The sequence below is a fragment of the Tachysurus vachellii genome, chromosome 17, assembly GCF_030014155.1.
Source record: "Tachysurus vachellii isolate PV-2020 chromosome 17, HZAU_Pvac_v1, whole genome shotgun sequence".
NCBI lineage: Eukaryota > Metazoa > Chordata > Actinopteri > Siluriformes > Bagridae > Tachysurus > Tachysurus vachellii.
The window spans coordinates 16673742-16816241 of NC_083476.1; the positions used below are offsets into that span (position 1 = coordinate 16673742).

Below are 142500 nucleotides of genomic sequence, written 5' to 3' on the forward strand. Positions count from 1 at the left end.
TTTCTTTGCCAATACAACAGGGGAGGACAGACAGAGTAGCTAAAAACTAGGGAGGTTTTACTTTTGGTCATTATTCCAAAAAAGTGCACAGTGAATAACACAGTAACCCAGCACAGCATGTATGTAACACTACTGTGGTCACCTTTCCACAAACAATTTGTTCATCAGTTAAACCCTACTGTCATCCCATATTTGTCACAACATTCCCAATAGATTCATTCATTCTTTCTCTCTCTCTCTCTCTCTCTCTCTCTCTCTCCTCTCTACATATATATATATATATATATATATATATATATATATATATATATATATATATATATATATATATGTATATATATAAAAGGCTTTCTGCCTTCGTCCTTATGAATGGTGTATTAAAGTCCACATAAAAGACAAGGAAAATTAAAGAATGCAGTCATCAGCATGAAGTGGTCATAAATCTTCAGGAGTAAAGGTGATGGCTCACTTCCCATAATCTACTGCTTGGCATATCTTTGTTTTCCACTGAATATGAGAGGTGTTAAACAGAACTGATGGGTTTTCAGACACAGTCTGGGCAAAAAAACAATTTTCCATACACAGAAAGTCTTTATTTATTAACTCCTATTCATCTTTGTCATAGAAAAAGAGTAATATAATTAGCACCTGAATATCACTATATCTACAAGAAAGAAAACAGCAGAGTTAAAAAAAAAAAAAAACACCTTTTATACCAAGACCATGGAACTGTCACAAAATATTTGTGTTTTTTTTCTTTTCAGTTCAGTATTACCTTATATGGCAAACAGTATTATACATAGACGCATCCCTCACATATAAATGAATCTCGGGATTATACCTTAACTGACATTTAAATCTCTTCCAGCAGTGGTAGGAAATGATTTAGCAAGTATCGAGGTATAACATAATGTTTTTTCCTTCACACACGAGCAAAAATGCAATTGTTTCATATCATGCTGAATGTTTTTGACAAACAGCATTGAGAAGTTGAGCATAATGCTAATCAGTGCAGTTTATCAGCACAGTGCTTCCCCCATCAACTGTTAAGCTCTCTGTGCCACTTTCTCTGCAGCATAGTGCGGTGAAATGTCCTGTGCCCCTGGCAAATGTCCAGTCAGATGAATTACGATGACTTTTATCTAGATTCCAACGCAGAGCCATTGCAGAAAGCTTTTAATAGTTCAAAATTCCATAACAATCCCAAGAATATTTTTAGCACTGATATGTCATGTTGAACAAACAAATAAAAAACGGTAGTTCGGTCATGAATTAAGCCTTAGGTTCACCGATGTCATGTTACATGATTAGAAATGAATAGCAAACCTTATTGAATTGTTTAATGCTTTTAATCTTTAATATAGGAAAATAAATATAAATAATCTCAAAACTATATTTAGGATTCTGAAGTTTTATTTGTATATTTCTCAAAATTGTAATTTCAAATTTCTATTTTAAGGCAGATCACATGCCAAGACAATGCAGAGTGGAGAAACACTGGCAAATATGAACATTTCTTTTAAAAAAACAGTAAAAAATTAATGTGAGGTGCATTTAATTAAAATATACAAAATTCATATTTAGGTAATTTTGTCATTACAATGCTTTTGGATTGGTTTAAAGCAGCCAGGTTTCAAAATATTTTCAAATATTTTGCTGTTCAATCAACACTGCCTTAAAACAGTGTGGTAGATCAGTGTTTGTGTCTGTTATCACGTCATCAGTTAGCATTCCACAGGTCAAACATTAAGGTCTCTGGATTTTGTCCCCCAAGAGTCAAGACATTTACTGTCTTGAACAGGGTCATTTTATAGTATGGAATACAATGTATTTTCAGACACTGCCATGTCTACATTTTGTACTCCATTTAATTTTCTTCCCAAGTTAATTTGGCTAATTTCCCTTACCAGCTAACTTTTACTTATCATAAAACAACAACCAACTGCAGAGGGTGAAGGTTAACACATGCCTCCTCTGTGACATGCCATCAGCTCTGGCTATGGTAAGGATTCATCCTCGATACTGCAAGCACATTTCTCTATAGGAGCCAAGAATAATTCTTTTGATTGTATACAAGGTGTCACACATAATATGTATGGTGTCCTGTACACATCGATGTGTGCAAAACAAATCAACCAAAAACACGAAAACAAATCAGAAAACAGAGCAAACAGTAAATACCCAAAAGATTATCATAAAACACCATCCATCCATCCATCCATCCATCCATCTATAGATCCATCAATCCATTGTCTTCCATGATCAGGTCACAAGGGCAGCAGTGTAAGCAGAGATGCCCAGACTACTCTCTCTCTAGCCTCCTCCACCAGCTCCTCCATGGGGATACCCAGGTGCTCCTATACCAGATGAGAGATATAATCTCTTCATCTAGTCCTTGGTCTGCTCTGGGGTTTTCTCCCCACTGGACTTCCCCGAAGCACCACCTCATGAAGGAATCCAGGAGACATCCTAACCAGATACCCAAACCTCCTCATCTGGCTCCTTTGATGCAGAGGAGCAGCGACTCTCAAAAAACACAACAAACAAAAACTAAATGCGATTTATTTATTTTTATTAATGGTTTGAGAATCTAATAAAAGTATCAACTGCATAAGATAAAGTTTCTTAATTTGTGTCCTTTGAAAGATTTGCTTCAAGCAATTGCCCTTGAGCTAACCTGAAGCGTGCTTCACCCTGGTTCTCCTCAATCCATCACTCTGCAAACATTTCCACAAGATGAATGACAGAATTTTTTACACTGGTTCATAAGAAGCGTATATGAACTAAATCCACACCATATATATTTTCACCCCTTCCCCCCTAAATTTCTTTCCTATAACTCACAGGGACTTCATGTGAGAGCAATTATTATTTTCATGGTTTGTAGACACTTCATATGTTATCTCTGACACATTGTCCATATGTTTTTTCCACATGATTTTCCCTTAATTTGGTCGTTTTCACATTTTCTTTCACATATTGTTTAATTTCACATGAATTATTTTCACACTTCTCATTATTTTTACATGATACTTTTTTCATGAAGTGTGTACGTTTTTATTTTATACATGTGATGTTTTTTATTCTGTTTTCATTTGTTTACATGGTGCCAAGATTCATTAATTTTCACATGATTTTTCTTTTTTGTTCATGTTCATTTTCTCATGTATTGCATGGGTCTTTTTTCTTAATTCATTTATTTCCACAGTGATGTTACCTGAGTCTAATTCAGTGCACAAGTGCAATTTCAGGGCATTGTGTGATCGCATTTTACCCACATAATCATGTGGAAAAACACTAGATCACATGCACAATATGATTTTTCCATTCGGGTGCAAACAAAAATGTCCTACAGTTTAAAAGCAGGGCTTGCGCCATCAATATCTTTTGTCCAATCATTTGAATAACATTGATCGATACCAGCAAACATGCCATAAACTTCATTTAATTTCTCCAAAATCAATTGCTCCTGATGAAGCAGTAATATGTAATCCCTCCAGAAGAGTAAAAATTCTATGCTGCTCAGGGCGCTTCTCGTTTATCTGTCCTTCTCCGTGACAAATGCAGGGTGCAGCACCGCAAGCAGATTGCATGGTTTAGCACGTTACAGCTCACAGCTTAGCACTTTTCCGCCTCCATCTATCACATCAACCACTATCCATCAGCAATGGCTGCACAGGCTGTGAAATGTAAGCACTTCAATGTACTAGAAGCGTTTTGTTGGATATTATACTGAACTCCTTTAATGGTGCAGTCTGAATACTGTGTATACAGATGTTACAGTGTACAGTATGTTTTTAAATGTAACTGCACACCTGGTTCCAGATACGTGTATGTGTATGTTTTGTTTGCGTGTAAAGCATGTGTGAAATGTATTTACCTTGGCAATCCGAAACAACTGTAAATCATCTTCCTCCTGAGATCATCAACCATATGTTATGTCAAAAACGCACCAATCCTGGCTCTCATACTGTCAGCAGTCCGTGCTGCCCCAACAGCTATAACGTTCCCCTCTCTGATCACATGCCCTGATACTGTAGCTCACATTGCTCTCAGCAGCATGAGTTATGGTTGTTGAGACTTAGTTAAAATCTATTAATAAACAGAACAGTCAGGTCTAAATTTAGCACACTGGAGCAAGTCAACTTTCAAATTTACACCAGACTCTTAACATACATATTATACGGACTTATCTGTCACTTTACTGCATCACAATTATAGGCATGGGTTTCTAGTTATTAGCATTTTGTTGCAGTATTGTGAACTGTTTAACTCTAACTAACTCAAATGTAATGGTGTTTCCAAGTTCCCCAGTTACAAATGCCTTGAATAATTCCCATTAGATTTTTTGGATTTCCGCCTGTTGCTTATTGCAAGATCATGTAATTTTAAACAATTGCAGATGATTTGAACTTTTCACTCTTTCACTTTTTTAAAGCTGGCCCATGAGCATGTTTCTGCAACGACATACCGTTTCCTGTCACCAGGTAGAGTTCACATACTGTACAATGCAATGCATGCTTTTGATAAGACAGCAAAAGGAACTATTTAATTGGAATCAGTATCAAGGTATGCCCAGTAGGATTGCATCATAATAAAAACACAAATACCACTGATTCCTAACTGCATGTCTTTTATTGTTCTTGTGTAACCCTAGCATGCTTGTTAGACCCATAGCAACCCAGCATCCATGGTATTGTCCATAAGATAAACCGAGGAAAGACTCTAAGAATAGTGGTGCTGACAGACACATTTGGCATGTTTGCCTCTGTATTGAATTACAATTAAATGTACTTTGACACACAAGTAGACTGGCTCGTGACATTTTGTCCCCCTTCAAGCTTGGGGGAAAAACCTGCTGAACCTATTCCTGCCCTCATAGATAAAGCATACTAAACTGAACCCTTCCTTGTCACTGGGGTGGTATCCTCAAAGGTGCATCTTTTGTATCTTTAGTATACGTTTGCCCAGAATGATACATACAGTCTATGTTTATAGATTTATGCTAAAAGGTAATTAAGGTACATAATTAATATTATGAAGCGTATATTTCATATGTGAAATGTATTAAATGTACAGGGAACTATCCAAGTGACAACGGAAGGTTAAAATCATGTCAAATGAATAACATGTAAGAGATTTTTGTTAGTAAAAAAAGTCAGAAGTAAAAACACAGCAAACAAATATTAGTTTCCGCTACATTCTAGAGAACGCTTGTTCTTTGCTTCCCGAAATTTTCTGTGAAATTTCCTTTTTTGTTGTTGTTGTTCTTGTTTGGTTTCTGTCTAAAGTTTTCATTATGGAAATATATATCATTCATTCATTCATTCATCTTCTACCACTTATCCGAACTACCTCGGGTCACGGGGAGCCTGTGCCTATCTCAGGCGTCATCGGGCATCAAGGCAGGATACACCCTGGACGGAGTGCCAACCCATCGCAGGGCACACACACACATTCACTCACGCAATCACACACTAGGGACAATTTTTCCAGAGATGCCAATCAACCTACCATGCATGTCTTTGGACCGGGGGAGGAAACCGGAGTACCCGGAGGAAACCCCCGAGGCACGGGGAGAACATGCAAACTCCACACACACAAGGTGGAGGCGGGAATCGAACCCTGACCCTGGAGGTGTGAGGCGAACGTGCTAACCACTAAGCCACCGTGCCCTCGGAAATATATATAACATTCATATTTATTTTTTGAAAAAATCTGATTTTCATTTGACTTTATTGTCAAAATAATGTTCCCCTAATGCTCTCATTAGCTTTTAATATAATTTGAACTTCTCCAGATATTGCAGCGGTTCAAAGAATGTTCTTACATTATGGTCTAAGCTCTTGGGAACCTTGTACTAACTCAAGATGGCTTGAAAAAAATTCCACTAACATTAGGAGAACATTCCATGAAGCATCCCTAAGCAAACCTGTTAAGTTCTATTGTAATTACCATGTAGAGATGGCCTATATCCCTAACTGTAACCAAACTGTAAATGTATGCAAAATATGCGTTAAAAGTAAGGTTTGGTAAAATTTATGAACTTCCTGTAAGATACAGTCAGGGAGCATAAGTTTGTACTTACAAGAATACATATTTGGCAAATATCCTGTCTATGAAAGATTCTTAGTTAGTTGGTAGTTTACTACTTTTTGGGTTAACTGCTTTCTTGGGTGTTTACAACAGGACTTTCTCTGTACGGTATTAAGTTCTTCCCTAAAATATGTAAACTAGAAGCATATAGGTTAACGTTATGGACAGATCCTGTGTACCGTCGTGAGTCCGAGTCTTTGACGTGTCCGGTAAGGATTAGATTGGGGGAGGGAGGGAGGGGGCGGGGTTGGGTTGGGACTAGGAGCGCATGGATGAACGGGCTCAGGAACGATAGCACTGCAGAGGACACAAGCAGCTACTGGGTAAAAAGAGCACCAACTGCAATGCAAACGAAAACAGCAAGCAACTTCAGCAAGCAACACCGTTCTGGGGATATGATAAACGAAACGTCTGTGCTGTTTGGGGAAAATGGAGAAGTTTGACATTGCGCTTTGTACGCATTACATGGAAAGACTTTACATAACGAATAAAAGAAAGAATTCTAAAGCAAGGCAGTTTAAGTCTGCGCAACAAATGAGCTCACCCACACACTGACTCACTGAAAGGTGAAAAGCAAGCTCACTTTGGTATGGAGAAACAGGCTTGCCAGAATGGATTCTGATCTTGGTGATGCCGCAAACGTGTGGAATAACGCGTCATTAGGACTGCACAGCGAGGTCCGATCCTACGCGTCGTCCAACAGCTCCAACTCGAGCTCAGCCCCCGGGCCTGGCAGCGCGCACTTCAGCCTCAGTCGGGCACTGCCTGTGGGCATGGTTCTGGGCGCGTTTATAGTTTTCGCGATCGTGGGCAATATCCTGGTTATCCTCTCCGTGGTGTGCAACAGGCACCTGCGCATCCCAACTAACTACTTCATCATAAACCTGGCCATTGCGGATCTGTTGCTTGGTACCACTGTGCTCCCGGTGTCCGCCACGCTGGAGATTCTGAACTACTGGGTGTTCGGGAGGATTTTCTGTGACATCTGGGCTGCCGTAGATGTCCTGTGTTGCACAGCGTCCATCATGAGCTTGTGCGTAATATCCATCGACAGATATATCGGAGTGCGGTATCCTTTGCAGTACCCGAGTATTGTGACAGAGAAAAGAGCGCTGCTGGCCATGCTGGGAGTTTGGGTACTTGCTTTGATTATTTCTATCGGACCCTTGCTTGGATGGAAAGAGCCGCCTTCTGAAGATGAAACCATTTGTCCAATAACAGAGGAGCCGTTTTACGCGCTGTTTTCGTCTCTAGGCTCATTCTACATCCCCCTAGCTGTGATTTTGGCTATGTACTGCCGCGTTTACATCGTTGCCAAAAGGACCACTAAGAATTTAGAAGCTGGAGTGATGAAGGAGCGCAATGACTCCAGTGAGCTCACACTCCGAGTGCATTACAGAGGCTCTCACATCCATGATGACTGCAGCAGCACAGGCAAGGGCCAAATGAGGAGCTCGCTTACTGTGAAATTGCTGAAATTTTCTAGAGAAAAGAAAGCTGCCAAAACTCTTGGCGTTGTAGTAGGCATGTTCATCCTGTGCTGGTTGCCCTTTTTCCTCGTTCTGCCCATCGGTAGGTGCTTCATTTCTCCAGCTCCCAAAACTCCCCAATCATCCTTATTTCTTTTACTTTGTCTTTGTGTGTGTGTGTGTGTGTGTGTGTGTGAGAGAGAGACAGAGAGAGAGAGAGAGAGAGAGAGAGAGAGAGAGTGAGTGAGTGTGTGTGTGTGTGTGTGTGTGCGCGCGTGTGTGTGTACAGTATGTGTGTGAGAGAAAGAGAGAGAGTGTGAGTGTGTGTGGGTGTGTGTGTGTGTGTCTGTGCACTTTTACTTGCTCTTAGTGGCTCAAATGAAACCCATTGATTTTCAAGTTGTTTTCAAAAACAAGTTTAATCCACTGGTCCCATTAGAGTGGCCTCTGTCCCGCACATATTAATGCTCACTATACACCACATTGAACTGAAAAACAACTTATTGCTCAAGTAGAACTAAACATACTAAAATATACAGGACATATGGTACTCAAGGACCAACATGTTAGGAACCCTAACATTTGACTTTTCCTTAACTTAGTAAATATGCTGTTAAAAATTTGTCCTTTATAACATAAATCCAGGCCTAGATGCCCAAAACTGAGCACAGTTTGATGCTTTCACCAATTTTACCATTTAATAACCAGCTTTAATAAATTTGATACGTCTTCTTGTTGCTGGATTTATACATCTTTTATATCTTTTAGTGATTTTTAACATCGTATGTCTTTCAAGGTGCATGTGTTGTACCTTCTATTAGATGTTAAAGATGTAAAGGTACAGCAATTATTCTTAAAATCCAATTATTTGCATTAATCTTTATAGGTACACCACATTTATGTTTCCAGGTAATATATATATATAGGTAAGGTAGAAAACATGTCTACTTGGTACCGCAGCAACAACAAAGATAAGAACAGGTTATTTCTGAGAGTTTAGGTGTGTTACAGCAGACAACAAAGCAGCACCTAGAATGGATTCTAATAGACTACTGCAGAAGATGACATCTGGTTTATATTACATGACAAATCATGCTTTGGAGTTCTTTCCATAAGTTATATAGCTTAAAGTAACTGTAATTATTTAAAAAGAGACATACCAAATCCAGTTGTACAACAATTCATTATAATTTTTAAAGTATGTTTGATAGTCAATCAGTTGACACCTACATAAATGTGCTTACAAAAACTGGATGTGTCAAAGAAATAAAGACTGAACAGATTTCCAGGCATTTCTTCATCACGTATCTAGAACGCAATTCAACAGCCAGTAAAAACACACTGATTAATGTTATTTGTCTTGGAGACGATCGTGAAGGAAACAAGTGATCTGAAGCAATAATCTAATCCAGAAAGGCTTTAGTGTAAATGTATTTATTTATTTATTTATTTATTTATTTATTTGTTTGTTTGTTTGTTTGTTTATTGGTTTATTGGTTTATTGTGATATTATGCTCAAAGTTTGACTTTTGAAGAGTGCTGTTCGCAAAATTAGTGTGTTACTCACTTAAGGAATATATAGACAATCAAACGTAAAAACAGGTGGCCTAGTTAAAAAAAACATATTCCCAGTTGTCACCTTCCCTGACAATTATCTTTGCTTTTTTATAGAACCTTGTATATATGGATCATAGACGATAAATTATTGTAAATATGTGTGTGTGTAAATATTACCTTCCTTACTACCTTTGCTTCCCTGATTACTCATAAATGTATTTACAAGACAAATTAAATATTAAGGGAGAAATCATTATTAATTTAAATGTGTAATTGTAAAAATCCCCATCTAGTCCCGGTTATGAGGTTCGCTGTGGTGAAATAGTAGTGAAAAACCTTTTTTTTGTTCAGTGTCTAAATTTTTATTGGCCATAGTACACAAAAATATACAATCTAGCACCTTTAATGGTTCTTTAGTTTGCACTAAAGTCTAGCTACATCACTAGAGACATCTTAAATGTAAATTACATGGAAAGGATAGATTTTGGTTTAATTAACCATATCCTGGTCTGTGTAGTGAACTGGCTGATTAGTGAAGCGACATTGTTTGACAAATGTTCAGAACAGAACTGTTTAAGACAATTTTTAAGATGTTTAAGACATTTTTTCTAGTAAAGTTAAAACCTGTTGTATCTCATCTGTTCAGAGACAACTTAAAATTCATGTGTTTTCAAAGATATGAGTCTTGTTTAAGCACATGAACTAATGACTAATAGTTTAACATGTTAAATGTCCTGAGCTTCTGTAATCAAGGCACTGCATAATCCTATGCTTACTAGTATGTATTTTTTTCTCATCAAGGACAACTTCATGATGCGCTATGCTTTATAAAGGACAACCGTATATATCCCTCATCTATCTATCTGTCTAAATTGTTTAATCTGCTCAGGATTAATTGGTGCAGTCCTGTATAGCATCTTGTTGAGGTCTCGTAGAGGAATTTAGAGGAAATGCCAATGTCTTTCGGAAGGCTTGCTAATTCCCAGGCTTTCTCCCGTTGTGAGCTGCTAGGAGAGTGCCGAGGTGTGGGAATACCGATGCGGTAGCGTTCCCACAATATATACGCCCAAACAGGTCAGGAATGAAGCATCTGCTTTCATTTTTATGACCAAAATGCTCTAGTCTCCTATAGATGGCCACCTCACACTACGGGTCACCAGTGTTTGTCCTAGAGGGACGATTTTGGAAGAAATATTTTCCATCTGTGTGACCTTTGGGAAGTTAATGCCCTTTGTCTTTGTATGCCATGCTAATGTAATTTGGATGAAATCTGAATATGACTGCTTTTTGAGGAGAAATTACACAAGGGGGCAATAAAAGACTGTAATTCAGATCTCTTTAAGGTCCTGTGTTCAAGTTATAGTCCCGGTGTCTACTGTAGGATACAATCTTTACAGTACAATGAAACAGATGTAGTAATACAGAGAGAATTTAAAATACAGTTACTGGATAATGACATGGTCGTAGTCTCTGATATTTTCTACCATTAACTAAAAGGTTTCCTGAATTAATTATGATTCTCTTCTTCTCATGTGCCATGTAAAAGTTATAGAATTTTAAAATTCTGTTACACCCAAAAGTAAAACTGGTGAAAGTCATATATTAAGTTTTTATTCCAGTTCCACCCTCTAATTCTCCATTCATTACCAAATATGCTAACAGAAAAACAACATTACTGCCACATTTTAAAGAATTATATATATATATATATTTTCTTAACATACTCAACAGTGACCACATCATTAGGAAAAATGGAGGTGACAGGAAGACTATGGCAACTTAAATAACCATTCTTTATACCTGTTGTAAGCAGAAAAGCACACACAGAACACAACATGCCAAACCAGGAAGCAGATGTGTTATAGCAGCTGAACACCACAGCAGGTTCCACTTTACCTGCTCTACCAAACAGGAGAATGAATCTTGTCTTCCAAGGAGAATGTGACACAACGGACACAGACTTACTGAAACTGGACAGCTGACATTAATATGCTGATTTTCAATGTTCCATGTGTTGTGCATTCAGATCCTTTCTCCTCACCATGGTTGTAAAGAGTGGTTATCTGAGTTACTACAGTGTTCCTGTCAAGGACATTTCTGATGGCTGAATCTCAGGATATCAGTGGTTTCTGAAATACTGAACATACCAGCCTCTGTAGCACCAACAACCATGCCATGGTCAAAGTCAACTGAGATCCTAATAAAGTGGCCAGTATGTGTGTATGCCATTCAAGCTCCATAAACTCCACATTACTGCAGTCAAATTGCTGTTATTGCTACACACAGCTTTGTTCCTCATTGGTGTGTCAGTGTGTAAGACTTCCTTTTGTTCAAGTCTTTTTATTAGTTCACTTTCACATATTTGTCCACTGTTTTCTGTACCGAGTTTGATGAAGATGTGACAGCAGGAGCATCGTTGGCATTCTGATATCTGATTACTGATTATCTGAATACTCTACAGTGTCGCTATGTCAGTTTTGTTTAAAATTGTTTTTAAAATTTGTTTTTTCTCGTTTTTGGCAGACCACCACAACATTACGCTTGAACATTAACTTCAATATCACATCTTCTAACAAACTTTTAACATAATTTAGAAATATTTATATGTTTTAAATTAACATGAAGAAATTGTGTACATGCATATTTACAAGTACTGAAAACGTACGTCCTGACGATGACAGGCCTATTCCTCTATAATACTTGAACATTAACTCCTGGGTAAAATGTAATTACTTTGCTAATAGTGCTTTGATGTGAAATGTCCCTGTCTCTGTAGCAAGAGTAGCATTAGGAGTAAGTTAGAGAAGGATAAGAACGCTTGATTTAATTGAATAATGCCCTTGGGTTAATCGGAGAGTTTGCCGCCCCAGATGTGAGCGTTATTGATGTTCTAAAGAAACTACTTACAATTCAGCTTTGCAGATTAGGGGGGAACCCCCACCCCACCATCCCGAGCTCACTAATCTGTCTAAGCACTTAAAGTGCTCACTTGTCATATAGGATAGCATTGTTTTAGTGCAGAGAAATAAGCTGTTATAAGACACATCAACACATATGGCAGGTGAATCTGTCAAGTGAACAGGCTCCTGTTTGTCCTGTCACGTATTAAGACAAGGATATAAAAATCCTTGAACACAGCTAGGATGAAGGCCATAAAAGGATACAGGATGCACAACATCTCAAAAAGAAGTCCTGTGGGATAAATGAGATAGTGAATGGACAAGTTAAGAGGCAATAGGGAGACATTTGGATATGCCCTGTGGATTTGCATGACCTTTTTGTAATATGAATATCTGAAACAGAGGTACTGTATGTAGACCAACAACCTGAAAGACTTCTCTGTTTCTGGAGCATCTGCTATAGTTTGTACACACACTGTATACTAAGACTGTAATAATAGAAAATGAAGAAACTGTAACAAAACAATTTAAGTTTAAAAAAATTAACAAAACAAAAAATGCTGGCCACTTCATTAGGAACAATGAGCTGACAGGAATTCTACAGTAACTCACAAAAGCACTCTTTATAACTGTCTTCTTCTTCTTTTGGCTTTTCCCTTCAGGGGTCGCCACAGCGAATCATCTCTCTCCACCTATCCCTATCTTCTGCATCCTCAACACTTGCACCCACTAGCTTCAAATCCTCATTAATTACATCCATATACCTCCTCTTTGGCCTTCCTCTTTGCCTCCTGCCTGGCAGCTCCATTTCCAACATTCTTCTACCAATATACTCACTCTCCCTCCTCTGAACATGTATAACTGTGGAGGGCAAAAAAGCACACAGGTCTGTTTTTGGTCTATTCTTTCCATTCAAATGTCCAGTTGTCCAAAAGTCTGAGGTGGTGTGCATTTTGAAATCCTCTCCTTGTTTACTACACTTGTAAAGTAAGGTTTATTGAGTTACTGCAGCCTTTCTGTTAGCTCCATCCAGTTTGGCCATTCTCCTCTAATCTCTCCTCTTTCATTAAGAAGACATTTCTGACGACAGAATCTCAGGAGATAAGCTGAGTCTAAAATATTTAAACCAGCCTGTGTAACCCCAACAACCATGCAATGGTCAAAATCAATGAGATCACATTTTTCCCCATTCTGATGTTTTATGTGAACATTAAATGAATCTCATGACCTGTATTTATATGATGCATTTTGTTACTGCCACACGATTCAATAATTGCTATACATTTACATTTACAGCATTTGGCAGACGCCCTTATCCAGAGCGACGTACATAAGTGCTTAAATCTCTAACATTGAATACATTAATGCTGGCTCACTAAGTTACATACTTAAGATACCATGAGTTTAAAACATTTGTTCAAAGTTACAATGAAAGTGTCAAAGGTGTGTTTTTTTTTTTGTTTGTTTTTTGTTTTTTTTTTAAATGCAAAAGATAATGAAAGAAGTGCTAGTTGAAGTGTTTCCTGAATAAGTAGGTCTTCAACCGCCGCTTGAAAATAGCCAGTGACTCAGCTGTCCGGACCTCTAGGGGAAGTTCGTTCCACCACCTTGGTGCCAGTACAGAGAAGAGTCTTGTAGTATACTTGCCTCTTACCCTGAGAGATGGTGGAACCAGTCGAGAACCAGCTATAAAATTGCAATTCATTAAATTTAAAAATGTTATTAGTAAAATTGAGGTCATTGCTCTTTGGTCTGAAGCCACACCGTCTACCTAAATCCTGTCACATCAGGGAAGGAGCTCCTTGTGTTCATTGAGTTCATTGCTTTGGGTGCCTCATATTCAGTTGTTATTATTGATTAATTGGGATGGAGATTTTGCTCTGATTCAATACAACTTTTCAATAAGATATGTGCTTGATTTTTGTGTGGTGGAATAGTGCTCTAATCAGCAAAATGAGCATGAGATGAAATCAATTGTTCAGTTTTATAATTTAAAAACACCTGATATTACCCATAAACATCCATCTGACTTTTGAAGCTTTCATTAGCTGAACCATGCCATCTATTGGTGCAAGAGAAAATTGATGAAGGTGTTAAATGGCTGTGGTTTACTGAATAAACTTACATTTTCAGGTTCCTTCAATACCAACCTGCGTCCTCCAGAGACATTTTTCAAGGTGATCTTCTGGCTCGGCTACTTTAACAGCTGCCTAAACCCCATCATCTACCCGTGTACCAGTCGTGAGTTCAAACAGGGATTTATCCGCATCCTGCGCTGTCAGTGCCAGCAGCGGAAGGGCTGGAGACCATACAACTACCGATCCCACATGGGTCCCGCCAGCCACATCTACATGGACAACAGTTCAGTTTGTATGAACGGCAGTCTTGCTTCACCCAGCCCTCAGTTCTTCAGCAGAGGCACTGGCTCTCATACAGCATCAGGTCTCTTTCCAGGCTGGAGTTCCTCCTCCACCTCTCTGTCGAGCAGTTCCTTCCCTAGGAAGTTCATTGCCAGCCCTGGTCCAGTGTATGAGAATTCAGACAAATCCAGCCCAGTGACTCTTCTTATTCCTGATGGGGTTCCATCAACAGATCCCCAGCATTCCAATGGGCAGAACATTAAAGCAGAAGTAGAACCAGAAACAAATTCCAAACCCATGCCTGAAATGAAACTGTAGATGGCTATATGACAATGACATCTAACTTTCACACTGGTTTCTCTTATTTGTTTTTTATGGTGTACATTTGACATTCTTGTCTTAAATGAAAAATCTTTTTAATTCTGCATGTCTGCATTGTGAACAAAGTTGCTCACATCAGTGGCTGCTGATGTTCAACGGCAGTTTAATTAAGAGTGAATATTTGTGTATTTTACTTATCTTGGATTTGGAGTTTCTTTTTTTATTAAAAGACATTTAAAAAAACATTTGTATATAATAATAATAATAATAATAATAATAATAATAATAATAATAATAATAATAATAATAATAATAATAAATGGTTTTATTTGTATGGAATATTATTGTATTGAATATTATTTGTTCTGAAAGTGTTGTACATATCAAAGATAAACAAGATGTAATTCAATATGGTGTCTGGACACAGAATTTAGCACACACTATTGTGCTCAGTGACTTATTGATGATATTTCTCCATTTTAGGTTCTGTTGGAATGCAGCATTTGACACTATTTATAAGGGATGCATCAGTACTGGTTACTGGTCTGATGCTTTGCTCATTTACTGAGCAAAAGTTCAATTATTCAGTGTTCCGAGTGACAAAAAATAACAGCAATCTGGAAGGATTTCAGCAATAATACTGGCAATCAGTGCGAACCAGACTGCAAGCAGACCTCAGCAGACTACAGCAACTTTCTATAATGGTGAACATTGTAAACGTAAAACTCAAAAAACAAGGTGTTTATTGCTAGGAGATTCAGATGCAGTGAAGACAACAAAACGAGTGTTACCTAACTTTTTGTAAAGAAGCTGGACAAAACTAGTTTGAAGAGTCTCTAATGCAACCTCACTCACTCTAAGGAACTTTATTTATTTCACATAAACTTACCTTAAATTGCATGAGTCTAGAGAATAAACATTAAGATGTGATCACTAGTAAAACCAGATACAAGATGAGCGGAGATAAAATAATATGTTGATTGATAGTAAAATACATGCAATTAAAAAATCGTACTTGTACTTGATCTGCGTAAAAAAATGGTATTGATGCATCCCTGATATTGGCCATGACATTTTTACAGACAGGAATAAAACCTGGTCGGTTTAAACAAACAAATTTGTGCATGATATAATCTGACAACCTTTTACCAAGATGATACAGATTCTAAGAGCCTATTAAGTGCAGTATGATGTCTCACTGGGTTGTGCTGTTATTATTTTTCATTCCTTTGGACTGGTACTTCACAAGTATTATGTTGGCTTTTACTTCTGTGCGATCCTTTGTACATATTAACCTAATTTATAATAAGCTGTGTTTGTCAGTGTATTTGTAGCAATTGATTATATCGACTCATTGATTTGTTGATTTTGCTGGTATCTTGTTTTACTTGTGTTTGGTGTGGAAAAGTGGCTATGGATTTGGGAACATTATGTGTTATGTAACAGGGTTTAACATGCTGGAGTGTTTTTTTTTTTTATCTTTTTTTTAAATCTTTTATTATTATTATTATTAGTTTTTAAATCTGTATTGCATTAAGTCATAACCCCTTTATTCCTGACTTAAATCAGAGTCTGAATAAAGAGTCATGATGAGATTATAATCGTACTAGTGCATTTTTTGCATTTAATAGCTTTATGTCAGATTTATTCATTTTCTAAACCGCTTATCCTTCCTCAGGGATGGAGCGGTGAGCCTCGGGGGCACAAGGTTGGGGACAAACCCTGGACAGGGTATCAACCCTTTACTCATTCACACACTACAGACAATTTAGGGATGGCAGTGTCTTTGGACAGACGGAATAAGCCGGAGAAATCAGAGGGAACCCTGAATCACAGGGAGAACTTGAAAAATCTGCGCACACTGTGTGGATTCGAACCCACAACCCCGGAGGTCAAAGCAACCATACTCATGTCACATCTAGGATCGAATTTGGTCCTTTTATTTACTCAAATGTACAAAAACCAATAATGCAATAATTACACAACAGGAGAAGAAACAAATAACAGTGTCCTGGCTAATATACAGTACTTTTAGGACTATGTATAAAAAGGGCTATAATTCCTACCCAGACACAAACTCTCTTAAAATAAAGCTCACTTTCTGCACCACAAAAAACAGTGTCAAATTACTTACCCTATGCCTGTAGACTTGGCTGTAGACACGGTTTTCTATATTTTATTGCCTTTTATGTACCTTTTTAAAAGACTAACCTTGAATGAACTAAATGCAGTATTTCCTGTACACTGCAACACAAATCAGTTTTTTTTTTTAATTTTCAATACTTTTTTTTTAAGTATTGAAAATTTCTTGTAGCTGGCATGTACAAAAGCTGACAGTGCATTCTTTTATTTTGTATTGACATATAAAAGGTGACAGCATATTTGCTGGACTTTATCCTTTACTGACAGCTTAGATTATATACATTACAAAGAAAGCTTACTACTGCGTCTGTGCCTCTCATTCCAGCACCACACCCATTATAATATCAATGTCACTGTAGTGCTGAAAATGGTTTACCACCCACATGATTTCTCATCATTCACGCTCCTATGGAGGCACATTTTTATTGATAGAAGTGTAAGGAGGGGGCGGATTAATTGTCCTTAGCAATAGATGGTAATTGTTCACAGACAAGGTGACCTGCTAGATGTATCTGATTAAATAGCCAGCAAGCAGAGATACAAGCTAGCTACACATAAACACAAGCAGTATACTTAATAAAAATATTGTTGCATAAGATCCAGAGTTTACTTAAAGCAAAAAAATTTAAATATGTCTAATTGTTATCATTTGGTTATTCTAAACAATCTCAGAACATTCTAAAACTCAAAGCATTCACTTATGGTTATATGACATTAGTTGGCAGGTATTTGAATATGAACTTCATATATTTTATTTCTATACACAGTACAAACTTTTATTCTTGTTTATTTTTTTGTGGTGAGATTTGACACACACATATATAGATACATATACATATACACACATATGCTGTGTGTATATATATACTTATATATATAATTTTATATTTATAATATATATAGTATAATATATATTACTATACTATATAGTATATCTAATCTCTGGAAAATTGTCCGTAGTGTGTGATTGTGTGAGTGAATGAGAGTGTGTGTGTGTGTGCCCTGCGATGGATTGGAACTCCGTCCAGGGTGTATCCTGCCTTGATGCCCGATGACGCCTGAGATGGCTCCCCGTGACCCTAGGTAGTTCGGATAAGCGGTAGAAAATGAATGAATGAATGAATGTATATCTAAAATAAATGCTGAATTATATAAATTAGACCAAAGGTGTAAATATTACATTTTGTAACTACATACATTGTAACTTCCAGGAATGTTCCAGATGTTCCAATCTGCAATAATTAACTTGAGTTTTTTTTTTTCTCAGATATACATTACATATTTTTAACGAATTAACATAGATTAGGATTATATATGGATGGTTCAGAGAACGTTCCTATCCCAGGTTGCCAGAACTTTCTCTAAACAATTGCAGGTTACTGCAAGGCTCCCATGAGGTTCAAATTATTTAAATGAATGCTATAAGGGAACAGGACACACAATGAACCATAATGAAATGCATAACAAAAAAAATTCTATATTTCTATAAAGAAACCTTCATTGAAAGTCAAACATGAACTTTAAATGACCTGTTCTCAGGTTTCTGGAAAGATAACAAAAGTTTCCAGGACATTCCTGAGCACTGTGTTTAGTTGGAAACCAACTAAAACCTACTGAAAATGTGAATTTAAACAATTCAAATCATTTGAATTGAATTTTATTTGTATAACAATTTTAACGATGGACCTTGTCTCAAAGCAGCATTACAGGACATACGAAATATAGTACAAAAAGTTCAAGATTAACATTAAACAAAAGTGAGGTGACTGAGGTGACTGTGACAAGGAAAAACCGGAGAGTGTTATTATGAATAATGTCCTACGGTCATATACAGTCTGTCTATTGTGCATTAACTTCGAGGTTGTTTTCCTCAAGATATAATAGATATGTCCTGCTTTATGAGATGTGCATTTGCCATTCCTCATTCATGCGCTCTACTTCTTTCTACTTATGGCCCTTATATTGGCAGGGATGTTCCAGATGGCATAGAGACAAACCAAGCGAATCCATATAGCAAAAAACAGTGGACGTCAGCACAAGTACTTGTGCCATGCTTGCAGCATAATAAATAAATTAGGTACTCCGAGAGATCTAAGGAAGAAGAAAAAAGCTTCCAGCATCCTGAAGCTCATCACAAGATTGCTATGTTTTTAATGAGATTACAGTGTCTGCTCTGTGGAAAGTGTGTTAAAGCTTTCATGTGCTAGAAACACTCAGTTTAAGACAGGAGCCAGGAGATGTCATCCTGAGAATGTAAAACCCTGCTGAAAACCCTACTGCAGTTCAATCTGATCAGCTACCAGCTGCCAAAACCCAGTCAAGATTGTAGGACATTTTTGGCAGCAGTTTATTTCCTGAGGTAAAATATGTTCATGGCTAAAATAAAATATGTAATGCTTTTTTATTCTGACATTTTTAAAATCATGCTAGTTATGCTTATCAGGCGTTTAATGCTGAGGTATAAATAAATACATGGCTACAATACTATATATAACTACGATGTGTTTTGTATTCGGACTATTTTAAAATCATGCTAGTTATGCTAATCAAAGTTTTATTCTGAAGTAAAAATACATACATTTGGCTACAATAATGTACATATCTAATATTACCTAATTATCTTATGTAATATTATCTAATAATATTAATATCTTATATTAATCTAATATTAATCTTGAATTTTTGTATTATATTAATCTTTATATTATTCTTTATATTAAGCTTTTGTTTATATTCTGTAAAGATGCTTTGAGACAATGTCAATTGTTTAAAGCTTCAAGCATTAAATATTACATATCATTAAACCCTTCAAACATTCTTGTTACTTTCTAAGTAATTGACAGATAATGGAAACACAGTTAATTGTTTAGGTAACACTTGAGGTTTATGTACACCTACAGATTGTATCTAACCTCATTGTCCATTTTAATATTGTGTGAATCTGTCATATATGTTGTTCATCAGTCACCCTTTATCAATAATCACATTCCACTTCATTTATCAGTGAACAGGGACTACTGCTGTCCTGGAGATTAGCATCTGTGCCATTGACATGAGTATTAATTAGACCAGCTTTGATGGGATTAAAAAGCTTAAAAAGGTTTGGGTCCGTGACGTAGGCCAGGACGGAAAGCAACAACAGCAACAGCAAAGGCAATGACAAACTTCTGTGCTGAGAATGGACCACCATCCTAATAATATCTTATCAGGAATGGACTTTTGTTAGCAAGTGGTCAAGGGAGGGGGTAACCGTGGATTGACACATTCAACAGATGGACTACAGTCATTTGATTGCACATCAAGAGGTCCCTGATTCACATCCTAGTGCCCCCTGACCATTCTTTTCCATATGATAAAGGAGAAGAGATTCCCAGAAGTCCCAGCACTACCAAACTGCTGCTGTTTAGCCCTCTAACAGGGTTTTGCCTCCGTTGTATTCTTAGACCCTGACCTATTTAATTAGTCTGAGGATGGAAGAAGACTAAAAAACAAACTGTAGCCTTTCATTCGACTTAAGAGCATCATACTACCATAATGAGGAGGCCCTTAAAGGGCCCTTATCTGGAACTGCAATTTAATTGAACAAAAGATATGGGTCAGATGTGGGAGAGAATCCATACACTCAAGACTACCAATCCCAAACACCCACTTTAACAGCTGCTAGTGCATCACTCCCCAACAAACTGGATGCTTTTATGCCTGCTTTGAGCTTGCTAACAAAGACACACACACCCACCCTCACCCCCCACACACAACACACACACACAACACTGTATCATTTCAGGAGATTATACCTGTGGTGCCTTTGAACAATGCGTGAAGGTCTTTCAGCAGAATCAACATACAGAAAGCCAGAAAAACGTCATTATTCTATATATGCTTAAAAAAACTGCTTGGTAGCATTGACTTTCATAAGAATGAAATGCTTTAAGAGATTGGTGCTGAGACTATAGCTCAGTGTACAACACAGTCATTCCAATCACACAAGCAACTAAATTTAGGACTCAGTTCCAACCTTATGCAACTGGATATACGTGCAGATAGGCATGAACACCTCCTCGTCTCTGATTCTCGATATTGGCACCCCGCGGGGCGGTGTGCTGAGCCCTTTGTTTTTGCTCGCTGTTCACACAGGACTGTTTGGCTAGATACAGCTCAAACAGCATCGAGGGGCTGATTACAGACAACGATGAGGCAGTCTGCAGGGAGGAGGTGAGAATCCTGGCAGAGTGGTGCCATGATAACAACCTCTCTCTCAATGGTCGCAAAACTACTGATCGTTGACTAAAGGAAACAGGAAACAACACAAACACACACACACACACACACACGGTTGATAGGGTCAACAACTTTAAATAAGGTCACCCTCAGCTCTACTTTGAAGTGGACAGAGCACAAAACAGCTGTCATTAAAAAGACTGACCTGCGTCTACACTTATAAGTCAAGAAGCTTTTATTGTCATTTCAACCATATAGAGCTGTTGCAGCACACAGTGAAATGAGACAACTTTTCTCCAGGATCATGGTGCTACATAAAACAAAGACAGGGCTAAGGACTTAGTAAGTTAGTCCTAGATACATAAAGTGCAACTGTGCAACCTGGTGCAAACAGTGCAGGACAAGACAAACAAGACAGCTGATGGATGTACAGTATATTGGAAGTTTGAGTATTTGGTGTAGGTCTGTGCAGTCCATACAGTTGATGTTCGTGTGTATGTTGTGCTCAGAACAGTTCAGAACACTTTCTCAGGTGTCTGAGGAAAGCCCACTTCAATTTTGAACATTTACATTAACAGCATTTGGCTGATGCCCTTATCCAGAGCGACGTACAGCATTTATACAGGTGTGCTGTAGAATCCGTTCTCATGAGGGGCTTCACAACCTGGTATTGCAGCTGTTCGTCACAGGATAAGTCTCTGAACTCTGCACACATCCCAACAGCGTTTACTCCACACACTTTAGTGGACTTTGGCAGGATGGCAGAATTTAGCCATCCAGTTCAGGTTTCTCCTTTCTGCCAACAGGTAAGACTAAGGTACAGCTTCTACTCTAATGCCTGAAGTCCCTCATATAACACAAATAAGACCAGCTGACACCTCACCGACAAACATTCTGCACAATCATTGCTGGTACACTTATATCTTTATATCTATGTGTACATATATAATATATTTTTTTTTAAACTTTTTTTTTAATATTCACCTTTTATTTCTATGTAATATTGCATTAATGTATATATTCAGGGCTGTCACGTGTCACGCATTGAGAGTGACAGTCACTCATTTTGGTCTTTTCTCATGCTCTCCCGCCACACATCGTATTTCTCACGCAGAAAAACTTTTTGACTATTTATCATATATTTAATATGTTGCAGCGCCCAAAATGTATCAGTCCGCACCGCTGTCTCTATGGCATGAATCAAGCGTGTCTCAGTTCTTATTCGAGCCTGACACTTATCAGCCAATCAAAAAAGAGGCTACACAAAAGCCAATCAGACAATCTTTTTAACGCAACAACCAAAGATTTAACGCAACAACCAATGAAAAAAAAATTCAAATAAAAATGTCTTCAAAATTTGAGAGCCCTGTATATTTGTATACATCAGTTTCATCAGTCATTATAGGTTTATTGTTACGTTGTTATTGTGATGAAAAGGAAATTGTCTTTCTGTACATACAAATACATGTCTTTTGCTGTTTCCCTGGTGTTAGGAAGCATTTTGTATGATTATACACAAGTATACATATACATATATACGTGTAATAACAATAAAGACGACCTTTCTTTCCAATTGCACCATGCTAATACACTTGGACTACATATCCCATAATCCTCTTGCCAATGATGCGTCAGGAAACCGGATGAAGTTTCTCCTTGTTTCTAGAAGGGAGCTGTGTACTGTGAGGAGTTGTCTTTAGGTATGTAATAACATTTTGGTTTCTTTCTGTCTATATGTTTAAGCGTTTTTGCTTAAAAGAGGCATCTTATATCTGATAAAACCTAAACCTTCTATCTGACGCTTGCTGAAAAACAAGGTGAAGCTAACAATTTAGCTGTGCGTACATAACATACATGTTAGCTGCATTTGTTAAGCTAAGTTTATACTTAAGATTTTGTTTATCTAGATGTAGTTGGGCTTAAAAATAATGCTTGTTGTATATAAATGTACCTGTAAGCTCTATATAAATGTATTCCTGATTATTAGAGGTACAAACGTATGAAAATAGTCAAATAATCTTAAAGAACTTACTTAAAGCTGTCATGTCTGGCTTTCTATCTGTCTCAGGCATGACAGACAGACAGACAGACAGACAGACAGACAGACAGACAGACTGAGCTTTACATGTATACATCTAAGACCAAACATATATATAGACACCTGACCATATTAATGACCTTTACATTTATATGAGATGGTTAAAATCCCATGGGGCATTAATATAGACTCATCTGTGTCTATCAGTCTGCACATTTCCGAGAAGGTTTATTAGATTTTCTAATGTGTCTGTAGGAATTTTACTCATTCCAGCAAAAGAGATTTTTATTGAGCTCAGGCACTGATGATGGATGAGAAATCCTGGCTCGCTGTTGCTGTTTTATGTTATCTACTTCATTTTGGGATTGACGTTACTCGTCGAAACATGTCTTGTGAGTGCCCCTGTTTGTGCACAGTCATGTCTGCAGCGTCAGGAAACAGCTTTCTCCAAACTGTCATCACAACGTCCAAAGCATACAGTTGATACAGATGTTAACATCTGATGGCGGTGTTTCATGCTACTCCTGCACTGATCTCGGGCTTGTGTGCGTTATTGTGACAGTGGAACGCTTCCCACAAAGGACCCGGTGCACAGTTTTTGTTTTGTTGTTGCATCCAGAGGCAGTTTCAGGAATTCAGTACTGAGTGACGCAACACAGGATAGGCTATGGATAGATTTTTATGTGCTGCGTACTTTTTAGTGGTCTATCGAATCTTGACTGAGCTGCTGTTTCTCCTGGATGCTTTCATGTCACAATAATAGCATTTACAGCTATAGGTGTAAAGACACACACATACACATACAGCAAAGTACACAGCACTTCAGTTAATTACTAAGGGTTTTTTGGGCTATTTTATATAGAAAATGTCTCATTGTTTATGTCTGTAATATGGATTATATAAAATATGCAGTTATTTTGTCTGGATTTTCTGAAGGAAAACATAGGCAGTCATGGCCCACGTAGGGTTTATTATCATATTGGGAAGGGTTTTTGATTTTCAAGTGTGGCATGGAGACTCGGATGCAATTACATTTGTATAACATCTGTGTAGTGTTAGAAAAATAAAGAATCGTACCATTAGGAATTTGACATATTTGTTATTATTTTGAATTGGTATCCTATTATTTAATTTGAAATGTAATTTGCACTGAAATAAAATGTTTATTAATTGCAGAAGAGCAATATAACATTTAAAACGGGACAAAATGATGATGTCACTGTGCAAATATATCTAACATCATGATTAACAACTCACCATAATTACATTCACTGCTTCTTATCATAAGTACTACATTATCAGGACTGTCAGTCATCAAATCATCTGTATATTACACACTACTGCTGCTGTATATTGCACAAAAAAGCATAATATTGCCCAATATTGTTATTTGCACTCCCACACTTTATGTACATAACTGATCGTTCATATTCTATATTCATATTTTATACTCATTCTGTCTATATTGTATCTCATTGTCTGCATTGTTTTCTTGTATAGTATACTGTTATTCATGTCTGTACTTTTGAGAGTCACAAACTGCTGGAACCAAATTCCTTGTGTGTGTCAACACACTTGGCCAATAAACCTGATTCTGATGATTCGCAGAATGTGTTTTATATTAATAATATTTTCAAGTGTTTGAAATTACTAATAGTTTTGATATCTATGCTGACTGACTGTTTATTCTTTAACAAATTGTCCAGGTAGAATCGATGGATGATGAGTGTGAGACGTTGGCCGCCATGGCCGATTCTTTGAAGGTCTCGGGCACAGGAGGACATCCAGATGGTCAGAGCTCTAGAAAGCAGGATGAGGACTGTTTTTATGACTGTGTGGAGACGTTTCATGCAGAGACGACGTCACTGGCTTTAAATCAAACAGAGATGACACACAGTGAAGGGACAGTGAATGAATTACAGACAGAATCCATGAGTAATCTTGACATGGGTCAAGAATCTGCACAGGCTTCTAATCTGTTTGAAGGAAATGCTGCTACGAAGAGACATGAGCCACTGGAGAACGATGCAGTGCCGGGAGAGGAAGATGAAAGGACAACAGACAGCGACTCAGATTTCAAGGAAGAGGCAACAAATCCTAGTGAGTACGATGACGAGTATTTACAAGAAATGGAGAAAAACCTGACAGACGAGGAGAAAGAGGTGAGCATCACATCCTTTAGACTGAATGCATTTATGTGGACATTATTATAAAGTATTAATTATTGGAGTCTCATAAGCAGAAACGTTTCTCAAACTGGCTTAAAGCTGCTGTTGGGTTTTATTAATCCCATCTGGACATCTGGAATTTTGCCAAAAATTAGATTTTTCAGTGTATAGAGATTTAAGGGACACAAGCAGACAAAGAGAAAAAGTATCAGATAGATTTTAAAAAAGCTTGTGTTTTAAATCATAGCAGACAAAAGTGAGCAAAGTGTGAATTTCCAACTTTATAACTTAATAAACTTTGACCTGTAATGCCATGTGAGAGCAGCAGTCTGTCATGTCAAGGCTGTTGTTCCTGACAAGAAATGTGTGACATTTAATATTTTCAAATTATGTCCAAATATTAAAAATGATCCCCATGACTTTGACCATGACATGGTTGTTAGTGCCAGATGGACTGGACTGAGTAGCAATGTAACTGGAACTGCTGGGATTTTCAAGCGCAGAACAAGAATGTGAAGTTTTATCTGAGTGCAGATTTTCATTCCAACTATCACAAGCCACACCTGAGTCTATTGATTAACCCAGTGGAGAACGGTGCTGGATTAGAATCCACGCACCCACATCGGCCCTTTGTGGATAACGTCAGACACCCCTGGTCTAGACCTTGTTGATGAGAGAGGTCAGAAGACACACAGTTGTGTTTAGCAGAAGTGCGTCTCAAAACACACAAAAAATGGTAGATTTAGAAAAAAATCTTTCTCTGATCAGTTAGGCTGAGTTTATACCAAGTGTAGCTTCAGATTTCTGTTCTTGTCTGACAGGAGAGGAACATGTTGGGGTTTGGGGCCTGTAGTTGTAGCACCTTGACCTCTGAGATGCCTTTCTGTTTACCGTGGTTGTATAGAGCTGTTATTTAAGTCTGCAACGTTCAGAACATGAAGCATGAACCTTTTTTTTTTTTTGCACCATTTATTGCAAATGTCACCCAAATTACTTCTTGTTTGTGTTTCTGATACAGAGCAGAAAAGTGGAGAGCAAGGCGCTGAAAGAAACGGGCAACGCGCACTTTAAGAACCGTGGTAAGAATGTTTACTCTAAAAATTCTGAATTTTTCTTGAAAAACTTAAAACACAACAATTTCTGTTCAGTCCAATAGTAAAGATTTCAAAAACTAAATTCTGTGTCAAGAGAGAAAGATGCATTCAGATTTTTTTCTGTATCTGCTGACAGAATACGTAGAGGCTCAGAAATCATACACCGATGCCCTGGCAGTGTGTCCTGTGTGTTACAGAAAGGAGAGATCTATCCTCTTCTCTAACCGAGCAGCAGCACGGATACACCTGGTACACGTTTCCACGTCCTAGATGAACACGTGAATCTGATGAAATCTTATTATTATGAATAGGTTTTTATTCATGTTTTATATGATTTGAAGTCTCATATAAAAAAGAGGATCTGTGATTAAAGTCAATTAAATAAGTGTAATGAATATACTATACATGTTTGGATTGTTGTTCATCTGTGGATTCTTCATTAGGAAGAGAAAACAGACGCCATCAGTGACTGCACTAAAGGTATAGTTTTTTTTTTATATATTTCCGTACAATATATCCTGTATATATCATTTATATTGTGATAAATTGCAGACTTTTCTGAGATATAACTGATTATTATTAGTACTTACTAACGATTACATACTGCAAAAATTCGAAGGTGCTAATGAGATGTTAGCATTTTGTGTTGGTTCTACAGTTATATATTGCAGAAACATTCTGATGAAGAATAAGTTTACTCTGTGATTTAAGGCTTTTTCAATTCATTCGTTCAAAAAAGGTGAGGAACAGTCAACAAATTTTTTTTTTGTTTGTTTGTTTGTTTTTTTTGCCAAATTAATAAAAAGATTAGGGGGCACGGTGGCTTAGTGGTTAGCACGTTCGCCTCACACCTCCAGGGTCGGGGTTCGATTCCCGCCTCCACCTTGTGTGTGTGGAGTTTGAATGTTCTCCCTTGCCTCGGGGGTTTCCTCCGGGTACTCCGGTTTCCTCCCCTGGTCCAAAGACATGCATGGTAGGTTGATTGGCATCTCTGGAGAATTGTCCGTAGTGTGTGATTGCGTGAGTGAATGAGAGTGTGTGTGTGTGTGCCCTGCGATGGGTTGGCACTCCGTCCAGGGTGTATCCTGCCTTGATGCCCGATGACGCCTGAGATAGGCACAGGCTCCCCGTGACCCGAGGTAGTTCGGATAAGCGGTAGAAGATGAATGAATGAATGAATGAATGAATGAATGAATAAAAAGATTAGATTAGAATTGATTACAGTAGATTAAATTGAAAAGCGTCTAATGTGGAAATTTGTTCTGTCGTGTCAGGAGGAGGCTCTGGAGAGAAATAACTTCGCATAGTTATAGAGAACATTTATAGAGCTATAGAGAAGCCGAGAAAAACCTGTGTCATGGCTCAGGAAACTTGAAGCTGGCAGAAAATGCAATTACTCAGCACCTCTGAAATGCTGTAGTGTTCTCCATATCTCTTCTATTTCTCTTCTACCTTCTCCAGCTATAGAGCTGGACCCAGACTATGTGCGTGCCATTCTCCGGAGAGCAGAGCTGTACGAGCAGACAGAGAAGCTGGATGAAGCTCTGGAGGGCTACAAGACTGTGCTGGAGAAAGACCCAGGCAACGCGGCAGCAAGAGAAGCCTGCAATGTATGTCACCATCACCTAATCTTTTTCTGCTCACCATAAAGCTGCCATTGTTTACGCATTTAGAAAATGAACTAGGCGATTAAACGATTACAAAATGATCTGCGACTAATCGAGTTCTAACAAAGCATTAAATTATCAGTATGTTCAGGGATACGGTGAACTAAATGTCCAGGCATACTCATTAGATACTCACATAATCAACAGATCTTAGGAAACTTTTACTTAAATAAACAATCATGTTAATAACCAGTGACTTTGGTGTGTCATGGCCTGCCGTAAAGCAGAGTCACTGTTACCACCATGAAGTCGATTATTTTCCCGACAACAGCCTGCCCCAAGGTATTTTTTCCTCTTATTCCACAGTAATTTTCCCGACTGTTTTCCATTTATTAAAAAGTGACACGTCATATTTTTATCCGGGTGCATGACGGCTTGAGGCACGGCGGGTTCAGTTGAGCTGCACTAGAGGCTTGACGGAAGCGTGGTTCAGAGCGAGGTGTGACGAGTGCCTTCAGGTAGGCTGCCACTGATCCGCTTTCGGCTTTGTAGGCGAGCTTCAGGGATTTTAATCTGATGTCGGCAGTGGAGGGAACGCAGAAATGTGCCAGTGTGGGAAGACTGAAAACTAGTCACTGCAGTCTGAATCAGTCGAAAACAGTCAGTTAGTGCATGAGGCAGATCTGCCAAGGGCAAGCTCCAGCCTCAAAATAATAATATAGTGAAGAAGCACCTGACTGCCCTGCTGATATTGTACAGGACAGACCTGCATGTTGATTCAGGTTAGTATGGAGTATGGACAGATTACATGTGTACTTAAAATATTCACCTGAAAACAGAAAAATTGTGCATGCACAAGGAAAAAATGAAAGTAAGTAGTAGGGACATGATAATCTATGCTACTGTATGCATTACACCATGTATGAGATCATGTTCCGAGGAAATAAAAAGGGCATGGTGTAATGTTTCCTTTTAATATTATTATACGCTCATCACAGGTGCACCACTTATGTTTTTGTGCACACCACTTACTACTTTTCATTTATTTTCTTTTCAATACATTTTCACAGTTGCAGGATTTTTTGCACAATGTTTGACAGTCACTTGTCCAGAACTACCCCAGGCTTGCAATGCCAGATGGAGCGATCTGAGAGTCGTCCAGAAAAATCACAATATCTTAACAAGAGGCTGCGTCTGGGATTTAGTTTTCAGCTTTACGTCCAGCAGATATTTTGAGATTCAGAAATGTTGGAGAAAAGGAGATGATGTACAGCATCGGTCCGATACTCCATATGAGTAGATACTGGTTCCTGAAATGAAAGTATATTCAGAAAGAAGCTAAATAAGCTGTGAGATATCAAATCAACACACGTAGTATTTAAGTGGTGCACAAGGTTGTGGCAATAATCTGTAGTGATATATTGGATGCGTTGGGTATTTTTACACCGAACCAGTGTTGTATAAAGTACTAGAAAGCAATAGTTGAGTAAAAGTACAAGTATCGTACTCGAAAAAGACTTTGGTAGAAGTGAAAGTTACCTTTTAGAATATTACTCAAGTAAAAGTCTTAAAGTATCTGATATTTACTGTACTTAAGTATCAAAAGTCATTTTCTGATATTTAATGTACTTACGTATTTTAAGTAAAAAGTAAATTTCAGTGATTTTCACTAGGCATAAGAGCAGGGGGCGGTTCTAGGGTTTCATCTTTAGGGGTTTTAGCCCTCAGTGAGAATTTAAAACAAGAAGAATTTTATATTATATATTATATGACTACATAGTAAGCCAAAAGTTATGGTATTATTAAATGGCAAAAGTGGACACCAAAATCTTATGCATGATGTAATGATGTCGGTCTTGAATCAGATCAGTTCATGTATGTGTGCATTCTCTACAAACAGTGTGTCCAATGAATGCAGTCATTAATAAACAAATATTCACAAGACAAAGACCAAATCAATAAATGTTATTTTTATTTAGTATTGAATGGATTGTTTGCATTAATATTTTGTTTGTGCTATAAACTCTGGTAATAAGAATAGTGAAATTTCACTGCTTTTGGTTGCCGTCTTTGTGCCTTTCCGCCGATTAACGTTATAGCTAAATACCTCCAGCTCTGACTGCGCGTGCACGCTGCACGTGCCTGTGCTTCTCCGTAGAGCGTGAGGAGCGTAATGCAATCTAGGAGCAGTGATTCGCCAAACCTCCCTTATTGCAGTCGCACACATTTCTTCTGATTTTTATTTTGTAGTAACGAGTAACAAAGATGCTTAGTGGAAATATAGCGGAGTAAAAGTATACATTTTATCTAGGAAATGTAGTGGAGTAAAAGTGAAAGTTGACATAAATTTAAATAGCGAAGTAAAGTACAGATACGTGACATTTCTACTTAAGTACAGTAACGAAGTATTTGTACTCCGTTACAATACAACACTGCACCGAACCTCAGATAAAGGAAATTATGCATATATGTTTGAATTGATTCTTATATGTCACTTTGTATTGATACTCTCTGCATTTATTTATTTATTTATTTATTTATTTCAACATGGTAAGCAATTAGCTTGAATATTTGAATTTTCATGTTATTATTTAAGAATCCTTATTTTTATGTTTCAAATAATAATTAACATTCTAAATTTCTTACACAAGCTTCAATAAAAGCTGTGCCGAATCTGCTTCAACAAGAACACCATGTCCTTAAGAATATTTTCTACTGCTTTAATAACCGCTTTTAAGATTTTTTATGATGTCAGATACAAACTGCAGCTATTTAAACACAAGACCATATGGTGAACGGAGCTGTAACACACACAAGATTGCACACGACACACAGCATTTACTGTATCACACACAGGTCCTGGAATGAAATCTTGATCTAAAACTTATTTCTGACCTTCAGTTATAACTTTGTGCACTGTTTAGCATCGTGTCCTGCATCATTCCAGTTTCTTTATACATTAAACGAGAAAAATGTGACAGAAATTAGATTTGGAAAATGAAGCTAACGATTTATGTTATATTTAGTGCTGCATTACATTTCCACTGTTAGGTTTACTGGATCATGTTATTTGATGTATATTTTATCCTCTCCTGCAGAGATTACCACGACAGATCGAGGAACGAAATGAGAAACTGAAACAAGAGATGCTGGGTAAGAGATTTCTTCTCATATTCTTCTCGGGTTCCCTCAGTAGAGAGTGCTAGTGTGATTTTGTGTGTTGGGGAACAAAGGAGGACCGTGGTTTGTTTTTTTTTCCTTCGACTCTGTTCATCTAATCTAATCTGTGAGCTCATGACTAGGGTAAAGGCTAACAGAATGAGAGCAGACGGACCAAATGTGCTCAATGTACCCAGAACACAACACACCGAGCAGACCGCAGTAGAGAACATTATTATTTAAAAAAAAATAAATAAAAAAGGGGAGGATTACTGAAGCAGGTCACGGTTTCATCTTGATAATCTTTAATCATTCTGACTGTTTTTTGAGAAGAATATTATTCACATCGTTTATATTCTCAGTTGAAACGTATTAATAATGTATACGATACTTTTGTGTTATTTACCCTTAGAAATACATGCTGACTGTTACGTGTATAATTTAAACGGATTACATTTCGGACGCACTGCGAATAATGTTTCCGATGATTTATGGCGCTTTAACAGCTTTTGTGCAGGCATGAAAACACAAGCTTGTGTGACTGTAGCTATAGCAATCCTATCTCGTATCAGCTAATTAACAAACCTAGCTTTATTATCTTGAGTAGATTCATTACGGTAGTACTAAAGGCACAAAGGAAGTCGTTTGCCTTCATGGAGCCACATCATGTGTCCTTAAACAGTGCGAGACAGCTCGCGAGTTCAAGGCTTGACATGATATCACATGACCAGGAACCAAAGGGGCACATTTGGTGCAGTAAGGAACAGTTGCTGTATGTTTTATGTTATGATACATGGTAATGTATTGAGTGGGGGAGGGGAAGGGGTGATCGTTCTTTTCAGTGGCCGGTCCTAAACTCTGGAATACCCTCCCCTCTGAGTTACGTGGGATGTGGTAGCCTAGTGGTTAAGGTGTTGGACTACCAATTGGAAGGTTGTGAGTTTGATTCCCAGGTCCAACAGGCTGCCAGTGCTGGGCCCCTGAGCAAGGCCCTTAACCCACAATTGCTCATTTGTATAAAATGAGATAAAAATGTAAGTCATCCTGCATAAGGGTGTCTGCTAAATGATGTAGATGAAATGTACTATCACTGACCTGCCTTTGTTTAAAGGCAAACTTAAAACTCACATATTTAGAATGGCTTTTGGTTTAGGTTTTGGCTCTTGGTTTTGCTATTTTAATTCTGTTTTATTGTAATTGTTATTGTTTATTATTGACTTTATTTATTTATTTATTTATTTATTGTTGTTATTTTTAATGCTGTGAAGCACTTTAGTTTAACTTAGGTTGCTGTAAGGTGCTATATGATTGATTTGATTTGATTTGATTTTTGGGGGTTTCTATTCATGAAAACTGTAGGTCATACGCAGTTGGTCGGTTTCACGTGTCTCTGAGGAAGCACACGTTAGCCTTTACAGCTGGTTACTGTTGTATGATTAGTGAGTTAGGTCAGGTTGGTGGGTGGGAATTAGCAGGTGACCAAATTAAGGAGACCAAAATTTAGGGTGTGTTGTTGGGTCTTTCCCATGGGCTCAAGTCGTCTCATCATTCACTCAATAACAGCTCATTTTTCACCAGCGTTTATTGTTTATTCCCCTGCTCCTTAAGATCAATCTGACTTGTGTCACTGTACGTTTCTGTTAGTGGTTGGAACAAAAAAGCATACAGAAGCACTTTATTAAACATGTACAAAATGTAAAATATCTGCTGGAGGCTGAAAATAAGCATCATTGAACTGGAAAAAAGAATTTATAGAGAGAAAGATTTTTAAAATGTGAGCAAGGTGTATAATATGCTTTAAAAGTTTACTTTATAAATAAGTGATGGTAGAGATTCAGTTAGTTGGTGATCTAGGAGATGCGATCTAGGAGATGACGAGCATGATGACATTGTCGGGAAACGCTTGACAGCAGTGGAGGGTATAATATCCTGCAAATACAGACCAAGATCTTGAAGTATTGTTGGTACACGAAGAACTGCTGACCTCCTGGGGTTTTCACATATTTCTATAGTTTACTGGTGAATGCTGCAATAAAGAGTGTGCAGCAGTTCTGAAGATGGAAACACCCTGTTGAAAGAGATCAACAGAGAACCACCAGACTGGATCAAGCTGACAGAAATGTCCGTGAGCATGAGCAAGCAGTCAGTGGTGTGTGCCTGCTTATGTATTCCTTATTGATCAAACTGCAGTCACAGCATCACACATATCAACAGACAGAGACAAATGTAACTTCCTGTTTTGTTGACCTGTTTTTTCTTTACACAGGTAAACTTAAGGATTTGGGCAACATGATTTTGCGTCCTTTCGGACTCTCCACTGCCAACTTCCAGGTCAATCAGGATGACAACACAGGATCCTACTCTGTTAACTTCGTTCAGAATCCCAGCAACAACAACAGATAGCAGCTCGGATCTTCTGCTACAGCACAGCAGCAGCTACCAGACTAATTCTGCAGCCCACCAACATGTTCACCAGTATTTTATGGTGTAACGCTATAAATTTTGCTTAACTTATAAGTAAAGATTAATGTGGACGATCATTGATTGGTCACTGCTTGTCTTTATTGGTGTTTACAAAGCTCAGATTTCCTGACAAATTGAGTTTCCTTTTACTGGCTGCCAAAAAAAAAAAAAAAACAGGCTATAAATCTCATAACCATGAAAAGAAAGCAGAATAGTTTAAGTACAGTAGGAGATTGCATGATTCCCCTATTGTTTTAATCTAACATTAAAGATATAATCAGAGTCTCTGTTTAACATTTTCTTGGAACGACACAAGTCCATGTGTCCCCTTAGAAGGACAGGTCACTGCAAATCAATAAAAGCATCTACTGGCTTATCGTTTTAATCCTATGATAACCCCACCTCCATTCACAGAGCAAGAGGGATCACAGAATGGTTTGATGAGAAAGATCAGATTATAAATGACCTTCAGACACTGAATCATAACCCAAACGAACACCTCTGTGGGATCATGGAGTGATGTTAGACAGAGCTCTCCTTCCAAATCACCAACTGAGGGAACAAATATCTTCTGGAAGAAAGGTGTTTAACGTTCTAATGATGTGTAGAAACGCTATCAAGCTGCATTGAAGCTGCTTTGATGGCTTTTAGTAGCCTGACACACTTTCAACCTTCTGTATACAATCTGCCAGCTGGAAGAGAATTCAGAAGCTCCTCAGTGAATTATAAAGGCTAGAGTTGTCCACCAAAAGGTAGACAGACAGTTTATTACAAGCTATTAACACTTCACTGGCCAATTTATTAATCACGTTTTGGGATGCTTTCCTCTTCACCACGGTTGTAAATAGTGGATATTTGAGTTCTCACTCTCACTCACTCATTTTCTACCGCTTATCCACGGGTCTCGGGGGTCACAGGGAGCCTGTGCCTATCTCAGGCGTCATCGGGCATCAAGGCAGGATACACCCTGGACGGAGTGCCAACCCATCGCAGGGCACACACACACTCTCATTCACTCACGCAATCACACACTACTTCGGACAATTTTCCAGAGATGCCAATCAACCTACCATGCATGTCTTTGGACCGGGGGAGGAAACCGGAGTACCCGGAGGAAACCCCCGAGGCACGGGGAGAACATGCAAACTCCACACACACAAGGCGGAGGCGGGAATCGAACCCCCAACCTTGGAGGTGTGAGGCGAACGTGCTAACCACTAAGCCACCGTGCCCACCAGATATTTGAGTTACGGTCATCTTTTCAATGAGGTGTTTCTACCCAGAACTTCTGCTCATTGGATGTCTAAACAAGTCTGTGTAACTGCTGTGAAAATCCCAGGAGATCAGCGGTCTCCGACAAGTACCTCAGCCTGTCAGGGACCCAAATCCATGCCATTATCACGGATATCACATTTGTTCCCCATTCTGATCCTTTGTGCAAACATTAAGTGAAGATTTTGATCGATGCCACGTGATTCACTATATAATTACATGCACAAGGAGAAGTACAGTTGTTCCTAAAAACATAATAGTGGGTAGCCTTACTTGATTTTACATTATGATAAAAGGATTTACAAACCTTTGGCTACTGTCCTTTGAAATAAAATGTGCCATGTTTTCATTAAACCAGTGCAGTGGATTGTAACAGTGTCCATATTGTGATCATATTCTACATGCAGCAAAAAAGATCTTTACTAAAAACAGAACACAGATTGGTACGAGGGAAAAAAGCAGGTTTATTTTGTTGTCCGTTTTGAAAAGAGATACATATAAAGTAATAACAAAATCTCTTGCAAGTCCACGTTCACCATTTTATGTATGTTCACGAGTTGTCCGATTGTACTGAAACACATAAGGAAGTCTTCCAGAGAGAGAAACGTGGGGGGAAAATGTGTGTGTGTGTGTGTGTGTGAGGGGGGAGGGGGGAGAGTTCTGAGGCATTAAAGAAATCCTAGCTGAAAGTATGGTATGAAACCATGTATTATGACAATTAAATGACAGATGATTCTTCAGAAATCTTAAAAATCAACACTGATTTATTGTAAAATCAGTCTGACAAGACACATATACTATAATTGGTCATGACAGTGTAAGAATCTTTATAATTTTTTTTTGTTGTTGTTGTTACAGATCAGGGACTGTTTTTTTCAAGGCATAGTGAAGTTTAGATCATTTTACCTGAGAGAGAAAGAGAGAGAAGAGAGAGGAAAGAGATTGAGAGAGAGCAAAGAGAGAGAACAGAGAGAGAGAACAGAGAGAAGAGAGAGAGAGGTTTAAAATGATCTTTGTGCTGTGAGATTGTTAAGCTATTTGTGTTGCTCAGGGTAAAATCTCTCGCCTTTTACAGATCCTAACATAAACAAGTGAAAAATATTTTTTCTTTACTTGCAGAAGTGAATTTTATGTTCATCACTCCAGGAAATCCAGCCTTCACTCCGTCCCTGTTTTAAAGCTCAGACGTTCTCGTCGTACAAAAAAGAGAGAGAGAGAGAGAGAGAACGAGGGAACATTTCTGCAGAAACACTGGCATTTATTCATTACCTCAGAACAGTAAACTCTCCCCAGTGCTCTGCAACTGTCCTTTGAAGCATAGCACATGCAATATTTATTGCATTTCACATAGAAAAGGTTTCCATCATTTCTAAATCAATTCTTCATTCTAATTTTCATCCGAGACAGACATAGACTTAAAAACCCCTGCATAACCCTGACGCCTAGACATCACTTATAATTTATAATAGTAAAAACAAATCTGTGCCGTCCAGTATTGCAGACGTCCTTCCTCAAACATGCTGTGACTGTGAATGTGCACAGAAGAAAAGGAGCCAAAACAATCGAGCGGAATCAGCATGACTGACTGAGTAGGAGGTGGACAGTCTTAAATTCATTACTATAAATATATAATTATTCTTAAATAAAAAATAATTTCTCCATTACACCTGGTTCTCTCTGTGAGGATGGCTCCTCCCATCCTGCTGGCTCTCGACCAATGGCAGTGTCCTGGGTAACGGACCAATCAGCATCCCTTCAGTGTTGCAGCGCTGAAACAGAGCATAGAGAACAACAGGTCAGACCTTCACCTTAAACACACCTCGGAGCATGACGGTTATTACAGAAACCACACTGTAGATTCGTTTAATAAAATACTCAAGAGTTGACTCTCACAAATGAAAGAATGATTCACTGCTTTATATGAAAAGAAATAAATAAAATCACTAAAATGAAATAGATGTTTAAATTAAATGGGAGTTAAATCAAATCATTCTTCTCCAAAGATCATTAATCTCTTGCCACAGATTTGCTTTGCTCTGTCTTCCATAAAGGCTTCAAAATAACCCTGTTTCGATAAAATGAAGAGAAAGTAACATGATAATGATGGACTGAAGATGAAGACATCTAGAACGATCCTGACAAAAATATTTAGATTTGGATTTATACTAATCTCTCTCTCTCTCTCTCTCTCTCTCATTAGCTATCAGTTTTCTTTACATTTTAACCTGCCTGCAAAAGATCATGATGAGTAAACTAATTCATAGTTCATACTTCATGATAATCAGGCTGATTTTGCTGCTGGAGATAAAACAAATCACACATTACATACAAACTCTTTAGTTGTAAGTTGGTTGGTCTTAAGACGCATTATAGGGCGTGGTGATTTAGTGCCAACACATCTATCGAATGCTTGTCTAAAATACACAAATAAAAATAGGGCTTATAGGATTACGCAAATTTCACAGGACAGCTAACAGATGTAATAGGGATGTGGTAGACTAGTGGTTAAGGTGTTGGGCTACTAATCAGAAGGTTGTGAGTTCGATTCCTATGTCCACCAAGCTGCCACTGCTGGGCCCCTGAGTAAGGCCCTTAACCGTCAGTTGTATAAAAAAAAGTAAGTCGCTCTGGATAAGGGCGTCTGCTAAATACTGTAAATGTAATAGCGGCAACAGTGAAATGAACACAAAATGAAGAGTGGCAGTACACAGAATGGTGTTATACCAAGGGCTCTCACCTAGCTAGTGTGAGTTGCTTACACAGCAAATCTCATTCTTTTATCAAGATGTTAAGTCATCGTAACTAACGTAATTAATTCAGATACAGGAAAGGCATCTTTAAATGCAATTATCAGTCTCTTTAAAAAGTGGGAATTTTAGCTCTGAGATACAAACAAAACTGTAAGATCAGAAAAGCCTACAGAACTGCCGATTCGTTACAATTATAGATTTATTAGACAACATTCAAATTTCGGTGTAAAAGGTTCTCCCCAGGGTTCCACACGTATTTATGACACCATTCTGGTAACGTTTCAAACACTTAATAAACGTTAACTATTTCTCAGCAACGTGTAAGCTTGTAAACTGCAAAGTGACAAAAAAAATCAAAAGGCTTAAATAAGTATGTGAACTGTAAAAGTAAGAAATGTAAAAGTAATAACAGGTGAAATTCAGTTCTGTTTTAACCTTTACTCATCTGTTTGCAGGTGAGAAAATGTTTTTGTGCCAGTATTCGAACACCGTATGATTTTTTTCTTAATAACGGCTCTGTTCCGTTATTCCGAGGTTCGATGATAGGGCCAGCTTTTTTTTTTTTTTTTGTTAATGCTTCTCAGGTGTTACAGAGTGCTGGCTAATCTCAGCTATAGTTTAGATATTTTAGATGAAATGCATTAAGTCAGGGAAGATACAAAAAATAATGACAACTAGGTAAAATTCTTGAAGTTCACATTTTATTTATATACTCTTAAAACATCAGAAAACATGTACACAATATCTTCCACTGTAATTTTTTTTTCAATTGTTTTACAGCATTCTCTGACCTGCAAACAGATAGAAATAATAAATGTAAAAAATAAAGAGATTGAAATGAAACAAAGCCAACCACCAAAAATAAATATCATTTTGCTCTGCTTTTGACAAATAAACGTGTCAGTCAGTCAGTGTGGTCTACCAAGCAAAGTGTATGTTGTTGTTTTTTTTAATCTCACGCTCCTGATCTCTGCCTATGTGACTGCCATACTTGTGAAGACCAGACTCTCTTACAGTAAATCCCTTCTCAGGTGGAAAAAAATTACAGTTTAGAATGTCAATGCAAGTGAAGGACAAGCATGGATACAGAGAAATTATTTCTTTTCTCTTAACATAACTCTCACTTGCTTCATACAAATTTAAAACCATTTGTTCTCAGGTATGAAATGTTCTCAGGTATGTCATTTCTCAGTCAATGCATCTGATAAAAGACATGTTGAATACTGTATATATATTTATCTATATACACTCGTGTATCCCACATGTTTAGCCCTGTGATCCAAAACAAGTGAAATGACATAAAAAATAAAGTTCAGGCACCACAAATAAACATTATTTAAAACTTTCCTCTGAAAGACAAAACACTAGAATCAGAGAAATCGTTGAACTAGTAAGCCGACATTATGTCATAAAGAAGCTTGAACGCATAATCATGGTTAAATATATTCTAGTTACTTATCAGAACTGCTGTCTTGTGCTTCAGTGCTCTAGTTTTCAGCAAGACAGTTTAATAACAGTCTTCTCTTAACGGTATAATGCAACATATGAATTTTAATGCTCGATGGTAACAAAGTGTGCTTGTGATGAAGCACGGAGATAAACGACAGATGAGCCAAGTGAAAGACTACAACCACACAAGAATGAGGGAACAGGAATATTTGAGCTAAAACCAGATATATACATGAGAGAGCGTGAAAGACGAACACATGGGAAAGGTAGGAGACGTGCGATGGTGACAAATGGAGGAAAGAATAGGAGAAGTGAAGAGTTGTGAAGTGGGTGAGAGGATGAAGGAGAAGTGAAGCGAGCAGTTGCAGCTGTGAGGGCGGGGAAAAGGGCTGCTCAGTTCGACTAGCATGTCTGCTTCTGGTTTTATCTGCTAAGAGGTGAACAGGGCCTCTGCTCACTCTGCTCCCTGGCACTTGAGGCGGCTTTGGCTTGTACACACCTCCAACAAAGCCGCAGCTAAACTGCCTGCGAAGCCACGGTTGGCAAGAACCACACCCAGGTTAAGACTCCTCACTTCTCTTCAGACAGAGGATCCAGCATCTGATTAAGTCTGATTATAAAGGAGGAGCAGCACCAAGCAAGTCTCTTCGTCTACCTGAGTTAGAGACTTTGTACCCACCGGGGTCCTTTTTTCACATTTTACTGTCTTTCTTTTGCACAGGCCTTAAAGGTGGTGTTCAGTTTTACAGCAAGTGTTAAGACTAAGAGATGTCTAGTGGACTGGTTCAAACTTCTCATGAACACTAAACTGTTTCCATCAAAGCCCACAGTGCCTCCTTTCTAAATGCCCACAAGGAAACTAGAAACAACAGAGATGCCTGTACTCTGTCTGAATCTGGTCCAATATTCACATCTCCCTGAAACATGCTTTTAGCTAGAGAATCATTAATCCTGTCTAAAGCAAGTCCAATTCAATAAAAACTATTTAAAATATTAGGAATAATAACATTAATAATAATAATAATAATAATAATAATAATAATACAAATGCCTTCCATTGACTCATTCATTTACTATATGACACAACAGGTTTAAGCAAATGAGTGATCTGGGAAGAAAAAAACAACTCAATTATGTGCTAATACAGTAATATACTGACGTGAATATATCAAACGATAGATTCAATATGGCATATGGGCTCAAAAAAAGTTAAATAATACATGAGAATATTTCCTCAAATGAATCATGACAACCATTTCCTATCATTATCTTATCCAGCATCTCAGTCAACTTCTAACTACATTCAGCTCCCCAGACCCCCTAATTTAGTTAAATAAATGAGTCCTGGATGACTGGCCTGACACTTTTTGGGCTTCTCTCTGAAAGGTGGCTGGGTACGGTAAGGGGTGAACAGTTTGTAATTTTTTATTTGCTGAAAGGGGTATGGGGCAAAAGCTGTGCCTGCTTTGCCTACCTTTCAAAGGCACACAGACTCACGTCTCAAACTGAGTTAGCAAGGCGCGAACCTCAGGAGTGAGCTGTTTGGCTGCCTTGGCAGCCTCTGTGATGGCTTTACGGTACAGGCCCTTTCTCTTCTTGTCAAAGCGAGACTGGAAATTTTCTAGAAAGGGGGCAAGCTGTGTAATTGCCAGGAAGGAAGTGGTAGGTGACCCAAACCAGGACACACGAGCCTCCTGCCTGACTAACAGCCCATTATCTTTGCGGCTCACTGTGATAGCTAAGATGCGGGCAGGCCACCAAGGGAAACCAAGGATTTTAGCCCACACAATGTCCCCTACGCAAATGGTCCTGCCATCCAGAGCAACACACTTTGAGACATTTTTGGAAAAAACTGCAGCTTTGAGAGATTTACTGCGCTTTTTTGAATCCTTTGGAGCAGGGGATGAGGCAGAGACGAAAGTAGAAGATGTGCCAGGGGCAGAGGCAGATCGAAAATCGCCAGGAGGAGGTAAGTCAAGGGTCTCGGTCGAGCTACACTCAGAGTTTGATGACTTTAAGTCATCTGCACTATCGACACTGCACATGGAGGTACTAGAGGAATCGGGCTGCCTGGGTTTCAGGGTCATGTATACAACCAGGTTGCCAGCCTTGCTCCCGCCCATCTCCTGCCCCTGTTCCTCTGGCTCAGACTGCGGTTTGTTGTGGTCCGATGGTGGCTGGGAGAGCGGTTGGGGTTTGGGTCGTGCCTGCCTCAACGGGGAATCCAGTTCTCTGTCTGGCCCCTGAGGCTCTGCAGCGGCAGTGGCCTGGCCTGCGGAGCGTGTGGAGGTGCAGCGAGGAGCAGCTAGCTTAGGCAGCATTAAACGCCCTCCTCCCGGCACTTTCTCCAAGCAAGGTGGCTTACATGAGGAAGAATCATTTTCTTCATTACGGTACCTTTGAGGCTTGATGCGCATCCTGGGTGGCAGCGGGTTGGACATGCCTGCTCCTCCTCCACTGATCTGCTGCAGTCGTCGGGTGAAGTGAACCTTCTGGTGGGCCTCCTGAAGAGCTGCCGCCCTCGTTATGGCCTTTGTGTTAGCACTGCTGCCGGTGACTGATTCCCTCTGCCTCTTCTGTGCTTTGGCCATCTTCAGCACTTCACGTGCCTTCGAGTGGTCAACATTTTTGCTCTGCAGCACTTTCTTGGCACTGAGCTGGACCCGGGAATTGGCTGAGGCTGGTGCTGCGGCGGACACTCCTTTAATCACTCGGCTCCCTGCAGCTGTTCCTTTTACCTGGCTCTGGCCCAGAGTAGACGTGGTTGAAGAATTGACCCGTATCGCTGCAGCTTGCCGCTTGGGCACATCGGCCGAGCGGCTTCTGTCCTCTGACCGTGCATCATTGCGAGGCCGCTTCCCAGCACCCGGAGCTGTGCCATCATTGCGCCGACGCTTTACATCATCGCTCCGGCAGTCTGATACAGGGCCTCTGCGCGTTTCACGCTTCTCCCCTTGTACCACAGCCCCTTTGCATTTATCACACAGCACTTGTCTCGGTCGAAGCTTGATGGCATTCATAATGGAGGTGGGCTCCTCTCTGTATAGCCTGCGCTTCGGCCGTTTAATCTTGCGAGGTGGAGGCTGAGGTAACGACTGGTTGTAGGTGTCCCTGATGAACAGTGGAGGCGGGTAAGGAGCCCCCTCATGAAACAAAGGGGGTGGTTTTACAGTCCATGGTTTGGGCTCAGGGTTAGGACTGGGTTGAGCCACTGACGGCCCCTGCACAGGTTCCTCTGAAAGGACGTCGGGAGTTCCTTGAGTGACTCCCTTCTCAGTCTCTGACTGGAATGCCTCAGTCTTAAGCTGCATAGATTCTGGTTTGTCCTTGTACTCTCTCTTGGGAAACACAGTTATTGGAATTCCATAGGGTCCAAATCTGAGGACAGAGAATAGAAACCGGCAAACATATTTAATAAGTGAAAGCAGAATGCATTTTGCCTTATTTGCATCTTTTGAACATCTTCCGTGGACTGGCTTCTTGTTTACCATTTGAAATTACACACATATCCTATGATTGCAGCCATCAGTTTCACTTAGAAGACAGTGGCTGAAAGCAGGACAGACACTTGACATCTTATAACTACTACATCTTCACTGCTATTTAATTCAAGTTTGTTTATGCACACTTCATTGTCTGTTATAAATACAAATTATTACAAACTCCATGTGGCACTAGATGTCAATGTGAATAATATATTGCTATTGATGTATAAATTTTAAAAAACAACAAAAAGGGAAAAACCTCCTTAAATCCCCAAAACAAATCAAAAGATTTTGTTTTTAAAAATCAAAGATGATTATGTTTACATTATGTCTGTTTTGGTGCTGTTATGTCTGCTGAAGGCTCGTGTAATCAGTGCCATCTATGTCACACAATATTTTATGTGTTTAATAAAATCCGGTAATATGCTTATTTTAGATCAGTCTGGCAGAAAGGGAAAGTGAAAACTTCACATTTCATATGTCTGGGACTATGATTCTGCATCAAAAGGCACATGAATAAAACATAATAGCTTTCGCTCAATCTTTTCTAAAAAGGAATCAATAGATCCAATTATTTTTCAAGATGTGATGAGGTCTAACAAACCTAAGAGGAACCAAGGCCAAAAATGCAAATGAAGATCGCCTTCGACCTGCTTGAGACTAAATATAACCAGAACATCATATTCCAAGCTATGATGCAAAAAGATTTGAACTATGTGCGTGAAACTTCTTAAAACACAAACAGTATTTAACATTATTTAAAACTCTTTTAATCATTTTTAAAAGGAATATTCTATCTATTAAAAAAGTCAATGCGGCATCATATAAGATACAATTTTTTAATCAGGAAAACCCCAATAATACTGTCTCATTTTCAAAGTATAAATTTGCTCCCGAGTAGCAAAGTGTAATAATGTCTTTACATAATGTACAAGTTTAATGATAGCAGTAGGTACCATTTGCTGTACGCTCTCTGCTTGTAACTTGGGTGGCCATATGGCATGTCTTATCAGAACTGGAGAAAACTGTTTGGCCCAGGCACTGTTTAAAAAAAAAAAAAAAAAAAGCTTACAAACGACAGACGGCTAGAACACAAGAGAACTCCCTGTAAAGAAGTGACATTTTATATCCGGTGCCAATATTCTAAAACATCTAGAAGTGTTCTGTTTCACACCGACATGGGCATGCGGAGCTAGCACTCACAGGCCACTTTAATAGGAACACCTGCGCCTTCATCCAATTATTCAGTTAGCCAAAACATGGCCGCAGCACAATACATGTCATGCTGAAACAGGTCAAAGGCTTGAGTTAATCTTCATATCAAGGCCAGTTTTAGGTTATTTTTCTACGGCTCTCTAATTCAACAGTGATCGTTCGTCACTTCATCGGGGGGGGAACCATGTGCTGATATTGAACAATTTTGAGAATATCAATGGAAGCGAGGACTTGAGTTATTTCTGCGAAACAATATCTGCAGGGCTTTTTGTTTCCAACATGTGTGTTTAAATTCATAGGTCCACAACAGGTCTGAAGGGTTTAATTTGCACAAAACAGATCAGCAGTGTCTTCAACATTTGGGCAGCTGAAATTATGACGTTGTATTGACACGTTTTATATACACACATTTCAATACACTATGTTTACATTTGTGTGGAAATATTTCTGATTGTGTTCGAATAAATGGTTTTGTAGACGTTCTGTAGCATGTCTAGATATAGGACTGAGACTTCTAGTCAAACCCTGGTGGTAAACGTAAGACATGAATATTCACAAGCAAACTAAGCAACAAAAATTTTGCAGCTTATTTGGAACGGTCAGCTTTTTCGCATGAAAAATGTTGCAGACTAATGATAAAACCCAAACCAACACTGGGTGTGGCTGAGACACATTATTACATAAAAACTATCATTCTTAAGCAGTCTTTGGATAGTTTTTGGGTTCTTTACTTGTTACTGCCACTGAAAGGGAAACTCTTTGTGGTTCATAACATTTCGGGAAACAGATTACATTTTTATTCTAAGCATGTGGTGTTCATTTCTACACACAGCCCACCAACTGAATTTCACCTAAAGATCAATAAAACTAACCCATAAGCCACACTGCACATTTATGTTTAGTGAACAGTTCTGCCATTTTAAAACCTGATCTCACACACAGTTGACTGACAACACAGCGCGTTTAAATTGCTTGTAAATGAAGAAATTTAATTACTCTGTTACCCAAAACTATTTATTTAGCATGCTATGACTCACAATAGTTTGAAAATAGCAAACTACTTGATTAACCTGATGCTGTGTATCAAAACCTAGGACTTAAATATATAATATAATATAATATAATAATAAAATAATATTATGGAGCAGCTTTTATATATATATATATATATATATATATATATATATATATATATAAATAAATATATATATATATAATATTATATTATTTATAAAATATAAAAGCTGCTCCCAGTGAAGCAGTCATCATAATACACATTGTTATTACTGCTTAACTGTAATAATAACAAAGTTATTTTAAACATGTGCAATAACACAATTTTTGAAAAACGTGCAATATTACCTGTGTGCAATATGTCTGTTAGCGTAATTACTACTTGTGGCATCTTTCTTCTTCTTCTCTGTATTTATACAATGTGTTGTGTATATACTGTATATACATATATTATGTCTCTATTCTTTTATATATTTGCATTTCTTTCTCTTTGCTACTGTAACAGAGAAATTTCGAATAAAGGTATATCTTATCTTAAAACATATGAGATGTAATTAAAATTCAGTTCATTTAAATTAATTTAGAAGTTTTAATGTATACAGGAGTCTTTTTTTTTCATCTTGACAGTTTTGGGCTCTTGCCGACCTTTTCCAGATTTGAGCGATTAGGACAAAAAAGGAAAAATAGCTTGCTGTGCTAATACAATAAAGACAAACGACTTGATGTCTTGAGTTGTAATTCAACAACAGAATACGCATATTATTTTTATAATTTCTAAATTATTTATAAAAGGTTCCAGGAATGGAAATAATTTCAACTAAACTCCAAATTATTCCAGCCTTGCTTAAAAACCATGCATTTTAATAACTCAATTTTACTTATGAGGCTTACATCTCTATATGGTAAGTATTAATCAAGTACCACTGTGAACACGTCTCATTCGTTCGTTTGACGTGGAAAAGACGAAATACTGGGTTCATGATTGGTTAGAGAAAAATCAGTATGCCCTTAGCATGTAGCACTTGTTTGCTAAAGGAAATTACACTCTGATTCATCAGGCATATTCGATATATCGATATCAAATATCTCAGTCTTAAATGTTAGATGATACAAGATACTGATCCAGTACTCACATCCTCATTAGGTTATGAATTTCTTAAGTTATAAAAAAAAAATCCACATGCATGAAGGTGATGTGCTTTAAGACAGTGTACTCTGCTCATGCGCATGATCCGTAATGCATTAAATCAACACTACACCTGTTCACAGCACACCAGTGAATCGAACCAAAAAAGTCAAATCTGACCCGTTACAGGATTTTTAATATAAAATGTAGACAATAATTTACATTTGCAGCATTTAGCAGACGCACTTATCCAGAGCGACTTACATTTTTTCATCTCGTTTTATACAACTGAGCAATTGAGGGTTAAGGGCCCAGCCTGGTGGACCTGGGAATTGAACCCACAACCTTAACCACTATGCCATGATTTTTGTAGTTATGCTTTTTACTCACACAGCCACTGCATACTGCAGCAACGAGAAGTATTTTTGTAAAGAATTGCACCAACCTGGAACTTATATATACTAGTGTACATTTACATTTACATCATTTAGCAGACACTCTTATCCAGAGTGACTTACATTTTTATTGCAGTTTATACACCTGAGCAATTGAGGGTTATGGGCCTTGCTCAGGGGCCATGCGGTGGCAACTTGGTGGACCTGGGATTCGAACCAATGACCTTCCGACCAGTAGTCGAACACCTTAAGCACTAACCATATGGTTGCCATGTGTAGGGGTGGAGTTTCACTCATAAAATGTAAACAAAGATTAGTGACAATTCCACGAGACACAAGTCATTACCAGGTTTTAATTCCTTGAACCATGTAATGTAGGCATTTACCTTTTGGAAAGGTCCATAAGAACCCCAGAGAAGATCTTCTCGCCTAAACGAAACGACACAACAAGTGCATCGTCAATGATGTGATCCAGTGAGACCCGAACCTCAGAACCAGGTACGAGCCCACAGATCTCCTCGGGCTGTCTGTCCATAGGTCCTGTACACACTTTCTGCTCAGGTTCTGCGTTCACACCCGAGTCTAAACTCTCATCCTCAGGTTCTGGGGAGGCGTGAGGATGTTCGGTCCCCGCCGGAAGTCTGACAGAGTCCTTACTAGAGATGTTAGAAGAGTCACTCGTGCAACTTTGTGCAAGCGATTCTCTTTCTTCTGATGAAGTGGACTGTGATTTAGGAGACCGAGGGCGTTCATGGAAAGCATCCTCTGCAGGTCTTAAGTCGGAGGCATCACTTGCAGCTTCAGGCTCCGAGATTGTCTCTGATCCGACTAACTCGTGCTCTAGATCAGCAGGATGCACCGATTCGGGATTGATGTAGGATGATTCGTCCGTTTGTGTCACAGACAATCCGGGTTCATGAACGGATCGAGCGGGGACATGATGTGAGCAAACGGTGGAGGGTTCAGGCTCGGAGTCTGTGATGGACTCGTGTGGACTGACCTCGTTATTAGCAGCCGGCGCTTTTGGATTAAACGACTCTTTCAGGCGCTCCTCTGCAGCCCCAGTGTCGTTGTGTGTGCAGTCTGTGTCGCTGTGTCCATCCTCAGCGTGCACACACAGCGCCTTCCCCGCGACTCGCAGCTCCGGCCTTCTCACTTCCATTCGGACTGGACTGCATTCCTGAACTGCATCCACTCTCTCTGACGGGTGACACAGCTCCATTTCTGGGACGAAGCTCGCTGCTGAGTCGTGCTCTATTCCGACCACATGCTCGCCGGGCTCCGCTTCATACTCGAGCCCGTCCCCTACTGTTGTTGTTGATGCAGCAGCAGCAGCAGCTCCTGGCTCCGCAGCCACGGCCGCCATTTTCTTTCCGCTTTGCAACTACTACTCGGCCCTCTCCTACTGATAAGCAGAGATCCCGCCCACCGAAAAATTAAACGCACTCGCTATTGGTTATTTCGGCGCGAATCTGTCACTGAGTGGATACAATTACCGTCGTTCAAATCGAAGTACTGAAAACGCGATTGTAATTGGCTTCTATTTTGTCAATATTGCTTTACATAAAAAAAGAGACAAGTTCACCGACATTGTCCACTAGGGGCGATGTCGAGTTGCATGCATAATAGACCCTTTGCACCAGGGGTTCCTAAACCTATTAAATGTAAATTACTTTCAAATTAAACATTAATTTAACCCATTAAACACACACACACACACACACACACACACACACATACTTTAAACTTCATATTTTGTCTATTTATCAGTGCCAAAGGTTCCAGAACCTTCCACTACCAGCACACATTGGGTTCAAATTACCAATATTTAGGCCAAAAATGTTTTTTGAGTTACTAAAGTCAATTCAAGCAACTAGTCAAACAGTAAGTAGTGTAAATAGTAAATAGTGAGACGATGGATTTGCACCAGAATCACTAAACACGTCACAAATCCTTCAATATAAACACATTTTCAGTGTGGAGTTTGTCATTAAGTGACCATTCAATTCTATTCTCACATGTTCTTATTATATTTCTTTGTGTATATCGTTAAACTCTATATGTAAAGAGCCTGTATATTATCTACAAAAATCTTGCTTCCACCATGCTTTCAAATTCTTAACATAATACACAGATGAGCTGAATACATTCTTTGTGTACACACGAGTATATCAGGTTCTGTGTTATACATATTTCCATCTGCTCAGTCAGTCCAAAGGTAATAGATACAGAGAGAACGAGATAAAAAGAGCAAGTGAGAGTTCTCAAGATGTGAATATTTTTGACTACTGCAGAATAATATAGCATGGAATAGAATTTAGCATAGAGCGCAGAATATTTGGTGTTCTACACTATTTTAGTAATGTGAGATGTTTTCATGGTTTCACAGCACAGTACCTACAATAAAACTAACTTCGATTCATACCAAAGGTTCACCAAGTTCATAAAAAATTAACCAGTGAAATTTACCTAAATGAATTGTCTTTACATCATATTTTATCACATAGCATTTATTGTCAAACCTTGAGTGACACTTTGTATGACAGTATTGTAAAAGTTTATATTTCACTACAGTTTATGGTCATCAAACTACTCAATCTACTCGTCAGAACGGAACTGTGAAGGTCGCTGGTTCAATTGTCATGTTGTAATCATGTCACCTCATTCTACCTTGGTCACAGGTACTGTTTCATGGGTTTTGGCACAGCCTCAGGAGAAATGTCACTCAAAAGACAATGGGGTCAATGACTTGTTGATCATAAAACATGATATTTTACAAATTTGACATTTGCAGTGACAATTAAAAACATAAAATGAATATATAAAAAAATCTGATCTAAACTATCACATTAGCTTGGTTTGAAGTTGTTTGAATATCCCAGTCCAGATTTAGTCCTACTTTGCTCTTACAATAACCTTCACTCTCCTGGGGAGGCTTTCCAATGGATTTTGGAGCATGGCTGTGGGGATTTGCAGATTCACCCACAAGACAATCAGTAAGATTGAGCACTGATGTTGGGTTAGAAGGCCTGAGGCACTGTGTATGTATCCGTTCATCCCAAAGGTGTTCAGTGGGGTTGGGTTCAGTGGGGTTGAGGTCAGGGCTCTGTGCAGGGCACTCGGCTCTTCAACACCAACCTTGGCAAGCCATGCCTTAACTCCAGTGAAGGGAATTTGTAATTCTACAGCATACAAAGGCATTCTATACAATTCTGTATATCTTCCAACTTTGTGCGAAGAACCACATATGGGTTTCAAGGTCTTGTGTCTACAATCATTTGTCGTATTTTTTTACCATATGCACATGAGGTTTAGAATTCACACTTTTAAACAACTTACAGCTGCTTGTCCCCTGCACTCACCAATGATAATGTCTCGTAATGTCTTACAGTATCTGTGAATCAATGTCTTTTTATTTTTCAGTGTCTAGACATGGACTTAGTCATACAGTTGCCTTGTAAGTGCCTAATCTGTTTTATCCAAGGGTGGATAAATGTAGACATTCAGATGAAGCTGCAGAACCTGTAGTATATCTGTGCTCTATTTTTTGTCCCAAGCATATCAGTGGAATAAAGAAGGAAGAGACATATTTGTTTGCCTTAAACAAACTTAAGCTATGTTGCAATTGAAGTTGTAATCCATGAGCATGGGCTATTCATCAGGGGCACTGACCTATGGGTCCTACATAAGATGTGACCTGTATTTTTCTCTTTTGCCAATTCTGTTCTGAAATGTTCTAATCTGATCATTTTACTCATCATATTACATCATATACTCATAAGTACAGAGATTTGAAAATAGTAATTCAGTGACAATTCACTGAAGATCTAATATTATTTATCTACATGATATTCAACATCTAATTAGCTGATCATCAAACTATGCTTATAACTATCATGCTTATATGTACCATGTTTATAACCAGCAAACATCATAATCATTCAAAAAGAATGAATGATATTTACTGTCAAATCAGTATAGTTGCATTAAAAAACACGTTAAAACATTCACTTTTTAATATTTGATTCCTCAGTACATTTAACGGTAGCAACGTTTCTATGTTCGATTAAAGGGCCCCGGGCCCTTAAGTACAGCCCTCACCTGCTCAGTTGTATAAACATAAACATAAGTTGCTCTGGATAAGGGCATTTGTCATACTTTTATATTCCACTTTTAACTAAGTACAATTTTAGTACATTAATCTATCTATCTATCTATCTATCTATCTATCTATCTATCTATCTATCTATCTATCTATCTATCTATCTATTTTTCTGATATAGTATTTAGTACAATAGTGATTATTCCCAACTATTTGAGGCCCTGAGGATGTAATTATTGCCCTCATTTCTGTTCATTTCTCAATATTATAGAAGTATAAGCAAAAACTATTGGGCGCATCAATGTGATTTATAGTTACTGAATCGTAAAAATCAAAACCTCTCATGTCTAACTAGAGTCCATGTTTCAGCCGTCTGGGTCACATACTATTCTGAGACCTTAGCTCTGTTTATGTAACATGCCCTCATTCGTGTATTGAGGAAACAGAACACAGCAAAAAGTACGGTAGTCTTGGTGTTGTTAAGGGACGATGTGTAAGTGTATTTTTTCACTTGAAAAAATGGCATAAAAATAATATCATCTGTAAAAAAAACATTGTTTGTTATGATCTACATTCAATTTTAGCACTTTGAATATGTGTGACATTACAAAATATTAGCAATAGTAATTCAATATTTGCTTGAGTGTGCACAACATGCTGAAACAACAAGATTGCCCAGATTATCCAGTGTGTTCTGTCTGCTGTGTAGAATCTTCTCAGAATCTGACTACATGCAAGTCACAGACTTTGTCGCATCCATTAGATACAATCTGTCTATTCAGGACCAATGATCTTCAATACTAAAAGTGTTATATATGGAATAACTTGAAATAAAAGAAAGCCCTGATGAAAAATTCAGCTTAGCCTGGCAAGCTACCAGATGCCTAAACCCAGGAGAATAGCTAATGCTATTAGTGTTACTAATTCTACACTGCAGACAGTAAACAGTAAGGAAATTACTTGATAAATTCAAATCATAAGTTCAGTAAGGTTGCTGGAAAATAACACCAGCCGGGAAAGAGACCAGCTTGACCATCTCAGTCTGTATTGTTTGTATTTGTTAGCTGTTTAGACCATATAAGGTTTTCAGCAGGTAGCTCAACTGGTTAAGGCTTTGGGTTGTTGATTAGAAGGTAAAGATTGTAACCGCAGCACCACAAAGCTGCTATTGAACCCCTGAACAAGGCCCTTCACACTCTATTTTACGGGGCATTCTATCATAGCCGCCCCATGCTCTCACCCCAACTTCCTAAACAGGGATATGTGCAGAAAAATGCTATAATGTATGTGTGGCATTAATAAAGTCTAGAATATTAACCACTAGCAGGCGGTTTTTATATTTACTAGCACTGGGTTGTTGATTGGAAGGTTAGATTTCAAGCCCTAGCACCACCAAGTTGCCACTGTTGGGCCCTTGTGCAAGGCCTTTAACCCTCCCTGCTCAAGGGATGCTATGTTATAGGTGCTTCTATGCTGGGCTTCAAAGCTGGGCTATGTGAAGGAAATAAATCCATTGTACTGTATGTAATGTATGTGTGTCAATAATAAAAGCTATATTTCTATGCAGGTAAACACATTTTCTCAAAAACAATATGTAACTTACAGTAAACACAATGTACAATATGGTCCTGTAGTATATGATCAGCTTAACTCACGTTAGCTAACATTAGTTTAAATCACAGCTTAACTAACGTTTTCTCTCTAGCAGTATCTATAATTCACTTTAGTAGTTCTTATTTCTAGCTAGCTTCTGAACATGAATAAAGCTATAAAACTGCTAACCAGGTTTGCTAATTTTAGGCTGGCTAAATTGTGTAAATTATGTAGATAAAACCACAACAAAGGTTTGCTAGCAGGTGTAATGCTAACAGTATATTTTTATTTTAATGTATAATATGTTAAACATGTTTTATAGGTAAAATATTGTATAGAATGCAGACGATTAGGAATATTTTAATTTAATCTGTGATAAAGGCCTACTGCATTGCATGGCATTTATCTGAGCTTGAAAGCAAAACTACAGCTAACAGTGCTAATACTCAAAAATCAAACATTTATGAAAAAATACACATATACACAGAATTATATGTACAGTATGTATTGACACACAGTATTGTAGCTATCAAACAAAATGTGAATGAAGTCATTCATTTCATATCTCTAGACACAATTTTAATGCAGGTGAGCAACCTCACGGTCAAAACCTTAATGACTTGTCATTTGGCCATCATACGATTGTACAGGTTTATGGCCTGATTATGATAGTGCTGTGCTCATGTCATAAATTTGTAGAGTCAGCAGGACGGGCTGTGTATTTAAGCAGATGAAATGTATCCTCTGGTACTTTCATCTAATATCAGCTATCCATTCACTTCTCATTGACATCCTCTCTATTCAGCCATGGCTTTCTCTGGCAAGTGGGAGACTGAAACTCAGCAGGGATACGATGACTTCTGCAAACTTCTTAGTGAGTGATTTTGTGCCTGGAACATGTGAATTAGTGATGTGTGGTTTTTGTGAACGAGTCAGCTTTTTGAGCGTCTTTTGACAAAGGGGCTCCGCTACACTGCTGCTTGCTAAAGATGTACAGGATTTAATTAAGTGCAACAAGGGAGGTGATCAGTTGGCAAGATAAAGGAAGCACGAACACCACAGGGAAATGGATGCTTACTGTTTTGTCAGTGAATATTTCCATTTCCATTTAGCAGATGCTGTTATCCAGAGAGACATACAGAGGTGCTTTATCCATAATTATATCCTCATACTGGCTCACTAGGCCAAGGACCAAGTGTACTAAAAGATCAGTGTAAAAGAAAGATTAGTATGAGTATTGTATGAAAGACAAGGGTTTTTCTAGACTAAATGAAGGTATAATTAAAATACTTTGTGAAGAGGTAGGTCTTTAGTTAGAACAGAAGTTAGCTTTGATGCTTGCATGAGAGGTGCTAGAGCATTGAAATGACTTTGGAGCAGTGTGAAATGTGAGTACTTTAAGGTAGGTGGAGGCTGGTCCTTTTTTGCATTTGTTAGCAAGCATCAGCATTTTTAATCAGCCTCAGGAAGTCAGTGAAAGGAGGGCTATGAGGTGATGTGGGAGAACTTGAAAAGGTTGAAAACAAGCCAGCAGTGAGATGCAGTAGTCCAGTGTTAAATTGGCCTGTGAGGAGAGAAACAGACAAATCTTTTTGAGGTTGTAAATGAGAAACTGGCATGAGCTTGTCAGTATAGCAACATGACAGTTGATTATTAGTTGATTATCAATGTTTCGGATAACTATGGACAGTCCAAGGTTGTGTACAATGACAGAGTGAAACCTGAGAGGTCAAATCACAAGACCTTGATATGGGGAACCAACTCCAGGGATTTTGTGCTCATTTTTACAGGGATTAGGTTTCAGCTGATGAGTTTCTATCCATAATGGATGGTGGAACATAAAGTAATTTCCTGAGATATACTGCATAGACATTTTTGTTGCATTTGCATGTTTGTAGGTGATTTATAAGAGCACTAGTAGGGGTAAGTGAATGCAAAAATCACTATAGGCATTAGTGTGAAAATGTTTCTTTGCATACCATTAAAAGAAAATAATCAGAATAGTTCTTGTTCTTTATGTTTTGCATTGTAACCAAGATTATACCCTTTAATTTAATCCCATAATTTTATTTCCTTACATTTTTAAAAAGTGTAATATTGTGTCTGTAGGCCAGTTTTATTTTGAGAATTTACTCGGCACATATAATTTTTCAGCATTTGTCCAAGCAGTCTTTATTGCAAGGACAAAAGCAAATAGCTCTAAGGTTTTAGAGATTTTAACACAGTATTGTAACACTGGCAGGTCAATAAGTTGTCTGAGCCTTTGCACTTCAGGTATCCCTGATGATGTGATTGAGAAGGGTCGTGATTACAAGGTTGTGACAGAGGTGGTTCAGAACGGTGATGAGTTCACATGGACTCAGCATTACCCAGCCAACCACAACCTCACCAACAAATTCATTATCGGCAAGGAGAGTGACATGCAGACCATGGGAGGAAAGAAGTTTAAAGTAAGACTGAAATTATCCCTATGGTAACGATAACACAGAGCATTACACTAGTATTGCTTTAACTCATCATCAGAAAATGAACAAGATCTAAATATCTACTTTATAAAGACCTACTTTATCTACTTTATTTCCACTGGGAAATTACAAAGCAAGACATCATCACAGCACTGAATACAGAATTGACTGTTTAAGACGAAAGAGAATCAATCTTTATATTCTTAATGTCACCAGGCAACCGTCACTCTGGAAGGGGACAAGCTGAGGACACAATTTCCTAACTACAACCACATAGTCGAGATCAGTGGTGGAAAACTGGTTGAGGTACGTCACTGAATAAAAACCGAATAAACATTTTTAGCTATTTTTGAGATGATAACTATTAAAGTAGGTGTACTTCACTACGATACTTACATAGTATAAGTATATAATGTAGTATAAATATCATATAACAGTATATTTATACATATTATTAATTATAGTATATTAACAATTAATATGTGTATCTTTTACATGAACAAAAAAAAAACTGTTTACTGCTTAGAATTAAATTGAGATTTTCTAAATGATTTCAATGGAAAAAATACTCGAAATCAAACAAAAGGGGCAAAGAACATTTATCCTTTTAAAGGTTCACGCATAAGGCTTTTCAATCAGGTGCACTTTTGACATGATGTCTGCTTTTACATATACAATATCCAACATTGTCCCTGTACATAGAAAATGGCTAATGTGTGTATCATTCTTTGCCACACAGACTTCCACGGCCACTACAGCTAAAGGTCCAGTTACCATGATCCGAACCAGCAAGAAAATCTAAAATTTACATTTCCAGCATTTGGCAGACGCCCTTATCCAGAGCGACTTGCATTATCTCATTTTTTTTTTAATACAACTGAGCAATTGAGGGTTAAGGGCCTTGCTCAGGGGCCCAACAGTGGCAGTTTGATACCCGCAACCTTCCAACACCTTAACCACTAAGCTACCACATGCCCACCTGTAAGAAAAAACATTCCATTTTAACATTTTAAAGTGATCGCATTACCTTTTTTATGATGTCATAATGTACATTCAATAAATTCTAAAAGATGTTTTCCTCTCCTTGCATGCCTCTATCTGTTTATTAAGGGTTCAAAAGAAGTTTCTACAAGCATATAAATGCTCAAATTAACATTTTACATTCTACATGGCTACCACTGGAGGGCAGTCAACTTTCAAAATGCCTTCCTGCCCTGAGGGTATGAAGTACCCCGGCTTAAATCCTTGGCAGTTTTCTTTGTTACAGAACATTGTACGAACATTATTTATTTTGATGCTAGTAGAAAGTGGTTATTGCAGCAAATCAGACATTTCCTAAAAGACTATAAAGCAAAAGGTAGAGAGAGACACAGACACTGGGGTAATTAAAACAAGCCACAACACACACTCAGACTAGTATCTTTTTATTTTAACATGCTTAAATTCACTTCCATTTCCAATCCTCTACACTTTAAACTATCCATCTTTTTTTAACAGCTTTTAATCAGTAAAACAATAATCCAAGCAATTGTGTGTTTCAGTTTGGGTTTGGAAGTAACCCTTTCTAATAATTAAAAGTGTGCCAGCACTTCCCCCTCTCGGCTGTTCAAACAAAGGTTGTGAAAATGATCCATTACCCAACTGCCCCCCACCCTTCGATCCTTTCTTCACACCGGCTCAGACATGTGGTGTACCTCCCTTGGCCTGCACATGTGCCCCCAACAGAGCACTCTCACAAAGGAGGCTCCCTCCTCCCCTCCTTCCCTCCCAGGCTTCCTCTCTGTCGTCTTCTAGCCAATATCTTTAATTACTCAGATAAGACGGCTCTCTCAACAGACCCACTAATCTAGCATGACATCCCATTCTGCAGGTTTACACCTTATCAGACTCACATCACTCCACAATCCCACGATGAGTGTGTCTTCAGAAATATTTGCTCCTTCGAACAGTACAGATGGTTGGAACAGCAAACAGGAAATAAGACATTTCAATATATAACATTCTGTTGAATAAAAAAAGATGACGTCTAAAAGCAGAATATTTATTTATTTTTTTGACCAGGATTTTCAGTAAATGTTATACTTTTTTGGGTGATTTCCTCACCCCAACAGAATTGGCCCTTAATCTCCTACACAAATACAAGCTATATTTAATTAAACCATACACCACTGAATGAACTCTTAAGAACTGGAAGCACTGGTGCATCTAGGTTTAGCAGACACCAGTTGCAATGTGCAGCATTTTCCTAACAGACAATAAAATATATTTTCAAGCACTAAATAATAAACTCTTTAATTGGCTAGTAGCCCAGATATTAGAATTTGTAAGCATTAGCTTTTTAAAAACACTGCCCTCGGTAGTGTATTATTAAGAAATGATTTGAAATAAATTTTCTCTCCCCGTCATAGTTTATTCGAGCTGTTCTTTGATCCGAAAAATCTTTAGCCCTTGCTCTTTATGCTGCTTTTTATTCACTGTTTAGTGACAGGAAAAAGTGTCATGCCGAGCAGGAATCTCCTCCATTGTCTTGTATGTAGCACATGAAGGAGGGAGGGGGCGAGAGAGAGAGGGAGAAAGAGAGACAGACAGACAGACAACAGACAGAGGGACGGAGGGCGGGCACTACTTTATGAGGTGGGGCTAAAGGAAGAGATCTCCCCACTCCCTTTCGACCTTTTCATGTGCAACGACTCCACATTCATATTAAACACCACGTGACCTATGCAAATGAACTGCTTTTACTATTAGTACAGTATACAACGAAGAAGAAGAAGAGAAAAAAAAAACACATCACTGCTGTTTGTTTTTTCTTTTGTTTTATTTTTTGGGATTTTATATCCAAATGGCATGTCCCCCACACCTATCTCCGCTGGCCTCAATCTCCTACACAAATACAGGCTTTTAAATAAAACCATAGACCACTGAATGAACTCTCAGTACTCAATGGTCTACTAAACGTCTTGATTTAGCAGACATCGGTTGCAATATGCAACATTTTCTTGGTGGACCGTTTATAAAAAAAAAAAAAAAAAGAAATCACTGCCTTCAAGCAGTAATAGCTCATTATAAAAACACACTAAAGGCTAAAATAATTAAAAAAATAATACAGTGGTAAAGTTAAAAAAAAAAAAAAAAGAAAAAGTAACAGATATACAGTAACAGGTGAAATTCTTGGTTAGGTATTGCACACAGAGGCTTCACTAAAATCCAATGAACTGAAATACAAAAACAGTGCCTATATCCGTTACAGTGAACAATTCATCTACCTACATAACAAGACTTCAACATAAAATATATATATATATATAACAAAACAAAAAATGGAATAAAATGTAATGTGGATTAAAAAAAAAAAAACCTATCCTGGAGCTCATGACCAGTCAGAAAGAACATCAATTAAAATGGAAGTCCTGCGAAATCAGCGTTTAAAAACAATAGCATACATTGAGGTAGTTCAAGATTCAGGACCATCAGAGGACGATTTGGATCCAAAGTCCAGTAAAGTGGTTACAAAGCTTATAATTTAGCAGGACATCACGCAGACACTTTGGTCTTGCTGCTAGTTGATTTTGTTGTGCGGTCGACATCCCTGTAAAACCCAACAAAAACCTGAGATAAATGGACTCAGAGCTAGTCTAATCTTCCGTGTTCTGTAAAAATGGGTCTGATTCGTGAATATTCAGCTTTACTTGAAATTTCACAACAAAGTAAACCATTTGGAATGAAAAAAAAAAATAAAATCAAATGAAAATGAAGGAACTAGAGAAAACAAACACATCATCCCTGTTGTCTTTACCCATCACAGTGTCTTTGAGCTCACCTACCTGTGCGTAAGTAAGCAGATCTCCCCAAACCGACGGATCAGTAGTATAGCTGATTATGTAACGGTAAAATATTCTCTAATCTACCAAATACAATAAATGTGTCCACAGTTTTCTAACATGTGACTGGAGAATGACTGACTGACTGCCAGTCATTCTTCACAGCAGTAGTGTGAGGTCATTTGCATGTCTAAATGGATGAGGTAAAAGACAATGAAGTCATCTTTCTATGGCAGTGAGATTAACATGGATGAATCAAGGAGTCTCCCCCCTCCCCTCCTCTCCTCTACACGGATAAGCAGCCTGTAAAGCTCAGCTTCCTCCAGCGTGAGCCACAGAGGCGACAGGACAGATGCCTCATTCCCCTGGGATTTCCTCTCCATCTGCCTGCAGGAAGACCAGAGGAATGGGGCTCTAAACCAAAAGCTGCAAGTAACCTTCTTTACAGACATGCTCACCTTTAAAGCAGATCAAACAAACACATTTAGAAATTAACCACGTCATACAAACATCAGCTGGTATTTTTCAATGGCATTTTTTTTTCTTTCAAGTAATCTGTGCATCCCTGATATGTGTTTTATTTAGTCACTGTAAACGATACCAAAAGGGAGACAGGTTTCTTGGTCACAAAGCCAGAGTCTGACTTTTAAGGCAGCAGCATCAAGGACGACACAGTAATTCCAGTGTGAAATTTCAAGGACGCCTTATTTATATATATATAAAAAAACAAAAAAGAAAAAAAAAAAAAAAAAAAAAAAAAAGGTGAGAAAAGAAAAAAAAGAAGTTTTGGAACCTGATCTCCACCTTTTCTCTTCTTAAGGCTTTGAATGGAAATAAAATGCCCCTGTGGGACGTTTCCAAGTGTTTGATAATCACATCCTGCAGAGCTGGCATTCAATTTTCCTCCCATCACGGTCTCAGAATGAATTAGCCCACATACCCACATAGGCATACTGTAGTCTTTTGAGATCTTTTCTCAAAATGGGCAGAGCAACAGGCACCTTAGGCATTTAAAAAGAAATGTATATAAAAAAACACACAAAAAAAAACATAAGGTACACAATTGAGGTTCTTTCAGCTTAATACTATGACCTTTGATGGATCTGTTCGACTGTGGGCCTTCTGTTTAGAAAGTCTGTGCCTCTGGCTGAGAGTAGATGGCGCCGGGGAGGAGGAGAGGAGGGTGGAGGACAGCGGGCGCCCCGAGTTTGGTCTGCCCTCCCTCTCCTGGCGTCACCTGTCGAAACATCCGGCGGTGAAGCTGTGGTGTGAGCCCAGGTAGCTGTTAGCGTAAGCAAGGCTCACGCATGGCCGCGGATCTGCCGCCATGCCCACTTGCATGGAGATGGGTCCCTGCAAGGGCAAGCCACACAGCCCCGACGCCAGACTAGGGAAAGAAGGAAACGAGGCAGTAGGCATAGAGGAGGAGAGCAGGCTAGCCTGGTGCGGCTGGAGGTATTCCCGCGTGCTCACTGCACCCATGGCCTGGCATTCAGCCAGCATGTGCAGCTGCGCCAGAGCAGAGGAGTGCTGCGAGAGTGGCGGGTAGCTGCCAGTCTGGAGTAGGAGCTGCTGTGAGGTGGATGCAGGGTGTCTTTGCAGAGCCGAGGGAGCAGGGCCAGGCGAGGCGTGAGCTTGCGGAGGTGCGCTCTGACTGGACGAGGGTGAAGACTTGGACTTGTTCGCTTCTTTCACATCATTATCATGCGCGCTATAGAAAAAACACCAACAATTAGGAAACGGTTACGCTGTTCTTATTATAAAATAAGACTCATGATGTCACAATTTCTACTATTTTTTACTTCTGGCTTATTATTTTGTTTCTGTAAAGCCCTCTGGGTCAAAGAAATGAGCTGAGTGCAATATGATTATTAATAATCATCTGCAAAACAAACAGCTGCATCTATAGTCAACTGTTCAGATTACACTTCTTTCTTTCATTCCTAATAAAGCTCTACACACTTGGGATCAGGACGTTTTCTAAAGATAAGCTAATGAAGACTGGTCATTTTTAAAGAAACTGGAGAAAAGAACTCGTCAATAGTTTGCTGTGCTGATGTTGCGATTTGATATTTGTCATGTTCTTACAGCAGCATGAGCTGGATGCATTGGGTCAGGTGGTCCCAGGAGTATCCTGTGAGCAGGTGGAGCACAGTGGTCCAGCTCGGGGAAATCTGTAGGCAAATACGAGAGGCTGCGATGCAGGCGGCTGCAACCTGCGAGGGTCTGAAGCCCAAGAAGGCGTGATCTGGGACAAAAAAAAAAAAAAGTATTCATCTGGATGAAGCGAAGGTCACTGACCTTGTGCCATCGATCTATCATGTCTATTAAAATATTTCTTCCCATTTAGGAAAATAAATGTATAGAAGTATTACTTCAATACAAGTAATAATCTTTAACTGAATTCACCTTGCAGGGAAATCTCCAGGAAGTAGTGTGTGTATTTGTCCATGAAGGCTTTGGTCTTGGACAGAGAGGTCAATGGCCAGCCGTTGTGCAGGTCGCCCTCCTGCACAGCGGCATGGAGGTAGTAGTCGATGAAGTGAGCCGGCGTGGGCATGCACAGGTTCCATCCAAAAGTCTCCAGCAGCAGCAATTCCATTTTGATGAGGTCACGCTTATTCAGGGCCAGGTTGAGGCTGCACATAAACCCCAGCGTGTTCAACTGCTCCAGCTTAGGTACACGGTCCTCCTTCTCCTCAAATTTACCTACACAGAGAGAAGTGGGAAGGGGAGGAGACATTACAGTTAGTTTATCAGTTTTAATCAGAACGTTATTAGCAAAGAACACATTGAAACCCAGACCTGAAACCCAGACACATTGAAACCCCAAAAATCTGATATTTTCATATTTTAGCCACTTTTATGTCCAGATCAGTTCACCAGTGAGTCACAACGAAAGAGGGCGACAACAATGACTATATTAAGTTTAAAGATGTGAAAATTGGTGATTTACTTGTAATTAACAAGTTGAATTCAATGTCCACAAGCAGAACATTTCAGGGGACGGATGTGTACAAATTAAGGACAGTCAATGTGAAATGTCTTGGAAAAAAAACCCCAACAAAAAACAAAAAAAAACAAAAGCTAAGCAAAGACGTCTGTAATGTGAGCACAGGCGTATATGCAGCTCTGTAACTCCCCTGTGTGTATACTGTAATGATTTATAATCCCACCGTTGGGTGTTACCCTGAAGAGATCGGGTTCTATTTTGAGTCTGGATCCTCCCAAGGTTCTTCATGTCAGCTCAAGGAGATTTCCCCATGCCACGGTCACCACTGGCTTGCAAATTAGGCCTCCCGATTTTACGGAAAGGTCCATCATTAAAATTTGAAAAACTAATCTAATAATCCAAATCTACAGTGTTTACAGAACTCAAATATATAGACGTGAAAAGTAAGTTCATTAAATGGGTGAGTGAATAATTTATTTCTTTTATGCCTCATCACATTACCAGTAAGATCTCGGGAAAACCAAGACAGGATTAATTACACAGGGGATAAAAACACCATAATTACAGAGAAGGCGAACACATTTGTGATTACTGGCTGGGAAAAGCAGACCTGAAACTCATTTCTCTGAATCTCCATTCACACATTTCCCTGCTGGCATTTCAGGCATCACAATCTCTGAGATGTCAGTCTGCCAGCCTGAACAAGTAATTATCATGGAGACTAGAGCCCAGATCTCTCATTCCTTCCACATACCACGGTGTGTTTATAAAATGCAGGATGCCTGTGCAGATTCGGCTTTCATGTCCGGCCGCTACGACCAGATAAGATTGAGCTTGAAAGCCATATCCATATGTAAATTTTTTTGATGGTGAAATGAGTATGATACATAGCAGATGGAGCATTCTGGAAATTCCTTTGATGACAGAATCAATGGTGGTGGTGGTGTGGGGTCGCTATACTGGTGGAAATGACACGCTGGTGGGAACTTAAACACCATTTGTACTGTGGTTGAGCAAATCTACAGAGCAAACTAACTAGAAGCAGTAAGCATACAGTGTTCCCTCTATGATGGTTGGAGAACAGGAAAAGGCATCTACTGCACGTTATAACGTATTAATAAAAACATTTCATGTTTAAAATCAGACGTGATGAGGCGTCTTTTACCAGGCAGACAAACAAAAAAGGAAACAACTCTAAAAAGTTGGACAATTAGTCTCTCGGCCCTCAGAGCTGATTACAAGTAAAGCCTTTAAGGATACAAACTTTGTAGTGGATCATATCCTCTACCACCATTTTCTTACTTGAGTTCATGAAGGAAAAATCTGTGAAACTCAACACACAATGTCTTGCTGAGATAAATCAAATTTCTTTGTCTTCATCGGTGTGTCCTAAGGGTATGCAAATATTTGTACTCGCCTGCTAGGCAGGAATTACATTCGTCTGGCGGCCTCTAAAATCCAACTGACCTACAGAATAAAGATTAAGGGCTGGTTAAAATGGGGTGTGGGTACGGTTTGGAAACTTTTATACTAAGCCTCTTAATAGGATATTAAGAACCTTTGCTAATTTTGTGCTGGCGCCGGACTGGATTGTGGTCCTGCACACGAGTAACAGTTTGTTATAAAAGTTCCCTTTTGTGCGTTTTATTCTATGGGCTGTTTTTCGGTGCCGTTCACACAGCTGTTAAAATTCTTCATGGGCCGCCTAAAGTTTGTAAAAGACTCCAGCGAAGACAAAAACACTCTTTAGCCGTCATTTTCAGATCATGTTTCTACAAAAACGTGCATGTGTATGTTATCCCAGATTTTGTAAAACAGCCAAGCTGTAATATTTTACATGCATCACCCACCCCCTGCAGTGAGAACTACTTCTCGATGGAATTCCTCCGCCTCACTTTCCACCCCTCCCCTCGCCCTCTCTCCCTTTGTGCTAGGTGTTAATATCTTTACTGCAAACTCCTAGTCTCCTGTATTACTTCCCCTGCATTTGGATGCCACAATAATAAAGGCAGCATGACCCCTGACCTCCCCAGCTCATGCTTGTGCACTCACAGAGGGCCCCTGTCTTCAGATCAGTAGCGGGTATAAAGGGGACCTGAGCTGAGGAGCAGGGGGTCAATAAAATTCCCCACAAGCGGTGCTCACATCTGCATTCTTTGATGAAAACAGATTCCAACAGCATGGCGTGTACACCTCGAATCTAACTAATTGCTTTAGATGTTTATTAAAAAAGAAAAAAAAAAAGGTTCATAAGGGACAAAATAGGTAAGCCATCAAAATGCACAAAAAAACCCTCAGTGTTGCTGCAGACATTTCATTTTGGGAAAAACTTTAGATTGAAAACGTTAGATTTCAGTTTCTTAATTCACGTAACGCCATCCTACACGTCCACATTTACGCCAGTGACCTCTGTACATTTAAAGCCGTTTTTACATTCAGACATCTTTTTTAACAATGTCACACCAGCATCTGCGGCCTGCATACAAGGCTTTGTTTTCTCAATTATCTGCGGCGTATTAATTCCCTTCATTAGCATCAAACCTCAGGGGAACGTCCGTCACACTAATCTGAATATCAGGAGCCCTGCTGTGTGTTTCAGTTCAAACATGACCCTCTAGGCTACTCGGCCCTCCCCCCTTCCTCTCAGGCCAGAGGAGGGAAGGAGGGAGGAGAGGACGCAGCAAGGCAGCCCTGGATGTGCTACACTCCACTGCTTTCTCCGAAAAAAAGCAAAGAACATTTTTAACAAAAAGGTGGTCACATTATCAAGTTGTCATGCTGATGTTTTCCTTCAAGTCAGGAAATACTAAGAATACATAAATGTTTTGGGGGGGCTGCTTACTCACCGTCTTGGCTGATTGGATTCTGGATCAAGAAAATGACACTCCTTTTTCCAGACGTTGCGCTGACACAAGCTTTAAACATGTTAGCATAACAAACCTCATGTGTTGCTGAGAGGAAATTCAGTCTGCTTTCAGCTGTGAGCTGTTCTCCTCCCCCTCACACACAGCTGATAACACCAGGCACAAGAGTGCATCTACGAGTCCCCCAAACCAAGCACTAGTATCAAAACAGCAGCTCTAAAAGCAGTCCATTAGTTCTGTAATTATCTAGTGCTAGCTTAGTCTCAGCGTCAAGGCTAATTACAATTTTTTCCTCTACATCGCTCTGGAACAAGTGTTTAGAATAAAGAGCTAACTAAAGGCAAAGGACTTCCTTAGAAAGACACCAGCTTAGAGGAACCGAGACACAAACATTTGATTCCATGAAGCTTTGTTTTTCTTGGCCTGAATGAACAGTGACCCTTGAGTGTTGCACTAATTGTGATTGATTCATGGTTTTGAATTGTGACCTTCCACAATTTACAATTTCCTCAATTAAATATTCGGCCTAGTTTGGTAAATAAACAACAAACAGAATGTAAGGTTTCAGAGAAGAGACGCAAAATGAAGAACAAACCCGAATTTAAAGCGCACGCTGACATGGAGCTATCGAAGGGGTACATAATGGATTCTGGGAGGCATAATGTTCAATTCAATGTGAGCAATTCCCCTCCATTTGTCAAAACAAATAATGTCCTTGGCCTGAATGGAAACCAAGCCTTGTCTCCCCCTGGGTTGGGCCTGGAGCAGGCCTCTATACACCGACTCGCCGAAAGCAAGGCAACAATAGCGGCTGCAGCAGCAGAGCGAATCAATGAGTTGGAAAAAAGAAGGGATACTTTAAACCCAGAGCATCAGCAAGGTCATTACTCATTCAGTCTTGGGCAATTAATTAATGTCTGCACAGTGCCAATTGCCAGCCAGCACAAACACCCCCCTTTTCCTGAAATGAAGCACCTTCATAAATAACAGAAGGATGAAACAAAGATGCTGTGCTAACAAAGTCATCTTTAAAGCAAAACATGGTGTGTTTAAAGGGGAAAAAATATTTCACAATGCTTATTCTTAACAAAGCCGCCGTTGATAAATGATAAAATACTAAGTAAAGATTAAAACATTTGAAGGCAGACTGCTATGAGAAAATAATCAACGACACGTGATTCAGGTCAACGCACAAAAGAGTTACTGTTTCTACACAAAGAATTTGTATTATTTGTATCTGCTTGTAGTTATACTTAATGTTGTGGAACATCTGCAGACCAGAGTTAGGGTTAACACTCGCAGGGTATGACTTATAACAGCTATAAACAAACAGCCGTGCCGTCACCAGGGTTTCTTTTCTCTATTGAGGCTTGTCATGTTACCAACAAACCACCCAAATGTTGCCCTCTATCCCAAAAACCCATTTATTTATGCGAAATAACCATATCCTCATAAAAAACTTCACCGTATCAGTAACCAGAGTGTCTACAAGTCAAGCTCCTTGTGCAACGTTGGTAATATAAAACGACACCGATATAAACTGCAGTTGGAACCTCTGTAGATTTTCTAAAACTCTAAACATGTGGTTTGGGTTGTGAGGGTAGAAAGGCAAAGAAAATCTCAAAGCTTAAATGAACAAATATAATAGAAATCACTTTTTTTTTTAAAAAAAAAAATAAAAAAATAATAATAATTGTACTCATAATATTAAACTGTACTGAAAAGATTCAGAAACACGATTCCAAATGAACATTTTTCAGACAGGACAGAGGGATGATTTCACAAAGTTGTTAGATCTGTGGCTTATTTCCACCTCACTTTGCTTGCATGTAGAGAGACATGGCTGCAACTGATAATGCACCTCAATGTATTGCTTTAAACACCGATACACAGCTGCTTTTGCCCTGAGAACTTCCTGAGTAGTAAATCTCATTAGGAGATCAGACTCTGTGGTCACACCGCAAAGTGTGTGTGTGTGTGTGTGTGTGTGTCACATTCTCAAATAATCCCAACACCCTAAACTCAGTTACTGTCACTGAGCTGTTTAAATAAATAAATGCCTCCTTAGTGACTAACAGAGATTTGTGGGGTCCGGCGAAGGCCACAGTCTCTAAAGTGCACAGCTGTCATGAAAAACAATGCAGCAGTCTGTGAGTCAGCAGCAAATGCTGACGTCTGCAGAATACAAAGACAAAAATGGACAGTACAGGACGTCATTATTCACTGATTTCATTTGTGAGTAGCGAAATAAAATTGTGACGCTTTATTCGATCCTACAAAAGTGGCAAGCAAATTCTCCATCATTTCAGTCATGAACCGTGTTACATCCATGAAGAAAACACTGAACAGAAGCTAACTTACTGGCTAAGAGAAGGCAGGAAAGGGCGATGACGTAAAGTTGTCTCGCTGCTACGTCATAATGATCCATGAAGAGGTCGAGCAGGTAGACGGCCAGGTGGCGTGCCGTGGGGCACAACTGGTAGCGATTACTGAGGACGGCGAGCAGGTCGGCAAAGTAGCGCCTCATGCCAATCTGAGGCGAGTGAGCGTGGTATGTAGGTAACTTCAGCTCCTGGAGTTAGACAGGGAAATAAAAGTAAGAAATGAAGTAGAAGTAATGAAGTAATGGTATAAAAAAATATTGTGTGTCCAGAAAGAAATACGACAAAATAACAGGAGGAAAATAAATCTTTTGGGAGAGAAAATTATTACAAATACCTCAGAGATCCTACAAAGGATTTTTTTTTTTTGCCCATGTTAGTCACAGTCTATCAATAAGATAATAAATAACAATTAAGTGGGATTCTGGCAGATAGATTCATTTTGTCTAACAGGATTGATGACAAGACAAATACCAGGTTTATATTAATGTGCAGTTCTAACATGTCAGCATTTCTAAAGTAAAACCTAATAAAGGGATTTTTATGGTGGCTGCTCACCAACCCAATAACCTTGCCTAATTTGTATTAATAAGTTACTTGGATTTGATGAAAAGGAACTGATATGTAAAAAGCTTTCAATAAGGAGATGTTTATTTTAGATATTCAAAGGCGGTTCCAGCGTCAGTACTTTGTAACGTTCACAGCCTTCAAGACACAGGACTTTGTTTTGTGCTAACATGCCAAGCTGCGTGTTTTTGTCCCACTCGGATATGTTGTGTGGTTACAACAAGCACTATTTTGTTGTGAGACCTCAACAGATTCACATACTCGCCCACTAGAAGCACAATCATAAGCGTAATAACACAGAGTACTCTGATGTTCTCCAGCACATCAGGCTACTTTATGATGGCTGTTTGAAAGAGCACTGGTTCCTCTGCTCTGTTGGCCCAGCCACCATGTCTCCCAGCCATCTGTCCCTCAGGGCATAAGGGGCTGAGCCTCGATCCTCTCAAGCAGCCCTTTTTGTGTGTCGGCTGTCTGCAATTTAGGCGACTCTACAGCTGCCGTTCTCTCTGAATTCAAAAAGAGGTAGGTCAAATCCACATCCCTACACCGCTACAGGCTGCTTCTAGCCTGAAAACCCGTTACTGAGAAGAACTCACCAGAATTCAGAGATAAAACAGAAAGGCAAAAAGTAGGGGAAGTACACCCAGCCAAACCGGTTCAATCAATCGCTGTTCTTTGTCATGTTTGTTTCCTCTCAGCTGCTTCCAGAGCAGGTGAGATCAGGAATGGGCTTCTCACACATTTAAATGGCACATAAAACAAGCAAAAGCTTAACTGCTTGAGTCTTGTTAAGTTGACAGCATATGCATTGTAACACCAATTATAATACACATACCAGACTTATTACAGAGTTTGCTGGAAACATTTACATTCGTCAGTAAATAAAACCGTCAGTCTAATCTGGCAAAGTTAAATTAAACACCATTTAAACAGGGCTGCTTCTCATTACAGCCATGTGCAGACAAGCCGGTAAATTCAACAATTTAAGAAACGGGGGAAGGCAATAAAGACAGTGTCGGCAGGGGGGAAACGGTCAAGCAGTCAGGCATGGCAAAACACAGCGCAAACCTCTGCTGATCTGTGCAGTGATAAAGTCAATAATTCTGCAGTTCATTCCTGAATAATACGCACAAGAGCACAGATTATTCTGATTCAGCACACTGCCAGTTCAGCAACAATGAATCATGTGTACGTTTCCACCCGGCTCTTACGAATAGCCGCATAGACGGCTTTAATTTGCCGCATTAAACTCTGTACAGGGGTTTTAGTGACAGAGAAGACAACTCAAACAGAAACCTTTTGTAAAAAACAACGGAGCCCGGAGACATGAGCGGCAAAACACTTCTTAACTTTCTAATAAAGATCTGTGAAAGAAAGCTTTGCCACAAAAGAGCGACATTCATTTTTATGGTATTTTTCACAACGAGTGTGTGTTAATCCTCGGCATTGTGTCTTTTGCCTTTAAGTTGCAATAGAAGTTAATAATGGAGCCTGTTTTAAAGACCAGCAGAGACTTGAAATCAGTCAAATCGTTAAATGCAAAACCTTTTTAAAGATAAAGATAAACACCGCTTTACTTACGTGCCCCTAAACTAGCCATTACAAAATGTGAATTTAAGCCACATTTTGAAAATGATATGATCATAATATAAACACATGCATTACCCTTCTGTCTTTAAAGTCCTGAAATAGTTTTATATACATATATGCAATTTAGAATTCCTTAGCTAACTCTGAAGCTAGGTGATTAAATAAAAAAAGAAAAGAAAAAGAAAGTTCCTTATCCTTGCTTAGACAATGCTTCTGGAGAAGTTACAGGAAAGACATTTTGTTAGCACTGGATACAATTAGTAGCAACAATTAAACTTGTTAATAGTCAAACTCAAGTACAAACAAACACAAACAGACCGCTTCCACTTTGCATTCCCAACCGGATGTTGGATTGATATACAACCCCCTCATAAACAGGCCAGACAATAAGACAACGACACACATGTCTACTTCATGGACAACAGGCCAGACTAAGAAAACACACACTCTAGCCTTCACACTGCTCTTGGCACACAGCAAACTTAAACACGAGGCCAGCTGACAAGCTCAGGCCTACAGGGGGGAAAAAAAAAAAAAAAAAAAAAAAATCACAGTTCTCATATAGATCAGACGTCCTAATTCATCAACATCCCTGTTAAATTACGCATGAAGGTCTTTATTGACCACGTAAATGTGTCTGCGTTTATTAGAGGACATTTTTCCTCGTACACACAGATGTTTTCTACAGGACATGTTTTGCTGTGTAGATCTCTGTACCTGTAGAAAATTGTAAAAATGTTATATATAAAAAAAATTAAGTTTCTGAGAAGTTAGATTTGTCCTATTCCTAAAGCTGACAATGAGAGTAGTGGCTGGTATTTAGTGATGCATAAAGCAGGACTGCTGTCCACTCAGTGACCCTTTTCTACAGGACATGCAAGATTTCACACCTTTGCTTCAAAGACAGATGGAAATCAGATCAAGCCAAGCTAACAATCATCCAGCTTTTACGACAAACAAAACTAGAACACACCAATCGCAACATGAGAAGCAGCATAGTACAGTTTCAGAAAAAAAAACTAAATGCATCCATAAGAGAACAATGCCATATTTACAAGACATTACCATTTAGCAGACCCTCTTATCCAGAGCGACTTACTTTTTTTTTTTTTTTTTAATACAACTAAGCAACTGAGGGTTAATGGCCTTGCTCAGGGACCCAGCAGTGGCAGCTTGGTGGCCATGGGATTCGAACCTATGACCTTCCGACTGGTAGTCCAACACCTGAACCACTAGTCTACCACATTTGGTCTGCTAACCACGTACAAGTAAAACGTACATGAGTAAGAAAACAAAAACACTGCCACTGTAAGCTCACCTTAATTCTCAGAGCCTGATGGATATCTGAGGCGAGTTGGCTTTTCCACCACTGTCCCTCTGCTTCCATCTTTCCATCCAGAGAAGCCGTCAGCCTTCCAGAAAAACACCAGCATTCAGGGTGAAAACATGACAGAAGTTTAAACAGCTTCGATACACGTGTAAAAAAAAAAGTGTTTTCTAAACTTTTCTCTACGTTAATAAGTTTCACAAAAACGCGACTATTGTTTTCAAACCCAAAGCTCTGGTCTAAGATACTCTAAAAGTAACATGGCAGTGGGTTCAAGTATTAAAAGGACACACACACACACACACACACACACACACACACACACACACACACACACACACTAACACTAACTAACTTGACAAAGAGAGAAGTAAAGCGCACACACACACACACTAAAAGCGCACACACACACACTAAAAGCGCACAACACACACAGTGTTTACCTCGCAGCCAGTTGTTTCCTATGAACAGTGAACGCCGCTCGGAGTCCCTTTGTTTCAGAGCCGCAGCATTTTCGGGAGCCGCACCACACAAACACCACGCGCACAAAAAATAACAGCCGGTTTCACGCGCTCATGCGCACTCTCTTGAGAGCCAGATTCCTCTCTCTGGCCTTCTCACGTGCGTTGCGAATAAGTTGGACTTGCTAGAAAGATGGGTATGAGGATGTTTTTTTTTTTCACTATATTTGTCTTGCCGTGTGTCCTATGCGGTGTTCCCCCAGCGGCCGGAGTGGAGCGGACAGCCTAATGATACTGTAGAGGGAGTGAGAGAGGGGGCTTAACGGAAGAGGAGGATGAGGAGGACGAAGGAGGGCGGGGGGTGTTGAGGAGCGCGAGAACGCGCACAACCAGCGCAATCAGTCGCGCGCACGGGCCTTGAACTGATATACATCCCTGATCCCATATTTATGTCATGTATGTCTCACTGTGTCATGTATGTCTCACTATGTCATGTATGTCTCACTGTGTCATGTATGTCTCACTGTGTCATGTATGTCTCACTGTGGCTGCTGATACATGAATATCAAAATCTTATACATATATATAATATATATATATATATATATATATATATATATATATATATATATATATATACACACACACACATATGTATGTATTTATGTATATATAATGACTCATGTCTGTGTGAGTGAGAGTGTCTGATTTATATATAATGACTCATGTCTCATTTAGATGAATGGAGTTGAACAATCGTTAGTGCTTTCAAATTAAGAGCCCCTGACTTTTTAAGATGTTTTATATATGTTTGAACACTAGATGGCCGCTTGACTATAAACAATGTTTGGAACACAGATTCATTCGTACGTTTATGGGAGGAATATACACTTTGCATTGGTTTTTGTAAGTATGAAAACTTATTATTGGTTTTTTATTATTATTAATTATTATTATTATTATTATTATTATTATTATTATTATTATTTTATACTTGTATTAATGTATTTCTTAATGTTTTTTTTTTTCATTTGTGTGTTATAAAATACACCATTGTTCAGTCTGACAGGTGGCTGCCAAAATTACAATTATACAATAGTTCTTCAATTAAATGAAAATATAGTAAATGAAAAGCATATTATTAAAATGTAAAGTGTTTATACATTTTTAATCCATTCCTTTTATACATAAGTTTACAAATTTACATACTCAAAATACCACCACAATAAAGTTAAATATTCAACAAAAGCCTCACATACCAAGAAAATGAAACATTGACAAAATGTTTAACCACAGAAAAGAATATTTTTCTGTTATTAAAATAAATCTTATACCTTTTCAGAACCTGTGCAATACCACTAACCTTCATTTCATGTAATATAGCTTGAGTCACGTTAGCACCATGGTGTTACTACTGCCACTTATCTGCTTAAATGATATGATATACATCTGAAATATCCATAGCTGCTGGCGTGCACTAACACCACAGGCTCATATTCAGAGAGCCTATTCTATCATGCTATTAAAACATTTGCAAAGACCAACTGGTTTACATGCTTTAGCTCACATAGCATACATGGTCTCATTTCCTTCAGTGGAGGACCCAGATAACTGACACAAAACAAACAAACAAACAAACAAACAAACAAAAAACAGACTAAAAAACTTCCAGCAGAACTGGTAACACCGGAAACTCTTGGCAGAGCTCTGACTCATTTGTAGGTATTCATTCTAAAATGTTCTTAAACAAATTCAATGTAAAATGTGATAGTACAAATGACCCCATTTTAACCACTCTGCTATTTAGAAACTTGTATGTTCTTCCAAAGCATTCTCCAAAAGTCCCTAGCTCTATCTCTCTGATGATAATGTTATGAGGCTGAGGGGGTTATATATAACTGGCCCTTGTGACTGGACTGGCCATGCAAACTGGATTCCAGAGGCAAGCTCACCACACAGCCAGACCAGCACCTGCTGTAAAAGCTAACTGCCACGCTGCTACCTCAACTCCTATGGGGCCTGGATCCTGTAAACGGGGCCAACTCTCAGCAGCTAAAAATTAAGGTCTGATTCATTTGCTCTACAGAATGTATTTAAACACAGGTTTTAAGAAAGTGGCCTAGTTTCTTATTTTAGCTACATATGTAAATATACGCTATACTATAAGAGGCATGTAATTTTTTATTCTTTTTTTTTTTCTCAACAGTGCTTTGGAAATTACAGGAGATTCTACACAAGATAGTTTGATGTTTTGGAACAGGTGGATGTTTTGGATCTCATGGGAGTTTTAAATTGTCTTGGGGCAAAATATCTTCTTGTACGTTACCAGCAGCTGTCATCCTGGAATACTCATTATTTCACATTATCCAGCGAAACCCTGGAACAGCACCGGATACTTTAAGGAAGTTGAAGTTGAAAACAAACATAAATTACAGCAGGAGCAAGCACAAGTTCTCAGAATTTTCAACCAAGTGAATCACTGATTAACAAGTCTTTCTTTTACAGTATGTGTGCTGTTGAGTTATAATGTGCACTCTTTTTCCTTTCTGGAGGACAAAAATAATTAGAAGTGGCTTGGAGTATCAGTACAGATCTTCTCTTACATCTCTTCTTCCTCATACAAGCTTCCTCATTCATTCTTCTACATCATACAAGCTTCTGAGCCAAAAACGTCAGTGTCGCGTCTGATTTCATGTACTGTTGCATTGGAATAAAATAATTAATTTCAGATTTTTTGTATATACATATTTTCCAAACCTTTTCCATGCAAATATGTCAGAGGACAAATTTCTAAATAACGTTTTAAAATATGTGTCTCACTCATCCATTTCTTTGAAAGAAAAAGCCACTGAGCTTCAAACAACAAGAGTAGAGGAGAAGGAAATTAACCCATCACTGGCTGACGATTCCTTGGATGACTCATCAAGTTCATATTGTTCTGCCCTTTGTTCACTCAGTGAGTATAGTGAGGCACTGGGAGACGAAACACAGACAACTTGTACTGACCCACCATGTGAGAATGCTCTATCTGAGACCTCACAATCTGTTGCTGTTTCAGGACAAATGTTTGGAAACTGTTCATCTCAGAACACTGATCTCTGGGAAGACCCCCAAACAAAGCAGAAGAACAATAAAGGAAATTCACAGTATGATTTAAGTGAAAAAACAATATACAGCCAAAATAAAGATTCTGTCAAAATTCCTGTTTTGATAGAATCCAAAAAAAATTCTTCAAGCCCTAAAATAACTATTTTAAATGTGAACCTTAAAAATCAAAATTCTGTAATTGCTGACCAAGGCAGTGTTCCCACCAATAAACCTAATCCCACACCATCGGACTATTTAAAAAGTAAGATTAATGCTGCTCAAACTGATACCAAAGTCCTGGAACACAAAGTTACCTCAAATAATATTTTACCCAGGAGTTTAGATAAGTACCAGCAAGAAAACAACCAAAAGCACAATGATATTGAATCAGAAGAACAACCAACATTTCAAACACTTTACACTGCAAGCTTCAGAAATGCTCAGTATAAACTGAGCACTGAGATCAACCTGGATAGTAGTGAATCTATCATAAGTAAATTTAAATGGGAGGGGGAGGAGCATGGTATAGGGTTTGGAAAAGCGCAAGCAGAGCTGTCACTCAATACTGGAAATAGAAAACTGCCTGCAAGCTGCACCTCAACATTCATAGCCAACAAGCAGAAGTCAGGAATCCTTCCACGTTGTTATTCCAAACGTCTCCTCACAACCAGGAACCAACACCAGAGCTCTCCGGTTTCTCGGACATTGAAAAAGCAGGACAGACAGGGCATCGGGCTGTCCACATCACTTCCACCAACGCCTTGCAGCAGCAGCAGGCAACATTGCAGTTCTGCAGACAATACCAAAGGAAAATTTTGCATGGCTACAAAGGTAGTTGGGACAACTATGGAAGTAGAAGGCCTTGCTGCATTGGAATATACAAGAACATCATGTCCTGACAACAACAATAACATGTCGGCATGCTCAGAGGCTAGCAGTTGTGAATGCATTGATGTGGCCTTGGAAAACCATGAAGAAGTGGACAGAAATGCAAAGACAGTACCAAAGAGGCAGATTCATCTGAAAAGACGGGATAACACAGAGTCTCATGCTAATAAGAAAGAGATTATTCCATCTACACCTAACCAGCCACGAGACATACTCCAGCGTCAGCACAGTACCCCTGCTGTCTTTCATCAGGGCTCACATGGATCTGAAACCAAGTCTGGGCAAAGTGAACAAAAGCAGCTTCAACAAAAGCTTCAGAAATCATTATCATTGGATGAAACATCCAGCAAAACCAAAATGGCTTCCTGCATCATTAAAAATGTCCTTTCAAAGAGGATGCAACATGAACAGAATCTTCACAGTGAGGACGTTCTTGATCAAACCTTCTATCCTATCAAAACAGATGGCAGAGCCAATAATATTGATTACCTGACCTCTTGTGCTAAGGAAGAGTGCACTGAAATTTATGATGGGAACTTAGCTACAGTTACCCTTTTAAGTTGCTATACTTCATCTCAGAGTCCAACGCTGAAGACTGACTCCCAGACAATGAGCTTTATCAAAGAACATATCAGTGTCAGCTCCAAAGTACTTCCTAAACTGATAACCAAACACAGTTTCAACCCTCTGCTTGGAGGTTTAGGCAGAACACAATTTCAAGGAAGTGGTACTGAAATAGCTGCCTATTCTGAAACTGAACAAGAGAAGCTGAGTCCCAGTAAGGAGTCAAACCAGGGCAGTAAAGAGAAGCTATCCTGTGACTCAGCAAAAGGTAAAGCATGGAACTTGAGTGCAGTGACAAGTGGAGCTGTTGGCAAACAAGCCACAGTGAAAACTACACCTGATGAATGTGTCAATGTGCAGGCAGCCCAGAAACAACATTATGTCAAGGATCAGCCCATTGAGAAGCAAGAGAAACCAGGTGAGAGTAAAGAAAGCACCCAAAGTCCCTCAGTGTCTGCTAGGCTAGCTTGTAGTCTGGATTCAAACACGGTGGATAATGCCCTGTCCCAGTCTGCTAGGTGTAATCTTGAAAAAGATCAGGAGAGTGGCAAGGGAGAACTCAGAACCCCTGGGCAGTCAGTAAATATGGGCATTCAGAACCAAGGAAAATTCAAAGCAATATCCCCTGTGCATGTGGTGAGGGATATGCGGAGCCTAGTAAAAAACACATACAGTCTGTCATTCAGAGGGCCCAGTGAGGAAGTACAAGGGCTGGATTTCCATAGTTTCACAACAGCACCACCACATCCAGTTATCAGCAAAAGGGAGAGCAAATTGAACGGACACAAACAAGGTGAAAAACTACATGTGCCAAATCCAACACTACCTCTTGCACTGGAAACAGTCATGGATTTGGCTTCTATTGATACTTCTTCCAGAGAATGTGCAACAAAGGCTCTTTCTATCCTGGAATCAAATGACAAATTTCCCCATACTGGATTTACAAAGGTCAGCCCAATTAGTGCAGACCAGACAAACAGTTGTGGATTGTCAAAATCCCCAGAGGTTCAGGACAGCACAACAGCTATGAGCCAAACAAATGCCCAACGTAGCAACACATACATAAAACAAAAACCTTGCACAAGCAAGCCAATACAAGCGCATAAGGGGACCTTTACTAACGCATCTACAAATGAGCAGTCTGCAGACATCAGGAACCCAGAATGTGAGAAACCTAAAATCTTTGCTGTGCATCCAAAGCAGCCACTGACAACTGCATTACTCTCTTGTCCGCCTACAGAAAGTTCTGGCCAGCAGGGTAGCTGTAAGCTCTCCAACCAGGAAAGATCTTTAGAAAAAGATGCCCAACAAATTCCAGGCCAAGCTGCAAAATCACAAAGCTCAGCTGGATCTCCCTCTGCTTGCATGTTAACAGTTGCTCCAGCACCGGTTTTCCCATCATACTTCTACAATCCTAATGTACTAAGCTACCAGACAATCTCCCCCAAAATGGGGACAGTTAGTTATGTTCAAGGTCCTGTCTTGCTGCAAATGGCACCTCACAACCAGCCGCCTACAGCAAGTGGTCCTATCCCCTTGAAAAAATCATTATCAGTGGAAAACAGACTGCTATCTCAGCTATACACAGCAGATGGCTACCCAGTACCGCAAGAGACATCTAAGCAGATGGAGAGTGGAGATATCAGCCACAAAATGCCTTCTCCAGATACCCAACCGTGCACAGCTTTTGTCACAACCTTTGATGATGAGGGCAAACATGGAGGATCTAGTATCTTGTATCCGGAAATGGATGGAAGTCAGCATATGTCAAATCCTCGACACACATTGCTAGACCCTGAAACCGGCCAATGCTTCTATGTAGACATGCCACAACTGCCACAACGCAAGATGCTCTTTGACCCAGAGACCTGTCAGTATGTTGAGGTCGTAGTCCCACCGCAAACTTTATCCAGTACTGTTATGACAACCCCCTGTGCTGTACCTTTCTCCTCCCTTCACATCCCAACCATGTACACTCCACATTGCCTGTCTTATGTCCAGACACACCATTGGGAGCTGCCACCACCACAACCTTGAGAGTTGACACAAAGGCCTGTACAGGTTGTGTGAACTGGTTGAATGGAATAGTTTGACACTTAGTTCTGGACACAGAAAATATGAAATTTGTATAACGTTTAATAATGTTTAATAACATTACATCATTTTAATGGTTTGCGTAGCTGAGCACAAACTGATATATCTACCTCTGGAATTAGTAGCTGTCATTTCATTAATTCTGAAGGATGCACAAACACACACAATTACATGAAAGACATGAAGGTAAATGTAACAATCTCACTAATACAAAAAATAATTTTCTTTTTCTTTATATTCGTATATGAAGACCAAGAACATGTCCTCATTTACTGTCATTTTACACATTTTTTGCATTTGTGACAATATCTGGTCCTCACAGTGTAAATATTGGAGTTCAGCAATGAATATAATGGGTGACACTTCACTCCGGAATATTTTTCCAGGAACTTGTTTGGCATATTTGTTTGAAATATTAAGCATGGATAAGTAAGAGAAACAATGATCAACTAGTGCACATTATTTAATTTACACACTGACAGAAGCACTTTGTACCACAACCACGAGAAATGTGCACAGCGTATCTTGTACTAGAAATCATTTAATATCAATTTTCAGTATCATTTATTTTAAAAAGACTTCCTTGAAAGTACAGTAAAATATATGTTTGGTCAGTTTTCTATGGATCCTTATAGATGGGTTTATTCCCTTTGGGAAGCCAATTGTCTTACTAATGGTCAGTCTCAAATAAGGAAAAAAAAATTACCAGACTGCTCTTATGAATGCTGTCAATTAATTAATTAAAGCAATCACAATGGAATAGACCTACAAGTGTGTAAATCATGGTGTATGGTTCCAATGCTGCAGTAAATGCAGAATTTATCAAGACACATCATGTATTAAGAAAAGGACTAAATGAAATAAAATGCTTAATACTGTATTTTTTAATAAGCTATATGATTTGTATTGACACGTCAACCATTTTTAAGTCTTCCTGAATGCCTGATTTCTTTTTGGTCAATAGTGGCTATTAAACCTTTATATAAAAATTCATATAAAACAAATAACTAATAAAAACGTGCAGCTTATTTTGATTACATTTATTTAAAAATGCCTTATCTTGTGTACAAGTCATTTAATTTGTAATGAAGTTTTCTGTTCAGTGAACATAACATAGAAATAAATAAAATCATTAACAAAGAAAATATGTTTTTTTTTTTTCAGATATGAAAATCTAGCAGTGTATAAAATTTACAACAGAGAAGTACACATGTCTATACTTTGGTGCAGCTTGCAGTCCCGGGAGTGTTCCTTACTGCACTTTCATCATTCTTATTGTTCAGCTCCTCATGCAAGCTTCTTTTTCGTCGACGCAATTTAAAGCCTTGAAATGTGGGGCAGATGGGCAGGTAACGAAGACAATCAAGCTGCCTTACCATCCCCATCCCAATTGGGAAATCATATGTGTCTGAACTGACACCACCAATTTCTGTGGAGACCTCAGCCTTCCAGTCAGTGAGACCGCGCTCTTTTTTTGTGCCTGGAAAAAACATACAGATCATCAGTAGCTTAATGACCAGTGGTCATTATCCTGTACTTAAATTACAGTAGAGACACCTGTGATAACATGTTACTTGAGTATTATTAGACGTTTTCTACTTCTACATTAGTTAAAATACAACAATTATTGCTTTTAACTATACTGAATAATTTTAGTTCTGTTGTTTTGACTAAAAAAATATTTTAGAAGTTTTAAATAATGATCAGTCATTTGTTTTATTCATTAAACCTGCAGAAACATGTCTTCAATTTAAATGACAACGTTCTGAACGCAGACATTCTCTGTACCCCAGACACCTGCATTTGAATATACTTTGGTGGAATATTTTAAACATATCTCTTAGATAAACGTAAGGGTTTCCAATTTTTTTTAGCCTTGTTTCATCTGGCAGTCTTTTTGTTTTGGCTTTTTTGATGCTATTGCTATGTGATACAGACAGTTATCTGTTAACTGTTATCTTTCGCAATCAGTTAAAAGGTTTGCTGCAATAGGATTGGTTTGTTTCGATTTAACAGTGCATCAAGTGCATTCAGATAGTTCAGCCAATCCAGTTTTCTCCTGCTACGCTGTAATAATTAGCGATTGACATCCTGCAACAGGGGAAATTGAATAAAAGTACATTTACATTATTTAGCAGACACTCTTATCCAGAGTGACTTACATTGTCTTATTTCAGTTTATACACCTGAGCAATTGAGGGTTAAGGGCCTTGCTCAGGGGCCCTGCAGTGGCAACTTGTTGGACCTGGGATTCGAACCAATGATCTTCTGATCAGTAGTCGAACACCTTAACCACTGAGCTACCACATCCCAAAAAATGTCCTAAAAGTAGGACATTTTGTGTTGAAAAACAATGAAATAAATGTATAGGTTCTGCAAAAAAAAAAAAAAGCTTAAAAAAGAGTACAGATAAAGAGTTACAGATAAAAAAGAAGAGTCAAGAACTACACTGCTGTCCACCTCAGTTAATGACTAATAGGTGTTGTGGGTGAATCAGGTGAAAGTTGTCTTTATGTTTATAGAACAATGATGTACCTGGAATGGTGTTGTCCAGTACAAATGCTAAGAATCCTCCAACAAACATTTCTGTGGTCAGGAGAACTGTAAGGATTTGATCCAGCTCAGGGACACCTGAATATATCACATTAAAAAAAAGAAAAAAAAACTATCATCACTGTGTACAAGAAGTTATTTTTATTTTGTAATCTCTCTAAACTAGAACTTCATGGACTTAGTGCAATACTTAACATTTATTATTCAGTAACTACTATAAATTAATCAGTAACTAGAGTGAAACTAATTGATGTATGTAGTTTGAAGTGGGAGGAATGTAAGACTCTTGACAAGTTGACAAGATTTCAATAAAAGAAACCTACACACAAACACACACACACACACACACACACACACAGACCTGTCTTGATGCTGCCTGGGTGAGCGTCCAGGTAATTGGGGAGCATAAGGCCAGAGAACATGGAGAACCCCAGGACAAAAAGGTTTCGTGAGGAATTTAAATCCACGCTCTGCAGATTAGACAAACCCACTGCTGTGATCATACCTATTCAAAAGCAAAATATAATATAAAGGGTCTGTAAAAAGTACATAAAACATATAATTTACTAAACATTTGAAAAGCACTGGATATGGGAAGAAGTTACTTCTGTTACGATTCTGGCTGACACTTTACAATACCGTTCTTGTTCTTGATGAGCTATTACTCATCGCCTGTTACGCCATTCTCCACAAGGAGATAATGAAGACCTTGAACAGTACTGTAAAGTGAAATACATAATAACTCATTATTAATGATTGCAGGATTATTGTGTCCTTTCTTAGAGGATCATTTTCTGTTCCATATTTTACACTTTTATATTGTAGTGTGTTGTTGTAAGAAACTTCGCTTCAGTTAGTAATTCCTCAGAAGCTTTATGAGACTCTCTAATTAAGGCTTGGCTCATAATAAACTAAAAGTTATTACTTCATTATTACTTCAATTGTTCAATATTCATTCAAGTTAACAGTAGTGACTGAGGTGTTGATTGTTATATGCTTAGGTCATACAGTTGTCAGAGTTGCTGAACAATATTGTAAATGTTAGACAACATCCTTTGCTGCTAACTGTCTGTTCTTAGTCCTTGTATATAACAGGAAGGGAAAGAACAGAAAGAACAGAAATAAGGACAATGTGCTATGTAATGGCATTTCAAATGAGCTGAGTCACAAAGCTCTCAGGCTTTGAAGAGCTGAAGAGCTTCTTACCAAACAAGGTGCAGAATAATCCTCCAAGCACTGGATCCGGAAGCGAGGCAAACAAGGCTGTGAACTTCCCAATGGTTCCTAATAGTAACATTATGATTGCACCATACTGCACCACTCTCCTACTGCCCACCTGTGCAGGAACACAGGGCTTAAATGCAAATTGCTATAAACATGTCAGTGCAATTCTGTCTATTTTATTTCAGGTCTGTCATGGCATTTTTGTTGCAAATGATCGACATAATTTTACCCATAAGCACCCTGGGAGGACAAAGTCCAGCACATCAATGATAACACTGAAAACTATAGAAACTGAAAAAAATATTACAGGAAAGCTCTTTAGAGATATGTACATCACTGTGTTATCTGCCCTACCCTTTAAAGTAAAGCTCTAATAGCACGGCTGAATGCCACAACCTAGCCATCTCCGTATTAGAAAAGCATTGTATATGTGATTCTGTAAAAAATAACTCCACCTTAGTAATGCCCAGCACCCCAATATTAGGACTGGAGGAAGTGGAGCCATTTCCTGTTCCCAATAAGCCTGCTATGATGCAGCACACACCCTCCATAAAGATCCCTCTAAAAGAAACAGGAGGGAAAAGGCATCAAAGTCAGTGGCTTCGATACAACTTGAATTAATAAAATTATTAAGAATTATAAATATATGTAATATTTTGCATTATAGCTTTTCTCTAAACCTGTTAATGGCATGAACAGGAGGTGGAGGAGCTCCAGCAAGACGGGCACACGCATAGTAGTCTCCAATAGACTCGACTATGCCAGCTAATGTGGCACTAAACATTCCCAGCACACCAGCTACCGTCACTGTGGGTAAGCCCCACTGACCTGGGCCACATACAGTAATATCCAAAGAGTTAGCACTGCATCGAAATGAACATTGTGATCACTTCTAAACATGGCTTTGAAATCGTCAGGTGCTCATGTGTGGTTTTATGACCATGCATTGTAAAAACATACTACAAGATAAGCAAGACATGAAAGGTTCTATAGTTACTTAAAGGTACAGTTTATAATAAACATGTCTAGACATCCAATTTTCATATAACTTCAAAGACAACTTCACCAGTGGTTGTGAATATTTTCTACATTTCAGACATCTGTTAACATTTTTCTGGCCTATAATGCCTGCCCTTTTAAAGACAACCCAAAAGATGCTGGTTGTTTAATTTGATAAAAGGCTTGTCAGTGGTTTTATTACAATTGCAATTCTCCTTCCAGGAAGCAAGAACTGGCAATTTAAGGTTCCTTATTGTTATTGCTTCTGGCAAATATTGTGCAAGAGCTTTATACTGTACAGTTGATGTGAAAATGTTAATGGTGCTTACTTCCTTCACAATGTACCCAATTTAATTTTACACTTACAGGGATAGGGCATGCGAAACCATGGCGCTTGGGACATGATCTCCCCTCTGGCATCGGTTCGAGCCTTGTAGCCATACTTCTCTGGGTCGTTGGGCAACACGTCTGTCAATGTGAGGATGTAACATACAAACCAAACCAGCATGATAGCCATGATGATCTGCCAAAAATAAAACACAGCTAAGATACTGGGAATTTTAATCAGTTGTTGGACAAATAACTTGCTAGAATATATCAGTAAACCGTGCCATTGCAGCTATAAGTGAAATATGACATGAATGTGATGAACTCAGTGTTGCCTTCCAGTGAGACAGGTTTATGGCCTACTAGGTCAGAGTGACAAAGCCCAGAGGAGCAGACAAGAACAGTCACAAAGGTTTCCAAGCATTATGACTATGTTTAAGGGTAAATGTTGCCTCATACCGGAAACATCTTGAAGATCTGGAAACGAAAGGTATGACAGCCTTTCTGTTTAGAATAAAAGGGAAAGGGGGCAGCCCAATTTCTGAGATACTGAGCAAAAAGCACAATGAAGAAGATGCATCTGGAGAGACAGAACACACACAAACACACACACACAAACTGATATGCATCTGTGAGAAAATTCACAGTGAGATGAGTGATAAGATGACTCACACCCTTGCACATTTAACATGACGCTTCTAATGAAAGAAACAGATTTACTGAAACTTATGTGTAAATGCCTAAGGCAAGATTCATCCATGCCTTATTTATTCACTGCTTATTTATTCTTTTCATTCCTCCAAAACAAGTCATCTGTAAGAGTAACCAATCACTTAGCTTTGCTCTTACAATGGATAGACAGGATGTAAAAACTGAAGCGCAGTTAAAGTCTAAGTGTATTTACAGCAGAGAGAGGCCCCAGTGGCTGCCTGCACGATCTCCAGCAGTTTGGAACACGGACAAGCCGATCAGGGACACGGTGGGGGTGACGGTCAAAGGCCCGATGGCATTGAGCAGGAGTCCAGGAATCCCCACCAGCCCAATTACCACTTCCACCACACTAGACACAATAATGGCACCCTGGATCTGTAGGGAAGAGTTGTAAATGTTCCATTACTGGAAGTGTATTGTTTAAAGTTCTTTGAGTTCTAACCAAAAATACTTAAAGTCAGGGAATTATCTTAATGGATCCCAGATGCGGCTCAAATGTTCATATTTTTAATTAAATGAATAGGAACACAATCTTGATTCTTATTATATCTTATTTTGTAGACTGTTATTTAAAAATGTGAAACATGTAGAAGAGAAAAACAATGCATAGAACAATACATACAGTTTATGCATGTAAATAAAGCCCAATAATGTAATCTCATGAGGGTTAAATGTAATCATGACACTTCTAGCCTTTACAAAAGAGCCTGTTCTTTTGGTTTCTAAACTTTGAACAAACACTGCAAAGGAAGATAAGATTAACTGACATTGCAAATGTGAGTCATCCATATTTACTCATCGTTATCATCTTCAATAGCTGTTAAAGATATAATGCAGATTACAAACAGTATTATGTTTCTGAACTAGTGACTACTTTGTTTTGCTGCAAAACGTTCAATTTGTGACAGTGATGAAATGTCAGATAGACAGGCTGGGACTGGAAATCAACTGACATGATATAATGATATAATTTTGAGTTTTTATATCTTTTGAAACCTTTACAGCATCATAAAACAGCTACACTAGAGAAACTGCATGTTTACTAAGACAAGATTTTCATGTTTACATTTTAGTTGTACATTTTCATTTGAATTGATTAGACTTTTCTTTGTTAATATAGACACATTTACAAAAACCAATTAACATTTGTACAGTAGAGAAACCAGATGTGTTAATCATTTCTTCAAAGACATTTGTTTGTGAATGATGGATCATGATAAACATAGTTTTCAAGATTTATACTATTTATTTATACTATTTATACTAGTCTGATCTGGTTATGATGATGTAATGATATAAAATAATATGAAATGTGGGGGGCACAGTGGCTTAGTGGTTAGCATGTTTGCCTCACACCTCCAGGGTTGGGGGTTCGATTCCCGCCTCCACCTTGTGTGTGTGGAGTTTGCATGTTCTCCCTGTGCCTCGGGGGTTTCCTCCGGGTACTCCGGTTTCCTCCCCCGGTCCAAAGACATGCATGGTAGGTTGATTAGCATCTCTGGAAAATTGTCCGTAGTGTGTGATTGCGTGAGTGAATGAGAGTGTTTGTGTGCCCTGTGATGGGTTGGCACTCCGTCCAGGGTGTATCCTGCCTTGATACCCGATGACGCCTGAGATAGGCACAGGCTCCCTGTGACCCGAGGTAGTTCGGATAAGCGGTAGAAAATGAGTGAGTGAGTGAAATTAATAATTGTGGATCTTTGGGAAATAACATAAAATGATGATCGGGATAAATCTAGAGGCTAGGCTTACAATGGTGATTAAATTTAACTAAGAAGGTGTTTGTTTGAATTCTCCACAGGGCCTTTAAGTAAATAGTGATTAATACCTCTCTAATCCGGGGCTGCCAGATATGTGCGGTATTGAGGGGTAGTGTCCAGTTTCCATAAATCTCCTCTGCAAAATATTAGCAGCATGCAATGGCAAAATGGTGAGCATGTTCACAATGAAGAATATACTCAATAGCAGCTTGAAGCACTACAAATGGATTATACCTTCAGGAGGACATTTCCACCTCTCCAGTCTTAGAATGGCCTGGGCAGGGATTAGGAAAGCAAATGCACTGGCCTGAAACAGGGGCAACCTACACAAAGTGTACCATATATGAAGACAAAAGAAGAAGAAGCCTTTATTATCATTATATCTCTATATTATCTTTTGTTCGCATAGCCCAGCTTAGGAAGTTGGGGTCAGATATGATAAAGAACCCCTGGAGCAGAGAGGGTTAAGGGCTTTGCTCAGGGGCCTAACGGTAATAGCTTGAATGATCAGCTAAGAAATATTAAATAATCTATGATAACTAGTGACACTCACCTGACACCAAAAGTGGTTTGGATAAGAGTGGTAATGCCCACACAGGTGAAGATGGTCCCGACTAGCTGGCTTACAGTGTACTGATCCCGGCCTACACACATGGAATCGGCCAGAAGGAAAGGCACAGCGATAGTGCCACTGAAACATGTGAGGTAGTGCTGGAGAGCAACAGGGAGGGAGAGAGAGAGAGAGAGAGAGAGAGAGAGAGAGAGAGAGAGAGAGAGAGAGAGGTCAAAGCTGAAACAACTACTGTCTTTGTTTTACTCTTTTTAACTTTACTGCATTAATGTACATTAACAAACCATGAACTTCAACATTAACAAACCATAAGTAATGTTAACAAACAGTGGCAACATGAGTTTAATGTTAACAAAATATCTTTCATTTTATTTTAATTTAAGTTCATTTTAAGTAACGCATGCTAATTTATGTTGGGTTACGTTAAAGTAAATTACATAGTAAATTACATTATACTCCAAAACGACAATAACTTTCTGAACTCTGGTCTTTAAATATTTGAACTCTTTTGAGCTTTTCATCTTTAGCTCAGAATTTTTACTTTTGCTCATTTGGCTTACACTTTTATCCAAAACAACTTAAATTAGGCAGTATACAGCTGAACAGGTGAGGTTTAAGGTTTAAGGGTCTTGGTCAGGGGTCCACCAGTGTCAGCGAGACATTTATGGCACTTGACAGCAACGTTCCCATCAGTAGCATAGGGCATATTTATTAAGATCTTAATTCATGGTAGATTTATTTAAATACTTATGAATTAGATAGGGGGGCACAGTGGCTTAGTGGTTAGCACGTTCGCCTCACACCTCCAGGGTTGGGGGTTCGATTCCCGCCTCCGCCTTGTGTGTGTGGAGTTTGCATGTTCTCCCCGTGCCTTGGGGGTTTCCTCCGGGTACTCCGGTTTCCTCCCCCGGTCCAAAGACATGCATGGTAGGTTGATTGGCATCTCTGGAAAATTGTTCTTAGTGTGTGATTGTGTGAGTGAATGAGAGTGTGTGTGTGCCCTGCGATGGGTTGGCACTCCATCCAGGGTGTATCCTGCCTTGATGCCCGATGACGCCTGAGATAGGCACAGGCTCCCCGTGACCCGAGGTAGATCGGATAAGCGGTAGAAAATGAGTGAGTGAGAATGAGTGAGTGAATCAGATAAATGTTAGTTAATGCAGTTGGTAATTATTTGTCTGTTAACTAATGTGTTAAATAAGACATACTTTACAAAGAAACCTAAATGTAAAACATATAGGTTATATATATATATATATATATATATATATATATATATATATATATATATATATATATATATATATACACACACACACACACACACACACACACACACACACACACATACTTTCCATAATTAATTAATTCTATAATTAAGACATTATAGTCCCTGCCATGCTTATGTATATAGCTGTACCTGAAGCTACAGTCTTCATAGGCGTACATAGTGCTCCCTGACAAATGTCAAGAGCCTACATAAACATTTAAGGAAACATATTGCCATGAAGATCATCAGTCTTCTGGTGAATTATAATGTTGATGTAAGATGACATAGTATGACATTGTTGACAGGATTGTGTTATGACACCTGTTTGGATGACATAAGGTTATGGGGCCATTACAACTATTGTATAATTGTCATTGTCAAGCTCTATATTTACAGTCAAAGAATATTGAAATTCTTGTCATTATGTTCTATTTTTAAGAAAACATAAATAAATGTATATAAATAATCAAATAAATAGTTTGTTTAAATACAAGAAACAACTCTGTTACGTCCTCTGGCATAACAGCGTCATGGATTTGGCACTATTTAAACAAATCTCCTAAACAAAAAAATGTTAAGATGCTTTAAGGAGAAACTGTATCTAACATTGTGATTACATTGTTATGGAATTGTCATCATTATTAATAATAATCTTATGAACTATACTCAAAGGCCAGAGTAATTATATATCTGTGGTCAGTGTCAGCTTTTCACGTTGATGCTTATAGACAAGTAGCTAAATTGGAAGAGTTCAATTTACAGATTAACCTCACTTACCTAGAGTATGTGACCATTATGTAACTTATAATTACAGAAGTATGCCACGCTACATCATTTGTCATGACATCACAACCTCATTTAGGTTAGAAAGTGTCACTGTCTCAGGCTTTGTGACAGCCAACACCTGCTATAAGCTTTTATATAGCTCCTAAGCTTGTATGTTTATATAAGTTAATGTCAGTTGTCTTGGAGGATGTTGAGCGTGGAAGTAAACATTGTGCACATGATCTATACCTGTAGTCCAAGCAAAATACACAAATACCAGGGTGGTACATCCTCAATTCTGTAGATCATATCAAAGCCTGGTGTCTGAGAGTTGATTCCAGAGAGCTGCTCAATGCCCTGGACTTCCTCAGCAGCCAGCTCCTGCACACGGCCATCTTCAAGGGGCAACTGGAAAAATGACGAGGTCACTCAAGCACACAGAGCTTTTCATCTGACAGTCTTCGCTTAATAATTGACAGAGTTTAAAGCTGACAGACTGTAAAGCTGTGAAAAATGTCAGGTTACAGGTCCATATCACATTTTCCTGACATCCTTGTGATCTAAGTTGCAAGTACAATTTATTAGATGGACACAAAATGAGCCAGGCTTAAAATTCTGGCCGTGTCAAAATTTTATTATCCTTAATATTCTTAGTATTATTCTTACTACGAATTTCTAAATTCTAATTAAATAAATTGCTTTTCATTTTAAATAATGATTTGATAGCTACCAGCTGAAAGCATTAGGTTCAGTCAGTCTGACTGGATTTTGAACGAACAAACAAGCAAATAAACCATTTTTTAACTGATTTTATCATCCTGACCCATCATACAGATTCAGATTATTTATTTTTCAGTTATTTCAGATGATTTGATGCAATTAGGAAAACAGGAAATTTCTTTGAGATACTTTAGCAACGGAGGAACCCAATCTGAACAATTTAAGACCATTGAAAAAGTCTTTTCTTAACAAACGAGTAATCTTTTTCTTTGTGAGTTTTATTTGTTATTTAAAACTGAAATATATTGCAGTCAGATGAACAAAAGTCACAATAGACAACAGCATGACTATTGAAATGAATAAGAACAAAGAACCACTGTTGTACATTGTGCCTTTTATTCTGTACACAATTGAAACATTTAATCTTCACCAGAAAGTTTCCCAGTTAAACAGTAAACGTTTAAATCATTACTTCGCCAAGTTGTATTGATCTATTTCATAGAACAGCTACATTTGGAGAGATGATCGCAAGCTGTTTTGGTTTTACCTTAGGCTCAGCTGCGTTGTTGGAATACTTCCTCGGCCTGTGGAGGCTGGATATGACTGTGGGCTCCGCGGGGCCCATGTTACTGACTCCTTTTTTTACATGGCTTCAAACAGATAGCTGTCTTTATAGAAGAGAGGGGAGCAGGGACAGATTAAGCAGGTTAATGATCTGCCTTTGGCTGGACTTTACACAGCCCGGCTCATCAGTGAGCATTCGAGAGCTGCTTTCTGAGAAAGCAGAGCATGCAAAGTGATGGAAGATGCTTCAGGCTCGGCAAAAGAGGAAAAACAAAGCCAGGTGATAAAACATGTGAGATTAGGCTTTGTGTGGTTATGTGGGAGTAATGCTTGGTTTGGGGAAGCGTTTTCACAAAGCTCTTTTATGTCTACGATCAACTCCTCAACTTAAGCAAGGAAATATAATTACTTATACCAAAAGAGAAAGAAATCAATCCATCAGTATTAGTGAAATAAAACCTGGGGGCAGTAAGAAAAATTCAGGCTATTAATTTACAACTATGAAATAACAAAAATCCCTTTAATAACAAAGTTGATTTAATTGATTATATCTTCTGATTGAATCACCTCAGGTCTCACACAGACATAAAATAGATCTATGCTCCAAAACTTTTGGCACCCCTTAAAATAATTTCCAAAATGATTCCAAACATCCTCGCAAACATCTGGGAAACAAATCCATATCTTTATGCTGAACAAAAAATAATCTTAGAATGTAACCTTCTCTGTAGTTTTTCCTAAATATTAACAACTTTCAAGTATGTGTAAAAAAAAAGTGCCATTCGACTTGCTTACAGTTCTCAGAAATTATTGAAAACTGGAAAGTCTATTTCGTGTTTATATCGGGTATAAATATGGCATGAAACCTCTGTCCAAATTTCATTAGACACAAGAAAAAAAAAAGTGAAATCTTTGATTAGCAAAAAAAACATGCATATTTTTGTCAAAGAAATTTGGTTGCATCTTTCAGTAGGTTACAACATGACTCCAAAAATATCGAGAGAGAGAGAGAGAGAGAGAGAGAGAGATAGAGAGAGAGAGAGACAAAGAGAGAGAGAGAGAGAGAGACAAAGAGAGAGCGAGAGAGAGAGACAGAGAGAGAGAGAGACAAAGAGAGAGAGAGACAAAGAGAGAGAGAGACAAAGAGAGAGAGAGACAGAGAAAGAGAGAAAGAGAGAGAGAGAGAGAGAGAGAGACAAAGAGAGAGAGAGAGAGAGAGAGAGAGAGAGAGAGAGAGAGAGAGAGAGACAGAGAGAGAGAGACAGAGAGAGAGAGAGACAAAGAGAGAGAGAGACAAAGAGAGAGACAAAGAGAGAGAGAGACAGAGAAAGAGAGAGACAGAGAAAGAGACAGAGAAAGAGAGAGAGAGAGACAGAGAGAGAGAGAGAGAGAGAGAGACAAAGAGAGAGACAAAGAGAGACAGAGAGAGAGAGAGAGAGAGACAGAGAGAGACAGAGAAAGAGAGAGAGAGACAGAGAGAGAGACAGAGAAAGAGAGAGACAGAGAAAGAGAGAGAGAGACAGAGAAAGAGAGAGAGAGACAGAGAGAGAGAGATGGTTGCAAGTAAATGGGTTTATTAACTTGCTATGAGATGGACTTAAATGCGAAGCTGCTGCGAATTGTCTCCTGTACTACCACCAGAGGGTGACACATGCTAACGTTTCCCCTCGAGAGTCCTCTCTGATACAAGACAACCTCGATCACGCATGACTCACGGTCATTAAATTCACAGGGAATTCAAACCATTTAGTACACTGGATATAATATAATTACAATGTCAAAGAAATATGCTAAAGCCTTTTAAACAAACTAGAATAGCTCACAGGGAGGGATGGAGATGACACCACTGTTACACAACATTGCATTCAGGAGACAGTCCTAGTTTGGATGTGTATATACTTGCCATGCATGCAAGCCTACACACTAGTGCTGCTTCAGACTGAGAATTTTAATCCGAAAAAAGTCTTTAGTGGGATAAACACAGATGTGCAATCAGACAGAACATTTGTGTCTGGAATAGAGACTATGAAGAAAAAGTCTTAGCAGGTCTCACAACTCATACATTTTATAAAGATTAAAAAAATAAGGTTAATAGGGAGTTGGAAGAGGTGCAACAGGAAATCATACATATAAAGATAACACGCACACACACGACCAGGAAACATTCGTCATGAAAGTAAACAGTGCCCGTCTTCCAGCAGTTAGCAGTCTATAAACTACACAGTCATTCATTTAAACACCATTAATACCACACCAACACCTTCTTAAATAAAGAATTTTTTTATTATACCCCGATGAAAAAGTAAACATGACATCACAGGGACAGGAGCAACGGTTAAAAACGGAGTGACCTAGATGCCATGCCCATATTCATCCAGTCTTACAGGCCCCCATTGAAAACAATGATTCATGTGTTCTGTTCCTAGAAATAACTGTATTTCTAAGATACATGCAAAACGTGTTTAAACAAATAACAGGTTGTGGACAGGTAAGTGAAAACAGGGCCGTATGGGTGTTTCATTGAGCCCGCCTGGACATTAGCATTTCTCTGATGTTGTCCTCAGCCTCCTTCACACTTCGCTCCAAGTAAGACTTCTTTTGCTGTAGAGAAAAGAGAAACAGGTAAGATGTGTGATATTGTGCGAATTACCATGAAATCTGGTCAACTAAGTACAGCCTCTAGCAATTACACATTGCTGATAATACACTTTATGGCTATGACTATGTTGACACCTGACCTTCACACCCATATGTGGTTTTTCTTAAACTGTTGCAACAAAGTCGGATGCACAGGATTGTACAGGATGTTCAGGATGCGTTAGTGTTACTCAAGCCAGACTCAAAAACGCATGCCCATGGTAGACCTGATGTAAACTGCAAATTCCAGACAATGTTTCTAAACCCTTTTTGCTTGTAATTGTCTTATTATGACTACAGTATGACTATTAAAATGTATAGACCTCTCACGTTGAAAGCCATTTACAAGTATGTAGTACACACTAATCTTCTGGATTAGAAGGGAAAACAGTAAATACCTTTACGTATAACGTCACTGTACGTGTGTTGAGACACAGCTGATAGATGTTAAGAGGAAAGCTTTGAAGAGACGCTGGAAATGAAGCTGAACAGACATATCCATGTCACCCTACAGTAACAATTATGCTTCCCAAAATAGTACAAAATACTACTCAGTGATGTCTCTGTGCTGTCTTGCCTACTAATGGATATAACAAAGGTACAAAACGTACACAGGTAAGTATGTGAACAGCAGTGCGCAATTTACAGCCAACAGTTTGGACAAACTAGAATCTATCTACATAGATAGTTAGTCATAATTACATCACCGCAATATGAGAATTTTTTCCCCCCTCACACTCATACAAAATTTGACATTTGGGAAAAAAAAATGATGCACACTGGTGTAAAACATTTTCTCTATTTGGCTTGATGAAGTGACACTTTCAAAAGGTTTAAATTCATCTGAATATACACTAGCCCTTTCAGGAATACAGGTGGGAGGGTGGGACACGTCTCGAGGTGTCGGGAAAACATGCTGTTATCTGAAACCTCCCTGTATAAGAGCCTTGAGTCATTACTAGAGTGCGTGTACACAGACACACACACACACACACACAACAGTACACAAGTTACAACAGTAAACCTCTGGCTCATTCCCATACTGACCACATCTCAAATCACTCAAACCAATGCCACATACATCGTTGTGAAACATCCTGGTTCACAAGTGTGTTTTTGAGCCTTGCTCATGTACATTCTGGTCTCTGGGCTTACAATCAACATTCCTTTCGCATGAATTGTGTGTGTGAACAGTTCTCATTAAATTTGACAGAGACTTTCTCACATACCTGCATTTGTTCAACTAATTTGCAGTTCGACAAGTTTTGCATGTGATCCTTCAGTGCTACAAACTCACTCACTCATTTTCTACTGCTTATCCGAACTACCTCGGGTCACGGGGAGCCTGTGCCTATCTCAGGCGTCATCGGGCATCAAGGCAGGACAATTTTCCAGAGAGGCCAATCAACCTACCATGCATGTCTTTGGACCGGGGGAGGAAACCGGAGTACCCAGAGGAAACCCCCGTGGCACGGGGAGAACATGCAAACTCCACACACACAAGGCGGAGGCGGGAATCGAACCCCCAACCCTGGAGGTGTGAGGCGAACGTGCTAACCACTGTGCCCCCTGTGCTACAAACTCTACTCTGTAAATCCACGGTCTTGCGAACCCTCCTTGAAATATTATTGTTTACACTGTGCACATAACTATAATAGGAGGCTCACAGGAAGTCACATGAGGAAGCATTGGCATGGAAACAATGAGAAATGGAATGCAGATGGTATGAAAAGACACACCTCTGCAAAGTCAATCTGAAAGGTGTATAAATACACCTATACACGATGTTACGCTCTTCTGATGCATTTAGCTTGGGTTCAGATCCTGAGCATGGGCTACTGTCAATGTTCTCACGGTTTTTCTGGGTCCCATCAGTCTCACCAGTTTTCTCCCAATTCTCAAATCTCTGTGTTAGCAGGTGGACAAGCTACACCAAATTGATGGACTCGGTGCTTCAGGCTCTTATTCAGAGTGTATTCCTGCCATAGACTACACTACTTGTCCACTACAGTCTGAATTAATGAATGAATGATTCTGAATGAATGAACAGTGACTACGGTCAGTGAAGTCAGTAGACAGTAAAGCTTCATTTTCAGGTGATGCTGCTGTGGTCTCTAGAAAAATATATATATACGCTTATCTCAAAATAAAAGGAATCTAATGTATAAAAAACATTTGGCGCCACTGATGCGTTTGACAAAATGTTAGTCATTGTTTTAATTACAGCACCTTGCTGATCCTGTTCACTAACATAACAGTGTCTGTGAACGATACAATAAAAGGCAACACACAAACTATTACACGTCCTTGTTTTGGAAAGAGCAGTCTGCGTAGCAAAGACCTTTTTTTATCATTATCATCTCATTGTCTCTTGTTTGTCACCGACATGCACCTTTATATCCAAAGACAAATATGTCCTGAGAAGACTCGAAGCCGTGATAAGACTTATGAATACAATTGCTATCTGTCTCATACCACTCATTCCATCAATCTTCAGGCAGATTTAGAACAGCTACGTATTATTAAAAGGTCACCGTGGACAAAAATATCTTTAATACAACAGTGAGACTTAGGAGGACATAAAACAGGAGTGGAAAGTGCCTGAAAGATTCATTCCTAAAGTTTCTTTGGCATTCTACAGCTAGAACATGATATTAAGTGCATGTTTATTTTTAAACTTGTCTGTTCATGAACTACTTTAGATACCTGTGGGAAACCGATCATAATCACAAAGCTCCATGCAGTCCGGCAGAACTTACTGAAATACAGTACGGGCAGTGATTAATACCGTGCATTTCCCCCAGGGCTGGGACTATTGCAACATCACACATTAATACGCATTAGATTAAGGTTTGTAGGATCAGAAAGTGGTTTTAAAGAAGTGAAACAATTGGCAGGAGGTGCACAAAAAGGAACAGTGTTTATATTAATGTTTCTTAGGAAGATCAAGGACTAACAGGAACTGGACTGGACTGGACATTTACTTGCAATGTGCGATTGACCAATTCCCAGTTACACATCACACATATGTGAAAGAAAAAAAAAAATCACTGTGCTGCACTATGGCACGTTGGTCATTCAGATATTTAAACATCACAGTATTTCTTCAAGATGCCCACTATGAAGAAGAAGATAGCAAGCTTTTGTGTGTTACATATACCATACAGTGAAGTGAATTATTTGTAAGGAAGATGTGAGCAAGGATACGAACCCCTGGAGTAGAGAGTGGGTTAAGGTCCCAGCTCAAGGGCCTTACTCAAAGGGAAGTGGTGGCTCAGGTAGGTCAGGGGTTCAAGCCTCAGCACCACCAAGCTGCCACTGGTTTTTCTTGATAAATCAAGGCTGACCTTGAACACTGACCCCAGAACAGTAAGCTGGGATATTCGAATAAAAAGAATTCACTGTAGTGTATATGTGACAAAGTCTTCTTCTTCTTCATAGTGGCTGCTTAGCTATCCCTCTAAACCCTTAACATTCAGATATTGTTAAACCTTGATATCACCAAGCCTCCACTGCCCACCACGAACACCAATTTCACCAATCCTACGGGCAAAAAAAAAGTAGACCACCACCACACACACACACACACACACACACACACACACACACCCCAACAGTATGCTATGCAGCATTTTACTCATATTAAGTTAAAATATATTTTATTTAGTAGCGGTCTAGCTATCCGCTATAGCACAAGGCTAGACACAACACTGAGCAGAAAACTATTTTCTCCAACCGTCGGGCAGCACGTGAGTAGGAAAAACCATGGTCTAATGGTTAATTCCCACTTGCCACAACATGAAACACTCTTGCCAGAAGATAATAATACCTCATAAGGCTGACCTTTACAGAACAATGCATAAGGAGTCACAAAGAGGAGGTAAGTCAAGCCGCAGAACCTCTCATTGTTCAAGCTTCAATGAGCCTTTTTTTACAGAAGCCCTCGGTGCCCAAAGCAACTTCAGTCAGCACACAAGACAGGCCAGATAGACTGCACACATCCTCCTCTAAATGGGGCTCATTGTTGTTTGTTGTTGGATCTTCCTCTATTGCAAGCAGAGACGCTGAAGTCCTGACCTGTCGGGAATGTTGGCACAATCTCTCAGTGACTAAAGAACACCAACAGAGCCTAATACAGCACTGCTTTGGCAAGTGTAAAGCAAATCTGAACATAAACTTCAAACAAGCATGTTTTTTGTCCATGTTGTATTAACCTTCACCTAACAGAGTTGTACTGTAGCTTGATGTTATTCTTAGACTGTGACCTGTTAAACTAGTATTAGGATATATTTTGACACAGACTACAAACAACTTCTTTAAGTTGCTTTGTAAAATAAGATTGTTTAAGATTGTTTCAGCAGACAGACAATCTTAAATAAGATTGTCTGCTGAAACAATGCACCTACAGATATAAGGACTTCAAGGAATACAGGTAGTAACACTTATCTTTTTTAACTATGGTGCTAAACACATTATTACAGTGTAGATGCAAAAGCGGTGAAGTGAGCAGCGCTGTTCACAACATCGCCTGCGTATCTTGTGTACATCTGGAGGATGAACATGAACGGCGTCCAATAGGCAGCACGTCAGAGCTAAAACCTGCCTGTCTGTCTGGTTTGGAAGTGTGGATCTATAACATTTAGTGATTGGATTTGAACCACACTGTGGTGTTGTGTTTCTTTTTAAAACATACTTATTCCGAGTGATGGTTTTCATGAGTCATGTCTTAAATCTAAAATGACTTTTCCTTACATATAAAGTTTGCTAAACTGTAAAATAAATAACAGTCTAAAACAGAACAAACTGTGTAATGATTTGAGATACGACGTTAGTTTGTTTAGAGTTTCCTAGACAGTGGCACCGTGCGGACGTGTCGGGTTCATTTCTAAGGAACGAGTGATGCTCCAAACGGCTGAAGGACAAATGCAGCAGCCATCTTGTGTACACTCAGTTAAAAGCTACTATTCTTTTGTAAATAAAACCAGAAACTTAAACAATTTTTTTGCATCAGTCATTCAAAATAAATGGACGAATATGCTTTCGATCACAGGTTAGCACGAATACGAACAAAAACTAACAGCTTGTATTAGGAATTGTGTGGAAGCAAGGCAGCATTAAACTGTGAAGTGCAGACTGGATAAAAATAAGTCAGTCATATTCTAGAGTGCACATGTATCATAATCCAAGAGGTTAAAAGAATCGGAATCCTACATCCAAAAATAAGATGCTACGTTTGATGATGGGTTATTCAGTTTCTTCTAATCTTTATTTCAAATGAGTGCATATAGAAATGCTGTACTGAGAGCAAGACGGCTAATGTCGAGCACCAGATGATCGTCAGGTGACAAGAACTCACCAGTCGATTCCTAAAAACGAAGGCATTAATGGTCTGCACCATTTCTGCAATTGTGAGAGCGTGTGCTTTCTGTCAGAACATTATCGGTTATGCCGCTCGTGAGATTAATGGTGTGAAGACACCTATCAAATGTCAAAAGTCTGGGAGTGAGCATTAAAGTGCCTTGTAGGGCCATTTGTCCTCAAGCTCACACCCAGTGCTGACACCCAACCCTCACAACTAATCCTGCAGACTGTCTACCCGCTGGCCCCTTGAGTATTAATAACGGCCATCACCCTTCTTTTCCTGCCAGTACAGCAAACAATGTCCAGTCCATGACAAGACAGAGGAGTTGACAGGTCCATATACTGATCTGTCATCAGACCCGGTCACTCCAACACGCCAAGCTGAGTGGCCACCTGCACCCTGAGCCAATTATGAGTTCATGAAGGAATCATCAGCAGCTTTATTGTCATCACTCGTACACAACAGTCACGAGGATCACTGTGGGGGCCAACGCACTGCTGGGATGCTAATGACATCATGTTACCTCCTAAATCACTGCTCCTTCAGGGTAGCGGGTGCAGTGGTCACCAGAGCTATGAGCTCATGCACACCCTTCGATCTAAATACAGTAGTCACGTCTTACCCAAAAAAAATGAGAGCAATGTCATCTCAATGTACACAAGATTTTAAAAAAAGAAACCAGCTTCTTAAACGACCGTAGTGCTCTTAGGCACGAGTTAAGAAACCTCTTCAGTTTGCATCGTGTTTTAGTACACCGTGTGCAAATTAGTCTGGTCTGATTATTAGATCTGCATTTCCATAAAGCTCTGGATTAACGGATAAAGACAAACAAATAGTAGGCACCAAAAGGAAAATACAATGTCATGAGTATGACAAAGCACTATGTGAGGGAAGCCCTTAACTGCATTCCTATCCCGCCATCCTGCACATCATCAGTGGCCCAGTCTGGGATTACACCCAAACCGCCATCAACAGTGCAGCCATGTACAGGCCCAGACACGCACCACTAAAGATGAGCCAACACTTACACAATACTAATGTTATTCATCTGTTATACAGAATGTAATCATATAACTGGCTGTCAAGTCTATTCAAGTTCGTCCCCATGTTAAACCATATTCCAATTTCCTTAAAAAGAATCAAATTAAGTGCGTGTGTTATCTTACACGATACTGCAGTGCATTTTTAAGAAACAGGTCACAAACTATGCCGCTGTGCTAAGTAGAGCAGAATGATACTTTAAAAAAGGAAGGAAGCAAAGGCCAAAGTGGTTGAAACTGGAGCTGCATGAACACAAAGTCACTTAATAAAAATGTAAATGTTTTAATCCACATATAGTAACAGTGTATAAGTCATTTTTAAATAAGAACTGACATCACTTAATAATAGACGTTTATCTGAATAAGATAAGCAGCTTTCCTTTCTGGCAAAGCACGATGATTGAGGGTAGAGATTTCCTTGTGATAAATTTAAGGAGCATCAGTATATAGTGTGACTCAACATCTATTTAAACCAACCAACATATCAGAATTGCTCACTCTCTCACTGCTGTACAGATATACGCAGAGGCATCTCCAGCGTTGCTTCCACTAACATACTCTGCATGGAAGAGTCATCAGTAAGAAACCATACACGTAGCCTGATATAAATATGAGCGTCTGGTGTAAAAATGCATAAATCAGAGGCATTTTGGAAACAAAAAAAAAAAAAAGATAAAACAAACATTCGAACCCATCCCACAATTCCCCACAGCTACCAATCTTTTTTTTTTTCTTAAACATACTTACACAATACTAATTCGGAAATGCTAACTAATTTGAGTTGGCGACGTCAATACTTTTCACAACAGCTTTGCTAACACATTCATTAGAAAAGCTCTAACCGTAAACTGTTTGTTTAAACCATGGGCATGCGTTCATTTTTTATTTAGTAATATCATGAAAGTCATTTTGTTTACTTGAGCTGGTTTGAGCTTAGGAACTTGTTGACTTGGCAACAAGTCTAACAACAGACATTGAAGAACGGAAATGAAGGATCATGACAAATCGTTAATAACTCAGATACAGTAATCCATGTAGGAAGAATAGGACTCTGACCTGTTAAACTTGGCAAAATTTGGACAGGAACACGTATATAAACTGCATATATAAACACTATATATTCACACGCTACTTCTACATTCAGCAGGTAACACAGGGTTCTTGTTAAAGGTAACTTTACAGATATTTGGTGTAATGTTCTCTGTTTAATAATTAATACTGCAGAACTCTCTTTTCTCCAAATGACAAGAATGTCATGACTTAAAGTTAGTTTAAAGTAGTTCTGACCTGAAGTCTTATAAACCACAATGAAAGCTTATGTGAGTAAAGCTCTATGGTACATTTAATATTCATAATTGCACACATGGCTAATTAGAATGCTTTAAAATTGATCTGATTTATCTATCTATTAAACTGTTATGTTATTCAGATTAAATGTGTGAACATTTATGTGTGATCCAAGTCCAGCAAACATTAGTAAAACTTGCATTGAGTTAGTAAATGACAATCTCAGACTAATAACAGAGGGCAGAAGATAAAACTGCGACTTTATGACCCATCCCACCCAGACAGATGGAAGGTAAAGTGGATCAAGACACTGCCTCATTTCCTGTACTGACGTGTAATCGCCCATGCCACCTGCACACTGCTGAAACACAGATGAAGAACGCTGATAGCAGAACAGTCTCTAGATCAAACTCAGAGACTTTTGTAACTGCAATCAGAGTCATAACCATAAGCCAAAAAGGCAATACTCATATTATGGCTTGTGTAAATATTAGTCAGCTCCACTGCCAAGTCCAGAATTACAGACACCGTTCATGTTTTATTCAAACAATTAAAGAAACTACATACCTTTCCTCTAACAAAAAAAAAATCTATTTTTTTTATTTTAAAAATTAATGCCATCCCAAAAGCCTTGATGCCCAATGACGCCTGAGATAGGCACAGGCTCCCCGTGACCCAAGGTAGTTCGGATAAGCGGTAGAAGATGAATGAATGAATGCCATCCCAAAAGACAAACTGTTAGCTTTACTTAAAAATTCCTTTCAGCCTGTATTGCTAGCTTTCACCACTTTATATTTGTCTGGGGTCAAATTGTAGTCTTTTTATATTGTCATCTATGTGAAAAATTACAGAGCTTTAAACACAAAAGAGACAAAACAGTAACCGTAAATAGAAATATATGAACATTAATATTATATATATATATATATTTTTTTTTTTTTGCCCAAAATTGAAAGCTTCAATTTCCAAAGAATTGAACCGGAAGAGGGCATGAGGGTGATGCAAGAGGAACTAAATTACATCACAATTTCAGAATTTCTCTCAATTCAAAATCCAGACATATAATGTTAATATTGAATTCAATTCAAATTTATTTGTATAGCACTTTTAACAATTGACATTGTCTCAAAGCAGCTTTACAGAACAAACATAGAACAAAAGGTTATTATAAAGAATAATATAAATATTAATATAAAAAAAAAAAAATCAAGATTAATGTTAGATGTATTTAAATGTGTTTGTATTTATCCCCAATGAGCAAGTCTGAGGTGACTCGGGTGACTGAAACTCCTTGGAAAAAAAAGGAAGAAACCTTGAGAGGAACCGATCCTCATATGGGTGACACTGGAGGGTGTAATTATAAATATACAGTCTGATAAATGTTGTATCGATAATGAGATTGTTGTCCTCAAAGAGCACATCACGTCGGCCTCATCTAAGTGGAGGTCCAAATATGAACTAGATTTGTAAAGTTCATCGGAACAAACTTTGATGTTGGCTTTGACGAGGCAAGTATTCGCAAAGGCCGGTGCTTTTTGGAGGCGAGTGGACATAAGGGTCAGTGTTACTTTTGGAGGCAAGTGGACAGAAAGACAGGGTGCCAAAACATTTGGAGGCAAGTGGAGACGAGCATGTGACGTCATCCGAATACTCCTGAGGCGGTTCCCCTCATTGTTCTGAGTGTTTTGATATGTCACATGTCCATGTTGTAAAAAGTTTTTTGATTTTGCATATTTTAGGGGCGGGGCTATGGCACAACCGAAAGGTCAGTCGGTACACCAATTTAAACGTTTGTTCAGAGTATCACCCTAAAGGAGCTGGCCGAGTTTGGTGTAGATAGTTCGAAAGCTTGCTGAGTTATAAACCTCCAAATTTTATAATGGGAGTCTATGGGAAAAAAGGCCACTTTGAGACCCGGTACCGGAAGTACTGGTACTCGGATCACTTAGAAAAGTAATAGCAACAAACTTCAGACCAGCGTCTACAACATATCCGAATTTGGTGCATCTGGCTTGAAAGCCCTAGGCCGCATTAAATTTTATAAATTTTTGTCTAAGCTTAAATAGGAAAACAGAATGTTGGCTTCTACAAAGCCGACATAATAAGATGTTTGGTTGCTTAAAGCTGCCCACTAAATGCAGTTCATACATTTCACCAAGCATCACTGGTGTTACAGCTAAAACCCAGTGGTTTGCCCAGTGAGGGCAGTTCAAACCCTCATCATGAAAGATTTTCTCTCATAGCAGAATTCTGTCCAAACCAAAGGTTTGCAAAATCAGCTGTTGATTGTTTTCCTCTGGTTGCATGGCATGTCATTGTGGAGGAATACCTGCACACATGGAGCTGTTCTCATATAGTCCCAACTCATACACTTTTCATGGTGTTCTTAATGCCATCACAATGCTGCTGAGTTACTACGAGTTGTGTTCATTTGCCTTTGAATGCCTTCTTTGGTCCATATATAATCGATAAGGCATCCTGTCTCCTCTGCTGACCTCAGAAAAATGTGTAACAGACAATAAGGAGTCTCAGGCCAGTGTTTTCAGGAGGCTTGGTTCTACAGATTTCATGCTCCGCCAAACATACTAACTCAGCTCTGGCTCCTAGGTTATTTTCTACAGGAGAAGCTCATCATCTCTAATTAGGATTTCCTCTGCATCAACATATGTTCAGGCATATGTGAATCAGTGAATATTATATTAGACCAGATCCATGGAGGGTGGCCTAAAACAGCTGACTGATAAACCAGGTCTCAAGACGATGAATGGTCAAAACTAATACGGCATAAAACCACTAGGTTTGCTCAGCACAATAAAAACCGGGACAGACGTTATAACACAGACGGGTGTGACTTATCTGATAAAAAGTAGACGTATGAGAAACTCTTCACACGTCATACAAAACCTTATGGCTGGGTGATGGGCTTGAAATGTGAGGCAATAACCTTCATATTACATAATGTGCATGGCAAGAAGTCTATTAAACATGTTCATTGGTAGCTAGTCACAACAGCTGAATAACATTTGCCTTTCCCAAATTGTGAAATTTGTTTAATCCCCCCTCAATCATGGTGACTTAACAAGTGAGAACTTGCCAGTACAGTAGCATAGCCGGGCATGAGGATAAGGGCTTTAAAAGATCAAACCAAATCAGGGAAGTTATTTTTTTTATTCCAACATCTCTCTAAAAATGTTTTGACTGCACACCTAAAACACTGACGGATTCTATGATTGCTTTTTAAGGTAAAGAACCTTGTAATTAGGATCAAAGAGCAGACAAATACCTGTCTGGTTCTTGATTACATAATGAACAACTACACTGTATTACAGTCAAAGCCATTCGTCACTAGCGGAGACATTTTACAAGAAACTCCAGGAAAATGTCACAACATATAGTAATGGTGGCTTAACAAGTATAAACCCTGCAGGCTTGCTGTCTAGTATCAGTTATGTTGTACATTTACAGTTAAGGTCTTTTCCTCTTCATTTCTGTGACTCAATATTTAGGATACATTATGGGTAAGAAACACAGCATCAACTACACCATCAGCTATAGGATAATGTGATGTGGTCTGATGTCGCGGAGATCCGTTACGGCACAGAAGTTTATTTTTTATAAATCCATCACAACCCTCATTTTGTCTTTCTCTTGAAGTTAATGCCAAAGAAAGATGCAACTTACTTATCTGAGCTAGTCAAAATTATGTAGAAAATGATGACAAATTTCCTCAAGCAAAGATTAAAACAAGGTCAAATGAATGTGTCACAAAATAAACAGGTTGTTGAAGAATTCTTTATGATGTCAGGAAGCATCATGTTATGCATCATGTCAGGAAGCACCACATTATTTGCTCTCTGAAGATTTCTAAGTTCTGCGGAACATCATGCAAAGCAGATGTTTAGCCATAATGCCATCATGGGTATCTGATGCAATAAATTACAGGATGGGAGAGAACACGATCAGGAAAATGTTGACTGGGAATTATTGTGGTTTTTGGAAATTCCTGAAAGTGCGTCCTCATTTAGATACACAGTGCAGATAAAGAAATAAATCTGTCAAAAATATATAATAATCACCACAAAACATTCCTCTTCCTTGTAAAACTAGTAAAGTGGATTAACTTCCCTAATACAATTTGACCTTGGAATGATTATCCACTATGTCACTAATATTAGAAGTTATATTTAATGCAAGATGATTTTAAATGGGATTGGTCTCAGATCAATATGAAACCTTTTGCAGATCATTTCAGAGATTCCTTTTTTGCTCCTGGGACCAAATATGTGCTTTAAATGCTGTTATAATTGTATTAAAGCTTTATGCAATGTTTGTGCATGTGCTTAGCCAACAACAGGTTCTGTTCTGTATGCACCATGGATAAAGTTAGACTGGTGTTTTGCTAGATAATAAATAAGTTTTTGACATTGACGTAAGACGTTGCACCACTCCTGTGCGTGAAAGTGGTAGAAACTTTACCTCCAGCTCCTTGATCTTGTCATCCGCCGTCTTCTGCTTTTCCAACAGCTGATTATTTATCTCATCTTTTGACTGCAAGATAAACCTTTAAGGCAGTAAGACAGAAGTTAATTATGAACTTCAAAGCATACTTCAGTGATCTCAGCAGATAAATGTTTCTGCATCAGCACCATGAGTGAGATACGTACATGCGTCCTACTCCTTCATACATGTGAGTGTTATTGGGGAGTGACGTGATCTCTGCATGGGTCAGATTTGCGTGCTTCTTCACACGACTCAGCTGCTCGATTTGTAAATCTGCAAGCTTCACCTTCTGCTGAGTATCGATCATTTTGGCTTGCAATTCTGCAAAGGCCTGAGAGATGAACAAAGAGGAACACAATATATTTCAAACAAAAGATTTTGTTGCATTTTGCTATTCAAACACATGGTTGAACTAAGTAAACAAATACATCAAAAATTGGCACGTGAATTGATTAGCTGGCTAGCTGCTGGCCATAGATATCTAAACCTAGTTGTCGCCTTGGCTACGGCAGTTCATTGGAACGAATGCGTCAATTGAGCCGCCATCTTGGAACAGGGGACCCCCTCCTCTTTACTGCATCAGCGTCAATGTAGGCAAAGGTGTAACGGAAATACAATCACCAGAAATCGTCATGAATGCGATTTTCTATTTTTTATTTTTTATTTGGTTCGTTCTAACGGTCAGACATATATTTATCATTGAGTCCAGAGAAAATTTAAGGTTTTGATATTAAGATAATCTACTTTCTCAAAATATAATCCATAATGCTATTAGGTCTAAGTTTATTACTTACATTCTTCCACTTGAGTAAACGTCAAATGAACAATCGCTACTTACCTTATAGTCTACTGCATGCAACACTGCTACAATAGTGTGACTATACATGATTAGCTGGCTAGCTGCTGGCTAACTGCTGGCTAGCTGCTGGCTAACTGCTGGCTAGCTGCTGGCTAACTGCTGGCTAGCTGCTGGCTAACTGCTGGCTAACTGCTGGCTAGCTGCTGGCTAGCTGCTGGCTAGCTGCTGGCTAACTGCTGGCTAGCTGCTGGCTAACTGCTATATCATGCCTTGGGTGTGGGATATCAGGGAAAATACGACCAGATAAAAGACTAAAGTTAGCTAGCTACCTTTCAATCTTCATTAAGTCATAAATAATTAGTAGTGTTACACTTATAGATGTTATTATTGCTAACAATTAGCTAGCATTCACACCAAGTCGCTACTCATACAAAAGTAACTCCGCTATACGTGATTCCAGCTCACAGAATATACAGTTTTTTATTGTAACTCAGCTATCGTGCAAATAAACAGCGTTTTCGTGCCTGATATAAGAGTCGCAGTTAATTTATTAAGATTTACCTTCTTCAGTTCTAGGTCTACGGGGGCCGCCATCTTGCCAGAGACAGGCGTAACGGATGCGCATGCGCACTATAGGATTCCACTCAGCACTCCGATATTATTGATTTATTAATAAAAAAAAAAGATGATTGTTTTTATTACATTTGTTAGATTATAAATATTGACTGGTTGACTTGAAGTCAATTGGTTTAATCTAAAAAGAAATAAGAATTATAAATGGTTTATATCAGTTTGTTTTGTCAAATGAAAGTTATATATAAAAAACTTCATGATAATATGTGAGAATCTTAGATAATAAATATGTGATAAGGATGTCTGTGGAACTAAACTTTTGTTTTGAGAACCTCTGTCTTAAAGCATGTAGCTATAGCCTATATCAGATGAAGTGAATGGTGACGACCATTTACCACATTTTAATGCTTGGTGATTAGTGACTAGACCCTGGATATAAATAAGACAAATCCATTTAAAGTGATTTGCTTCTCACCCGTGCTAAATGTTACCACTATTGACTAGCACCATGGACTCATGGCTGGATTAAGATACAGCTTTTTTAAACATGAAGCAAAGAATAAACACATATTTCAATAATCACCTTGAAACATTCAAAACAAGTTTCCACCTTTGACATTTTTTAAAAATAATTCCAATCTATGTAAATCTGTGAAATCTCATGTGATTGGAAACGATGCAGCAGAGGACCTGCTTATGGATGTAGATAACAATGACCAAAATAACGAACAACTGGGCAGGCAATTTTTTTTAAATGCATAACATGTGCAGAAAATGTAGCCTTATGTTATGTTAGCTATCATTTCTTTTTGTACAACAAACCAATGCAACCCAGATGTGTATCTTTTGCTGAATATCTAGCACTACTCCTACACAACTACAGTATACACAGATAGAGGTAGCAACAGAATGTCATTTTTCTACAAATGTAAATGAGTAGCTTCACCTACCCTTAGACTGCCACCCTAAAAAATATCATTGGATCACATTCGAATGCACCTTTGTAAAAGGTCTGGCTATTGCAGTGTATCTGCTACCAAAGCTGCAATTGATCATGTTTCAAAAGCTATAATCACTGAATTTTGTATATTATTAAATATTGAATGGTTCTTTTTCTTCAAATGCTTGGTTGCATCCAGACATAATTTTTCACGAGGACAACACCTGATCTATAGGTTGACCTATCTTTCATACTTAAAATAAATCACCAATACCCTTTGCAGGTTTCAAATGGTTTTAGTGTCTTTGTGTAATGGTTTACCAATTGATGAGAGCTGGATTCTTTATGAATTTGATGACTTTCTAATGGAATATAAATGTGTACCACAATTATCTGATGTCTTTTTTATTTTTTCAAAGTTGTCTGATATTTAATGGAACTAATGACTGCAGATCTGTCGGATTTGCATCAGATGTAATCCTGCAGGTTTAGGTGTGTCCCCCACCCCATACACACAATATAACAATAATATTCATTGAAGTTCCAACTATTTACAGACAAATACAACTACTCAAAATTAAATTAAATATGGGAACACGATTCATTGACATTACGTTACTAGTGGGGTTTATTTCTACTAAATGTGTAATGAAGATGTATAATTCACTGGTTTTTTCTGGTTCAATGAACATGTTTTTTTTTTTTTAATCACAGAACCAGCTTGTTCACAAACTGACATGATGAAGTGATACTACTGTAGTCTTCTGAATGGGTGTGTCTCATTACATGTAGCTGTCAACACCAGAATGTCTATTTATATGCAGGGTAACAATCTGTTTAAGTCTCTTGAAGTTTTTAGAAAAAAATTGTATAATATGTAGAATTGTAGAAAATGTAGCTAGTTTTTTATTGGCAAAATAAAAAAGTATTTGGTTGTAAAAGTTACGGAGATGATTATACATGTAAATATATTTATTTAATGTATCAAATATGTTTATTTAATGTAGCATTAAATAAACTAATACTGCTCAAATAAACCAACAGCTCTTACATACATTACAAGACAAAAGTTTGAAAGCAACACTTGGGAAGCAGCAAACAGTAATATGCTTGATTCTGCAAAATACATGATTAAACGGTTTGACTTATTTGAGAGAGAATCGGTGACAGGCCATGCCATACCTTGTCATTCAGCATGTGGCATTGTATCGTATTGGTTGTTGGTAAAATGCTGTAAGAAATCCTTTTTGCTTCCATATTTTTGCCCAGTAATGTATAAACAAAGGTACAACCAATTATCTTTAATTGGGCTCCATTTTTTTCACAGTATCCTAAAAAGCATCAAATCGTTTTCAAGAATAATTAGCAAAATATTCTACTGAATTCAAATGACCAATAGTTTGTATACAACAAATATTCCATAAAATATTCTTTCAGAATGTTTGTTGGTTATATAATAATAAATATCTAAAAACATTTAAAATACGTTAATGAACAGTGATTAATTTTCTAGTTATGTCTCTGTACTCCAAATTTAAATGAGACAATGATTATGACGTATAATATATAATGAAACTATGATATTAGTTTTAAATTCTATAATGCTTAATACACAATCCTCTACACAGTCCTCTACTGTCGAGGGATCGTGAATAAGAAGACTCTATTTAGATATCGTATCATTGACAATGCCGTGTCAAGCCTGTTAATGCAAAATTAATGATGATATTATGTTCTTCAAGCTGACACTCATTGTTTCATTTCACATCCAGCATGTTAGAGTACAGAGGCAAAACCACCAACAATGCATCACCGTTTAATTGCTTACAGACTGCACTGGATGTGACAAATTAGCAGTGCATTCAGTAAACATACATAATTATTACATGACAAAATAAATAGTTAATATTGAAATAAATACACCAACATGACTGACCTTATTGAGCTCAAGTATCCTTTAAAAATAAATAAATAATAAGTTCAAACATTTAACAAATATAATTCAACTACATTCACTGACTTTCTTTGCTATGCTCTGTACATTTTGGAGCTACACAGACCCATAGACATGTTTTACAATCTTTAAATCAATGTTCATAATTTCCTTCAAGTCGTCCTTCAGAGACATATGACGCTTTGGATACTGCAGCTTTCCTCTTCAGCACTGACAGGATGTCTCCAGGTGGTAGCCATCATGTCCAATGAATCTTTGGTTTGTGACTCTGATATAAAATGCAACAAATGACTATGAATAATGAATCGAGACCAGAAAGATTTCTAAGGAAACTAAAGCTTTCAGTATTGTATTTTGGATGGATAATTAAGTGATAATTCTTTCCTAAGAATAAAAGAACATATTAGACTTACGTTGCTTTTTCTTTATTACTCTGCAGTGGCTGAAGTCTGATCTTCTCGTCCATGCAACTGTCTGCCTTTTTTTGACATCTGTAAGGGTAAATTGATATTAACATTGTTTTAGCCAAATATACTGATGTAGACTGTAGAAGAGGTGCATGTGCTTAGAAAAAGCACTAACCTTAAGGCCAGTAAAATGCCAATGATGGTGAGACATATTAAGGACAGAATCACTGCCATTACAGCCAGAGCTGTGGTGTGACTTTTGCCTTCAGCGTCTCTGCCAACAGGCAGGATGAACAGGTGGCAGCGGTCGCCTGAGTATCCTGCATTACATCTGTAAATACATAACCATACCTTATGCATGACTGATAACACAGAGCCATAATGCAGCATTTTACTCTTTGACAAGTAAACGTATACATTAAACTGCTCACTTAAATGAACTATGCATGACTTACGTGCAAGAGGTACGATTTAGGTCCGCCAGGTACTGGCAAACACCATGAACGCAATAATTTCTGTATCTTTTCCTCAGGCAGGGGTTCTTCTTCCTATCTCTACCCTTCTCTTGACCTTTTACTGTGGTCACTGAGGAATCTTTAGGCTTTGTGGAAAATGCAACTACAGATAAAAGAAAAGAAAGTAAACATTACATTATTTCTATTACTATTTTATGCTAGTCGGGGTTGTGGTGGATCAGGGGCCCTTGGTGTGAGGGAATACACCCTGGATGGGATGCCACCATGTACACAGACAAACACACATTCACTAGGTACAATTGGGAAGATGGGAAGAAAAAACCCACAAACACAAAGAGAACCCAAGTAACCCAAGATCAGGATCAAACCATGGATTATGGAGCTGTGAAGCAGCGATGCTACCCGCTGCAGCATCATGCTTCCCCACAAATAAACATTGTAATAGAAAATCCAAAACTGGGGACACCTCAAATGACCAACATTTGGCTTATTACCAGAGTGAAGAATGGTGTATCAAATACTTGGTAGTCATTTAAAGAATTTCCATTAAGGGCATTTGATGATGTCTACTTAAAGTAGGCTCTGTCATGTCCTCTTCATATATCACATATCACCCTTCCCTCTGGGTTAGCTGAACACGGATATAGTGCTTAATAGGGCTTTAATTATCGACCCACTTCCACAAAATCAGGATGCTTTTTTTTTTAAGTCAGGTGTTATCAGCTACAGGTGAAAACACTGCATTGAGGTTCTATAGATAGATAGATAGATAGATAGATAGATAGATAGATAGATAGATAGATAAAAAACATTGTTAGAATTGGGGGATTGGACGCTACCTCTGGGATAGTCCTCATATTCAACAGACATGTCGTCGTCATAACTTTCCAGAAGATGTTCATCCATATTGGTTTGATTGTCTGTGGTGTGCACTTCAGCTGGAGAGTTCAGACTCTCATCCTGGGACGTGCAGCCACTTAGCTGGAGGAAAACTGCAAATAAATGTGACAGTTAGCAGGTTTGTTGGGATCATCATGGAATATTGATTGGAACATCTGGATAAAGAAAAACCTTTTTTAAAAAAAAAATGCAGATTAAATTCTTTTCAGTTGGGTACTAAAGTTTAGGATAGGGTTAGATTTAGTAGAATTAGGTGTTTCATAGCTTAATTGAATTTTCATTCATAATAATGGTACTTGGTTGTCAAGTATAGTATATAAGTGGAAATCGCGTGCCACGCGATAATATTATTATCATTATTATTATTATTATTATTATTGCATGGTTGGACGCGCGCACACGAGAGCGCGCGCATCCAAACATGCAATAATAATAATAATAATAATAATAATAATAATAAAGGATATCATATATGAGGAAAAAATCTATTCAATTTCTCATCAACTGAAGTCAATATAGACCATATGATGAACTGCAGCCCTAAATGACATGTATATCATGTATCTAGTTTTCTATATAAAAGAAACAAAAAGCTGTAGTTGTTAAAAACACCCACCAACACAGTGAAGGAAAACAAGTCCCAGTCGAAAGGTGATCATATTCCAAAATGAATGTTGTATGCAGTTAGGTGTCCACAGCTTGCTGACTGACCTGAGAGGAGCAGAAAGTGCTGTCACTGTCAGTGAGTCCTGAGAGAGCAGTCAGTCCTGCACCGCCCCTGCTGTTATATATCCACACTGTACACTGTGCACTTCCTCCCTCCATGATTCACTGACACACCTGAGTAATCATTGCACATCAAAAAAATAAAAAAAAAGAAAAAAAAAAGAAAGAAAGAAAGAAAGGAAGAAAGAAAGAAAGAAAGAAAAAAGAAAGAAAGAAAAAGAAATCACTGATGCTTCTGGACTCTTTAGTCACTGATGCTTCTGGACGCTTTACTGGATGGTTAAAGGTTCTCAGAAGTAATGGGCACAAAGCCATTTGTTAAAACCTGGGTTTTAGCCCAAACTATTTAACCCTTGATTCATCTCTCTGATTGCACATTTGCCAAATCAGCACCATTTAAAGGTATAATACTGAACAGTGGAAGATGTTCAGAGCGCCACCTTGTGCTTGATGAAGTCAGTGATCGTCTACAGTCTAACGCACATTAGAAATGAGTACAGAATTCCATTTTCTCAATAATTATGGTGAACTGGGAATTTTACTTTATTTAAATAAATAAATAAATAAAAACCCTCATACCTTGTCAGCTTTCTTGTTATTAGTAACCAAATCCCCAAAACAATACCTTTCTGAAAAGTTCAAGGAGTTGATTATTTACATTACATGCTCAAAAGTGACCAAAAACACCTGACCATCAATTGCCCCAGTTACCCTGAATCACGCCGTCCCAAATGACCAAAGCATGTTACGTATATACGCATCATAAATATACGATACACGTGATACTGGCAAAACTAAGTAAACACCTGACCATCACACCCATGTGTACTTGTTGAACACCCAATTCCAGCTTTTGTCTTTGTTTTGCTGTTACGATAACACATCAACTCTTCTGGAAAGACGTTCCACTGTTTTGCAGTGTGGTGGCTGTGGCAATTTACTCATCAGATACAATAGCATTAGTGAGATTGGGTCGTTTTTGGACGAGAAGCTCAGTGTTCCAGTTCCATCCAGTAGTGACGAATGCGGTTGGGGTCACAGCTCGGTGCAGCTCACTTAGGTTCTTCCACACCAACAACTTGACCCGATGTCCCAATACACCTGAATTTGTCCGACATTAACAGCGTTAATAGTTAAATATAATTTTGTTAATCAATATGTTAATCCTCTGTATTAATAAAGATATGTTAACCGTAACTTGGGACAAATACCAATAACAAGTTGCTTTTAGTGAACATTACCCAAAGGTGATCCATTCAAGCACACAGTAAGGGCTGTGATATGCTTAAAAAAAGCAAAGAACTAAATTAGTTGTTAAGAACTACATTAGTTGTATTGTGTGTTTCTGAATGTCTCATACCGCAGACAGTAATGTTATCAATATGTACCTTGAATTTTTGTTTACAATAAAGGCTATTCTGTGTCAGGGTTTAGTTTAGAATTAGATACACTGCATTTTACCCTGTAATTTAGAACAAGAATGCAAAGAAGATGCAAAGAAATTGTAGTTAGCAATTCAGTGTGAAATGAGAAGATAATCCACACAATAACTCTGTTATAAGACAAATGATTTAGTTCATTACAGTGAGTCACACCCACAATAAGGAACCTAATGAGTGCCCTTTTGTGGCACATAGTCTAGTGTGTAAAGCCAACTGATGTGTACAACTTTACTGTATGTAACTTATTAGAAGACACACAGGCGTATCAAGTTGTTGCAGTAACATTGTATTAGAATAAACACATTCATATAAAAATGACCTTTCAATCTACTTTGGACCAAGCACATGTAAGATCGTTAAAGTGGAATAAACACTTAAATGCTTTGGTTAATTAGTTATGTAATTAAGACTGCCTTAAGAAAGTGTCATGAGAAAATAATACTTAAAAGGAGCTTAAACTCTCAACTGAAAGGTATCAAACCTCTCAACCTTCAACAGCTGCTGTACAACAACATACACAGACAGGGTTACAATCACAAACAAGTTTATTTGAGAAATCAGTGACAGACTATGGAAAAGGAAGACATGCCTACAACAACTTAAAGATTAAAAGATCTATGTCCATATCAAATTTGGCCAAAAAATATCATTCCAGTTTTTTGAATTCACAATCTTCACATTATAAAAACCCATAATCGAAAGCAGATATGTTGAAGGCATTCGACACCCTCTGTGCTAGACATTAATGAGAATATTTACAATATACTTTGCTCAAGGGTTAGAGCACAGTCAGCATCAAGGCATGAACCTAACTGTAGGCTACTGTTTTGGTAGATTCACAATACAAGGACGGAGACACTGACTGCAGTGCGAACACTCGAAACATAAGGACCAAGCCTTTTCTCGCTCCTCACAAACAAACAAAATCTGTAACCATTCTGGCACTCTTCTTTTCCAAAAATGTCTCTGTTTGGCCTGGGCAGCTGTGCTGTGAAAGCCCTCACATGCCCCAGCCTCCACCCATGCTCATGCCACCGTTCATGCCCATGGAGCCACGACTGCCACCGTAATAACTGCTGTTCTGGTTACCTGATAAGACAGAAAAGCGCACAAATGGAACGAAACGTCAATTGCTGGTTAAATCACATCTATGGAAAATATTTCAGGAGCGAGAGTCGGACATTTTAAGGGCTATCTAAAATAAAATAAAAATAAATAAACAAATAAATCCTAAATAATTCCACAATGCCCTGCAAAAACCAGGGGTCACAGATGTTTACCATGTTCCCTATTGTCATACTTTCTAAAAACTCTTTAAAAAAAAAAAAAAAAGGTAAGACGCTTGTTATTGTTGTAGCTTTCAAATGATTATTTAAGTATACAGTTTGCTCATGTCTAACAGCTTTTAAGTGTTTAAACAATCTATTAGCTACAGATTTCGGAAAGATTCGTAGCAGATCAAAGGTATTTTTATATTGTATATTTTATAATATACTGATTCTCTTACTGATGGAGAGCCGATTGCATCGTACCGTTTGATTGGCTGTTAAAAAAGATGTGCTTATTTAAAAAGACCTTCACTTACCATAGTCATTGTATCCTCCCATACTGGATTGATTATTATAGCCTCCACCATAGCCTCCGCTCATATTCTGACTTCCATGGCCATAAGACGACTGATTACCTAAAACAAACAGAACCAAAAAAAAAACAAAATGTAACAATCTTTAGTCTTTCTAATTAGAGCCACACCAATCATCTGTAAAAACACTTACTCTATTATTGTACAAATTAATAATGCTGATAAAATACCGAGGTGTATCTAAACTACATAACTTACCCATGCTTCCCATGTGGCCTCCATATCCTCCGTTACTGCCTCGTTCTGTTGAGTTTAAGAAAAGTTCGACGTAACGGTGCTCTGGAGACGTGAAAAAAAAAAAAAGAAAGAAAAGAAAAAAAAAAGGATAAGCAAAACTGAAAAGGATTCAAATCCATTTCTATCCAAATCCAGTTCTATTTCAGCAGAACGTACGCATATTGGCCTTATCCTTGGACATGGCAGCCACGGCGTCCTCGTGTGTAGCAAATTCAACGTCGGCTTCTCCGGTTACACGCCCGTCTGGACCCACCTCGATGTGGACGCGCACGGGGTTCAGAGGAGAGAAGAACTGTGTGGGCCACAAAATAAATATAATCTAAGTACATTTTCTCTGTAATGAAAATAACTTTGTGCTTGTGCGCACACACACACACACACACACACACATCCTTACAGTGTATATGTCATTTTCTGAGGCACGGTATGGCAGCCCTCTCATGTGGACGCAGTGGCCTGTTGTGCTTGAGAAGTTGGAACCACCATCACGGTAGTGTCCTTCTGACATTCCTGGAAGAAGAAAAGCGTTGACATTCATTTGCATAAACTGGGAAGAATCGGTGCTAGAAAGTAAACCACAGTACCTGCTTTATACGCACAGTGAATACTCACAATAAAACTTCAATGCAAGTGAGTCATGGACAAATTCCCGAAAACAAAAATAAATCGCACCTCCTCCATATCCTCCACGCCGTGTCCTGTCGAAGGAGCCTCCTCTGCTCATGCTGTTATAGCCACGGCCGCCCCCACTGGGCCTGTCGTAGGGGCCAGGTCTCTGCATGCTCATGCCTTTACGAGGAGGCTCGTAATGAGTGCGTACTTCAGCACGGCTGCTCTTGAAGATCTCAATGTACCTACGTGTCCAGAGAAAGGTGTTAGTGATATGTGTTAAATACAAACTCAGGTTAATTAAAATCTGTAGGAATACACTGGCCCATAAGGCCGTGATCTGTCACAACTACTTCTTGCTGGTTGAGAACAAGTGAGAGTACAATAAGCCTTTGAGTACCACCTTTGCACACAACATCTCCAGATTTCAAGGAATGTATTGATCAAAAGAGCCATTGTCCAACCCTTCCGTTTCTTTCATCGTAGCCAAACAGAAACGGAAATCTGTTCATTTAATGCCCGGAGATTTAGATGCACGTTTAAAGAATGTGCAATGCACAAAATAAAAACTGAGGTTTTGAGCCTAACATCCTTAAGAATCCAAAAATGTGTTTCCCCAAGCTAACATGGATGTGTTTTTATTCTCGCCTAAGATTTCTGTCTGCAAAGATCACGTTTGAGACAAAACAAAGAGGCTGTCAGATTAAAACAAGCAACTGACCTCAAGGGCTTTAAGCGTGTTATGTCTTTAAAACAAGTTACAATAGTCACAAGGGGACTAAATGTTACATGTACAAAAAAAGTTAACCATAACTCAAATGAGTTGAAGATATCCAAACAAAAAATAAATAAAATCCACAGACAAACAAAAAAGAAAAGTATACAACCCATGATGTGGTGAAATTCCTCTTCTGGAGACGTGTGCATGTCCATGACACTTGCTTGGGTTAATTATGTATAGTGTTAAGACATTGTTGGCCAGCTTTCCAGGCACAGGTTAAGTCAAGTCTCTGACTTACCTTCACAAAGGGCACTTCAGTCATAAGCTTGGTTTAATCTGTGTCTGGCAAACAGGCATCATGACTGAAGTCAGTGCATTCCACAAGAAAAGCAGCTGAACCCGCCAACCATCCCCACCTGTGCCCTATTCTTTCCTTGTGTTTCTTTAGAGCCTTTTCAGCTATTTCCTGTGAAGCAAACTGCACGAAGGCCTCCCCCGTACTCCTCCACATGTAGTCCACCGGCAATGTTATCCCATTTGGCACGATTTCCAACCCTTCAACCCAAGGACAGATAACCCCAGCAGGGGACACATTAAATCACATGCCCATTCATACGGTTACTTACTTTTCATGTTTCTGACAAAATAATCAAATTCATAACAATGACAATATTAAACCATACACACTGACATCTCAATGCATTGAAATGATTAGATGGTTCTACCAGCTTCATCAGACAACCTAAAATTTAAATTGTCTTTGATTGATATCATGAAAGTTTGTCCGGATCAAACGGCTGGCATCCAGAAAATAAAACTTAAGAATCGAGGAGTTAAAACATGCAAATGGTCATAAATGTTTCTATGTGACAGTTAAATCAAACGCTCTTAATTACCAACTTCTAAGTATTCCGTCGTGTTCAGTGACGACAGCTGGACGTACCCGAGAAGAACTGTACGATCTCCTCCTTGCTACAACCGAAAGGCAGGCCACGAAGTCGCACCAGTCCGTCTCCTTCTGTCTCCGGACCGTTTGGACCGGTGTGCTTAAGAACCCAGTCCATCTCCACGTTATTGGATTTAAATACTGTTAGAACAGAAAAAGTTTCCTTAATGCAACAAAAGAATAAGACAGGGTGGTTCTCAAAGTTAGCATTCAAAACAAGCAGCGAATCGAAAAAACCTGAGCAATAAGGGCAAAATCTTCCAGCTGTGAAAATTAGGACAGGAAATTGTGTAAAATTGCATTTTTACATACATTAAATTACAGCCTAACACATCCCTGCATCTCATTCTATCCTATTTTATCATCTATAGCACAACTGTACATACAATTTATTTACTTAAGTCTATTTGTGTTTACATGTGTAATTTTTTTTCTCATCAACATTTCCTCTTATTTTTATTGTCTGTGTGTTGTCGTCATCTCTGTACTGGAACAGTATGACACACCAATTCCATGTACACACAAGAATCCTTATCAATTAAGCTCCTTCTGATTCTAATTCTGTTTACAGCTACTTTCAGAGACTTGTGGTTTGCCTGCGAAAATGTCTTTACTGCAACAGTAAAACGATTATTCATTCTGAATGGTCACATCATTCACTGACGATTTACAAAGCTGACCTTACACTTCAATTAGCTTTTGTTGTATTAGCAGAATACGTTTCAAATACCGAACGCATTACATTTATAGCGTGGGCCAGACGCCCAGGGGACTTAGATTTATCTCATTTATACGACAGAACAATCGAGGATTAAGAGCCTGGCACAAGAGCCCAATAGTGGCAGCTTGGTGATCCTGGGATTCAAACACACAACCTTCTGTGCACTAAACCAACACCAATAATCCACTAACATAGAGGGAAATTGTTGAACATTCCAAAGTATTTTTCTTGAATTTCTGATAGAGAAATTCAGGCTTATAGCACATAAAAGCTCAATTCATCGAAAATGTTTTGCCTCACAAGTAGGGCATGAATATTGGACTTGCATTTGACCGATTCTGTGTTTAAATTAAAATACAAACAGGCAAAGAAACGTCCAGCAAGTCTACCTTCGACATATCGGTGTCCCATGGTTTCTCTGTCCTTTTTAAGAGCAATCTTCAGGTCATCTTCTGACTCCAACTCCACAAACGCCTCTCCACTCGGTCTGCCTTCCCGGGTGTAGGTGAAGTGGATGCTAGTTCCATTATTAGCGACTTTGCAATCTGAAAAGGTTTTTGTTAAACACCAATTAAATAAAAACAGAATAAGGGTCAAAAGATGTGTACTAATATTACACGGTTATTTACATTATATTCTTACCAGAAAAGAACCTAGCGACTTCATCCACAGAGCAGGACCAGGGCAGACCCCGAACTCTCACCACAAATCCCTCATCGTCAGCCATGATAAGCACAACTTTGTCATCAAACACAAAGCACACGAACATTCACGACACAACAATAAACCATGTTCTACAACCGCATCGAATTAAGAATGGTTATAACTAAAACAACAAGCTAAAAAGCTCGGAAGTGTTAATGAAGCTAACAAACAGAACAAAGGCCAAAAAGCAAAATGGCGCCTAACAGTAAACAAAAGCCAGGCCAAAAAAATAAATAAAACAACAAAAACAACCAACACACAGTATCTTTAAAACCTAGGCTGGCTCATTAACGTGTATAAACATATATACATACCTTAAATTAATATAAAAGTACAATACGACTTCCACAAAGTATGAAACGATGATAAAAATACCTTGTTCGTAATTATTCAGCGTGCTCGACTTCCACTCAGACACCACTTCCGGTTAGAGCAACTGCTCTTCTTCTGCTACGCCTTATTTGAATCGAGAACGAGTCGACTCTTTGAACCAAATCGAGACGCGTATATTATTGTGCTTAAAAAATACTAGCATTTTCACACAGACACACAAATCAAGTGACTGCAACAAAACACTACATAATAAATCACAAGAATGCTGCGGGATGCTTTAATGGTCCATATGGATGAATACACGACACCTATGGCGTGAAATCGGCACTTCATTTTTTTAATGAATCTTTCTTTTGAATGTATTTCGAGATTGCAGTATGCGCCGGTTGAAAGTCATTTTAAAATAATTAAAAATGTACGGATTAAAAAACTGTGGTCCAACAAAAAATACCCGGGATACTCAGAAAGAGTAAACGAGCTGAAACTCTGTTCAGCTTTGAGAGTGAGTCGTTTGAAAGTTTGAACCGATTGCACCGAGTCACTAAAAGAGTCGGAATTCTCGTGATCAGTCGGATGCACAGTGCCCACTGCTGTACTGGGTCGGCATTCGCAGTAATAAAGTACTAAAATACACCGATTCAGTCCGTTTTGGAGTTGATAACACTTTTTTTTATTGTCTTGTATAGTGTTATTTATGTCTGTACTTTTGAGAGTCACAAACAGTTGGAACCAAATTTCTTGTGTGTGTCAACACACTTGGCCAATAAACCTGATTCTGATTCTGATTCTGAATATTGTCGAATAAACTGAAATGATATGCCGTAAATCTGCACCTGAAGTACTTGCAATTTAGTTGTATGTCACTTAATCGTACAATTATTCATATTTTTTCAATTTTATTTATGTTCGCTGTTATTTATGTAATGCCTGGGCACCATCTAAAGAGTGAAACCATACGTAGTCGTTAACCGCAGCGTGAAAATATGATTGTGTAAATGCACATTTACTAAGATATTTAATATTTGGTTTAAAATGTAGCATATTTGGAGGATGCGGGCATCGATCCCGCTACCTCTCGCATGCTAAGCGAGCGCTCTACCATTTGAGCTAATCCCCCTTGCAGGACGATGCAAGCAAGCAAGCAAGCAAGCAAACAAACAAAAACAACAGAAGCCATGTGCATTAATACATGCACAGTCTACATAGAATTTGACCGATTCTACAACTTTGAAATTATTAGCCTCAATAAACAAATCTAAAGCATTTTACATCGGTATACGATTTTCCGAATGTGTTCCATTAGTACTGAATGCATCACTGAGATGCAGAGCAGATGAAGACATTATGATACGATAATTCTATATAAATACTACAAATATCAACCGATCACTCATTTTAAATTATTTCAAGTTATTGCGCAAATAACAACCATGTTGTTGGACATTTTATTTTTTGGAACAAATAATAATAATATAATTGGAGGATGCGGGCATCGATCCCGCTACCTCTCGCATGCTAAGCGAGCGCTCTACCATTTGAGCTAATCCCCCGCCGATTAACACAACTCCGTGAATGTGCTTCTATAAGGATTCCTGGATTAACATTCAATCATGAAAAACGTGCATTGTGAATAATAGAGTGGGAAATCATTGCTATTACAGAACATATGAGTCAAACCTGATCCCAGGATCTGAAGGTGTGATCTGACATGAAAGCACAGGGTCGTCATGCCAGGTGGTGTTAAAGATCTCCCCTTCTGTTCAGAGATGTTTTCCCCACTTTAGCACAGATGACATTGTCTTCTCTTTTAAACGAATTGTTCTTGAATGATGGGGAGAGTTTTTGAGTAAGATGTTTAACAGAGCCTTTAAAAGCAGGCATCTCACACCGTTCAGTAGAACCGATGCAGCTTCTTGGAAGATTAAAGTATTTTCACGATTCCAAATCTTGGCTAAACATATTCTTACTGATACAAAAAGCTTAGTACAAAACATCACCGAGTCAGTGAGATAAGCCTTGAGGTTGGTCATGAACAAGAGAACCTTGCAATCATTTTTACTTCTTGCGAGAGTGACATTGCATAAGATATTAGAAGAACCATACGGTACTTTATTGTAGAATTCAGGAGTAGAAGAGAATGTTCAGTGTTTCAATTAAACCAACACACAATGTCTCAGTCTGCATCAGCTAACCACACACACTGGTCCAGCTAATAAGTGACATCACTGCTACAACTCAACTTGATTCCTAAAAATCAGTTCCTGACATGAACTGTGTGTTGCACTGATGAGCATTCAGCATGGCTGTCAGGCATTACAGTGTGCTGTGATAAACAACTTTAGGACTAGTGTTCACTTAACATGAGGTATAAGATATTAACATGTCAACAATTCAAACAGTAACAGTTTAAGGCTAACTTAAATGAACTGCGTGAGGACTAAATTAAACCTTCTGGATTGACCATGATGTGTAACACAAAGCGAAATAAAACTCCCATTGCATTGCATGCACTTCTGAAAAAAATGTCTCTCTAAAATCTGTCAATATAGATATTGAAAAAGTGACTAATATAATGACTTTTGGCAAGGGTGTCAGAGCATAAAATGCCTTTTTCTTCTAACACCACAAATGACTTTTAAATACTAATGTCCTGAGACACCAAGCATCAATTAATACATGACTTAAATTAACTCCAGTAAAACAATTTTACCTTTATGCAAATGACGTTTGGGGTTGTGTATTTTGGGTTAATCTTTTTAGGTCAGCATAAACAAACAAAAACAAAAATTCTAGTGTTCTGAAATGCAACTGAAAAGCCTTCAACCTGATTAATTCCAACTAAACATAAGTCAGTGCACATAAAGAAAAATAAATAAGATGAATTAGTTCAATAAATTAAATTATTTCTTATTATTGACTGTCTACTATACTACTAAAACTCAGGCATATTAAATAAGGAGTATGTACAGAAGAATCTAGTATCAGTGCATCTGGAGCCTAAAATCCTTAATGTAAGGAAGTAAAACCCAGCTCTAGCACAAATACACATAAGCAGGTCCTCTGTGATGAGGCTACGGGTCACTGTTGCAAAAAGCTGACTGAAATGATCACTTCCAGCAGCTTGAGTGCATTCCGCCATGCTGGTGCCTTTACCAATTCAGCAGGGCTAAAAGGCACAGCATTATTCCTATAAACTCTCTCTCTAAATAAAGTGATTAATCACAGCACAGATTAATCACAAACATTAAAACCTTTTAGGTCTGGGTAAAATCATGTTGTATGATAGAGGATGTCCTTATTTAGTTGCCCCTTTGGCGGCCCACAAAGCGATGCAGCTTCTCACAGTGGTCCAGCTTCATGGTCTCAGCTTTCTGCTTCAGCCGCTCGTCACGATAAAGCTGACCCAGGTTAGCCAGGTCAGACTCTGAGAGGTACACAAATCCCAAAGTTAGTACAGACTAAACATGTTGTTAACTCTAACCATGTATGTGTTTGAGAACCAATGCAATTCCATTCCAATATAATCCAAATCAATTCCTTTGACCATCACTATTTAACATGTGTAATAGGGGTGAGAGGAATGACCAAAAATCTGTTTCACGGAATAAGTTATTTTATTTTACGGTAGCGGTATAGATCACAGAATAATAATATTTCAGGTAAATCAACAAAAGGAACGTGCTTAATATATTAAATACCACTTTAACAATAAAAAATAGGCTCTCTCGTCTTATTTTATTAATTTTTCTTTTATTTAGCATTAGTAGTGAATGAGACTCAACTTTTAGATCAACCTCACCATAACAATAAATAGGCCTCATTTTTAGAGTTTAAAGAGAACAGACTTTTTTATTAATATCAGAACAGATTAATACATTCTCAAAGCAGTGAGACAAATTAAACTTCAGTAACAAGCGTTTTGAGCAGATCATGAAATCCCTTCTTTTCCACTGTGTAAACTGGTGACATGTCTTTACAGATATGCATAGTAATGGCTTGTGTTATTTCTTTCCATCTGCGTGAGGTTTTGTCATATGGAGTGCCTCTGTTAAATGATTCGGCCAAACTAGTTTGAGATTGTTTTTTGCTTTTAGCACCAGATGTTGACGGAACACCTGATGGAGCGCATCTGTTGGCTTTCGTTGTATTCTTTGACATGCTTCATTTTTAGTTGATAATACAAGTTACTCGTGCTAGCATGGCTAACGGTTACATTCGTGTGACACAGTTTGCAAATCACATTTGTCTGCTCTTTGTCAGCCTTTGTAAACCCGAACCACGTCCATACCACTGATGTCGCGCCTCGTTTCACAACAAGTTCCTCCTCCTGCTCGGGATTGGTTTGTGGGATTTCTTTATCAGCATGCATGTCTTTCTCCATGTTTTTCTTCTTATCTACGCTTATGTGCCGCTTCTCAATCGTTCTCAGATTCAGGCGTGCTACATGTGAGGTTAACCACGCCCACTAATTTAAATTTCACGGTATGCACGGAATAGAAAAACCTGTAACGATAGACATTTTATTCCGCGGAAACGGAATATACCGTCATACCGCCCAGCCCTAATGTGTAAATGATGGTATTGATAAGCATTACTAATTTAAACAATGCAATGGAAAAGCATCATGAATAAAATGTTACAATGATGGAGCTGAATCTATATTCACATACAAACCCAGCTACTTAGTGCTTGATTTATGAGTGTTGGGTTGTGAACCGTAGCATTTAATCCTATACATGTAAGTTCATGCTGTTTCTTTAATGAAGAAATTCCATTAACAGAGTGTAGAATTCATCATTAACCACATGTCAAACAAATGAAGAGAATTTGATTATATGGACATACTGATGAGCATACTCACTCTGTTGCTTCTCTTTCCAGCAGCTGCTCTGTAGATGGTCTATGTAATCAGTCTCAATGGTCTTCTCCAGTTCATCCAGAGCTGCCCCATGGTACTCCTTCTCAAAGCTCTTATCCACATAATACTGGACACCCATGTGCTGAGTCTCTCTGGACACCACCAAACCCATGGACCTGTAGGACAACGTTTTATCATTGTGGTCACTATTGAAACCTTATTAATCCTCAATGCTTTCAAAAGGTATTCATAATTCACAGCATGATAACCCCATAAACCAATCCCAGTTTTTCCAAAGTTCATGGTATCTACTTTCAAACTGACGTAGTCCTTTGATACAAAAACTCTCTGTACCAGTTTGACATTTTTGATTACAATGGCTACATCAAACATGTATGCTGTAATACTATCCTCACAGCTTGGGATGAGGTCTCTGAGAAAAATCAGACTCACGGTTTGTAGAAAAGGCTGTAAGGGGGATTAGTGGCCATCAGCTGTGTTATTACAGAGATGAGGATTAGCACCAGGACAGGCAGAAGCTGCAGGAAGGCAGTGAATGTATTCTAAAAAAAATAAAATAAAAAAAAATAAAAAATAACAACAACCCAAAGAAGTAAGTATTTAAAAGAAAGAAAGAGAAAAATACAACAACTAATGACTAATTTTATTTAAAAGAGAGCGGGGAAAAAACCCCACTACATCCTTGGCCAAACAATTCACATTCTTGCTCTGTTTCTGCTCTACACAAACATTTGAATTGTGAGTGTGTATCTGAGTGCCTTAAACTCCCTGATTCAAAGCCAGAGGCATGTCATTTAGTCTAGAGACTGGAATAGCACTTTCCTTAATTTCCTAGTTTCATGTCTACATTAGGCCCAATAGTAATAGTAGTAAGGAAAGGAGTGATGGATAAGGAGTATGACTGACCTGGCTGCGATTTTCCTGTACTTCCTCCTCCCGTCTCTCATATGCACGTCGTCTGCGTGGCTGGTAGAAATGTGAATAAGTAGCTCCTCTGTTTGTGTATACATGAATGTTTCCTGTAGTAATGCAATTAAAATTTCAATACAAACGTAACAAATTTACTGTATGTTAATGTATATACACAAGCACACACAGTACACTCATACTTTAAAATACTCATACTATAACTTAAATTCTATTCAGTAAAAAGTTGCATTAACGTGAAGGCAATTTGATTTTACGTAATGCTTGCGTTTAGAGAAAAAACACAAAAAAACCTCAGCACTGTGACCTTTACTGGTATTATGTGTTTTAGTTTTTTGTCCTGCTTTTGAAGCTCAGCACTAAAATAGTTTCTGTAGTGAAAAACATTGTAGTGCCTTGATCTTATTTCACATGTCAGATCTGAAAAAGATATGTCTATAAATACACCCTAAAGACTAACCTGTTGGAAACCTGCCACCAAAGAAGATGTTAAAGAGCTCTTCTGGTGAGATGTCGGCCTCAAAGTCCCTGTGGAAGGTCCGTTGGTGTGTGTGAGCGTAACGAGGTTGGGCTGAGGAGTGACCAGCTGTCTCTGCAGCACCCTGTTCACCATATTGATCATATTGCTGCCTCTTCTCTGGGTTACTCAGCACTGCGTAGGCATTACCAATAGCTGGAGAAAGAGCAAGAGGTGTAGAAAACAGTAAGTACAACAAATCTCAGGGTAATCAAGCACTACACTAACAAATGTCATTGCTGAATGCAGATCCATACCTTTAAAAGCATCAGTAGCTCCAGGAGCACAGTTCTTGTCTGGATGAAAACGCAGTGCAAGCTTACGATACGCTTTTTTCAGATCCTCATCACTAGCATCTTTTGGAACACCCAGAATCTCATAGAAATCTTTACATCTCTGTATCCTGTCAGTATAAAAATATAGGGCCTGTGTCGCTAATGAAAACACAGTAATACTATAGAACAGGCACAGATAAACACATCTCATTGTCTGTTGCTAAAGGAACGAACCTTAGGACTCCCTGCCTCTGTTCTTCAGTGTAGCTTTTCTTGTCATCGCTCGATATCTCATCAGCATCTCCTGTGCTGTAACGCTGTTGCCGCCGCCGAGTGGATATTTCTTCATCTGTGTTCCTCCACCCGGGTGGTGGAGTGTACGTACGCTCGGTTTCTGGAGCGGCTGCACTCCCGTTCTTCACAATGGCATCAATGAGGACTAATTGTTGATAAGAAGGAAGATGGTATAAGTGTGTGTGGGATATTTTTCAGCCTTTAAGTGTCAGTACTTTCTTAAATAGGACATCTAAATGTCAAACCAAAAAGTCTAAACAGCTGAAACATCAAGTCAGTCAGTCAGTCACCTTTCCCCATGAGAGCAACTTAATACTGCTTACAAACTGAAAAGCACACAAATGTACACATGATCAAGCTTTAAATCAATTGTTCTTCAAAAGACGTAGAAAGTCTTCACGATTGAACGTTTGATGTTTTCTATTATAAGCCTTTATTACGTTTAAAGAACCTTCTCTCTGAATTTTGGTATAATTTGACAACAGGAATATACAGAAAATCAGCTGTGTTTAAAGGACGACGTTAGTAACAAACCAGCATCGTATCACAATCAGAATCAGGTTTATTGACCAAGTGTGTTGACACACACAAGGAATTTGGTTCAAGCGGTTTGTGACTCTCAAAAGTACAGACATAAACAACACTACAATATATTAACATATTAGCAATGAAAAGCCTAATATTGGATTATATTCCTAACGCATAAATGTTAGTCGTGCTCACAGTTACATACAGCCAGTTTATTTAACTTGAAAACGTATTAGTTTAATTTACTAAGAATTACCAGGTCATTTTATTTAACCATGAAAATTTACAGTATGTACCCTGGGGGTGGTAAATATATAACTGATTTTGGCTGCATTACTAAACGTTTGGTAATGAAGGGGGGGGAAAAAGGAAGTGTAAGAACCAAACGGACAACTGAGCCCAGGGTTGATCATGAGACATGAAGTTAGTAAGTAATATCAAGACGCTGCACTTTCTATTTAAGTGCCAGCGTGTAAATCCTAAGGTTACTCACCTCGGGCTCGGGTGCTGGGGTATATTTTCAGTGCTTCATATAACATCTGCAGGGCTTTTTCTTTCTGTCCTAATCTTAGACATATCTTAGCTTTCTCTATCAGTCTGTCCGATTCTTCTTTATCAGATCCAAACCCAGGCATCTCTACAAGCTGCTACAGATAACGGTGCTGCCTGCTTTAAAACGGAGGACAAACTAAATGACAGCTGCAAAGACAGGGTGCCAAAATAAACACGAATTACAACACCGAAACTGGGGAAAACTTTTCTTTTTTTTCCCACATATGACGACGCTAATGCTGGAATAACAACAACGCTAACAGGCTAATTTATGTGGACGTTAGAGATATCTGTCAGACGCTAAATAGCTAACAGGCTAATAACAGCTAGCGAGTAGCAGATTAGTTTCCGATATTCGGTAACATTACATCCGTTTTAACTCCGTTTCAGTCCCAAGTACTTCATCTGCTACCAGACAAAAACATTTATGAAACTCAATGTCACGTTATATTTCATTTTAAAAATTATAACCGTGTTATAAGCGAGACAAGTATCGAAATAGCGGTAGCTAGCAACCGCCATAGCTAACCGGAACCGGAAGTACAATAAGGCAGCCGGCATTGCCCTTATATGGTCTTTCACACTGCACCATGTGTTCTAAATGTCATGTGTTTCAGTGGGTCAACAATTTTAATGTTCCTGCAATTATGCAATTAATGTTCCTGCAATTATGCAATTAATGTTCCTGCAATTATGCAATTAATGTTTCTGCAATTATGCAATTAATGTTTCTGGAATGAAACTGAAAATAGCAAATATTTGGAATGTAACAGAAAGACAGAAGCTTTTCTTATGTCTTATATGGATCATGTCTGAGACTGTAACAGAGGTCATTGAGGTTTTCCAGTGAGTTGTTAAGAATATCAAAACATCACACATTCACCATTCATATATTATATTATGGGATCATTTAATTTTACATAAATAATTGCAAATGGGAGACAAACTGTACAAAGAACGTAGAACCGTGTCATTTTAATAGAACTTTGTTATGTTATTGTTGAATAGGTGAAATGAAAAGGCAGTTGTTGGGAGTCAGAAAGAAAAGGCAGTGCATGGAGTCTGTTCACTGCCCTGCTCTGATTCGGACCTATTGGTATTCATCGTCCAGTGCTGTACTGTAAATGGAGGAGATCCGTAGAGATTCTGTGTCTATAAATAAAGAAAAGAGAGAAATTATCGCACACACACACACACACACACACACACACACACACACACACACACACAAAGTTACCTCCTTAATGCAGTCAATGATGTAGCAGAAATGCAAAGTATTGCATTCTCAGAATGACTCAGAATCAGAATGTGGAAAAATATCATTTCCTGGCCTGGTTGACTGTACCAAATGGGTTGGTTTGAGAAACTGTAGATCAGTGTTTATTTTACACAGAATGGTGTGGAAAAACAAAAAACATCTAACGAGCAGCTCTTTGGAAAGGGGGGAAATACCTTGTTGATGAGAGAGCTCAGAGAAAAATGGCCAGATTGGTTTAAGCTACCAGGAAAGGTTTATTTATTCAAATAATCAACCCTTTAAAAAAATCCTAGCATTCGGAAAACTTGAGATGGACCGCTACAACAACCAAAGAATGTGTCAGACTAGCACAGGAATCTGAGGCTATCATGGCACAGACTCAATTGAACAGTTGAAGATTTAAATAAACTGCATATATGGGAAGCTGCGCGCACACACACACACACACACATATATATATATTCCACTGTATTTCAGAAACCTTTACCAGTGTCTGTGCTTAATGTCCTCATGGAGACTAGCATTATGCTTTCCCTCTCTCCAGCTTGTCTTACTTGGCTGTAAGAACATTAAAAATCACAAATCACAAATATATCACTGATTTGCTTACATCAGCAGTGTCCAATCTTATCCACAAAGGGCCGGTGTGGGTGCAGGTTCTCATTCCAACCAAGCAGAAGCCCCAACTGATTTCACCTGTTTAATCAGTTGTTCTTGGCTCTGGTGTAGCTTCTGCTTGGTTGGAATGAAAACCTGCACCCACACCGGCCCTTTGTGGATAAGATTGGACACCGCTGGCTTACATACATTCAAAAATGCATTTATGAAATTTAGTTCATACCCTTCCGACGTCACTGAGCCATAGTTTTTGACACCTACAAGGTAGATATAAAGGTCATTATTTTCTAATGCATTAAACTGTGGGAAAGCACACACACACACACACACACACACATACACAGCACCTCACCCTCTTCCTTTGTATTACTGCACCATCCTCTGAAGTTAACAACTGTTACCAAGATCACCATAACAATGATCAAAATGAGAATGAAACTCATCACACCTGCCAAGAAACAACAGAATCATTATAAAAGTGAATTTAACAGATATCTCTGAACATTCCTGATTCCACAATTTGATGTGATGTGTCTACCAAAGGCTAAAGTGGTGAGCCCGTTTTCTGGTGTCTGTGTTGGATGAGCAGCATCGCCTGCACATAGAAGAAGACGTTACAGACCGGACTGCATCCTGTACAGTGGGGTTTACCGGGATGATATTATACCAGCAGGACAGAAGATTAAGAGTGAACGTTATAGTGTATAATAAATATATCTTAACCCTGTGCTGTTTGTTTGTACATTATAATTGAATTGGATTCTTATGAGCCACTTTGGTTTAATCTAATTTAAATAAGAACCAAACCACAATAAGCAAGCATGCAGGTAAATGAAGGCAGACTGGAAATAGCAGGATAGATGCCGCCTGACAACTATAGCAACATCTAACTGACATTATCTACAAATATTAAAAAACATAAAGAAGCAGCTTTATCACCAGCTGAAATGTTTTCAAAGGTCAATATCGAGAAAAACCTTTTAATACTCTTCACCCTAAGCCTAGAAATGAATCTAAGTTATTCATATGGAGTTTACGTCATGTAAAATTGTAATGCATTACCTGTAGATTGATTCTGAGTCACGTTAGTTGTATTTGTATTTGTACTGACAGTCACTGTGGAAACAGTATAAAACATAATATGCTTAATATTAAAATTTTTGCAAATAACGTAAACCTTTTCATGTCATTCCCCATTACATTAAACTCGTTAATGAAGTCATCAGATATAACAAAATGTTCTTGTCTTCTACGAATCCTCATACAGATGCTTTAATGGGCATCATGGACATTTCGCCACTGTTATCTGATTACACACACACTGACTAGGCTTATGTCCATTTTGTTATCGCACATAAACAGAAAAGCACAACATTCAGTTTGTAAGGAAATCAGAGTTATTACAGCTCTGAGATTTTAGACCTCTTTAGAGAAACTGTTGTTGGTGAAGTTTTGACCTTGTGTGTGTGACTAGAAGTTGTTTGTGACTAGGAATTGTTATTAGCAGAGACTGTTTGTGTAAAATATTAGAGGCTCAGAATGAACTGGAGATGAGATGGTGAGACTAGGGCTCATAAACAGCGGCGTTGTGCATCAACTCAATGATTGATGATGTTTTCCACTCTTCAGTTTATTTGTTTGAATCATACTTATAAAATCTGAATGTAACTAATAATCAGGGCCCATGCTACACCAGTTTACTCTTGCCCATGCCTACCAGTGTGCTATTTTCATAAACTGGCTTCTTACCAACATTATCTAAAGAGGAAGATAGATAAGAAAAAATTAAAAAATAATTTCATATCATTTTGGTAAAATGTGTTTCCTTTTCTTTTCTTTTCTTTTTTTTTTTTTGAGGCTGGATATAATTCTAAGCACACTATAGGCAGAAAAACCCAATTCTGTCAATTTTCTTAGAATGTCATACATTTGATTTGCTTCTGTTTGTATTGCATAAATTGCATTTATGTTATAGTAACAATTGTGAAAGATTTTGTGAAAGGTATATAAAAGAAAGTACGTGATTTGTGGATTTAAATCTTGGTTCCAGATATGAGGAATTTGTGTAAAGTATGTAATAAAGTTCTATTAGTAGGTATATTTCTGACTTACCTGCAGTAAGTGATACAGACACACAGAGGACAATGAAAGTAGATAAGAGCAGAGTCATGGCTTAATCCACAGAGTTTTAGATATGTTCCTACAGAAAAAGGCTGACTGTTAAAAGTCACCCGGCATAGATATTATTGTATAAAAAAGACAAAGAAAGTCAACTTGAAAGTATGCACATATGAAAAGTCCACAGCAATATGCAGTTCCTGAGAAACTGTTTCCTTTGATGATGGAAGGAATAAGACGGGGTAAAATTTGGTTGGATCCTGGTGTTTTTGACTGTGCGTGTGTGTGTTTAATTATGCCCACTCCTGGTTTGAGGGAGAGACTGCTGTGGTCCTGTTGGTGACCTACAGTTTCCTGTGAATGAATAGGAGGAAGAGGATGTAGCGTTCTCATGGAAAAGCAACTCTCTGGCCTTGTGTTTGTGCTTCAGCCTGGCTAAGAGGAAAAGGTTTCTCGGAAAAACACTGTATAGTATATAACAACATTAATAATAACCAATAGCCTAAAATAAATTGAAGTCAAAAGGCTATAATGCTAAATTAGAATTTTTAGTGGAGTTGATTTGAACTCCGTAACACAGCTGAGTGTCAAAAGAATTTGAACAAACTAACCGTGCTTTTTATTTTTCACAGAGAACTGAAAGCAAAAAAAAAATTATTTTGTTATTTTGCTCGTAAAAAAAAACCAAAAAAAACAAATTGCGTATTTCTTGCAAATTCTTCAACCTGTTGTTGCCGATAAGACACATTATATATCTAGCCAGACATGGAAACCGATAGAACAATGTATATTAAATGTGCTAGTCACATGCTTTCGGCACTGTCCGTTTGATTAGATTTGTTGCATTCAAATAGGTTTTTCTTTTAAAAGACGTTTAGAAATGTTCGATACAGCAGATGTTGCTCCTGTCACCATTGTCACAGTGTGTGAGAGAACACTGAAGAGTTATCATTACTAACTGTCTTGACTCCTGCTCCTCACACACACACCATAAACAAAATGTGTGTTAAGCAAGCAAGCAAGGGGCAGCATGTCTCCTGCCCAAATGGACCCTTATTAGTTCATGTTGAAGTTCTCGTTTGACCTCAAGTTTTAATATTAAATCAATGGTCCTACTGTTGCACAGCATCATAAAGGTGATCAAATATATCAGTCTAAGAGCAGTTAGTTAGTGTTTCGACAGGACATGTTGTGAATGAGGACTTTGTGAATATTAATAATTGTTGAATGACTGATATACATAATATAGTAGTATACGGTTGGGTCCTGATCCGCCTGTCCCTATGGACGAGAAACCAATGGAAGCCATGACACAAATCATCAATCCTGCAGGATTCCCCTTTCTTTTTATGCATGATTACATTTGGCCAGTGATCTCTTGGGACGTAATATTTTATCCATGACGAGGAAACCACACATGACAGGGACAGAATGGCAACAGACACAGCAGTTCATGCATATTTTATTCAAGAGTAAAAAAAGTGATTTGTCCCATAGGGCATGCTTACAATGTGTATTAGCATTTAGGAATCAGATGCCAAAACTTAGCTAAAGAGAAAATTGCAAGAAAAATTAGTCACAAGTTAAAATCCATTAAACTCCTTCTTTGAAATAAACCACATCTGGACCAAACAAAGATCAGAAAACAGTGGAGAAATGAACCGTAAGCTTAATTGTAATAATAAGAAGTATAAGGATATCATCAAGAATTAGAATGAGAATATAGTTGTCCTTCAAAGTGAGACACAGGATTTTCAGCGTGTCCAATTTGTTTACATGTGAATAAACCATGCGATCATGCTTTGGCAGCCTGAATGTTGCTTTTCACTGAGTAATATGTTCATTCACACTATTGAACACATTCTTTACACCAACTGAACGAAAAAAAGAAAAAAAAAACCCACAAAGGCTTAACACCTCAAAAAGAGCATTTGTGCCTGTACAGCAAAAACAATACAAAAATAAAATCAACCAACAAAATAACATTAAAAAATAAAAAAGTAAATAAATTAAAGACAGAAGAAAAGATTACAAAAAATCATATATATATACTGTATATAGATATAAAAAAACAAAGTTGAACTTTACAAATATAATCTGAAGAGGGAAATAATTCAAATCTACTATATTGAAACACATCACAATTATAATTTCACATATCAATAAGGAACTTAATTGCATGCATTGATGCGTTCCATACCACAGATGCTGTTAAAAATTGTCCTCGATATTGTCCATCATTTATTATTAATAATATATTTATATATGTATATATTTATACTTATATATAGGATCATTCAACTTGCGAAACATACTATGTGCATTCTCTCTCTCGAGTTACAGGCAGGTGAGAAACAATCAGGTAGGTGGTGCCAAAGGTCAAACTCTAACTGCATAACCCCCCACCCCCCCCTTCTTTCGCCTTCCCCCATCATCTAGTGTTCACTCCACACAATAGACGGTGGGGTTTATGAGTCCACAGCCAACATACGCAAGCTCCCTATCCCTTACATCCCAGCAGCGTTATCGCATCTTACCAAACAAAACAAAACATAAATTAATTAATAAATAAAAATACTCAGGTAAGATTGCATTGCAAGTAATAAAATGTACATATTTTTCTCTTTAAATGTCCTTTCTTAGAAACGTTTCATTTTTGCGTCATTTCAAATTTCGTTATTCATTAATACTAGTAGCAAAATATGTCAAACAGTGCGATCATTTCATTACGACATGGGCTCATGAAGAAAACTCATCAATCAAAATATTCAAATGTGTGCGTGGCATTGGTACTGGCTGGTCACCCCCCACCGATGAGCTGCGATGGATCAGGCTTAAAGAGAGAGTTCTAAATCCCAAGTCCCCGCCCACTTGGTGAATGGGTGGAGTCAGAAAGGAATTGATAAAGACACTTTCAGCCCTTGACTTGACATTACTCCCCCCCTCCCAAGCAAAGCCCACCCCATACCCTGTTCATCACACCCAAAAAGCGGCAGAACTCGCCCGAAACAGCGAGAAATCCGCATATGGTAAACTGGCAGCGAAAAAAGAACAACCGCCTTCAACCCACATCCATGACAGATTTTAAATTGGATTGTTTGCTTCCCTAATTTGACATAGCAGTAGTGGATGCATACATATAGTTATGTCGATTGGGTTTGGTTGGTATCAGGAGGCTTTAAATTTTCAGCTTTTGACGATATCCTGCCACACAGCAGAACAGCGGCACGGGTTTGGCCATGCGGTCACTGCAGGTGGCCGCTGCATCACTGGATGTTGCTGTTGTCGTCAGTACCGTTTGCCTCGGACATGTTCATTTTGCCCATGGAGTGACCGACATGGTTAACGCCATCTTTACGGGGAGGCATGCGCTCGTTGATGCGATCTAGACCTTTAGCCTCTTCGAAGCTGCTGATCTTGTGCTGTGGAGAAAAGCCGCGGATGGCTGTGGAGAGGCACAGATCACAATGAACCCCAGCACACCAGATGTTCAATGGAACCATCCTATTAAAGCTGCACTCTGTCAAAAGTGTAATATGTAAGGAATATATCACAACAGGACATGCTGTTATAGGAAAACAAGCAATGTTGTTGATTATAACAGCAGGTCCAAAAGTGTTTTATTCCTTTTATACCACAGCAATTTAGCAACCAATCTTTTTTTTTATGTAGTTACTGTACCTCTGACTGTTACAAAGTGTTGACACTGGAGATTCCTTTCCTTCCACAAATGCTAAACAAACATCAACATCATATCACAGAAAGCTTCACCGTTCCAATGATTACATGCATTTTTTAATCATTAATGTAAAGCATCTGCCAAAGAAGTCCCTAGGCAAGTTGTTACTAAAGAACTTATTAAATATTAGAGCAGGCACGTTAATATAAGCCTTATAACAGGAAGTACTGTGAGAACTAACACATTCTGTATAATCAATGTTGAGAAATCATCAGGGCTGTGGTAAAAAATAATAAATAAATAAATAAATAAATAAATAAATAAATACAACAAAGTGCACCATTTTGTCAGTGGAGAACTGAGATGTTTTACACCTCATGTAATCCAACAAACAGTCAGTAGGTTTCTTATATAGAAATATATATATATATATATATATATATATATATATATATATATATATATATATATATATATATATATATATATATATATCCAAGTTTCAAAATAAAAGCCCTGCAGTTTTTCTTTTCCTATAAACTCTATAATAATGTTTTGTGATATGTAGTATGCTAATAGTTCTTACTTCTTTCTGTTACATACCACTGACTTTTGGATCATAATATAAAAATAGGATATTAACACTTTATGATGATAGCCAGTCTTGTCTCATTCCACTACTTATCTTAAAAACATACATTTTGTGTAGAAGCTTAAACATACAGTTTCAGAAATTCAAGAAAAAAGAATGCAGCTTTCAGGACTCACTGGTGAACAATCTTAACTCAGGATACTAAACCCATTTCCCCTTTATCGCCTGTATGCAATTACCCGGCCTTTTTCCTTTTCATGCTTGTCCCAAAAACAGGACTGGAGAGGAAATAGCGATCAGTTCCCTTTCCATGTGTGAGCCACTGAGGTGTGCCTGCTTTATAGCACGAGAGGTTGTGGAAGAGGCTAACACACTCTGGTTGGCTGGCAGTTCCTGAGAGTTCCAGTAACCACATGCTACACTCACAGTTGTCTCATGAGTTGACGAGAAAAATGCAGCACTTAACATACCGACTCAAGTAATCATGCTTCTGGGTTAGACACCATCTCAAATCATCATGCATTCTTCAGAGTGAATGTTCCTGTTCTCTCTAGTGTTATCACTGAGAAAGGGCATTGAAAATATCTGGTAAAGTCGTAAAAATTAAGGGCTTTCCAAATTCAATTCCTTGGATCAAAATATAAAAAGAGGTCTGGAAAATACTTGACTTATGCTAATACTAATGCCTTAGCCACTGCAGCTGCAGCAGAAGCACAAGGTACTTATGCAACAAGATTTTACTTCAGACGCATTAAACATATAATAATGAAAGGTCAGTCACTTTACCAAGCTTAAAGGAGCAGTTTGTAATTTTCAGAGTCCTCTTCTGCCTGTGAATAATCATTTAATAAGCCTTCTCCTTTCCCTGAACAGACCACACACCCTCTGTTTTAACCTTGTATTTTAAGCAAAAGAGTTAGAGCTAAACATCTCTGTTCTGGATGGGGGTATGGTCATTTTCTAAACCTGAAAAAAATGTAAACACAATTCTGAAATGAAGAAAACTTAGACCAGGTGCATGGCAATATCATAAACGGCAGCTTTAAATATATCTTTGAAAGTAGATTATAATTATAGGTCTGGAAACACTTTTAAAAATCACAAACTGCAACTTTAAAGAAGTTCCCAGATATCAGCCTTGCCCTTTCTTAGACATTAATGCAGTGTTCCTTTCAGTGATTCTTTGACATTGCTTTGGTCCTTGTCTGAACCTGAACATGAGATCATGGCTGTGCAATAGCTGACGTTAAGCCCAGATACATGTCCTGGATTTACCTTCTCCGTCTTTTTCTTCTGTCTCGATGGCTTCGATGGCTTCAATGGTTGCTGAGGGGAGAGGAGGGGACCCGGTTACATTCAAACAAGCCATGCATACTGCAGTAAGGCACAGGCAGCAGTAGTGCACCAGTAGCAACGACCCTGCGAAATGCATGCACGCCAACCAGACTATGGAGCACAGAGCCAGTCAACCCCTCAGGCACACACACACGTTTTGGACGCCTTGGCGTCCTTCTTTACCTGGCACAGGCTCACAGACGCTCACCTCACCCCAGTTTACCCACTGTGGGGAAACCGACCCACTGCGGTCCAGGCTTTGGGGCCGCTCATGGTGTTTGTAGTATAGACAGAAGAGCACCCCAAAGCCTGGAGTTTGTCAGAGGATACAGAGAGACAGATGGAGAGACAGGTGGAAGACACAGGGACAGGTTTAGAAAAGTGCCCAGAGACCCCGTGTAGGCTTGTATGCTCACCGCTCTGAAGAGTTTGTTTGCCCCCAGACAGCACACCGCTAGGCAGCATGCCAGTCGGAGTCAGACCCTTCAGCGTCAACACATTCTCGCTCTCCTCTCTGTATATAGTCATACACATACAACACAAATGTAAACAAGTCTATACATTCATGTACGTTATTCTGATCTAATTTTTATTTCTAAACAACTGATGCAGATTAGCATACTGAAAGTACTTCATGTACCTGAGCACAGAGAACATCTTGGCCATTTTGCCGATGGCACGGATCTTGTTCTTAATCACCTCTTTCCGTGCAGCTGCTGCGTTGGCTGTGGGCGGACATAAGATTTCAGGCTATATTGCCATCGGGAAAGTCATTTAAATGCAAGACTTGCTGGGAGCAAGAACACTAAGCGATCTTCTTAAGAACACTGTGAGCTTCTGGTTTGCAAGGAGGATTCTCAATACAACACTTTAGAAGACAAAGCCTGCAATGGGAATGAGAGAAAATAGATAGGACATTGTGCAGAATTTAAAGGCAATGTCTTACCATCAAAGATCTCGTCTCCATCGTTCATTAGCTCATCATCAGAGCAGATGCTCAGCACATTCACCAGCATCTCTGTAACTGTAAAAGGGTTTATGGATAATCATTCGGAGGGTCACAGAAATATATTATATTTTCAGTATAAAATATATATAAAATAAATTTTTTCAGTGTTTTAGATTTAAATGTCAGTGACATACTGTATACAGTACTGTATACATACTGTATACATGTCTGAGAGAAAAGAGTTTACCTTTCTCTCCCACGAAGGGCAGAGACCAGGTGAAGACGTCCATGAAGTTGGGCAGCCAGTAGGGGTGGGGGGAGCAGTTGAACTGTCGAATGTTCATCACATTGTTCTCATACTTCAGGACGGCCGCTGATGGGGTAACACAAATACGCACAAATCCCTACATTTACATTGACAAAAGTCCAAAACATAATACATAATTAACAGTGATTTGTTCATGACTGACAGTTAGCAAATGACCAGGCATCTGCCCACCTGCTAAATGCTAGCAAAATGTGATAGTGAGGGGGCTGTCGGTTGGCACAACAGAATAGTGTGTGTCAAGTACAAATCCTGTCGATGCCACATTAGCAAAATTGCCTGTGCTGTCTCATATTCTGTCCTTTGTCATTTACAGACACTAGCCAACCGTGGGCATCTGTGAGCATTTATGTAGATTCCTCAGATTTCCTCTGAAATCTGTGTTACAATGAACTGTGATGTCATCCAGCTTCACATCTCAGAATCAGCATGTGTTAGCCTTCCCACTTCTCCTGACATTTAGTCAGATATGTTAACGGTTACTCCTATATAGACTATTCATTCTCACTACATGGAACTTCAAATGAATTAAAATGTGCTGACATACAGTATAGCTGAGAAGAACAGACCAGAGAAGAAGACAAAAGAAGTAAACCAAATAACCAATAAAAGAAGTCTCATTTCATCTCATTAAGCAAAAAGGTGGCACAGTCGAATAGCCCTGCCACCACTTTGCTCCAGGGTTCCCAATTCATTCCTTAGCTCAGGTTACTCCTTGAGTGGAATTTCTTATATTCACCCACATGTCCACTGAACATCAACTCTCTTTATGATTTTATTCAGTATGCTGCTACCAGATGATTGGATTAGTTGATTGGATATTAAGCAGTTGTGCAGGTGTTCCTGTGGACTGTGGGTGTACATATTGTAACTGTAGAGAAAATACAGATATTAAAGGTCTCATAAAACATATAATATGATTTGACAAGCACATACTTGAACGTCTGCAAAGTAAAAAAACATTTCCTGTGTTATTTGAATGGTCTAAATTAGCATGTTGTTTCAGTATTGTTTATATCTCTGTCCCTTCATGTGTGTGTGTGTGTATGTGTGCGTGTGTTGTATTCTACGAAACGTCCACTAGATGGCCCATTCTTAAGCCTGAGCTGCTGACCCTGTTCCATCAGGAGAAATAAAGCCACATGGATGGAGTCAGTGAAGCTGACAGCCTCTCCCACCCACACATCTCTTCCATCCTACTCTGTTTATTATAGATAACACTCCATTGCCACACATACAACATGTCGAGTCCAGTCTGATTTGGCGATATTTGCCACACTTCTTGCTCTGACTTGTTTTTAGTACATCATGCAATGAATAATATAAGATCTATTAGGGAAGGGGTACACTGAGACATGAGTGTTGGTTCCACACACCTTTGTTGTTGTAAACATCAAGGTAGTTTGGTGCAGAAAAGATGGTGATTAGTGATGGGAAGCCAGTGGTTTGACTCTTCCTGTACATCCGGTATCTGTGACAAAACACCCACACCAACACATATACAGATAGAAAGACAAGAAATGGGAGAGAGGACTTGTTATCAAATGACTATGCTATAGATTAAATAAGTGTTTGTGTGTGTGTGTGCGTGAGAAACAGAGTGTGTCTGCATACATACCCTGCATCTTGTGCTTCATGTGCTCGGATGACTGATAGCAAGTTATTATTCTGTAGGAACTCGCACACAGCTGGATAACTGGAAGGCAGAAAGAACACGTGTGTAGTTTAGGCTGCAGTCAGCAGGGGCACTGTAACATGTAGACAGGTTTCCAGCAGGGGGACTGAAAACACTGGACAAAACCCAGAGGTAGAAATGTCAGCACTGTCAGCATGATCTGTGAATTCTGGCTCTGACAGTTCCTCAACCTCTGCTACGTTACTCAAGCTTTCACTGCACTCAACCAGAAATGTGATCCAGACTCAATTTGCACAGATATTGATTTTTAATTTTTAATTTTTTTTTTTTTACTTGCCCACAATATTTTAGAGTTGTTTTTCTATTCATCTTTTTGTCCATATTCTGTACCACTTTTTCTACAATGGTCACAGGGAACATGGAACCTGCACAAGAGACTCAGGGCACAAGGTGAAGGACACCCTGGATGCCAACTCATCAAACACACAAACACACTTACAGCTTGCAACATATGTCTTTGGACTGGGGAGGAAACCGTAGTACCCAGAGGAAACTCTCAAAGCAAAGTCTGCATATGCAGGGCAGAGGTGAGGTCCCTGAAGCCCTGAGATAAAAGGTTTTTGTATTAAAAAAATAAAAAATAGATTGAACATGAATCCAATATAGAAATGTTTTCAGTTTTGAATTATAGGTCTTTACATGAATTTGGCCATTAATGTTTCTATATATGGTCTTGACTGTGTCGAGGAGTTAAAAAATAATGATGATGTTGTCTTGGGTCTGTTAATACATCTATTTATGAAGTGAATTTTTAAATTTGATCTGTCATATACAGTATGAAACTGAAGTAAAAGATCTGATGGTTTTAGGTCTCAATATTGACTTGATATTAATCCCTTTAATATTCGGTCTTGATCGTTGGATTTGATGTTGTGGTGTTTTCTAAAATATAATTTATTTTGTATGCTAACAGATAACACACCACGAGGATGTGGTAGCTTAGTGGTTAAGGTGTTGGATCACCAATCAGAAGGTTGTGAGTTCAAATCCCACATCCACCAATGCCTCCTTTCCACCAGAAAAAACGAGTGCTGTTTCGAAGTTGGTTCCACTGGCGAGCCTTCTTTAATAATAATAGTAATCTTAACAAAACCTACTGATGACGATGTCAGTCTCTGGTCATGATGCACACAGGGTACAAGCATGAGAGGACAAAGCCTTATGAACATCTCAAGATTAGAAATTTCCACCACACTTTTCTTTAACTTTTGTGGAAGATTCAAATTCTTCCAGCAAACAAACTGACTCTATGCTGCACACGGTTTTGGTAGTAAAAAGACTTGCTATTCTGTTCATTTTATTTTGTGCTTAGGATATGTAGGGAGTGTTTTAGTGATTAATGGTCTGACATCACTGTTGCTAAGCAACTGGTGGGGGGGGCAGACACCTAACAAATGACTGAATTATTTTGCTAGCTAGAGCCACACATATCCATTAAGTCTTTAATTTACTGAATGTAGAAACAAAATTCCCAATCAAATTGTGATGTGTTGGTAAAATTCTACAACGTGCACTAAAGTTGTACTCTAATTAGCATTTCTTAACTGAAAGGAAACCAACATTATTTAAATATACATATTGAAATATATAAAATGTAAAAATGAGAGCTGTGAGATTATTTTTTCTTCAGAAATCATGAATACCACAAGAGGAATCTTCTTTAAAAACAGTGAACAAATCCAGTAGCATATGACACAAGCACAGAGGCAACACACAAATAATTACACATATGCTGACAGTTATATTACAGCTTAATGCTTTAAATAGTCTTCAGACACACACACACACACACAAGCATACAGATACACACACACATACAGTCCACCCTGTAAAATGCTCACATACTGCTGTTGTAATTATTATGAAGTGCGCTAGGTGTTATGGGGAATGTTTTTGGGTTAAATGGCAAGTTTTTACAGCTCCACATAATAAACCGCAGGGCTTGCAGTGAAGAGTGAACATAATTCTGCCTTGTCAAGAGCTAATGGAGCGCGCAGTATGATCTAATGGTGAGCAGCTCATCCTGTGGCTCGCGTAAAGCCTATAGCTCGCTTTCCTTCATCATGTGCGAGCGAGAGACAGGGTGGCATGGAGAGAAGCAGGTTCACCAGGAAGTGAGTGTCCTTTCTCTCACTCTGCTCTGAGCTACAGCATCTGCTAACGAGTGGCAACCCCATCCTAATACTACTGATATCTTCTACAAATCAGTGCTTCCTCTGTCTCTTTATCACTTTCTGTCATACTCTCTCGCTCCAATTCGGGCAGGAGGAGTGGGTCGTCATGGCAACACCACACTGCAAAGCCCCTGGGGATTGTGGGATAGATCGCAGAGATGTGTTGACGCTGCTTCTGGCCGCAGTGTAGGCCTCGCTCTCTTTCCCTCCCTCCCTCTGCTTTTTCTTTTCTTCTTTAGCAATCTTTTTCTCTCTCTCGTGCTTTCTCTCTCACACACACACATGCAAACACACATACGCTATATGCTACTGCTGACTAAAGCATTATTCAGGAGATTTGGTGTCGAGGAGCACAGTCATCTTCCTTCAGTTTCAGCTCAAAGACATCTTTCCACATATCTGCGGTTCAGAAAACCTCCACAGGAATCCTGAGCACTGCACAGATCGATTAAATGATCAAATTTAACTACCATAGAGCTGAGGAAAGGGGTCACTATGTGTGAGTCCTGTGACATACTACAGTACAAGCGTCTACATAGCACATAATGTGTTGTAAAGCAGTTCATTGTGGGCTTCTCTCGGACCAACAGGAGCCACGTGCACACCACTGTTCACATCAATAGCAGGTGGCTATAGTAGAAAAGGTGGCCAGATTTACATTACTGAGTGTCCAAATCTGTGAAGACCTCACAAGTGCCACCAACATCTCCACCATGATGAAAAGAGTACATCAGGATTTTTACTTCCGAAAGACAATGAGGAAATCTCACCTATCTACTTAGATACCAGATTATCTTCTATCTATAATCTTAAGGAGCATATTGATGAAATGCATCTCAGTTTGGTAAAGCAGCTGCTTGGTCCATGACCAGAAGGCCTTTTAGCAGATGGTAAAAACCACCCAATACTTCACTGGTGTCTAGCTACCCTCCATCTCAGACACCTACCACATACATTGTCTAGAAGGTGAAGACATCATCAAGGATATTTCTCTCCCCATTAATAGTCTGCTCTCCCTTCTCCCATCTGGGAAGCTCTACAGAATTCTCCGATGCCATAACAGCAGTCTGAAGAAGATCTTCTTGCCCTCGACAATCAACTTCTCACAACGCAGATAATCCCCAATCCTACAACCCTCACACTACAGTTTGCACACGGATCAACTTATACCACTTCACAGTTTGCACAAGCACATCCTTACTTCTACACATGGACTAACCTTAAACATTTTGTTCTTCATTACTGTAATCCATGTCTCCAGACTCATTTACACACATCCTGGTATTTGCACTGAATTTACCCCATGCTTTATATTCCATTTACACCGTTGAAAACATGCCATTTACACACACCACTTATATACTTACTCTTTGCACTTTACACCCGATTTGCCATTTTACACGTCTGGATGGATGCTATCGGCATTTTGTTGGCTTTGTAATAGTATTCAACGCAGTGACATTAAATCTGAGTCTAATCTAATCTAAAGATTTAAAATTCTTATCGCAGTACAGTACAATTTGGCAGATTATTGTAAAGAAATCGCTCATATTATTTAGACGCACTTGATAGGGATAAGGTTTGAATAACAGTGTAATATTTCTCAAATATAAGGGTTAAATATAAGGCGTTCCTAAAGCCCAGTTATACTACTCTCTCATTATGTAGCTCCACAGTAATCTACACATTGTTACACTCTTTGTTATATGAGTGTTATAAATCTGGGCTAGCTACAAAAGTCCAGTGAATTTCCGCAAAAAAAACAAAAAAACAACAACAATTCACTGAACATTTCTATACACCTATACATATTATCATCCTTTCAATACCCATCCTCGGAAACCTGCCACAGTGGGAAATAACCAAATCCACAACAATAACATAATACATACAATCATAGCATTAATCAGCCTTTAATTCTATACAGCCACAGAGAGAGCAAACATTAACAAAGCCACCGTGTTTATAGTGTGTAACCTTTTAAGCAAATAAAATTATGAGGAGGAAATATAATAATTTAATTGCCAACTCTGTAATTGCTGATACTTAGCTGGATTTGTGCATTTTTGCAAGATAATGCATTCTGGGATCAACATCACACAGGATTTTTTCAATTTTTTTGTATTTAATTTAAAAGATATTATTATACCTTTACAAACTGAAGATTATTCAGATTATGAGAAAAAAAAAATCACAGATACTATATTTTCCATATAAACTTTCATATAATTTGGGAAAATATACATAATATAATAAATGAAAATATAAAGCCAGTTGATTCTATTGCAGGAGGTGCATGAGTTATTTA

At 38.6% G+C, this 142500-nt stretch overlaps 13 protein-coding genes and 2 non-coding genes across 22 annotated transcripts in view; 4 read left to right on the forward strand and 11 right to left on the reverse strand.

Annotated features, from left to right (window-relative positions):
* Window positions 1-6331: 6331 nt before the first annotated feature.
* On the forward strand, window positions 6332-16669 carry adra1ba (adrenoceptor alpha 1Ba). Of its 2 annotated transcripts, none has more exons than XM_060891629.1 (2): window positions 6332-7668; window positions 16382-16669. In XM_060891629.1, exons 1-2 carry the CDS (start codon window positions 6708-6710, stop codon window positions 16393-16395), a joined length of 975 nt encoding a protein of 324 aa, XP_060747612.1. In that variant the 5' UTR covers window positions 6332-6707; the 3' UTR covers window positions 16396-16669. The 2 variants fall into 2 exon arrangements, with proteins under 2 accessions (XP_060747612.1, XP_060747611.1); XM_060891628.1 differs by lacking the exon at window positions 16382-16669 and adding an exon at window positions 14156-14858.
* Window positions 16670-22661: 5992 nt separating this feature from the next.
* Window positions 22662-33669, forward strand: ttc1 (tetratricopeptide repeat domain 1). Its single transcript, XM_060890991.1, has 8 exons — window positions 22662-22763; window positions 24808-25263; window positions 26288-26348; window positions 26500-26612; window positions 26807-26843; window positions 27825-27973; window positions 31069-31123; window positions 33396-33669. The coding sequence occupies exons 2-8, from the start codon at window positions 24817-24819 to the stop codon at window positions 33530-33532; spliced, it is 999 nt and encodes a 332-aa protein (XP_060746974.1). The 5' UTR covers window positions 22662-22763; window positions 24808-24816; the 3' UTR covers window positions 33533-33669.
* A 1639-nt stretch (window positions 33670-35308) lies between these two features.
* On the reverse strand, window positions 35309-47691 carry pwwp2a (PWWP domain containing 2A). Of its 3 annotated transcripts, none has more exons than XM_060890989.1 (3): window positions 46685-47691; window positions 40538-42441; window positions 35309-36633 (listed from the first exon to the last, which is right to left on the reverse strand). In XM_060890989.1, exons 1-2 carry the CDS (start codon window positions 47662-47664, stop codon window positions 40557-40559), a joined length of 2865 nt encoding a protein of 954 aa, XP_060746972.1. In that variant the 5' UTR covers window positions 47665-47691; the 3' UTR covers window positions 35309-36633; window positions 40538-40556. The 3 variants fall into 3 exon arrangements, with proteins under 3 accessions (XP_060746972.1, XP_060746973.1, XP_060746971.1); XM_060890990.1 differs by having other exon boundaries at window positions 40937-42441; window positions 46685-47690; XM_060890988.1 differs by lacking the exon at window positions 35309-36633 and having other exon boundaries at window positions 38294-42441.
* A 5017-nt stretch (window positions 47692-52708) lies between these two features.
* Window positions 52709-55541, forward strand: fabp6 (fatty acid binding protein 6, ileal (gastrotropin)). Its single transcript, XM_060890791.1, has 4 exons — window positions 52709-52867; window positions 54268-54443; window positions 54675-54764; window positions 55198-55541. The coding sequence occupies exons 1-4, from the start codon at window positions 52801-52803 to the stop codon at window positions 55258-55260; spliced, it is 396 nt and encodes a 131-aa protein (XP_060746774.1). The 5' UTR covers window positions 52709-52800; the 3' UTR covers window positions 55261-55541.
* A 3513-nt stretch (window positions 55542-59054) lies between these two features.
* ccnjl (cyclin J-like) lies at window positions 59055-70724 on the reverse strand. 2 transcript variants are annotated; one of them, XM_060890426.1, is made up of 6 exons: window positions 70405-70724; window positions 69953-70046; window positions 66458-66668; window positions 60689-60988; window positions 60368-60527; window positions 59055-59990 (listed from the first exon to the last, which is right to left on the reverse strand). In XM_060890426.1, exons 2-6 carry the CDS (start codon window positions 70019-70021, stop codon window positions 59513-59515), a joined length of 1218 nt encoding a protein of 405 aa, XP_060746409.1. In that variant the 5' UTR covers window positions 70022-70046; window positions 70405-70724; the 3' UTR covers window positions 59055-59512. The 2 variants fall into 2 exon arrangements, with proteins under 2 accessions (XP_060746409.1, XP_060746410.1); XM_060890427.1 differs by lacking the exon at window positions 70405-70724 and having other exon boundaries at window positions 69953-70235.
* Window positions 70725-72313: 1589 nt separating this feature from the next.
* prob1 (proline-rich basic protein 1) lies at window positions 72314-77778 on the forward strand. Its single transcript, XM_060890423.1, has 2 exons — window positions 72314-72486; window positions 72629-77778. Exon 2 carries the CDS (start codon window positions 73195-73197, stop codon window positions 76996-76998), a length of 3804 nt encoding a protein of 1267 aa, XP_060746406.1. The 5' UTR covers window positions 72314-72486; window positions 72629-73194; the 3' UTR covers window positions 76999-77778.
* Window positions 77779-78080: 302 nt separating this feature from the next.
* Window positions 78081-88657, reverse strand: slc23a1 (solute carrier family 23 member 1). The gene is made up of 14 exons (XM_060890424.1): window positions 88503-88657; window positions 87485-87643; window positions 85183-85340; window positions 84864-84952; window positions 84698-84765; window positions 83063-83244; window positions 82618-82738; window positions 82198-82354; window positions 81513-81660; window positions 81288-81393; window positions 80815-80944; window positions 79970-80113; window positions 79591-79686; window positions 78081-78535 (listed from the first exon to the last, which is right to left on the reverse strand). The coding sequence occupies exons 1-14, from the start codon at window positions 88578-88580 to the stop codon at window positions 78270-78272; spliced, it is 1902 nt and encodes a 633-aa protein (XP_060746407.1). The 5' UTR covers window positions 88581-88657; the 3' UTR covers window positions 78081-78269.
* Window positions 88658-90780: 2123 nt separating this feature from the next.
* On the reverse strand, window positions 90781-104793 carry pfdn1 (prefoldin subunit 1). The gene is made up of 4 exons (XM_060890428.1): window positions 104706-104793; window positions 103510-103676; window positions 103322-103406; window positions 90781-91120 (listed from the first exon to the last, which is right to left on the reverse strand). The coding sequence occupies exons 1-4, from the start codon at window positions 104736-104738 to the stop codon at window positions 91037-91039; spliced, it is 369 nt and encodes a 122-aa protein (XP_060746411.1). The 5' UTR covers window positions 104739-104793; the 3' UTR covers window positions 90781-91036.
* A 1824-nt stretch (window positions 104794-106617) lies between these two features.
* hbegfb (heparin-binding EGF-like growth factor b) lies at window positions 106618-110202 on the reverse strand. The gene is made up of 6 exons (XM_060890804.1): window positions 110011-110202; window positions 109334-109486; window positions 108474-108636; window positions 108194-108349; window positions 108025-108102; window positions 106618-107879 (listed from the first exon to the last, which is right to left on the reverse strand). Exons 1-6 carry the CDS (start codon window positions 110051-110053, stop codon window positions 107816-107818), a joined length of 657 nt encoding a protein of 218 aa, XP_060746787.1. The 5' UTR covers window positions 110054-110202; the 3' UTR covers window positions 106618-107815.
* A 1887-nt stretch (window positions 110203-112089) lies between these two features.
* On the reverse strand, window positions 112090-117666 carry hnrnph1l (heterogeneous nuclear ribonucleoprotein H1, like). Of its 2 annotated transcripts, none has more exons than XM_060890495.1 (11): window positions 117519-117666; window positions 117081-117176; window positions 116828-116983; window positions 115715-115858; window positions 115188-115326; window positions 114114-114295; window positions 113839-113951; window positions 113598-113733; window positions 113403-113483; window positions 113148-113246; window positions 112090-112651 (listed from the first exon to the last, which is right to left on the reverse strand). In XM_060890495.1, the coding sequence occupies exons 2-11, from the start codon at window positions 117163-117165 to the stop codon at window positions 112563-112565; spliced, it is 1224 nt and encodes a 407-aa protein (XP_060746478.1). In that variant the 5' UTR covers window positions 117166-117176; window positions 117519-117666; the 3' UTR covers window positions 112090-112562. The 2 variants fall into 2 exon arrangements, with proteins under 2 accessions (XP_060746478.1, XP_060746479.1); XM_060890496.1 differs by lacking the exon at window positions 117519-117666 and adding an exon at window positions 117458-117481.
* Window positions 117667-118520: 854 nt separating this feature from the next.
* On the reverse strand, window positions 118521-118593 carry trnaa-agc (transfer RNA alanine (anticodon AGC)). The gene has a single exon. It is a non-coding gene; the product is annotated as a tRNA-Ala (tRNA).
* Window positions 118594-118953: 360 nt separating this feature from the next.
* Window positions 118954-119026, reverse strand: trnaa-agc (transfer RNA alanine (anticodon AGC)). Its single transcript has one exon. It is a non-coding gene; the product is annotated as a tRNA-Ala (tRNA).
* A 536-nt stretch (window positions 119027-119562) lies between these two features.
* Window positions 119563-125996, reverse strand: dnajc18 (DnaJ (Hsp40) homolog, subfamily C, member 18). The gene is made up of 8 exons (XM_060891151.1): window positions 125390-125996; window positions 124309-124513; window positions 124057-124202; window positions 123743-123955; window positions 123262-123374; window positions 122788-122897; window positions 122338-122510; window positions 119563-120900 (listed from the first exon to the last, which is right to left on the reverse strand). Exons 1-8 carry the CDS (start codon window positions 125529-125531, stop codon window positions 120776-120778), a joined length of 1227 nt encoding a protein of 408 aa, XP_060747134.1. The 5' UTR covers window positions 125532-125996; the 3' UTR covers window positions 119563-120775.
* A 411-nt stretch (window positions 125997-126407) lies between these two features.
* Window positions 126408-129737, reverse strand: ecscr (endothelial cell surface expressed chemotaxis and apoptosis regulator). Its single transcript, XM_060890783.1, has 7 exons — window positions 129437-129737; window positions 128387-128440; window positions 127863-127919; window positions 127677-127772; window positions 127548-127581; window positions 127194-127264; window positions 126408-126600 (listed from the first exon to the last, which is right to left on the reverse strand). The coding sequence occupies exons 1-7, from the start codon at window positions 129492-129494 to the stop codon at window positions 126539-126541; spliced, it is 432 nt and encodes a 143-aa protein (XP_060746766.1). The 5' UTR covers window positions 129495-129737; the 3' UTR covers window positions 126408-126538.
* A 2149-nt stretch (window positions 129738-131886) lies between these two features.
* Window positions 131887-142500, reverse strand: part of ppp3ca (protein phosphatase 3, catalytic subunit, alpha isozyme) — a 42692-nt gene continuing 32078 nt past the window's right edge. For 2 of the 3 annotated variants that reach the window (XM_060891474.1, XM_060891476.1), the window contains 8 exons: window positions 137941-138018; window positions 137699-137793; window positions 136245-136370; window positions 135995-136072; window positions 135689-135773; window positions 135465-135562; window positions 134989-135039; window positions 131887-132887 (listed from right to left, as the gene is read on the reverse strand). In XM_060891474.1, the coding sequence (XP_060747457.1) occupies window positions 132709-132887; window positions 134989-135039; window positions 135465-135562; window positions 135689-135773; window positions 135995-136072; window positions 136245-136370; window positions 137699-137793; window positions 137941-138018 (790 nt within the window). In that variant the 3' untranslated portion in view covers window positions 131887-132708. The remainder of the gene's footprint in view (window positions 132888-134988; window positions 135040-135464; window positions 135563-135688; window positions 135774-135994; window positions 136073-136244; window positions 136371-137698; window positions 137794-137940; window positions 138019-142500) is intronic. The other variant, XM_060891475.1, reaches the window with a different exon arrangement.

Coding starts and splice junctions, on each gene's coding strand:
- hbegfb (XM_060890804.1), bottom strand. CDS start 110,053: ATGATCACCTTTCGACTGGGACTTGTTTTCCTTCACTGTGTTG. Junction 108,637..109,333: donor ATATGAGGACTATCCCAGAG/GTAGCGTCCAAT, acceptor TTTTATCTGTAG/TTGCATTTTCCACAAAGCCT. Junction 108,350..108,473: donor CTAAATCGTACCTCTTGCAC/GTAAGTCATGCA, acceptor ATGTATTTACAG/ATGTAATGCAGGATACTCAG.
- adra1ba (XM_060891628.1), top strand. CDS start 6,708: ATGGATTCTGATCTTGGTGATGCCGCAAACGTGTGGAATAACGCGTCA. Junction 7,669..14,155: donor TTTCCTCGTTCTGCCCATCG/GTAGGTGCTTCA, acceptor TTACATTTTCAG/GTTCCTTCAATACCAACCTG.
- fabp6 (XM_060890791.1), top strand. CDS start 52,801: ATGGCTTTCTCTGGCAAGTGGGAGACTGAAACTCAGCAGGGATACGAT. Junction 54,444..54,674: donor TGGGAGGAAAGAAGTTTAAA/GTAAGACTGAAA, acceptor TAATGTCACCAG/GCAACCGTCACTCTGGAAGG. Junction 54,765..55,197: donor GTGGTGGAAAACTGGTTGAG/GTACGTCACTGA, acceptor TTTGCCACACAG/ACTTCCACGGCCACTACAGC.
- slc23a1 (XM_060890424.1), bottom strand. CDS start 88,580: ATGGGCCCCGCGGAGCCCACAGTCATATCCAGCCTCCACAGGCCGAGG. Junction 87,644..88,502: donor ACAACGCAGCTGAGCCTAAG/GTAAAACCAAAA, acceptor TCATTTTTCCAG/TTGCCCCTTGAAGATGGCCG. Junction 80,114..80,814: donor ATTATTCTGCACCTTGTTTG/GTAAGAAGCTCT, acceptor GCTTTTGAATAG/GTATGATCACAGCAGTGGGT.
- pwwp2a (XM_060890989.1), bottom strand. CDS start 47,664: ATGGCGGCCGTGGCTGCGGAGCCAGGAGCTGCTGCTGCTGCTGCATCA. Junction 42,442..46,684: donor CTTATGGACCTTTCCAAAAG/GTAAATGCCTAC, acceptor CTCTGTCCTCAG/ATTTGGACCCTATGGAATTC.
- prob1 (XM_060890423.1), top strand. CDS start 73,195: ATGTCAGAGGACAAATTTCTAAATAACGTTTTAAAATATGTGTCTCAC.
- ccnjl (XM_060890426.1), bottom strand. CDS start 70,021: ATGGAAGCAGAGGGACAGTGGTGGAAAAGCCAACTCGCCTCAGATATC. Junction 60,989..66,457: donor TTCCTGCCTTCTCTTAGCCA/GTAAGTTAGCTT, acceptor CTCTCTGTGTAG/GTAAATTTGAGGAGAAGGAG. Junction 59,991..60,367: donor TGCATCCAGCTCATGCTGCT/GTAAGAACATGA, acceptor TTTTTTCTATAG/CGCGCATGATAATGATGTGA.
- ttc1 (XM_060890991.1), top strand. CDS start 24,817: ATGGATGATGAGTGTGAGACGTTGGCCGCCATGGCCGATTCTTTGAAG. Junction 25,264..26,287: donor TGACAGACGAGGAGAAAGAG/GTGAGCATCACA, acceptor TTTCTGATACAG/AGCAGAAAAGTGGAGAGCAA. Junction 27,974..31,068: donor CAGCAAGAGAAGCCTGCAAT/GTATGTCACCAT, acceptor CCTCTCCTGCAG/AGATTACCACGACAGATCGA.
- pfdn1 (XM_060890428.1), bottom strand. CDS start 104,738: ATGGCGGCCCCCGTAGACCTAGAACTGAAGAAG. Junction 103,677..104,705: donor TAGACCTAGAACTGAAGAAG/GTAAATCTTAAT, acceptor TTCATCTCTCAG/GCCTTTGCAGAATTGCAAGC. Junction 91,121..103,321: donor ACAAGATCAAGGAGCTGGAG/GTAAAGTTTCTA, acceptor TTTTCTCTACAG/CAAAAGAAGTCTTACTTGGA.
- hnrnph1l (XM_060890495.1), bottom strand. CDS start 117,165: ATGGCTGACGATGAGGGATTTGTGGTGAGAGTTCGGGGTCTGCCCTGG. Junction 115,327..115,714: donor GATCGTACAGTTCTTCTCGG/GTACGTCCAGCT, acceptor CTTGGGTTGAAG/GGTTGGAAATCGTGCCAAAT. Junction 113,247..113,402: donor AGGCCACATGGGAAGCATGG/GTAAGTTATGTA, acceptor TGTTTGTTTTAG/GTAATCAGTCGTCTTATGGC.
- ecscr (XM_060890783.1), bottom strand. CDS start 129,494: ATGACTCTGCTCTTATCTACTTTCATTGTCCTCTGTGTGTCTGTATCA. Junction 127,773..127,862: donor GCTCACCACTTTAGCCTTTG/GTAGACACATCA, acceptor GTTTCTTGGCAG/GTGTGATGAGTTTCATTCTC. Junction 127,582..127,676: donor CAGTAATACAAAGGAAGAGG/GTGAGGTGCTGT, acceptor TCTACCTTGTAG/GTGTCAAAAACTATGGCTCA.
- dnajc18 (XM_060891151.1), bottom strand. CDS start 125,531: ATGCCTGGGTTTGGATCTGATAAAGAAGAATCGGACAGACTGATAGAG. Junction 123,375..123,742: donor TGGTGGCAGGTTTCCAACAG/GTTAGTCTTTAG, acceptor GCATTACTACAG/GAAACATTCATGTATACACA. Junction 122,511..122,787: donor TACAGCCTTTTCTACAAACC/GTGAGTCTGATT, acceptor GTTGTCCTACAG/GTCCATGGGTTTGGTGGTGT.